Source organism: Erythrolamprus reginae, unplaced genomic scaffold (genome assembly GCF_031021105.1).
Source record: "Erythrolamprus reginae isolate rEryReg1 unplaced genomic scaffold, rEryReg1.hap1 H_15, whole genome shotgun sequence".
NCBI lineage: Eukaryota > Metazoa > Chordata > Lepidosauria > Squamata > Dipsadidae > Erythrolamprus > Erythrolamprus reginae.
The window spans coordinates 680001-791627 of record NW_027248468.1 but is presented as its reverse complement, the minus strand read 5'-3'; the positions used below and the strand labels follow the sequence as shown (position 1 = coordinate 791627).

Here is a 111627-nt window from a genome sequence, read left to right as displayed (position 1 = left end):
AAATAAACTTGCGTCGCGATTACCAAGCCTAAAATAATGTGAGCATTGTCATTTAAAGATATGTCCCTGTATTAGATCAGTGGATGAAAAAATGAGCACCCAATATGCCCCTTTTGTTAAATAATGAGGAATGCCAGCCGATCGAGAGATCTGATAGACCTTACAAAGATCAATACTCTATTTCTTAGTCATTTGAATTGTGCTTTGGAAATCTAAGGAAATTGAGCATTGGATGCCTTGGATGAGATGAAAAGGGCCTTGAAATAGATGAAACCACAGAAAGCAAACACAGAGATGCAATGTAATCTCTCATTTAGTTTTATATTCATCCGAGAAACCTTAGGACATTGTGGGACATCATTGACAGTTGAGGGTTACACAATCTTCATTTCCCAACTAATTGGCAAAAATTGTTGTATAAATGTGGGAAAGCCAACCTTCTGGCCCTTGAGAAATGAATTGACTGGGGGGGGGAAACCACAACAGAGGTGTTTTTTTGTAAAAAAAACCCACCACAACCAACACTTAGGCACAGAATACTAAGTTGCAAATGACGAGAAGTGAATTCTCGGACGTCATTCTATTCTGGAGAAAACCTCTCCATCATCTGTTTCACATTTTTATTTCCACCACTGTGGCCTTCTCTTCTAAAAGAAATTTTATGTGTGGTCCCCGACCACCAAAACCTTGTCCTCTTCTGGTACCAAGCCGAGGCAGATGTGTTGGGTTTTGTGCAAGCAACATCACCAGTCCTTTTGGTTTCCCAGACCCATTATCCGCTAATTTTGTTGATTTTGTGATGATCTGACATTCCAAGTGTCCTTTGCCTCTGATGAAGGCCGTCACAACTTTGAAAAATTGGTTGTAAGTAGCTCTGGTGTAACTTCAAATTGGTCACGAAGTGAGGACTTTCTGTATGCGCAAACTCTGGAAGTAGACGATCTAATTTTTACAGGTTTCGAAGCATGGTCATCCAGTCACCTTGATAGCAGTAGTGAGGATGCTGGGTGTCCTGGAAGGTTTCAGTGGTCCACCTTTTGAGAGATCCTTGGTGCTCTCTGAGCTTGGTTCTTTTCTTTCAGACATTTCATTACCAAATTAGGCAACATCATCCATGCTAGTGGGGAGTGGACTTTGGTCTCGTTTTATATTCTATTTATGCCTTTTGGGGAATGTAGAAACAGAAGACTGACGGCAGAAAAAGACCTCATGGTCCATCTAGTCTGCCCTTATACTATTTTCTGTATTTTATCTTAGGATGGATATATGTTTATCCCAGGCATGTTTAAATTCAGTTACTGTGGATTTACCAACCACGTCTGCTGGAAGTTTGTTCCAAGGATCTACATCTCTTTCAGTAAAATAATATTTTCTCATGTTGCTTCTGATCTTTTCCCCAAATAACTTCAGATTGTGTCCCCTTGTTCTTGTGTTCACTTTCCTATTAAAAACACTTCCCTCCTGAACCTTATTTAACCCTTTAACATATTTAAATGTTTCGATCATGTCCCCCCTTTCCCTTCTGTCCTCCAGACTATACAGATTGAGTTCATTAAGTCTTTCCTGATACGTTTTATGCTTAAGATCTTCCACCATGTAAGAAATATAGATAGTAACCTTACTCAACCTGGTGTCTTTCAGATGTTCTGGGCTACAAGTATTACCATCCCTGGTCAACATGATCAACGACCAGCCTTCATTGTTGTTCTTCCCCACAATATGACCATTAATGTTAGATTCTCCTGCATCTTCCTCCAGGATCTGGCCAGGGAGAGGTGGAGACCAGAGAATGCACTTATTACAATGCCAACTGGGAAGTGGAGAAGACGAACCAGAGCGGAGTGGAGCGCTGTGAAGGTGAAAAAGACAAGCGCCTGCATTGCTATGCATCGTGGAGAAACAACTCTGGGTCCATCGAACTAGTGAAGAAAGGATGTTGGCTCGATGACTTCAATTGCTATGACAGGTAAGGCCGAAGACGTAGGAATTCCTCTTTTCATGAAATAAGAGACATTGCCCTAAATTCCGGTTTAATGGTGAGCATCCCAGGAATGGACTCAGATCGGCTGTCCAGCCAGGGAATCTTGGCTCCGTGGTTCATATTCTTAATGTAAACAACTGTCGGGCGCAAATAACCAGCAGCATTCCCTACAGTTCAGAGCACAAGAGTTTATTACTGCTATCTAAAGGAAGAATGTGGTCCACTAATTGAAAAGTTAAATTGGCTAAATTCAATGGAATTCACAAGGGTGGGGTGGGGGGCTGAACTTGGATCAGCAGAGCTACATCGCCTTCAATCTGATCTAAATGTAGTTCCTAAAATATGTCCTACCGGTCAGTGAGTACTTCAGCTTCAACCGCAACAACACAGGTGCACAAAATAGATTCAAACTAAATTTAAACCGCTCCCAACTCGACTGCATATATTATATTATATTATATTATATTATATTATATTATATTATATTATATTTATTATATTATATTTATTATATTATAGAATAGAATAGAATAGAATAGAATAGAATAGAATTTTATTGGCCAAGTGTGATTGGACACACAAGGAATTTGTCTTGGTGCATATGCTCTCAGCGTACATAAAATAAAATATACATTTGTCAAGAATCATGTGGTACAACACTTAATGATTGTCATAGGGGTCAAATAAGCAATGAAGAAGAAATATTAATAAAAATCTTAGGATATAAGCAACAAGTTACAGTCATACAGTCAACACGGGAGGAAATGGGTGATAGGAATGATGAGAAAAACTAGTAGAATAGAAGTGCAGATTTAGTAGAAAGTCTGAGTGTTGAGGGAATTGTTTGTTTAGTAGAGTGATGGCGTTCGGAAAAAAACTTCTTGTGTCTATATTATATTATATTTATATTTATATTATATTATATTATATTATATTATATTATATTATATTATATTATATTATATTATATTATATTATATTATATTATATTATATTATATTATATTATATTATATTACTGTATATTATATTATATTATATTATATTTCAATTTTTATGCCGCCCTACTCCTTAGACTCAGGGTGGCTTACAACATGTGAGCAATAGCACTTTTTAACAGAGCCAGCATATTGCCCACACAATCCGGGTCCTCATTTTACCCACCTCGGAAGGATGGAAGGCTGAGTCAACCTTGAGCCGATGGTGAGATTTGAACCGCTGACCTACAGATCTGCAGTCAGCTTCAGTGGCCTGCAGTACTGCACTCTACCTGCTGCGCCACCCCGGCTCTTATATATTATGCATTATATCTTCAACACCCGGTTCTTATCTAGAAAAGTTGAACCGACCCTCCGTGGGCTGGTCACAGGCAGCGTGCGGGCCGCATCCGGCCCTTGGGCCGCATCTTGGCCAGGTCTGCACTACCGGATTCTGTGGTTTCTTCCCCTAACCCCAAAAACTTTAACCTTAAACTGTCTACAGTCAACCTGTAGACCTCACCCCATTCCTAAGAGGTCTGTGAGGGGCGTGCGTAAGTGCACCATCGTGCCTACCATCCCTGTCCGATTGTCCAAATTTACTTATACCTACTTTGCTTTTGTTTGTGTTTATACCACACCTGTTACCTTGTACACGTTTTGACAAATAAACAATGAATCTAAACTGATGGTACACTTAGCTCCTCTTCAGCTTAGACTGTTCTTCCATAAGCACTAAATCATATCATCGCCCCCCCCCCGCACCCCCATGTTATTTATATTGTTCTATCAGTGAGGCAGAGTGAGTGGGGGCATTGAAAGTCTTATAGTAGCCAAACTGTAAAAGCCACCCATTTGAATTTCATTCTTCTTGATTCTTAAGGTAGGGATTTGCAAAGCAGATTTCATGGATATTAATGAGTATGTTAATTGTTTTTAATACAGTTGTACCTCAAGATACGAACCCCTCGTCTTACGAACAACTCGTGATACGAACCCGGGGTTCAGAAAATTTTTGCCTCTTCTTACGAACTTTTTTCGAGTTACGAACCGGCGTTCGGAGACTGCTGGGAAGCCGCGCGGCTGTTTTAAAAGGTGACAGCCGGGCGGCGGGGCTTCCCAGAAGCCTCCCGAACGCCGGTTCGTAACTCGAAAAACGTTCGTAAGAAGAGGCAAAATTTTTCTGAACCCCGGGTTTTTTCGGTTCGGGAGGTTGCTGGGAAGCCCCCCAGGCGGCTGTGACCTTTTAAAACAGCCGCGCCGCTTCCTAGCTGTCTCCCGAAGCCGAACGCGGAAGTTCGGCTTTGGCGTTCGGCTTCGGGAGACAGCTGGGAAGCGGCACGGCTGTTTTAAAAGGTCGCAGCCGGCATGGGGGGCTTCCCAGCACCCCCCGAACCCGGGTTCGGGGTTCGGGGGGGTGCTGGGAAGCCCCCCCAGGCCGGCTGTCACCTTTTAAAACAGCCGTGCCGCTTCCCAGCAGACGCCGAAAGCCGGTTTTTTGCGGGGGTTTTTTTGGTTGCACGGATTAATTGACTACATTGTTTCCTATGGGAAACAATCTTTCGTCTTACGAACCTTTCGTCTTACGAACATAGAAACATAGAAACATAGAAGACTGACGGCAGAAAAAGACCACATGGTCCATCTAGTCTGCCCTTATACTATTTCCTGTATTTTATCTTACAATGGATATATGTTTATCCCAGGCATGTTTAAATTCAGTTACTGTGGATTTACCAACCACGTCTGCTGGAAGTTTGTTCCAAGGATCTACGTACTACTCTTTCAGTGAAATAATATTTTCTCATGTTGCCTTTGATCTTTCCCCCAACTAGAAACAGACCCCACAGCCACTCCGTCTTGTCTGGGTTGAGTTTGAGTTTGTTGACACCCATCCAGGCCCCAACAGCCTCCAGGCACCGGCACATCACTTCCACTGCTTCGCTGACTGGACATGGTGGGCTTCTTTGCGGTCGTAAGTTGAGGACTAGCTCTACTAGCTAGAGCTTCTGCAAATCATAGTTCAACAATGACTGGGGAGGAATGGTTCCACTATTCCTACCCACCCACCCACCCACCCTCCAAGCCCTGAAATGCCCCTACCTGCCTTCACCCACCTTAAGAAAGTATTCAATCCTGTGAAAGGGCTATTTTCACAGAGCTACTTTGAGGAGTGGGAAGACTGTCGTTCATGCTGACTTCAATTTAAGGCCTGTACATTAGGTCAACAATTGCCTGGTTTTTCATGTAATTGTAGAATCCAGTAAAGTAAAAAAAATAATCTGCTAGGTATTTTTCACACAATAAAAACCCAGTCCTTTCCCCAGCCTGCTCAAGAGAATATCCTGTACGTGGCAAACCATGGTTCCCTTGTTTGCTTGTTTTCTGCAGAAAAAGGAGAAAATGAATAATTTGGAGTGACAAAAACAAGTTTAAGGTCAAGGGCAAAAATGACTGGAACCGTGGACCTGTTTTCCAGCAACTGCTGCCCATTAATTGCCCATTTCAGGATGGCCGCAGAATCCGTCCGCCTTCCGTTTGTTTTTGTTTCGGTGGTGTCAGCTAAACCACTCAGCTGTATTCCTCTTAAATGCACTTAGCTGGTTTTCTCCTAGGTCCGGGAGTTTATTAAATGTTTACAACCACATCAGTAATACTGGTTGAAAGAAAAAGTTAGATTTATAGCTAGAAGTGGGAGGATGGTCGTTGCTGAGAGAAAAACAAATATATACAGGTGGTCTCGACCTATTCAAAATTGCATTTTGTGTAGGTTGATGGTAGGAACATTTCCTCGGAGGCAACGGTGACTCTCGCAAACACCTCAATCCTCAGGAATGAGTCATGGAGCCTCTATTCACATTACAGGTAGTCCTTGCCCATGGTTAGTGACCACTTGATGTTACAACGAACCTCCAAAAAGATACTTATGACCTGGTTTTGGAATTGTGATTGGCTGCTAATTTACTGACCCCTCGCATCCTGGACCCAAACTGATTCAACTCCTACCCTCAAAATGTCGCTACAGAGCACTGCACACCAAGACAACGAGACGCAAGAACAGTTTTTTCCCGAACGCCATCACTCTGCTAAACAAATAATTCCCTCAACACTGTCAGTCTTCTTACTAAGTCTGCACTTCTATTTCTACTAGTTTTTCTCATCATTCCTATCATCCTTTTCATCACACTTAGGACTGTATGACTGTAACTTGTTGCTTGTATCTTAAGATTTTTACAATCATTAAGTGTTGTACCACAGGATTCTTGGCAAATGTATCTTTTTCCTTTATGTACACTGAGAGCATATGCACCAAGACAAATTCCTTGTGTGTCCAATCACACTTGGCCAATAAAATTCTATTCTATTCTATTATATTCTATTCACCGCCCCCAAAAATGCTCGCATGACCGTAGAGGTCCTCCAGCCATCAGAACTTTGACTCTGGGTCATAAGTACCTTCCAGGTAGGTCCAGAACTTAAGTGACCAGTCATAAGTCGAAGACTACCAGTACTCTGTTCAGTTGAGCACTCTCTCTTTTATCCATGTGATGAGATATGGCCTTCCCATGGGCGGTGTTGTGGTTGGCTCTGGCCCAGGTCCTGCCCCAGGGAATGTGGAGGTGGATGCAGGGGAAACTTCAATATGTCACAGGCCTGTGTTATTGCCGACAGAATCAGTTCAGAGTTTAGTTTCCTTGGACGAAGAAAAAGGTGGGAGTGACTTGGCAGAGGGGGGCTTGGCACACAGCCAAGGCAGTCAATCTTCCTTATCTTCTATAGCTTCAGATGATGACATTTTGGATCCACACAAGTGCAGAATTACACGTAGAAAAGACCAAGTAAGAACATATTACAGGAAATAAGGGAGGCCACCCTGTGTTTGGGTGGGGCTCCAGTAATTAAGGCTGCTGCTATAAATAGCAGCATGTGAGTTTGGCCATTGTGGAAGAATATCTGTTGCAGTTTCGTCAGGAATCTTGTGTGCTGGACTTGGTTGCTTTTTTATGCCTTTGAAACCAAAGCAGAGCAGCGTGTGTGTGTGTGTGTCTCCCTTCCTTGGAAGAAGAAGGGGTGTGAAGTTTCCTCCACAGCTGCTGGCTAAGTACTTAATGACTGTTTAAGGGACATTGTACAGACTACCGGGTTGTTTTGGGAAGAGTGCTCTTTGCAATACAAAAAGAGTGCTTTGTTTATTTTGACTTTTGTGATAAAGAACATTGTTTTGAATTTTCAAACATGTGTGTGTGTGTCTGAAATTTGTATCCTTGACTTTTCGGGAGGCTCCTACCAGAGCCTGACAGAACAGGCTGGGTAAAGGAACTCTGGTTGATATCCCTAGGAGGATATGTGACCTTTAAAGCCCTTCATGGCATTGGACCAGAATACCTCCGGAACCGCCTTCTACCGCATGAATCCCAGCGGCCGATAAGGTCCCAGAGTTGACCTTCTCCGGGTCCCGTCGACCAAATAATGTCGTTTGGCGGGCCCCAGAGGAAGAGTCTTCTCTGTGGCAGCCCCGGCCCTCGGGAATGAACTCCCCCTGGAGATTAGAACGGCCCCCACCCTCCTTGTCTTTCGCAAGTTACTCAAGACCCACCTATATCGCCAGGCATGTGAGAATTAAGACATCTCCCCCAGGCTTTCTTATATTTTATGTTTGGTATGTATGTGTTGTATGGTTTTTAAATTGTTGGGGTTTTCTAACATAATTTTATTATTAGATTTGTTCCATTGTTATACTGTTTTTATTATTGTTGTGAGCCGCCCGAGTCTTCGGAAAGGGGTGGCATACAAATCTAATAAATTGAATTGAATTGAATATGTGCTAGATCTTGGTGGCATCTCAGAAAAGGATGCGCTAAATACAAACAAGGTCATAAAACAGAAGCTTAAGAAATATCTTCAGTATCGGTTTGCTACTGGTTCTGCATAAGGAAGGCGCACTGGTATCAAAAAGTGAGCTATGCACGTAGATTTGCGTCTGCTGTGGGTGCGGGTGCGCGTCCCAGTGAAATCTCGGGAGAGGCGATTCTGCGCATGCGCAGAAGCAAAAAAAATAGCTGAAATCTCCCATTGTGCGCATGCATAGAAACAAAATCTTTCTGAAACGCGCATGAATGCCCACAGCAGAAGCAAAGCCGCATGCACAGCGCACTGGTAGCAGAATTGGGAATCCGCCCCTGAGTGTGATCCATTTAAGGTGGAATTGCTGGATACAGTGATAAAGGCCCACATAGTCTTGGGTAGACTTTGAAGACTAAGCAAGCCTTGGCTACCCATTGCCCAAAGTACTTTTTTTCTGCACTTCCTCAGGGAGGCATTAACCACTGGGTCACACAATTATTTGTGTAAATGGCTCACTCCGTGTAACTAGCAAACTATGGCCTGGATCTTTCAGCGTGATGCTGGGGAACGAGATTCGAGAAGATGAAAACACTTTTGTTGGCCACAAACTGTGTTTTCGCACTGCGTCACTTTGGCCCCTGGTCCAGCTCGAAGGACAGGTCAGCCTGCCATAAAAGGACAACCAGAAATTCTTATTATAATTTCTGTGGAAAAGGGAAATATATATTTCATAAGAGTTTTGCTTTTAGATTTTATTAACAATAATAGAAAACGGGGACAAACCTAGTGAAAATTAGTTCACAGTAACAAGATGATAATCCAGCCTGGATGATACAGGCTATCATTTTTTGTGAAGGCTCCATCATTGACCATTGGATTTTCCTGCAGAGAAAAACATTAGGAGCCACTCCTCTTTCAGATAGCTTTCTATGGATTTGCAACGTAAAGATTCCGTAGGTTGTGACAACAGTTCATTTAGTGACCAAAATTACAACAGCATTGGAGGAAAAAAAGAGACATGACCATTTTTCACACTTATCACTCTTGCAGCATCTCTATAGTCACAACTTCAAAATTCAGACGCTTGGCAACTGACGGCTGCAGTGTCCTGGGGTTGCTTGGTCCCCTTTTGTGACCATCTGACAAGCAAAGTCAATGGGGAACAACAGAAATTTTGGGCTCAATTGTCATTGCAAGTCACCTGTATGATTTGCTGGGAATATTATTTCCCTCTCCTTTTTTCCTTCCTTCAAAACCCAAAGGAGGGATTATTTGTGTGTGTTTCTTTGCATTCTCTTAGAACACAAACATATGGTAGCTATAGTTTGTTTGTTTTTTATTAATCCGGGGTGGCGCAGCAGGTAGAGTGCTGTACTGCAGGCCACTTAAGCTGACTGCAGATCTGTAGGTCAGCGGTTCAAATCTCACCACCGGCTCAAGGTTGACTCAGCCTTCCATCCTTCCGAGGTGGGTCAAATGAGGACCCGGATTGTGGGGGCAATAGGGTGGCTGTGTTAAAAAGTGCTATTGCTAACACGTTGTAAGCCGCCCTGAGTCTAAGAAGAAGGGCGGCATAAAAATTGAATAAATAAATAATCCAATTTATATTGGCATCCCATATCAAGGAAAGTGGCTCTGGATAACATGAGTCGCCTCAAGAAGGGCGGCATAGAAATGTAATTAATTAATTCATTGATTGATTGATTGATTAATAAATACAAGATAGAAACATAGAAGACTGACGGCAGAAAAAGACCTCATGGTCCATCTAGTCTGCCCTTATACTATTTTCTGTATTTTATCTTAGGATGGATATCCAAATAATATGATATAGATAGTCCTTGACTTACAACCATCCATTCAGCACAACTATTGCACCATTCCTGCAGTCACATGATCAGAATTCAGGCCTTTGGCAACTGGCCTGATATTTGCAATGTCCCAGGGTCATGTGATCACAATTTGTGACCTTCCAGCCAGATTCCAACAAACAAAGCCAAAAGGGGTAAGCCAGATGTGCTTAATTACCATTCAACGACTGGCGATTCATTTTAACCATGACAAAAGCGGTTGTAAAACCAGACAATTCACTTAACAACCATCTCGCTTAACATCGGAGGTTCCAGTCCCAACAACAGTTGTAAGTTGAGGACAACCCATGGCTATTATAACTATATTTTTGCTTCCTCTAAAGTTCCTTTCAAGGTTTGAAGGTCTCCCACCAGGAATTTTGTTCCTTTAACACCTCTTATAAAATACGGTGCATCAGCGAAATAGAAAAATAAAAAGGAATTTGCTTGCACGGTGAAGCAGGCCCAGTTGCGTGGAACAACACAGGGATTCACTGGCTTAGCTTCTTTTCTTTTGTGTTGTTTTAATGAACAGGGAGGAATGTGTGGCCACAGAGGAGAATCCACAAGTGTATTTCTGTTGTTGTGAAGGGAATTTCTGCAATGAAAAGTTCACTCACTTACCTGAACCTAATGACCCGCAAGGTAAGAGTCAAGAGTATAAACTTTTGAACCCAGTACAGTAAGTTTCCATCTTTGGTTTGTTTTTCTTTTTTTACAAAATGTAGTTTTTCCCCAGGTTCTGAGAAAAGGAAGCTGGCTATGAAAAGATATCAACAACGGTTGCAGAAATTGGGTATGTTTAGCGTAATGAAAAGAAGGGACTAGGGCTGACATGAGAACAGTCTTCCAGGATTTTGAGGGGCTACCACAAAGAGAAGCTATTCTTCAAAGCAGGACAAGAAGCAACGGAGGGGAAGGAGAGAACCAACCAAGAGATAAGGAGAAATTTCCGCACAGTTAACCCGTGGAACAGCTTGCCTCCAGAAGTTATGGGTGCTCCAACGCTGGAGGTTTTTAAGAAGAGAGTGGGCATCCATTAGTCTGAAATGCTATAGGGTTTCCTGCCTGAGGAGAGGATCAGACTATAAGACCTCCAAGGTCCTTCAAACTCCGTTATCCTGGTTAAATTAATGAATTTCAATGCAATTCTCTAAGATTAAAAATAAGAGAATTCCTTTCCATCTTAGAATATTCTGACAGGCTAAATGTTTGTTAGAAGAGCTGACTTTTAAAAGTCCATTGCTAGAGTTAAGAGGTTACAGTATGGGTCCTCAAACTTGGCAACTTTAAGACTGGTGAACTTCAACTCCCAGAATTCTCTGGGAGAATTCAAAACATGTGATTTTGATTGGTTGGTTTTTATTTTAGGTTAGGGCCATCTTTAACAGTAGGTCAGTTCACACTGCTTCCTGCAATTCTTTTAAGGGAATGCAGGCGGTCAAGCATTAGCCAGCATAGCTGGCTGGAGAATCCTGGGAACTGAAGTCCTCCAGTCTTAAAGTTGCCAAGTTTGAAAACCTCTGCGTTACAGGTTGAAAAGTCTATGACCAGAAAAAGAGTTTGCTCAACATTTTCATGGTTCTGATCCTCCTACTTTCCCCCCTGTTCTATATAAAATGTGATTTTGATTGGTTGGTTTTTATTTTAGGTTAGGGCCATCTTTAACAGTAGGTCAGTTCACACTGCTTCCTGCAATTCTTTTAAGGGAATGCAGGCGGTCAAGCATTAGCGATCTAGAAGACATAAAGTAATCCAGAATGTAGTGTCCATCCAAAAAAAAAAAAAGAACACAACGGTCTTCTTTGACCGACCAAACCCTACTCGTCTGCTCTTTGTCTTGATGAGAAATAGCTGACTTTAAAAAATCGAATCAAAGTTCTGGAGATCATTTAAGTAATTAAGCAAGCGAGCTTCTGCACTCCGTTGATTCAATAAACAAGCAAAATAGAGATGGTTTGATATAAGGAGGACAACAAAAAAAGAGATGAAATAATAAATAAATAAGAAACCGCAGGGAAATTTGGCGATGCCAAGATGCCACTTATGGACCTGGGTCAAATTCCTTAGCACAAGTATCAGGTCACATGTTTTGTGCGAATAAGAGTCATGATCTATGCTTCTTCATTTCAGTCTCACTGCAGATTCTTGCAGGTGTTGCTGTTCAGAACCTCTTGTTCTGAAGACATGGCAAACATGTTGAACCATCTTCAAAACAACTGCCGCTTGTTAATGACGCCCACTTAAGGGACAGTTGGTGGATATGACTGGATCATTATGGACCGGTGGACTGTTCATTCCTAGCTAAGCCACCACGCTGCAATTTCGCTTCAGGCTGCCAGCTGAATGCACTAATTATGGGAAATGTTGGTCCCTAATGGACCATTTTTTCAGGAGCCATAATCAAAACATTCTGGAGCCTGTCCGATGATGTATGCATGCCTCTCTAAAATGTTTTGATTGAAATAACATTTTAAAAAGCCACAATATAATGTTTCAGAAATTCCCGCCCTTTTAACTTGATTGAAGCTAAAGTTGAAATGCTCAGATCCCAAAATAACAGTCACTAGGTACATGTTACCTGTCTGGTTATGCAATGAAGCATGGGGTCTTATGCAGAAACTCAATTTTCCCCTCCCCCACTTCACCTCTCTTTCAAATTGATTTTTTTTCCTGGGAGAAACAAAATGTATGGTAGAGCTTTTAAGCACTATCATTTTGGGGGGGAAGAATTTTTTTTCCGGGACTCTTCATAGAAGGAGAGATAAAGATATTGTGGAACTTACCAATGCTTAAGAAAAGTGCAGCGGTTATTAATATGGGCAAGTACTAACCCTCACGTCTAAATTCTTTGAAATAGTCACGTTAGGATACAGGTAGACCTCAACTTACAGCAGTTCGTTTCGCGATCATTCCAAGTTACGACGGCACTGAAAAAAGTGACCTGTGACCATTTTTCACCCTTAGAACCATTGCAGCATCCCCCCCGTGGTCACGTGATCAAAATTCAGACGCTTGGCAACTGGCATGTACTTACGACGGTTGCAGGGATCATGTGACCTTCTGGCAATAGGGAAGCCAGGTTCATTTATCAACCAGGCAACTTAACAGCAGCAGTGTTTTGCTTAACAACTGTGGCAAGAAAGATCTCAGTCTGGGACAAAACGTACGCAAGTGCCTCGTTTAGCAACAGGCATTTTGAGTTCGATTGTGGTTGTAAGTTGAGGACTACCTGTGGCTTCTACCTTGCCTTGAAGGCAAGATCCTGGAGACTGACATTTGTACCTGGTCTAAACAAGGTTACTCTTTTCTTTCAGTGGTTTATGAACCACCGCCTCCAAACGCCTCCCTGCTCCACGTTGTGATCTACTCCTTGTTTCCCATGACCGCTCTCTCCGTTGCAATCTTGCTGGCTTTCTGGATGTACCGTCACCGCAAGCCTCCCTATGGTCACGTCGATGTCAGCGAGGTATGTAAGATGGGAGAGGTTTCTAGTCAAGTAGTTATCTGCTGAAGGAACTCAGTGCTGTCCTTCATTCCAGCGGCGTGAAATAAATCGAATATTTATTCACGAATCCCAGCAACCAGTTAGGTCCCACAGAGTTGGCCTTCTCCGGGTCCTGTCGACTAAACAGTGTCGTTTGGCGGGACCCAGGGGAAGAGCCTTCTCTGTGGCGGCCCCGGCCCTCTGGAACCAACTCCCCCCAGGGATTAGAATTGCCGCCACCCTCCTCGCCTTTCGTAAGCGTCTTAAAACCCACCTCTGCCGTCAGGCATGGGGGAACTGAGATATTTTCCCCCCTAGGACTCTACAATTTATGCATGGTATGTTTGTATGTATGTTTGGTTTTATAAATAAGGGTTTTTTAGTTGTTTTAGTATTGGATTGTTACATGCTGTTTTTATCACTGTTGTTAGCCGCCCTGAGTCTACGGAGAGGAATGGCATACAAATCAGGTAGGTAGGTAGGTAGGTAGGTAGGTAGGTAGGTAGGTAGGTAGGTAGGTAGATAGATAGATAGATAGATAGATAGATAGATAGATAGATAGATAGATAGATAGATAAAACTTGAGCATAGAATGCAATGGCTGAGCGCCTGCAGATGTGGAACTTGGAGAACTGACAGTCCCGGTTTGAGACCTAAGTACCGATGCAACAGGGCGAGCTACCATCACTTCCTCCAGTTCCTGCCCATCAGGACTGTCTCCTGCCTCAGACATCCCAATGGCTGGTTAGATCCCACAGGGTTGTCCTTCTCCAGGTCCTGTAAGCCAAGCAATGCCGCCTGGCGGGGCCCTCTCTGTGGCGGCCCCGGTCCTCTGGAACCAGCACCCCCCATAGATTTGCATTGCCCCCACCCTCCTGGCCTTCTGAAAGGCCTCAAAAGCATGCCTTTGCTGGCAGACCTGGGGCCGTTGAGCGTGAACTCTTTGCTCCAACTGATAGTATGTTTGGTTGAATGGTTATTTAAAAATTCAAAGTTTTCAATTTTGTATTGTTTTAATACTTTTTTTTACGTTAGATTTTTAAATCGTATCATTTTTATCTTGTACGCTGTCCTGACTCCACTGGAGAAAGGCGGCCTATAAATGTAAATAAATAAATAAATTTATTATTATTATTATTATTATTATTATTATTATTATTATTAATAGCCATTACTACCACCATTGTTGTTATGAGCCACCACGAGTCTCCAGGGAGATAAGTCTAATAAATTATTATTATAATTATTATCATTATTGTCATCATCATCTAACAGTTAATAATAATAATAATAACAACAATAATAACAACAACAACAATAATAATAATAATAATAACTCTAGGGCATAGGGCCCATCTCTGTCTCTTGGCCAAGGGAGCCACTGTTGTTATTGGGCCAGTATGGTTATATGCCAAAGGCGCATGGAATGCTCTTAAACGTTACCTGTTATCTACTAGTATTTACATGCTTCGGAACTTATGTATGGTTTCAGTTGCATGACTATTTTTATAGGGTTTTTTAAATTGTTTTTTTAACTATTGGATTTGTATATTGTGTATTGTCCTGTTGTGAGCCACTCCGAGTCCTCGGAGAGGGGCGGCATACAAATCGAATTAATAATAATAATAATAATAATAATTATTATTATTATTTAGATTTGTATGCCGCCCCTTTCCGTAGACTCGGGGCGGCTCACAACACAATAAAACAGTTCATGACAAATCTAATAATTTACAATTTAAAATTTAAAATAGTTAAAATAACCCATTTTTTAAGCAGACATACCTACAAACATACCATACATAAATTATATAGGCCCGGGGGAGGTATCTCAATTCCCCCATGCCTGACGACAGAGGTGGGTTTTAAGAAGCTTACGAAAGGCAAGAAGGGTGGGGGCTATTCTAATCTCTGGGGGGAGTTGGTTCCAGAGGGCCGGGGGCCGCCAGAGAGAAGGCTCTTCCCCTGGGTCCTGCCAAACGACATTGTTTAGTTGACGGGACCCGGAGAAGGCCCACTCTGTGGGACCTAATTGGTCGCTGGGATTCGTGCGGCAGAAGGCGGTCCCGGAGATAACCTGGCCCGGTGCCATGAAGGGCTTTATAGGTCACAATATTTCAATTTTATCTGATTCCTCTCGCCCCCTATCTTTCTCTCCTAGGATCCAGGACCCACACCTCCTTCTCCAACGGTTGGACTGAAGCCGTTGCAGTTGTTAGAGGTCAAAGCCAGAGGTCGTTTTGGCTGTGTCTGGAAAGCACAATTGATGAATGAATACGTGGCAGTGAAAATCTTCCCCATACAGGTGAGGAATTCCAATAAACAGCTGAAGCAAAGTAAAACAGTTTACAGATTTCCAGGTTAGCAATTTTATCAAGAGGTCCATGTTTTAAGTCTTCAAGATGAGTAAAGTCTGTAGCAATGTGACCCAAACTTGACCACTTGAACTTGAGCCATATTGGCGGGGAAATTCTGGGAGTTGAAGTCTACATCATTTAAGTATTGCCGCGATTGAGAAGCACCTATTATAAGGTAGGGAAAACTCAACTTGAAAGCTTGATGGTTTCTCCCTACCCCAATCTTATACCAGACAAACCGGGGGTTATTTTCACACTTCCTTGGGGCTGAGTTACAGTTTCTCCTCCCGTGAAGGTTCATTGCTCTTGTCCCTGCTTTTCTCAGCTACATCTCCCTTGTTTCATGGTTTGAAACCCGGTTGCACATTTCAGAACCTAGCCAAATGGCTTGAGGGTCTGTTTTGGATTTCACGCTAAGCCATTATTTATTCTGTAAGTGTGCGGGCAGCCTCTGTTCTATGCACAAGTGAATGGCAATAAGTTCCCAGCTCCGTGAATCTGCAAGCATTTTATATATTGCTGTTTTATGTTATTTATCTTGGCAGCTTCTTCAGGCACGACAGCGGGGATAAAATATTTCAAATCACACTTCCAAGGCACGTTGATTCCAAAGTCTTGGAACCGTATCCTAAAGCCTTTCCACAAATTGCCAAAGGATTGTAATTTTTTAATGCAAGAAGAGGGAAATCGTTAAATCTATGGCTTGTCGTTGCCTTTAATCTCAAAAAGATTGCCCGTCCTTGCTAGAATTAAACATAAATAATGGATTTGGCAAAAACCTGAAACTCTATTATGTCCAGATTGAGAGGAATCATTAGAAACTTTATTCCTCTTTCCTGGGTCATCTAAGAAAACAAATTTTACTCTACCAGGTAACAGGTTTTTGATAGCTTAAGCTTCTGCGAGACATTTATCATACAAACTTAATGTCAAATATGTAAAACGGAATATGTTTGGAACCATTTATTACAGGGAGTCCTCAATCTACCATTCATATAGTGATTGTTCACAATTACGTCGTCACTGAATAAAATGACATGACCATTTTTCACAGTTGCAACCTTTACAGCAAATTGCCAAACAATTTCAATACCTAGCTAAATGGTCACGTGATTAAAATTAAAATGCTTGGCAACTGGCGTGTACTTATGACAGTTGCAGTGTCCCAGGGTCATGTGATCGCCTCTTGTGACCTTTTGACGAGCAAAGTCAATAAGTACACTGGATTCAATTAACGCCTGGGTTACTAACTAAACAACTGTGGTGATTCACTCGAACAACTGTGGCGAGAAAAGTCGTAAAACGGGGGAAAGCCCACTTAACGACCGCTTTGCTTGGCAGTGGAAATTTTGGGCTCAGTTGTGGTCGTAAGCTGAGGACTATCTGTATTTGTCTCATTTCACATACTTCTTTTCTGGTTCCTGTTTTCCTTTAAAAAAAAAAAAATCCACTATCTCCTCCACAAATAAATCAGAAAACAGAATGCGAAGGAGGAAGCAGATAGCTGCTCCCTCATTAGCGCATATTTCACTGTGGGAGACAGAACATGTAATCAGGAGGCTGCACAGCCTTTGATCCTGGAGGTCCAGAGGACGTCCTAGCTTTGCTACTTTTCCCCAGCTGACAGTGGGGAGTTTGAGCCAAAGCAGTAGCTAAGAGAAACAACAAGCATTAAAAAAAGCCACATGTGAACCAAAAGCAGAAACATGGGCGGCAGTCCACAAATCTTAAAGTTGCCAAGTTGGAAGACCTCTGATTTAGAGCCTGCATCTTACAAGGTCGGTAAAACTGAGGTCCCAGATTGTTGGGAGCAACATAAAACAGTTTTTGAAAGGGCTACCGAGCATTGTGAAGCGGTGTATAAGTGTTTCGCTAGAGAGTTCTCATTTCTATTTTCCATATCTTGTAGCTACGGAAACATATACAGGTACAGTGATACCTCGTCTTACGAACTTAATTGGTTCCGGGACGAGGTTTGTAAGGTGAAAAGTTTCAAGATGAAACAATGTTTCCCATAGGAATCAATGGAAAAGCAATTAAAGCGTGCAAACCCAAAAATCACCCCTTTTGCCAGCCGAAGCGCCCGTTTTTGCGCTGCTGGGATTCCCCTGAGGCTCCCCTCCATGGGAAACCCTACCCCTGGACTTACGTGTTTTTGTGATGCTGCGATTTTTGCGCTGCTGGGATTCCCCTGCAGCATCGCAAAACCACGGAAGTCCGGAGGTGGTATTTCCCATGGAGGGGAGCCTCAGGGGAATCCCAGCAGCGCAAAAACAGGTGCTTCATTGGCAACAGAAGTCCGGAGGCGGAGCATCCCAGTGGCGGCGGCTTGGGTTTGTATGGTGAAAATAGTTTGGAAGAAGAGGCAAAAAAATCTTAAACCCTGGGTTTGTATCTCAAAATGTTTGTATGATGAGGGCTTTGTAAGACGAGGTATCACTGTATATGTATATGTTTCAAAATATAGCGGTTCGTTTTGTGACCATTAAAAGATACACTGGCACTGAAAAAAACCTAACTTTGGGTCATTTTTTCCACACTTAACGATCATTGCAACATCCCTGGGATCATATCATCAGAACTTGCGACACTTGGCAACTAGTTCATATTTATGACGGTTGCAGTGGCCTGGGATCATGTGATCCCCTTTTGTGACCTTCAGACAAATAAAGTCTATGGGGAAGTCAAATTCACTTACCTACTAGTATAGAATAGAATAGAAAAGAATTCTTTATTGGCCAAGAGTGATTGGACACACAAGGAATTTGTCTTGGTGCATATGCTCCCAGCGTACATAAAAGAAAAAGATACATTTGTCAAGAATCATGTGGTACAACACTTAATGATTGTCATAGGGGTCAAATAAGCAATGAAGAAACAATCAATATTAATAAAATCTTAGGATAAAAGCAACAAGTTACAGTCATACAGTCCTAAGTGGGAGGAAAAGGATGATAGGAATGATGAGAAAAACTAGTAGAAATAGAAGTGCAGATTTAGTAAAAAGTCTGACAGTGTTGAGGGAATTGTTTGTTTAGTAGTGATGGCATTCGGAAAAAAACTGTTCTTGTGTCTAGTTGTCTTGGTGTGGAGTGCTCTGTAGCGACATTTTGAGGGTAGGAGTTGAAACAGTTTATGTCCAGGATGCGAGGGGTCAGTAAATATTTTCACCACCCTCTTTTTGACTTGTGCAGTATACAGGTCCTCAATGGAAGGCAGGTTGGCAGCTATTGTTTTTTCTGCAGTCCTGTGTTATTAACCTAACAACTGCAATTGTGTTGTGGCTTGAATGTCATCAAATGGAACAAAACTCACTTAACAACATAAATGTTGGGGCTCAGTTGTGATTCTAAGTTGAGGATTACCTGTGTCTGGTTTTCAATCAACTTAACCCAATGTTTCCCCACTGTGGCAGCATGAAGACAAATGGATTTCAAACACACACACACACACACACAAATAAATTCTCTCGTCATGTTGGTTGAAGAATTCTGGAAGTTGAAGTCCACATATCTTAAATCTACTGCAGTTGAGAAACACCATTTTAGATGTCATCTTCACCCAAACCATGATTTAGGCCATACTTGTGTAGTTTGCTTTATTCACAATCTGTAATCGTGATTAAGCTCTGGTTTCTCACATTCATATCATCAGAATTGTTGGTCAGCTGACTTTCTCCACTGCATCTGGAAGGAGAGTCCAACATGGGTAATAAACCAATCCTATTGGTAGAGACTGAGTTATAATTAGCATAATTTTAGCTACCGCCCCCTTACTGCTCCCATGAGCCCCAGTTTTAAAAACTCAGTCTAAGAGTAGAGACATACTGAGTTTTACTCCTGAGGAGTGTTATTGTTTTATTAATTTTTTTACATGTATGTAACATTGAAATTGTAATAAATTGATAGAAATTGACCTGTTTAATCTTGTGCTTTGTCTTTCAGGAAGAAGGAACACAGAAGACAGATGAACAGGAGAAGGGGTCTCTGCCCTCCGTGGGCAGCACCCCCAACGATCCTCCTTAGGGGTTTTGCATTCCCTCCGTGGGAACACCCCGTAGAGGAGCACCCAGCCTGGGGTCCCTGACCTCCGTGGTCAGACCAGGGCTGTCGGCTGAAGGTGGAGGGGTCCGCCCCCTCCACTGGGTAGCCTGAAGGCGCTGTAGCGAGGCTCCCAGCAGAGAGCGGAGCTGCGCCTCTCAGCTGTTCGGCGGCCGCCGAACAAGCCGCCGCCGCCGCCGCCGCCGGCTAGGAAGCCGCAGGGCGAGCAGAGCGCGCTCGGATGGCCGGGATCGGTGCCGAGATCACCGGAGAAGCAGCGGACGGCTGCTATGGCCACAATGGGGGCTGGAAGCCGCAGCGCTCCCCCCCCACGCCCCCCCCGGAAGGGAGAAAAAGCCGCGAAAGGCATGGGGGCCGCCATCTTGGTTGCTACTTGCGCAACCCAAAGAGCGGTAACCGGAAGTCCTCCGACAGCTGGTGAGCGCGAAGAGGCTATATGCCCAGTGCGCATGAGCAATTGGCCAGGAAGACGGTGGCCATTTTTCTTCTTGACTCTGAGCCAGCAAAATTGTTGTGCCACGAGCCTGCAGGCCCAAAGGATTCTTCAGTTACCACTACTGTGAGTACATGGAAGAACAAGTGGGAACCGAGAGGGCTACCTCCCCTACTATGGCCAAAGAAAAGCCCAAGGGGAAGGCTAAAGAGAAGTCTAAAACTTCACAGGCCTCAGCTTCGGCCTCATCCATAAGGGAGGCCGAAAAAACGCATTAAGGCCCTTGAGAAGAAGCTGGAGGCAGCCTTACAGGCCTCCCCATCTACAGTACCACTGGGCCAGAGGCAGGCAACACCAGAACAAGCCACCACGCTCAGCTTTGGCCTACCTGAAGGGGACTGGTCACCAGATAGGCACTCAGCTATATTGCCTCACACCATGTCTTCCCCAGGCCCCTCATGGAACAGACCAGGGTCAGCTAGCCAGACTGGAAGGAGTTCCATGGGCCCAACAGCCACATTCACCCCCACAGCGGCGGGACTGAGGGCACAGGCAAGCACCTGGCAGGACATGCCACCAGACTTGCAGGACCTTATTGCAAACGTCTATTCACAGGGCATAACAGCCGGGGCCAACAGATATGCTCAGCAACCATCTCAACCAGGACAGGTCTGGTCAGCACCGCCCCCCTCAGGCTTGGGGTCCTTATCTGAGGAACCACTTATGGGAGAGGACAGTGATAGGGAGTATGAGCTCTCTGAGGATGAAACAACTCCCGAGCAACCCCAACCGGTAGGCCTGTTTAAGCCAGCCTTGTTCAGGACTCTGTTGTTTAAGGCTAAACAGGTAATGAACCTACCAGGTACAACCAAGACACCGGAGGATTCAGAAAAGACCCCGGATGCCTTGCTACAGGAATCCCAGCCTGAGTCTGAGCATTTCCCGGCATCAAATATTTTTCTGCAAGGAGCCAAGCGCCCTTGGCAATATCCAGCGGCGGCTCAAGGCCCATCCAATCTGGAGCGTCGATTTTACACGTTCGACGAGGAAGTGGAGAAACTCCTGGAGTTCCCGCCCATCGACCAACCGGTAGTGACTTTGGTCTCCAGCGCCCTGGTACCCTCCGAAACAGGAGAGAGCCTAAAACCGGAGGACCGGAAGGCAGAGATACTCCTGAAAAAGGGACACCAGATGGCGGGATGGGGATTCAGGGCAGCAGCGGCCGCTTCATTTATCAACAGAGCTTCCCTCCGGTGGATACAAGAGATGCAATCTCGCATGGGACCAGAGGACGGCAGACTACGCCAGGATCTGGCTAAACTGCGGGCCGCGGCGGAATTCTCCGCAGATGCCACGTTGCACGCTGCAAAGTTTTCCAGCAGGGGCATGGCCACCACACTTGCGGCCCGCCGTCTCCTGTGGCTCCGTCATTGGCCTGCCGATTTGAAGTCCAAATGGAGACTGACATCAGCCCCATTTCAGGGATCTATGCTCTTTGGAGATATTCTGGACAAGGTCCTCATTGAGGACAAGGACAAGAGGAAGGTCCTACCCAGAGCAGGCAGGCGGCAAGACCGGAGGTCAGCGCCATATTCAAGGCGCCAAACACCCCGCTGGGACAACACTGCAGGAGCAGGCCAGAGTCAGAGACCGTACACACAGGGTCAGTACTCCAACCAAACCTTCAGAAGCGACCGGGGGTCATTCCAAGATCGATCCAGAGGCTACCAAGGTTCGAGACGGCCCTTTCGAGGGAATAACCAGAGGGGCTTCCGCCGCTCAAAGTGACTCGGCCACCCAGTTTCCTCTCGGCGGGAAGCTCCAGCACTTCCACGCCTCTTGGTACGCCACCACCACAGACCAATGGGTCAGGGCCACGGTGGCAGGGGGACTATGCCTGGAATTTGTGGGCTTACCCCCCAGCCGGTTTATACACTGCCCACAAATCAGGAAACCGCAAGACAAGCAGCGGCTACAAAACGAGATCGCTCATTTGCTGGAGATTCAAGCAATAGAACCGGTTCCACAACACGAGCAGGGGAAAGGATTTTACTCAAGAATCTTCATTGTCCCCAAAGCCTCGGGAGGCTGCAGGTTGATCCTCAACCTAAAACAACTCAACCTCTTCATAAAGTACCGGCGTTTTCGCATGCATTCGCTGCAAACTATTTTGACCTCCATCAGATCACACGACCTGCTAACGTCTATCGACTTAAAGGAGGCGTATCTTCACGTCCCCATACACACAGCACACCGGAAGTACCTACGGTTTTGTTCAGAAGGGATGCACTTCCAATACAAAGCCATGCCTTTTGGCCTTTCGTCAGCCCCACGGACTTTTACCAAGCTCCTGGACGCCCTGACGGCACACCTGCGATCTCAATCCATCAGACTGATGGCGTACCTGGACGATATCATCATACTGTCCAGGTCGCCAGCGCAGGCAACCAAGGACCTAAACCGGACCATACGAACCTTGGAGGATCATGGCTTTACCATCAATCTGGAAAAGAGCCAATTGGTCCCCAATACCAACCTTTTACATCTGGGAGCGGTCATAGACACCTTGGCGAGCTCAGTCTCACTCTCCCCAGAAAGAATCGCAAATATACGACGGTTGATGGCCGAACTCAACCAAAGCAGACGGGTTCCCATGTCACTGTTGTCAAAAGTGTTGGGAACCCTAGTCTCGACTATAGGGATTGTGCCTTGGGCCAGACACCATATCCGAGACCTACAATGGTTCCTACTACCGGCGCAAAGGGCCAAGGTGAGTCACTCACACCGGCAGACACGTATCCCACAACAAGTCAGGGTCTCCCTGAGATGGTGGACATCAACCGCAATACTCAGAGGTTCCTCCTTTCAAACACAAGACAAGATGATCCTCACTACAGATGCCAGCCTTTACGGTTGGGGAGCTCACATCGGCCCCCACATGGCGCAGGGCAAGTGGTCGGTAGAGGAATTGACACCTATAAACATCAACTTCCTCGAACTCAGAGCGGTCTTCCTGGCGCTCCAAACCTTCCAAACTATTGTCCAGGACAAACACATACTAGTGCTTACGGACAATGTGGCGACCAGAGCCCACTTGAACCATCAAGGGGGTACCAGGTCGCGCCGCCTCATGGACGAGACGGCGAAACTTTTCAATTGGGCCGAACTTCACCTAGCGTCCTTGTCCGCAGAGCACATAGCCGGGACCACCAACACCCAGGCGGACTGGCTCAGCAGGTCTACACTAGACCCATCAGAGTGGAGGCTGGATCCGGCCCTTTTTCAACAGATATCGCAAAGGTTTGGGACTCCATCTGTGGACCTGTTCGCCACTCACCGAAATGCGCAGACCCCAAGGTTCTATTCACGTTTCCCGGAACCGAGATCGGAAGGGGTCAATGCCCTACGGTCAGCTTGGCCGACAGGACTACTATACGCATTTCCCCCAGTGAACCTGATACCAAGGGTCATAGAAAAGATTCTCCAGGAAAGGGCAGAGGTCCTGATGGTGGCGCCACACTGGCCACGTCGGCCGTGGTTTGCCGACCTGATGGCTCTGTCATTAGAACCACCGTGGAGGATGCCAGACAACATCGTCACTCTCAGCCAGGGGAACCTGTTCCACCCGGATCCTCAGTGGCTACACCTAACCGTCTGGCACTTGAAAGGCACAGATTGAGACATCAAGACCTGCCGGAGAAGGTCATCGATACCATTCAGGCTGCTCGACGTCCCTCGACCTCCAGGATATACCAGGCCACATGGGCGGCCTTCTGCACCTTTTGTGACAAGGAGGGCAAGAATCCCACGGGAGCATCGGTAATTACGGTGCTGGAATTCCTGCAAGCAGGAATAGACCGGGGTCTAGCCCCTAACACGTTGAGGAGACAGGTGGCAGCACTTTCTACCATGATTCAAATACCAGAGGCTCGTTCGCTAGCTCACCATGCGTGGGTAAGAGACTTTATACGGGGAGCCTCAAACTCACATACACCACCGGTACGCAGATTTCCCTCTTGGGACCTATCACTCGTACTCAAGGCCTTGACAAAACCACCTTTTGAGCCTTTGAGATCAATCCCACTTAGGCTCCTTTCCTTGAAGACAGCCTTCTTAGTAGCGGTCACATCGGCACGCAGGGTGTCCGAGATTTCAGCACTCTCAGTGAGACCGGACTTATGTATATTTTACCCGGACAGAGTAGTGCTCCGTTTGGATCCGTCGTTTGTTCCCAAGGTGAATACTCTATTTCACAGGAAACAGGAACTTATATTACCGGACTTCTGCGCGCATGGAGACCATCCATCCGAATTAAGATGGCATAAGGTCGATGTACGGCGAGCTATAAAGATTTATATCAGGAGAACTGCAGAATTCAGGAAGTCAGAAACCTTGTTTGTTTCCTTTGCACAACACAGGATGGGACTTGGACTATCTTCCAAATCGATAAGCCGTTGGCTAAAGGAATGCATCATGGAAGCCTACAGAGCGGGAGGTCACGACCCTCCGCAGGGCTTAACAGCTCATTCAACCAGAAGTGCAGCCACATCGGCGGCCTGGACGACACAGGCCTCTATAGAGGACATTTGCAGAGCTGCTACCTGGGCGGCACCTACGACATTTATTAAGCACTACAAGTTGGACTCATTTGCGTCTGCTGAGGCAGCGTTTGGTAGACGGGTGCTACAGAAAGTGTGTGCATCTCCAACGTCCCAGTCCAGACCTTCTCCCTCCCATGGGCAGTAAATCTTTGGTATATCCCATGTTGGACTCTCCTTCCAGATGCAGTGGAGAAGACCCGTTGTACCTACCTGAACGGTCTTCTCGATGCACTGGAAGGAGAGTCCAAACCCACCCGACTAGTTGAAGTTCAGAGACGTCGGAGATGGGAAGTTACAGTTAATTGTATTAATAAAATTTGGTTATCCTCTTACACCTTTTCCTCGTTTTTAAAACTGGGGCTCATGGGAGCAGTAAGGGGGCGGTAGCTAAAATTATGCTAATTATAACTCAGTCTCTACCAATAGGATTGGTTTATTACCCATGTTGGACTCTCCTTCCAGTGCATCGAGAAGACCGTTCAGGTAGGTACAACGGGTCTTCTATCCCCTTTAGTCCTTCAGGCATAAAATGAATTATTCAACTAGGGCACACACACACACACACACACACACACACACACACACAAGCCTCATATATCTGTTATTCCAGCTTCTTTTTACTTTACTTTTCTTTCTTTTTTTCCAGAACACTATTTCTTAACTTCAGTGATTTTAATTGGCTGGCTGAGGAATTGTGGGAGTTGGCCCACTTGACACAATTCGAAGTCATTGAGGTTGAGAAACATTGTTCCAGGACAACGCAGGGTGGAAGCGATGTGAGAGTATCGGCTTCCTGTGCCTTTTCTCCAATTTTCTAAAATTAAATTCAGGAAATGCAGGGGAAGCCCTTTTGTGTCATCTGGCCGAGGTAGCGGTCTGAAGGTTAACCAATCATCTGCGGATCAATCATCATTGTCAGCCATACCTGTTTCTGAGCAAAGCGTAGCGTGTTTAAAATCGCAAGGGTTCAATTCTCCCCTTCCCAATATTTGTTGATTCAATCTCTACAGCAAACTTAAATCCATTTGCAAATACGAAAATGTCAAAGTTATGGAAAACTAAGACGGAGTAAATGCAAAGGTGGTCAAATTAGCAGGACTATTTTTATTTTTAATTGATGGAGATAAATAGATAAAAAGATTCTGCTGCACGGAATCCCAGCGACCAGTTAGGTCCCACAGAGTGGGTCTTCTCCGGGTCCCGTCAACTAAACAATGTCGCTTGGTGGGACCCAGGGGAAGAGCCTTCTCTGTGGCGGCCCCGGCCCTCTGGAACCAACTCCCCCCAGAGATTAGAATTGCCCCCACCCTCCTTGCCTTTTGTAAGCTGCTTAAAACCCACCTCTGCCGCCAGGCACGGGGGAACTGAGATACTCTTTCCCCCTAGGCCCTTACAATTTTATGCATGGTATGTCTGTATGTATGATTGGTTTTTATATAATGGGTTTTTAACTGTTTTTAGTATTGGATTATTATTACATGCTGTTTTATTATTGCTGTTAGCCGCCCTGAGTCTCCGGAGAGGGGCGGCATACAAATCCAATAAATAAATAAATAAAAAGCAGCATCCTGGTGGTTGCAACATCACCAAGGTCTAGGGATGTCACTTGTTCTCTGAACAGATTTGCTTGTTTCTCCGCTTTTTAACCTTCTGCTGCCTCCTCTAGGACAAACAATCTTGGCAAAGCGAGAGGGATATCTTCAGCACCCCTGGAATGAAGCACGAAAACCTTTTGCAGTTCATTGCGGCCGAGAAGAGGGGATCAAACTTGGAGATGGAGCTATGGCTGATCACAGCTTTCTACGAGAAGGTAACAAGTTGGTTGATGCTAGGTTGATGTCAAAAGGATCAAGAATGCATCTAGACTCTTAGGAGAAAACTCCACTCTCTCAGCTCATTGGCAACACCCAAGGCTTCTCCTGCAGATCTAAGCACAGGTGGTCTTTAACTTAAGGGTGACCACTTAAAAGACTGTTTGAAATTCCTGAATACTTACTTGAGGGAAAGTGGAAGCATGGGGTGGGGTATTTACAATCTGGATTCAAAAATTTTTACCTGCCCTGGTGGTCACACAAACAGACTTCGGCTCACATTAATAGCCGTTTGCTATCATTTGACTGCATTTGATGGTGCTTTTGTGAAAAAACCAGCATTTACTTTCAGTTTTTAACCAAATCCTCTCGTCATGAAACATTTGGTTCTCCCTGGTGACTGCAGTGAGTCACTTCACTACCAAAAAGGTCAGTCGCAGGGCATTAATGAGTTCTGACCATGATAGGCAGGCTCTATTATGGCCATAACTCGAAGACTACCCCTACGTGGGCCCAGTCATTGTAGATGTATTGCCGTAAACTCGGCAGCGGCCAAACAAATTGAGCATTAATTTTCAAATACAGTACCATTTATTCCCGTTGGAGGATATTTAAGCTTGTGTTTAATTCTCCCCTGCAGATGAATGTCACTGGCAGAGAAGCAACCTAGAACTAAGGAGAGATTTCCTGACAGTTAAAACAGTTATTCAGTGGAACGGCCTGCCTCCAGAAGTTGTGGGTGCTCCAATGCTGGGGGGTTGGGGAGTGTTTTAAGAAGAGAGTGGACAGCCATGAGTCTAAAATGATACAGGGTTTCTGCTTGAGCGAAGGGTCAGACTAGAAGGCCTCCAAGGTTCCTCCCAGATCTCTCTTAATTCTGGGCACTTGTCGTGCGTGCATTGTATGCAGAATCATGCTTTTAGAACTGGCCCTTGGGCTGACTTCCAGAGAAAGCATGCTTAAGATTCCTGCTTTAAAATACTGGCTGGGCTCACAGTAAATGACACACAGACACACACATACACAGAGGCTGGAGTAAGGAGTCACGGATCCAAATTGGAAAAGGGTGTCGAAGAGTCGTGGATATCACCTAGGTTTGTTCCTGCAGGGGTCGTTGACGGACTATCTGAAGGGGAACGTTATCAACTGGAATGAGCTCTGCCACGTGGCGGAAACCATGGCCTGCGGACTCTCCTATCTGCACGAGGACATCCCTTGGTGCAAGGGAGAAGGGCATAAGCCTGCGATAGCCCACAGGTAGGTCCCGTTTTTGGTCTACCTAAGCACCCAAAGTTTGTTTAAAATATTTCTACATGTCTACATATCTCTTCGGAACGGAGCTCAAGGTGATATATTGATCGCTCCCTCTTCCAATCTTAAACAGTATGTATTCCTCACATGAATTATGAGTTTTTATATTCAAGGGAATTAACGGCTTTTTATGGGAACTCTAGCCTGCTCCTTTGAGATAGAAAGCTAAACTGCTGGGGGGGGGAGGGGGCAATGAGGACTGGGACGAACACGGACAGGGGGAGGGCAGTCCAATGGAACATCCCAAGTCACCTGGGAGCTTCCATGCTGGTTGTACCAGGATTGTTTTAGCCAATAGAAACCTGCAGAAAAGGTTCTACTAACTAATCTAGGAATTGAAAACTATTAACCCTAGCTTTTTTTGTGTGCTCTGCCATGCTGCCCCCTAGTGGCACTTAATTTCAGATGCCATAAATCCATTTCAAACATACTCCACTCGTCATTCATGTATTGGAACTACCGTTTCCTTCAGTGGAGATATTCTTCCTATTCTTTCATCTGGGCAAAAATGAATGGGAGGGGACAGGAGGAGGGAGAGGAGAAAGAAGGGAAGAAGAGAGCAGGAAAGGGAATGAGAAAAATTGGTGACCCTGTCCACAACTCTTAAGATACTCTGGGAGAATCCTTAGAATACCCACCCTCTATTTTAGAAATGATATTAGTCTTTCCAATCCCTGCAAAAGGGAAAGGTGGCTTGTAAAACATTGCAAACCCAAAATATCTGCAGCTTTTCTTTCATTATCCAGAAAACAGACCTCTCATCGGCAGCTTAGGAGAACACACAAAGCTACGGCTTACTGAATTCAAACGGGGGTCCGAATAATGAAAGGATTTGGTTGTTGTGAATTCTGTAGCCTAATCCCCTTTCTCTTTTAATAAATCTGGATAGGGAAGCCTCTGTGAGAATCTTGGTTTCGGGTGTACTTGGCTGTCAGAAGCTTGACTAATCTGGCATAAGGTCTCTGTGATAGTTTATCTCCGCCAACTTTAACAGCTTTAACGTGTACCCGGTGCCTGGGAACTATCTTTTCCCTTTTCTTTCCCTCCTTGAAAAAGGAAACGAAACGAAACAAAAATTTGTGGGTCGGATGGAGGGAGTGGGGTGACAATTTTCCTTCGGGATACTGGGCACTCTGGGAATTCACTGCGTTTGCCCTCCACCATTTTGTGAGCTCTTTCTCTCCATGGTGGCATCTCTCTTCGTAACGTATTCTGACAGAGCATTTCATGGGGGATTTTTTAAAAAAAACACCACGCAGAATCTGCCCTCATTAATTATATTGCTTGGCCCTACACTTGTCCTGTGATCCAAGCGGCTGGGACACCACAGTCAATTAAACTGATGGCAAGAGAATTATAATGCCTGGCACACGTGGGTCTACCATCTGCTGCCTCAAGTCTGTAATTTAATTATATTCAGATCCTTTCTTTATTTTTTTCCCCGTTCTCTCCACCACCCCTACCGAAGGAAACTCCAGGAGTCGCTTAATAAGCACAAGGGTTTAATTTAAGAGGTAGATACGGAAACAATGCAGCTGAGTAAAACTCCAGGTAGAGACCAAAACCCAAGGCAGCATTCTAGATGCCAAGCTTCCTTTCTAGGAAAAAGCTGGCAAAGGAATTAAGAGTACAAGCAATAAGAGAAAGATGCCATTGCATATAACTTTTGTTAATTTTTGCCTGGATATTATCCTCACTGATTCCCCCCCCCCCCCCCCATTTTGTATTTCTCATAAATTGGGTTTGCATCCACCAGTTGATGACATTGGTGGCAAAAATCTCACATAGATGGTTTTACCTTGGATATTGATGATGAACTACATTAAATTTTCCTTTCTTTTCTTTGCAGGGATTTCAAGAGCAAGAATGTGCTGCTGAAGAACGATTTATCCGCTGTGCTTGCTGACTTTGGACTGGCTGTACGCTTCGAACCCGGAAAGCCTCCAGGAGATACTCATGGACAGGTAAACCTGCAGGTTAGCTTATACTACTTCGCTTCGCAGATCGAATTTGGAAGGTGGGTCCAGAGGAGACAAATCTATGCTATTGTCACATATAGTGTCTAGCTTCTGTATTTTGAAAAAAACTAGTCACCATTTTTGCCTGCACATGGTAGCGTACAATTTGTCCTTCCTTGGCGTCATTGTAACTCTGAACAGTCGCTGAACAAGTAGTCAGGAAGTAAGAACTACCTATGTTCTTTTGGAAGCATCAGCAAGTCCATTGATCTTGTCAAAATGGTGAAGAATGCATTGGTAGACAATTCAGTGTCTGTCAGTAGAATAGAATCTTTATAGCTCAAGGCTCAACTATGGGGTCCTTGATGTTCTCTGGGCTTGGCTGTTTTCTTACAGATGTTTCATTACCCTGCTGGGTAATTTCATCAGTTCTACTAATTAATGGGGTTGTGGGGGTGGGCAGGTGCTGTGGAGCACAGGTGTGCAGGGAGGTCCATGCCACAGAGTATAAGATCCTTGGGGGGAAAGCAGTGGAATCAACCTCTGACCTTTCCTGCTGGCGTCCCCATTGACTGCTCATGGGAAGCCAGTGGGAGAGGTTGCAAAGGGCAATCATGGGACCATTGGCTCACTACGTCATAATTGCGAGCGGGAAACCCGAGCACCCAGATTGTGATAACGCTGTGACAGCTGCAACTTCACAGACCAGTTGTAAGTACCCTCATTCAGCAACATTTTAATTCTGAACAGTCATTGAACAAGGTGTGATAACCTGAGGACTACCTGTAGTCAAGGTAATATGAAAAAAATTGCTATTACTTCTGCTTTTTTCTCCCCTCCTTTTCCTTATTCCCTCTTTCTCTCTACTTCCCTCTCCCCCTCCCTTTTTTTAAAAAAAAGAACCAGAGCTTGAAAGTATGGGTTTAGTTCCAGTAACTGATTCCTGTGTCTATTATAGGTGGGAACCAGAAGATACATGGCTCCTGAGGTGCTGGAAGGAGCAATTAATTTCCAGAGAGATTCCTTCCTCAGAATTGATATGTATGCCATGGGCCTGGTATTGTGGGAGTTGGTTTCCAGATGCACAGCAACTGATGGTGAGTCCCAATATCCTTTTTACATACTGTCTTTGCTTCCTTAGAAATTAGGAATACTGTATGTCCAACCCATTTGGGGTTCGTTTATGAAGATTTAATCCAGAACGCCTGTGTGGTTCTTTTCCCAGGGTAAAGATATTCCAAGTCACTCAAAATATTTCCCATGCCTATATAGACTATCTAGTCCCATATAATGGAAACTGTTGAAATTTGTAAGTGTTTTGAGACATTTAAATTGCAGTATATGATGTCTTTCTTAAAGTAACAGACTTTTGTTCAAAGCAGAAGATTTAGAGAAAGCTAAAGGTTTCATAAACTTTGCTTCATCTACCAACTTGAGACCACTGAGACCAAGGTAAGTTATTAGAGAACTTAGCCTCAATTTAGTTTTATTATTTGGATGTTTCAGGGCCAAGTAAATCTAAACAATTAGATTTTGGCACATACTAATTTTATAAGTGTAATTTCTTTAAGAGACAGCTGGAATTAATAAGCTAATAATAATAATGAGGACCCGGATTCTGGGGGCAATATGCTGGCTCTGTTAAAAAATGCTATTGCTAACATGTTGTAAGCCGCCCTGAGTCTAAGAAGGGCAGCTAAAAAAATTGAATAAACAAATAAATAAATAAATAAGTGAAATACCAAACAGGATATGCCGGAGCCATATTTATGAGCATGATCTTGTAATGAAGAAAAGTAAGGTTTGAATTATCCAACAGCCATGGGATGGAGATTATTACCAAAATTTGTCTCGGGGATCTTCCTAGGATTCACTTTTTGCAAACTCCAATTAAAGCAATTAAATTAAACTAACCTGAATTAAACTAATGATTTGATCCTGAAAAAGGTGTTGACTTGTAGCATATCAACATGGTATATTTCTTAGTTTCAAAATAAACCCAAAATAAATGGGGGAGGGGTAAAAACCGCAGAACAAAAATATATAAAAATGATACGAATCTGAAAAAGAATAATTCTCCCTTCCCCTTGCTTTTGCCAAATTCTTGTAGTTCAACCTCTGTCTTTTAGAGCATCTTTCTTAAAACATCCTGTCTTGGTAATCTATCTCTTGGCGAACTAATAAGAATACAGTAAGCAGTTCTTTAACCAGCTGCACAGAGTTCATTGGAAGACAGGCAGCTATATAAACATTTTAACTAAATAAACAAGCATCACAGCTATTCCTTAAGGAGGAAGTGAGCACATGTACAGGCAGATTATAATGGTGAAGGGAGGGAAACAGACCGGGAGCCTTGTCTGATTGCCCCTATGGAGTGGCAGAGCTAGGTAGATGACTAAGTTTTGATTTGCAATGTCCATTGAAACAAAGGTGCCAATAATCAGTTTATATTTGTGTGAAGCATACAGCTTAATACAGCAGTGAGTGAGATGCCAATTGGTTGGAGCTGCCTGTTGGCTCCAGGGATCTGTGTCTGGTAGCAATGTCCTCTTTTCTTGCCAAAATAGGTCCCGTGAGCGAGTACTTGCTGCCTTTCGAAGAAGAAATCGGCCAGCACCCATCTCTTGAGGAGTTGCAGGAGATTGTGGTTCATAAGAAGCTGCGTCCTGTGTTCAAGGACCATTGGCTTAAACACCCCGTAGGTCCTTTTTGATGTTTATATTTCCCCACCCCCAAATGTCCATGGCTGGGTGGGCAAGTGTAGTTTAGTAAAATTCAATTCAGGCAGCCCTCAACTTATGAGCTAGATTTCCATTGCTAAGAAAGAAAGCTGTTCAGTGAGTGTTCCAACCTTTCTTGCTACAGTTGTTAAGTGAATCACTGCAGTTGTTAGTAACACGGTTGTTAAGCGAGTCTGGCTTCCCCCCTTGACTTGTCAGAAAGTCACAAAAAATCAATCACATGACCCTGCAACACTGCAACCACCATAAACATGAATCAGTTGCCAAGCCTCCAGATTTTGATCATGTGTCATGGGGATGCTGCAACGGTTGTTAAGTGTGAAAAGCAGAGTGCCAGTGTAACTTTGAATTATCACTAAATGGATGGTTTCAATTTGAGGACTACCTACAGTTTCAGGGTACCTTCTGCTTCATGTTTCAAGAAGCAATTTCTGGTTCTTTTGGTTGACCCATCAGTGTGATGCCTTAGCATACTTTACTGGCACTTTGGGTTCTTCGGCAAAACTGCGCCATGGCCAAAAATGGGTTTACTCAACAAATATGACATTTGATTAACAATCATGGCATTTGAGCCATAATGACACAGCGGTTAGAGGTGCAGTACTGCAGGCTATTTCTGCTGACTGCTGGATGCCTGCAATTTGGCCGTTCAAATCTCACCAGGCTGAAGGTTAATTCAGCCTTCCATCCTCCCGATACAGCTTAGCAAGGACTGTAAAAACACTGTGAAGCAGGTATATAAGTGCTATTGCTATTTGTTTAACAATCACCAGTAGTAAAAGCTGGTCAGTCACAAGACTGACACGTTTTGTGACTGTTAACAACTTATAACTGTAATGGGGAGGCTGCATTATGCGACCTATACAATCACATCCTGAAGCAACATCGGTCCAGTTTCTCTGGCTAAACCCTCTTTCTTTTCTTTCTTTCTTTCTCTCTCTCTCTCTTCCTTTTTCTTCCTTCCTTCTTTCCTTTCTTCCCCTTTGGACTTGCAGGGCATAGCGCAGCTGTGTGTGACAATTGAAGAATGCTGGGATCATGATGCGGAAGCCAGACTGTCAGCCGGTTGTGTGGAAGAGCGCATCGCCCAGATTCGCAAATCAGCCAATGGTAGTACCCTCGACTGCCTTGTTTCCATCGTGACCTCTGTCACCAACGTAGATTTGCTGCCCAAAGAATCAAGTATCTAAATCCTTGTTTGCCTTTTTTTTTCCCACTGGTCTTTTCAGACCCAGTGGTGGTTGGTTTTTTTTCCGGGAAAAAAAAATGCAGAATTCAACACACACACGCATACATATACATGAATGCAGCTGCTATTTTCTTGACTTTTCTTGCTATTGTTATTATTTGTTGTGTTGTTGTTGTTGTTGTTTTGATTGAATCAATTTACCAGCATATTGCTCTACTGTATTGACAAGAGAAAAAAAAAAATAAGAGAAAGACATCTGTTTGAAAGCGTCCAGGTGCCGACTAATGAATGCAGTTACAGTGCAGGTACCTCAAAACCTCAGTGAATTCTCTTCGTTTCTTTTTCAACCTGTTTTCTATTCTAACTAACCTGCAATTTTTACACCAAATATCAGTGATAACAAGGAAACGACCTACTCATCTTATACATGCTGCAAAATCAAGACTGTTCCACGAGATCACACCTCTCAAAAACGGATTCCCCCCACTCCTACTACTTTTTCCTTTCCCTTTCCTTTCTTTTCTATTTTAGACAGTGAGCTTAAAAGAAAAAAGAAAAAAAAAGAAAAAAGCAGATGTGTCTTTTACGGGTCGAACGGGTGTTGCGTTCTTTGAGGGGGGGGGAGTGATTGAGTTGAGAATATTAACTCTGATGGTAGAACTGAAAAAGAGACGTCAGGGCTGGGTGGGGAAGAGACGCTGGACTTTTGCAGCATTTGGAGAAACAGTGGCTAAAGAGTTACTTCTCAGGAAAACAGTCAATGAGAGGACGGGCAAGTTTTGAGGCATATTAAACTGCTACAACATGCAGAAAAAGTTGGGTCACAAAATCACTGATACAAATGGATTCTTAAAATATCTCAGGCTTGGGTAATATTAAATGAAACCAACCCTTTCTATTACATTTATAAGTTCAGAGAATGAGGTCTTAGGATTCAATAACTTCAGATTTCCTCAGTTGTTTTACAGTTCTAGGCAATTGTCTTACAGTCCTAAATAATTTTTCTGCCATTTTAATTTTTAAAAAAACCAACCACAAATATACACGAAAGATAACAAACATCTAACCTGGAGTTCCTTAAAAAACCCAGTGTATCCAGTTATGCATTGGCGTTCAGTATTCGATGTCATTCATAATGTGAAACAGTCTTTATTTGAAGACTCACTGAAATCAGTAAAATTTACTTCCAAGTAAATATAGCCAGGACTAATAAAATTCAATATCTCTCTTAGATCTTAGTATCTGCAGGGCAAATGTCAAGGTTGTTTAGCTGCTATGACTATCAGGCATTGTGAAGGAAGAGAAACATTCCACATTAAGGATACAGAAATGCCATCACCGATTGTCCCCAAGTCTTCATGGGAATGTACATGTGTTTATTTTTTAAAAAAAATCAAGATGGCAGCTGTGATCATGGCCATCTTAAATTTTTTGACACCTTCTCTGGACACATAGTCCTTTGGCAAAAGTCATGGTGGTCGAATACAGTTGTCTATTTTCCTTTGATTGTTAGAAAGAATAGGTATAGTTTAGGCCAACGTTTCTCAGCGTTGGCAACTTACATATTTTATAGAGTTCTCTTGCTAAGTATTCTTTCACACTTTACACAAATTCCTTTGTTTTCAATATAGCTCACAGCTGGTTGAAATTGATCGGTTTTGATTTTTTCTTGATCCTTCATTCTCTGAAGACTGTCACCCAACTTTTTCGTCTTAACAGTGGTGCATATTTTCAATACTCTTAATTCTACTATGCCATAAAATCCGCTCTAGTCAGTGAATACTCCTAATGCTGCCAATATAACATTTAAATATTTTTTTAACCTGCAAAACATGCAATGATTTATAAAAAAAAATAAATTTAGAATACACATACACATGAAGTGGCTTTTGAGGTTTAACTAAAAAAAACAAACAAACAAACCTTCATGACCACAGACCACCTCAAACCAGAAATACCTCAAAATTTTCTACTTGTATGAGTTTTATTATATATTTTGTTAGTTGTGTTATCTTGGAGTATGTAAATTTTAATGTAAGTTGGCTTTTATGAAAAGGGAGTTTTAAAAAAAGAATAAAAAATAAAAAAATTCCCCAATCTTTTAGAAAATGCTACTATTTCTTTTCTTTTTCTTTCTGTAAAGCACCATTGTAAATAAATGTAAACAATTTTAGAGGAATTGGCTATTCCTGGACATATTCACCATTACTTGTGAAGGCTCGTTTCCATTTTTAAAAAAAATTGGTGGGAGTAGTAGGAGCACAAGTTATTTTAGTAAATAATTATTAGTATAGCATTCCCTTTATAAAATATTTTCCCCCAGGAAATGCTAATCAAATTATTTTTTTTAGATTTGTTATTTAGCTATTGGTTGACTGACACCCAGTTAACGCAATACAAATTTGATCATTCAGTAAAAAACACAAAGGTTGCAATGCAATTCCTTTCCCCCAAAGCATTTTAATTAACCATAGGAGAATCTCAGAGCAGCTTTTCTAACAAATTAAGAACAGCAAAAGGAAACTAATCTTGCTAAGCGGGCATGTGGAAGCAGAGGGTGCCCAAAACAAATTGCCTTTTTCACTTTGTAAAACAAGAGGAGGGTTGATTTTGACTGCTTAAAAAAATAGTTTCACTCTGTATGTTTCTGTATCTGTTTCGAGGGGGTGGGGGGATTGAAATTTGCGGTTTTATGCTTTTCTTGGGAAACAGCAACCTCTCTAATAAGGAAGCAGAAATACTGATGCTTCTCTTTGCTCAATGCTTGAATTTCTAAACTATTTAAGGTAACCATGAACAATCCTGAAATAATGTTAGCTTTGCTTTTACATAAATTAAAATTAATTGAAGATGAGTTAATTTATTATTTCAAAAATGGTTGGAGATGGCAAATGCAGACACCTTTTCTGAACTTCAGGAGTTGGCCTCTGTTAGGGAACAAGTGGTGACATATATGTGATCGTGCAGATACCATAATGTATACTGTATATATTTTGTCTCAGGTGTCCTGCAACTTGTACATAATGGTGGCATTTGCAGAATTACATCACTGTGCAGATGTCATTTTGGTGTCAAAGGCAGCCTCTGCAGGCGCCATGAACTTCTTGGGGATTTATTCAATATTTGTCAGTGACTAGTATATTAAAAGACTAATTTTGCATATGATTGACTAAACAGGACAATAGTTTTATTGGTCATGAACTGTCCATTTTTCCCCCAGAATAGACTTTTATCGTTTATCACTCTGTATTATTATATCAAGATTAAGCATCTGATTGATTCGGAAACTTGATTTGGCATTGGCTCTCTTAAGAAAAAGAAATCTTAAAAGAATCAAGTTATTTAATGCATTCAGACAATGCAAGAAAGTGGTTGGCACATTTGCTCTACAAAGCCTCAAGCCACTGTGGAGAATCAAACTAAGACATGGTGGGACCTACCCATGTATTGTGACTTGCCAAGTTATTAGCAACTCCTTTGATTTTTGCAATCTCGATTTAAGTAATTTTACATACAGGGTAGAAGGCTTTATTTGGAAGGCTACCAATTAGAAGACCTCAACAAAGTTTTAATTTATGTCTTTATGGATGATAATGTTGCCCTTAACAACAGAGGCTTCAGGAAAAACAAAGTGAAGGAAAATAGATCCATTAAGATGAAATAAACCTTGACATCTGAATGTCACTAACAGTCAATGTGCACAGTTAGCAATGAGGAAGATACACATTGTTGTTATTATTGTTCTGTTGCTTCAAGTGTGCTTTTCCCCTGTCTCGCAGCATTATTCCTATAAGGGTTAAAATAAGCTTGATACAGCAGTTGCTTTGCTTTTGCATTGAAATAAAGTTTTGAGAAGCAGGTATTTATTGAAAGTGCCATATAGAGGTTGTTTTGTGTTTTGTCCATTGGGAGTGTTCTTAGTCCTTCTTACATTAAGAGAGGAGCTGTGTCTGTTCATTAGTTGAGTTAAATAAACCTAATTTTTAGTTGAGTTAACATTTCCTTGCTTACAGATCATAGCCAGTTGCTTTGGTTGTGTGGTTAGCTATGATTCAAATGTGACCATATACATATTCCTTAGCTAATATATGTTGTCCATATCTTTTTTTTTTGTTAGCTTCTTGGATTCTCAGCCTTTCCAAATGTGGTACCCATCTCCTAGAATTCTCACACTACATGGCCAAAACAGCTGTTGGCTCAAAATTCTGCAATCCAGACCCATCTGGCAGACTCAGGTGGAAAAAGGTTAGCGTATAGCATCTCCAGTGTCTGACAGTCACATTTACCTATTAAATGATGCAGTTTTCCTGTTGTGTAATCGCATTTTTTCCTAAACAGTGCATCTCTTTAATCTTCCTGGCCTTCAGTTGGTCTTGTGTATTTAATGTTAAGAAAGTTCTTGATATAGCAATAAGGGAGCTCAGTCACAAGGTTAGCTATGCATGAGAGTGAGGGAAAATCCAAATAACATTTGGTCTAAGTTTAACTACCGGTATGTCAAATACCATAAGTAGTGGTAGTTTGAATATATTTCATTTGCTGAAATAGGGGCCTTAAAAATAATTTAAAAAGCAAGGCTATCCTTTACATAACAGTTAATTGGGATTTTCTCCCCAGTAAGGGAGGGGGCATAGAGTTCCATCTTACTTAATCTTATATTGTATTCACTCATCACTTTAAGTCATGATGGAATTGGAGGGGTATGGTTAGTGTGATATGCAAATCATAAAATTGTCCAATCTATGTCCATTAAAAAATAGCTGCAATTGAGACGTTTGTATCTCTAGGATCAGCCTGTTTTGTTCCTTTTTTGCATAGGGAAACTTAAATTAAAATCAATAGGCAAGTAAAAAAAATCTATGCCATTTTGTGATCATAGTAACAAGACACTGCCAAGTTTGAATTATTATCTAGAAGCAGGGGAAAATATTTTTAAAAACTAAAAGCACATTATATTTAGAGCCCTTAGTCTTATGCAATGTTTTCACGATTATCCAACTGTCTATGACATACAGGGTTTCCTCATTTTTCAGTACAGGTGATTCTGTTTTGCAACGTTAGCAATAGTGACAGAATAAAAACAGTTTGAAACTTGATTTTGACATTTATTAGTAAGGGAAAAGCTAATTACATTTATCACTGCCCTAGCTCTGATACACTAGTATACCAAGATTAGCAACAAAACATGTAAAGTGGAGAAAATCATATAGGTGTGAGTTTTAATTTGATTCTCCCAAATACTTAACCATCATAATGTTTGGAAATTATTCTGCTAACTGAATTAAGTCAGGATGTGCTAAGGCAATGTGCATGAGATAGAATTCCTGAAAATAGTGTTTGAGTTTTTTAGAGATTTATTTTTATAGCTATCTGAATTTTTGATTCAGGGATACATTCCTACATTAAACATCATTTTAAACATATGCTGAGAATTCCAGAATGATCAGCAACCACATAATACTTGTTTCGAGAACCCATAACAACTTGGCAACAGTTTTCCTATAGTAAAATCCAATAATCTAGATAGGGATCTTTCTTACACTATATTCGGCTGGCTTGGTAGGAGACAGAGAAAGATTGATGCCATTGCTACCTTCTAGCATTGTGGAGTATAAGCCCTATATTGTGGTGCCATTTTATCTATCAATAATGTATGCATTTGTGAGCTATATAAAGCAGAAATCTTAGGCAGTTCAGCAAAAAGCTTAAAATCAATTTAATGGTCTAAATCATATACGTATTAGTGTGAATGTGTTCTCTAATCTTTTTCAGTAGATTCTATTTTATGCATTTCTACTTTTTCTAGGGGTGAATCTATTGCCAGGTATAGGTCCACTACTTAATAGTGCCTGTTAATTAGTAAAAGGTTTTCAGTGAATTTTCTAAAATCTGTTAGGTCTATGTGCTCTTTCTGAATATTTAAAGATTTGAGACTTGAGTTTAGTGTCCTTAGTTATAAACACAACTGGCTATTGTAGTGGACACATCCTCAAGGACGTTAGCATTTCAAGTCTGATAGCTATGAATTCTAATGCTTTTTATTTGTGCCTTCATTTATTTTAATGCAAAGCAACTGCTGTAAACTCTCTAAACTTTTTTTCCAGTCAGGGTTAAGGTAAAGTGAAGCTTAGAAGTTAGAAACTGTTTTTTGTAACTTTCCTATTTCTGGGTTTGATCTTTCATCCAATCTATTTGAGGATTTATCACCTTCAAATTCCACATTAATGCAATATTTCTTTCTGGATTCTTCGTAACAAACTAGCAGCATTCACAAACAAGAAATCATTCTATAAAATGAAGAAATTTGAGGGAGAGGGGAATGGAACGGATCCTCAAGAAGTAAACCTGTAAAAATAAGCTGGTGGTTATTTCCCACAAAGATGACAGACTTCTTTGTCAAGTACACATGTTTCTTGTATTTATGTAGTGGCAAGAAAAATGCTTCTTTTCTTGGATTTCTACTGCTTCAGTTTTCTATAAGGATAAATTTCCTGATTATCTTGACAACTTTGCTTTTTACTTCTATAATAGCAAAGAGGTCCAGAAGGATATCACGACAGATAATTGTTTTGGAAAAGGAGTGTAACAGACTGAGCACAGGAATTGTTTACTGAGCCCTTTAGGAAAGACTGGTCTACTCCATTCCTTTGTTACAGCAAAATAGAACATTATCATTTTCTATGGAATAAAAATCTATACCATTAATTTCACTGATCTTGACTTGGTAGGGAACTGCACTTTTTTTAAAAAAATTAAAATCTATTTATATATTCCCATAACTTTTATTGCTGGTCATCAATATTTTGAAATAAAATCTTCCCATCAAAATTCAAGTTTGGTGGTACAACAGATTAATTTCCCCAGATGTATTTTTCTTTTTAAACATATAAGTACATCAATTATTCATATTTTTTCTGGTGATGGGTGAGAGGAAAACACCCTCTCTACTAAAGCTACTTTTCATATTAGTTTATATTGTTGGATACATAAAAGCGGTTACTTTTATTGGTTTCCAGTGCTATGCCCTACATTTACAAAATGCCAAGGGCCTTCAATCTTGCTGTTGTCCACATTTTAAAACACAAATGGAACCCTACAAATTTTCACCTATCAGTATATGTTGTTCCTAAGTTAAATGACTTTTCTAAGGTAAAATCAACATAGGTACAGTTTGTCAATTCTTATGGAAAGAGCTTTCTGTATTATTTTTAGCATTAGAAATTTACTCTAAAAGTTGAAGAAAAAAAATTGGAAGCAAGACAAAATAAAACAAAAATTCCTAATTTAATTCAAATATTTAGTGGGTCTTTCCCCCCCAGAATTTCTAAATTGTGAGTTTTATTCCAGAAACCCAGTTAAAGGTCTTAACATAGTAAAATGTGAATCATTTTTTTGACAAATAGTTGCCACTTATTAATAAACTGCATTATCTGGTCTAAACAGGAATTTGCTGGCTTCTACAAAATTTTCAGTTTTGGATTCCTATCAAACTTCAGAAATAAGAATTAATTTAGGAAATATTAAATGCAGAAAGCTCTATCAGGTGATGAAATAATTAAAAATATTACTGGTCCTTGGCTCATATTCCAATGTACTGTTTGTATACCAAGATATGTGAAATGTAAATGTTGTGGGTTATATTTCACTCTAGTAGCTAAAAAAAAAAGAATGTAGATCAGAGATAGCTTGTACTACTGAGTTAACAAAACATAAGTATCCACTTAAAAGAAAGAGAATTAAACAGAGGAGCTCATAGCTGTAACCCCTTTTGAACTGAAAAAGTGTGCTGATTTTTTTATATATATATATATATTATATTATATTATATATAAATATAGATATGCATATGTAAGATGGCCTAAAGAAGACATTCACTGTATTGCAATTCTTAAATGGAAATGTTTTGAAGCATTGTATCCTAATTCATGCATTTGCAATAGATCTTTGTTTCTTTTTACTGTTGTATTTTAGAAATGAGTCTCATGTTTGAAAATTAGATCTGCCAGTTTGGGTATCACTACTTCAGCTAAGTAAAGGGTGCCCAAATAAAACAGTATGAATGTAGTATTTTTGCCTTGTGTGAAGCAGTTCCACTCCAGCAAATAGGGGGTGGAAATGTAGAAAAAACTATTTCAAAGTCTATCTTTTTCCTATATGAAAATAAACATTAAATGGCAAATTTCTCATCTATTTTGTAATTTTTAATTCTAATTGTATTCTTTTTCATCAAAGACAGATTTTGCAGTTCCATAACATGCCACTGTGGTAAATCACATATACAAGTACTTAATCATATTTGTGTAGCTGTTTCATTTATAATAATTCCTGTAGCTATTGTTAACCATTGATCAATATTACCATACCCTTGCAATGCAAGCATTTTACAGTATGAACGGAGATTTAATAAATGGGAAATATTGTGGTGGATGGAACAATTAGTAAGAATAAATTGATAATGTTGCAAAGAAATTCTGTGGGGTATTGGAAAGCCCTAACTTCTAAAATTGGCTTCATTATACTTTAAGAGGAAACTGCTGTACAGATGATTATGTGTATCAAAAATAACACACATTATAAATTATTGCATTTTAGACGGTTCACATTTAGCAACTGTAGTTGGGACCAGTAACTTGGTTGTTAAGCAAAGTGGTCATAGTGAAAAATTCTAATCAACTAATTAAGATCACAGAATTGAACTTGTTATCTTGCAGTAAGCACTTTTTAGGACCTGCCTCTCCATGGAAAAAAATTGCTCAGGAAGATATAGCATGCTGATGGAATCTCTCCACTAGTAAAGGACAATATTTGTAGCTCAGGGTTGACCTGTAGTCCTTGGTGCTCTCTGAGCTTGGTTGTTTTCTTGCAGATGTTTCATTACCCAAACTAGGTAATACTCCTTTAACGTTCCTCACTAGCACTGATAATGTTACCTAGTTTGGCTGATGAAATGTCTGCAGGAAAACAAGTTCAGACAGCACCAAGAATCCTCTCCATTTTGCAAGGGAGGGGTCAGCACAGAACAATGCATGCTGACTATAAAGGTGATACCGGGACAGATACACTGCAAGAGGTTACTTTTTTATCATCGTACTCTCAGATGGTCACTATAAGAGGACATCACTAGGCAAAGCCACTGGGAATCATGAAACTACTGCCTGGGATGGTCAGTCAATATTTCTCTCTAATGATTGCAGAACAAATTCTGGTCTGGTGAGAACAGAAATATAAGCTCAATTAAACAGTATTTTTTAATGACAAAAAAGGAAAACAGGATGAAAATATGTACATCATCAAAGAAAAAAAAACATAGAAAATGTTTTTAAAAGGTGGAAAAAAGTGTATATAATTTTAGCAGTAAAGAATTACAATTATATATTCAATTATCTAATGCATTTAGATAATACTGTTATTCAAGTACAAATACATTACAGTATTAATATAATTATAATAATGAGTCTTCAATACACTAGCTTCTTATTTTATCTCTAGTTTGGAAGAATTTTAAAATGTCATGATTTAGATCAAGAGTAATCAAACTTTTTAATATTCAGTGAAGTTATTTCTAAACGGATTTAATAGCTAGCATATAATTTTCATTAGCTATATGCTACTGCAAAATGGGAATATGTTGCCTCTGTGATGCACACTTCTCACACAATTTCACTATGTTGGCAATGCCTACAATTACTAATTTCATGGGAAATATCTCAAGCTTTTAAAGTGTAAAGATAATTTTGATCAGATATACTTCAACATTGGCACGCAAAGATCAATACATTTAATGTGGCATATTTTAACATCAGGTGAATAAAAATGTTCTCAGCTGATATACAGGAGTGGGAAAGTCAAATTGTACATGTGAAGGAAGGTTGTAAACAATTAAGTGATGGTGAAGTTCAAACATTAAACACTAATCAAATTTCACAACTAAAATGCACACATAAAGGTATCAAGTGTCCATTTATGACAGTAGTGCTTGGCAGTTGCTGTTGCTACATTTCAGCTTTAATTGAAGATCTTTCACATTTTATTGCCACTTACCGGCTGTTCGTAATTTTTTCTTCTCACCCATGCAATCAATTATTTGATGTTTATTTTCACCTTGGGGATGTGAGTAATTAAACATGAAAAGCAACTACATGGACCCATCACATACAGTACCTATATATTATTTAAAAGAGAAACACTAGGTAAGTGCAAATCCAATCACGTTTAATACAATGAATTCTGCTTAAAATATCTTGGCTGCACTGAACCCAGGTGGGACGTGGGGTTTAATAGAAGTCAAGATTGAAGTTGTAGCTAGTATGATAATTATGTATAAAAGTAGCCTTTGACATGACCTAGTTGAGACTAGATTTATGTTACTAAGCAAGACATTTGTGATTTTTGCCCAAATTTCTGACTTTTTTTTTTGGTCACAGTTGTTAAAGTATACTGCACTTGTTAAGTGAAGCACCCAGTCCTTCACATTGAATGAATCTGGCTTCCTCCATTGATCTTGCTGGTTAGAAGCCAACTGAGAAATTTACAAATAGTGACCCGAGACAAGAAGCTGCAATCATCATAAATACATGCTAATTGCCAGATAACACAAATTTTGATCATATGTCAGTGGGGAAATGTTGCAATGGTCGTAAGTGTGAGGACTGATCCTAAGTCATTTTTTGAGTGCCACTTAAACTTCAAAGTTGCTAACAAATGGTTTTAAGAAGAGGTACATGCACCTGTACATTTATTGTGGCACGTGCAAAAGAATAGGGGTTGAGTTTTAGTGTCAATATTAAGTGTTACTTTCTTAATTTTTTTGATGCCTTCCCCCTAGGGATATCACTGGTGAATCTCAAATACTTAAAAAGGGCTTCCTTGCAAAATTAAATTGGTGTTGAGTACACAGATGACATTAAACCATGTGGGGCTGATATAGTTTTGTCTTGATGTGAAGCTGCTGGGATTTACAAACAATCAATTATAGATTTGGGAATCCAGCCAACTTCGCCCACAAACTGTAACACAGAATAAAAGTAGAAAATCTTACCTCTATTATGCAAGACGGCAGACACGCTCAAATTATGCTTGACTCCTGGTGATATTTTATGCAAACAATGTATACACAGTTTGTGTCATTCGTTTCTTAGTGTTTTTCTCTTTTCTATGGCCACAATTTCCTGGTAGTTGGTCTGCCCGATCAAAAAAAAAAAAAAGCACTCCAAACTGCTTAACTTCAGAATACATGTAGACTAAATTGAGATGTTCTAGTTGCTGATATTAAAGGCTCCTTTAAACCCAGCTCAATTCTGGATGATTTAATGGCTGCAGCCATGCCCCCCCCCCCCTTTTCACTACAACATAGAAGTGCCCTGTTTGAGATATCAGTTCAAGGTCAGTCCAGCCTGCAGACTGGGATTTCCCAGTGGTACTACATCCAAGAGAGCATCCTGTCTGCTTTTTATTTTCATGCCTTCAGGCCAAATTTCAGGGAGTTACACAGATATTATGTGCACGCTCCTGTGCTGAACTGGATATTTTAAGGTCTGGGCTATATTTGGCCCTTTGATTGTCCTTGTCCAGGCCTCTGCAGCAGCAGCAGGGAGTGGTGGCAGCAGCCTTCCACAACGGTTCATTTCTCATATAACCCCTTGAGAACAATAACTGCCCATCTATTCAGTTTTTGTCACTATCATATAAAAAAGCTGTTGAGATGATAGAGAGTTCAGAGAAAACCAACAAATATGATTAGGAGATATTAAAACACATGAAAAAACATTTCAGGAATAGGGCTATGTCTAGTTTGATGAAAAGAACTACGGGTGACATGGTATCCAATATCTGAAGAGCTGCCACAAAGAGGGGTCAACCTATTCTCCAAAGTTCCTGAGGACAACATAAGTAATAAGGGTTATGAAGGAGATGGAATGGTATTTTTTGCCACCACCTGTTGGCCGCGCCTGATTGGTCTCCAACTTTCCACTTCCCACAATTGGGCTCTGCCTTTTCTCTTTGGCTGCAAGGGCCCTAGCTCTTCGGCCTAGCGCTCCTGTCACAGCCCCTCCCATCACAACCACTTAGTCACAGGCCTTTCTCCAAATGGGCACAAAACTGCATTCACCCCAGACTTTTGGGCGCATGGGACATTTTGCCGCCAGCCAGTGACGGGTTACCACTCCCGGCCCTACCGGAACGTACCAAGAGCACGCACCTGCTTGGGGCACACACATGCCCGGTACAGAATTCAACTTCTGTGCATGCATAGAAACCAAATCTTGCGTGTGCGCAATTTCTGTTTTGTTTTGCTTCTGCGCTGTGTTGAAAACTGGACAGAAGAGCTGCTGGTCACTGATGCAACCGGCAAAACAAGGTAAGAGCTGCTGGTATGTTCCCACTTGCTCGCCTGTGCAAATATGTTCCTGGTGGCGTTGCGGCTCTTCCTCGATGTTCTGGCCGATGGGCCATGGCAGGGCGGCCCTGAGCTCCAGCCGCGCAGCTTCTCTGTGCTCTCCTGTATGCGCCAAGAGATGCCTGTGGTGTGGAAAGCAGAGAGCAGGCCATGCGGCTGGATATGCTGTTGGCCGCTGTTGGCCGCTGCCGCTCTGTGCCACAGTGAGATTCGGCTGCTGCGCATGTGCAGTAGCCGAAGTCTCACATGGACGTCCTTGCGGCAGCGAGATTTGGACAAAAATTTCCAATTTCTTTGCTTTCGCTAGAATCGCGCAGGTTGTGTGTGCAAGGTGCATGCATGCCCAGCAGCAATGGAGCGAGGTTACGTGCTCCATTTCTATCACTGGTTTGTGGCCTAGCCCTGCTTCCAGCCAATCAGAGGACCAAGAACTTCTAGTTTGCATGGAACTTTCCTCTTGCTCTCTATGTACGGAGGTTTTGCACAGAGGGTTTTCAACCCTTCTGTTCTGTTTCTCTCCACTGAACAATCCCACCACCTTCTCCCTCATTCCAGTGAAACAGGAAAGTTGGAGAGGGGTGTGATTGAAAGGCTGGGCCAAACAGGTAGGGCCCTTTCAGTGAAGGAGAAAAGGCAGAGCCCAATAGTTGGAGGTGGAAGGCTGAAGACCAATCAGGCGCAGCAAACAGGAGGCGGCGAAAAGTCCTAGACCCTCAAGGAGAGATCTAACTTAGAACTAAGAAATTTTCTGACAATGAGAATAATGAATCAGGAAAAAATTGCATTGAGCTATGGATGCTCCATCACTGGAGACTTTCAAAAAGAGACTGGATACCCATTTGTCTGCAATGACATAGGGCAGTGTGGGTGAAACTTTTTGGCACTAAGTGCCGAAAAAGGAATGTGTATACAAAAGCATCGGAAATCAGAAGTGCAGTTCTCTGGCGCACGCGTGCACCAGGAAGCTGAGTTTCCAGTTTCTCCCCTGCACTGGAAGGAGAGTCCAACATGGTAATTCCTCTAGTCTTATTGGTAGGGACTGAGTTTTTCAAAACTCAGTCCCTACCAATAAGACTAGAGGAATTACCATGTTGGACTCTCCTTCCAGTGCAACGAGAAGACCGTTCAGGTAGGTACAACGGTCCTTCTAATGCGCACCTGTCAACTGCTCTTCTGGTTTCTGGTGCACATGGGAACGTCTCTTCTGGTTTCTGGCTCTCCCATGCACATGAAAAAGCAACAGGTGATGGCTGGCATGCTTGGAGAGATGGTTCTGCATGTCACTTTCACCACACATGCCATAGGTTTACCATCACGGACATAAAGTCTCCTGCTTGGAGTTGGACTAGATGACCTCCAGGGTCCCTTCCAATTGGTTATGGCTCCTGCTCTTGAAACTACCCTAGAGGTAGTCCTCAATCTACAACCACAATTGAGCCCAAAATCTTTATTGCTAAGCAATACATTTTTAAGTGAATTTTGTCCCACTTTACCACCTTTCTTACCACAGTTCAGTGAATCACTGCACTTGTTAAATTAGTGACACAGTTGTTAAAGGAATCTGTTCCCCATTGACTTTGCTTGTCAGGTCACAAAAGAGGATTGACTACAAACCATAAATACGAGTCAGTTGCCAATGTGGCTGAATTTTGACCAAATGGCCATGGGGATGTTATAATAATAATAATAATAATAATAATAATAATAATAATAATAATAATAATAATAGTTAGAAGGGACCTTGGAGATCTTCTAATACAGCCCCTTGCTTAGCCAGGAAACCCTACACTACTTCAAATGGTTATCCAACATGTTAAAAACTTCCAGTGTTGGAGCATTCATAACTTCTGGAGGCAAGTTGTTCCATGGACTAATTGTTCTAAGTGTTGGGAAATCCCTCCTTAGTTCTAAATTGCTTCTCTTTGTTTAGTTTCTACCCATTGCTTCTTGTTCTACCCTCAAGTGATTTGGAGAAGTTCTCCCTCTTCTTTGTAGCAACCCAAGATATTGTAACACTAAGATATTGTAAGATTGCTATCGTGTCATCTCAATGCTTCTTTTCATTAAACTAGACATATCCAATTCCTGCCACTGTTCATGTTTTAGCCTCAAGTCCCCTAATCACCTTAAAGTTTCAATGGCCATAAGTGTCAATGGTTCTTAAATCACTTTTTCTCAGTGCCCTGGTAAGGCTGAATGGTCACTAACCTAACGGTTGTAAGACAAAATCCTTAAATTATGTTATGCGTGTCCAGTCACACTTAAGTTGTGTGTCCAATCACACTTGGCCAATAAAAAATTATATTCTATTCTAATTCTTATTTCTATAGAATAGGAAATGGTGTATTTTCTTATTTTTATTTCTATATTCTAATTCTTATTTCTATATTCTATTCTATTCTTATTTCTATCCTATTCTGGGTGAGGGATGATGGTTCTTAAGTCACTCTTTCTCAGTGCCCTTGTAAGGCTGAATAGTCACTAAACCATCAGTTGTAAGACAAAATCCTTGTTATGTGTGTCCAATCACACTTGGCCAATAATTTTATTCTAATTCTTATTTCTATAGAATAAGAAATAATATATTTTCTTATTCTTATTTCTATATTCTATTAGAATTCTTATTTCCATATTCTATTCCTATTTCTATCCTATTCTGGGTGAGGGAGCAGGGCCTCGCTGAGGGAAAAGCAACTTTCGCGCGCTTTCCTCTCCCCTCCCCTTAGAGGCAGAGCGGGGCGCCTGCGCAGTTCAGGCAAGGGGGCGGAGGAAAGCCTCGCTCCCCGTTTGGCGGTCCTCTCGGCAGGGGTTCCATGGCAGAGGCGATAGGCGCCCGCCTCGGTCGGAACCGATTCTTCGGCGGTTTCGTGTGCGGAGCGGCCCTGGGTGCCACAGTCGCGGGGCTGCTCGACAAAAAACTCCTCAGAAACCCCGACTGGCCACCGAGCGCCGCCTCGCCCCAGCCGCAAGAACCGCGGCCATCAACACCATCACCGTTGGGAGGTAATGAGGTGACAGCGCAAGCGTCCCGGGGAAGGCGAAATGATGCGAAAAGTGGGCGTGGCTGAACGGAGTCAAGAGCAGGGTTTGGCAAAGCTGGACTTCAACTCCCAGAATTACTCAGCTAGCATGATTGGCTCAGGAATTCTGGGAGTTGAAGTCCGAAGTCAGAAGAGCCAACTTTGCTTACCCCTGAGCTAAAGCAAAGGTGGCTGAGGAACTCTGGGAGGTAAAGTCCACAAGCCTTAAAGCCGCCAAGGTTGGAGGACCCCCTAAGCTAGAGGGCGAATGCGCAGGTGTGGGATACTCCGGCAGCCTCTCCATGCAAAAGGAACAATGGTGGTTTTTTATAAAAAAAACCCCGAAACTGGTTGCTTAGCTTAGCACAACACCCAGTCAGAAAATAAGTTAGTTAGACCTGGTTGTACATGGAGAAAGGTGATAAAGTAATTTGGAATTGACGGTATAAAGACAGTTCTTGCATCAACATCTGACATCCTATCAATCACTTCTCTTGACAATCTTTGGATGTCCAGATTTAGTGCAATGTATATATATTATTGATTATTAATTTATTATTATAATAGAACAGAAAAGAATTCTTTATTGGCCAAGTGTGATTGGACACACAAGAAATTTGTCTTTTGTGCAAATGTTCTCAGTGTACATAAAAGAAAACATGTTTGTCAAGAATCTTGAGGTACAACACTTAAATAAGCAATGAGGAAACAATATTAATAAAAATCTTAAGGATACAAGCAACAAGTTACACTCATATAGTCATAAGTGGGAGGAAATGGCTGATAAGAATGATGAGAAAAAACTAGTAGTAATAGACTTAGTAAATAGTTTGACAGTGATGAGGAAATTATTTGTTTAGCAGAGTGATGGTGCTCGGGGGAAAAAACTCTTCTTGTGTCTCGTTGTCTTGGTGTGCAGTGCTCTGTAGCGATGTTTTGAGGGTAGGAGTTGAAACAGTTTGTGTCCAGGATGCGAGGGGTCAGTAAATATTTTCCCCGCCCTCTTTTTGATTCATGCCATATACAGGTCCTCAATGGATGGCAGGTTGGCAGTCATTGTTTTTTCTGCAGTTCTGATTCTCCTCTGAAGTCTGTGTCGGACTTGTTGGGTTGCAGAACCAAACCAGACAGTGATAGAGGTGCAGATGACAGACTCAATGATTCCTCTGTGCTCTCAGTGTACATAAAATAAAAGATACATTTGTCAAGAACCATGAGGTACAGCACCTAATGATTGTCATAGAGGTCAAATAATAATATTAATTCATATTAATCAGATCCCTGGCATTTGTTTTTAACCTGCTGTGCCAAGGATCATGTCAGAATTTGAATTTTGGTTCCCCAGGATTATTTTCAAAGATCTATGAATGGGAAGGAATAGCAACTTCAACTTATTGCCGGGTACAGGTAGAGTCCTTGGCTTACAACCGCAGTTGCACTCTTAAGTTCCTGTTGCTAAGTGAGACAGTCCTTACGTGAGTTTTGCCCCACGTTACAACCTTTCTTGCCCCAGTTGTTAAGTAAATCACTGAACTCATTAAGTTAATAACACTGTTGTAAAGTAAATCATTACAAAACCCCATTGATTTTGTCAGGAGGTCACAAAAAGGGATCATGCGACCTCGGGATACTGCAACCGTCATAAATATGAGTCGGTCGCCAAGCTTCTGATTTTTGGTCATACGACCATGCTGTAATTTTTGACACAAATTTGAGGGCGATCTTAAGTCTTCTTTTTCAGTGCCATAGTAAGTTTGAACAGTTGTGGAATAAGTGGTTGCACAAATTGCAACAACAATTGAGCCCCAAATTTTCATTGCTAAGCAATGCAGTTGTTAAATAAGTTAGGCCCCATATTATAACTTTTTCTGCCATGGTTGCTAAGTGAACATTAAGTGAATCTGGTCTCCTTGCTTCTCAGAAGCTCCCTGGGAAGGTTGCAAATGAACACCTTAGGAGGAGATGTGGTTCTGACCAGTTCTGGAGAACCAGTAGCAGAAATTTTGAGTATTTCAGAGAACTAGTAAATACCACCTCTTAACTGTCTCCTTCCATCATCTATTCTCTGCCTCCTGACTCCCAGCTGATCCGGAGGAAATGGGGATTTTACAGTATCCTTTGCCTGCCACACCCACCAAGCCACATCAGCAAGCCATGCCCACAGAACCAATAGTAAAAAAAATTGAATCCTACTGCTGCTTAGGACCCAGATGTACGAGGGTTGCCCAGAAAGTAATGCACCACGTTTTGTTTCTTCAACAATTATTTATTGAACACAATGAAACTTACACACAAGAAAGAATGATATTTCTTCTACACTCCCTATTTTTCCACATAATCTCCGTCCCGTTCTATGGCCTTCCTCCAGTGAGACACAAGGGCGTGTATCCCCTGTCGGTACCACTCCTTGTTCTTAATGGCCTCACCCTCTGTTCTTCTGTTTTTCTAATGGCCTCACTCTCTGTGCCCAGCGACTAACCGTACTTCTGTTGACTGCAGATTCTCCATCAACTGTACACAAACGTTTGTGAATGTTCCCAACAGTTTCTTTCTCCACAGTGAGAAATTCAATGACGACACACTGCTTGTAACATCCATCACTTACAGACGCCATTTTGAAACACTGCTGTAGCTACGCTATCTGTCTGAAGAAACAGAAAATTTACACACGCACTCCTGACAATTCAAATAATGTACACCTAAAGCTTTGCATTCATACCATTACTGTAGGCTGAGGGGAAAAAATGTGGTGCTTTGCTTTCTGGGCGACCTTCATATTTAAAAAAATATACCTTCCATTTCTTTTCTTCCTTCATACAATGAAAATCACCCAGCACCCAGAACTAAAAAATAGTTTTCTCTATCTTGTGTTTCTTCAGTGTAGGGCACAATTATTGGTAATTGCATACTTTGACCATTGAGGTGACTTAAACTTATTGGTATTACTGTTGCTATAGAAATATGAAATTGAAACCTATGTTTGAAAGATTGTGACACTATAATTATTTTTCTGATTTGTAAAAAGTTGGCTCTGATTTTTAAAATGTGACGTGATTTCTATATGGCAGTGATGGCGAACCTTTTTTCCCTTGAGTGCCAAAAGCTTGTGCACACACACTATCGCGCCTGTGCGAGTGCCCACAGCCATAATTTAATGCCTGGAGAGGGCAAAAATTGCCTCCCCTGCCCCTTCCGGAGGCCCTCTGGAAGCCAGAAACAGGCCATTTCCCAACTTCTGGTGGGCCAAGTAGGCCTTCTTTTCATCCTCCCCAGACCCCAGAGGCGTCCCTGGAGCCTGGTTAGGTTCCAGAGGCCCCCTGGAAGTCCAAAATATGCTCCCAGAGCCTCCATGCAAACCGAAAATCAGCTGGCCGGTGTACACGGGGGCAACAGCTCACTTGCCAGCAGATATGGCTCCGCATGCCACCTGTGCCACCCGTGCCACAGGTCAATATTTCCCAAACTTTTTTGAGCCGCGGCACATTATTCACATTTACAAAATCCTGGGGAACATTAAGCGGGGGGGGGGGGGGGGGCTAAAAAAAGTTTGGACAAAAAAAAATCTCTCTCTTCCTCCCTTTCGCTCTATTGGATTTGTTATTATGTATTGTTTTTACTTTGTTGTGAGCCGCCCCGAGTTTGCGGAGAGGAGCGGCATATAAATCCAATAAATCTAATCTAATCTAATCTATTTCTCTCTCTCTCTCTTTCTCTCCCTTCCTTCCTCTTTCTTTCCCTCTCTCTCTCCATCCCTTTGTTTCTCCCTTCCTTCCTCTCTTTTTTGCTCTCTTTCTCTCCCTTCTTCCCTCCCTCTATGTCTTTCCCTCACCCTCCTTCCCCCCTCTTTCTCGCTCTCGCTTTTTTTCTCTGTCTCTCTCTTGCTGTCTTTCTCCCCCCTCTCTCTTTCTCTTTCTTGCTATCTCTCTTTCTCTATCTCTCTCTTTTTTTGCTTTCTCTCTCTTTCTCTCTCCCCCCTCTCTCTTTCTCTCTCCCTCTCTTGCTATCTCTTTCTCTCTCTTGCTATCTCTCTCTTTCTTTCTCTCTTTCTCGTACACCACGCCACAGCAGGGGCATTGGGCAGTAGCCGTGGGGCGGTGGCAGGGTGGTCAGCTGTGAGGCGGAGCTCTGGAACGGAGGCACCGATGGCGGTGGCTGAACGTATTGCTAGACGCTGTACATGCTGGTATTGCGCTGGGCGTGGGCGTGGGGCAGTTACACAATGCCAGCATGTAGGGCATACAGCAACATGTCCAGCCGCCGTCGGTGCCTCTGTCCTGGAGTTCTGGCTCGCTGCCGACCACCCTGCCCCCGCCCAGCGGCTACTGCCTGGTGCTGCTGCTGCCGCCACCCTCTCACTGCCGCCGACCTCCCACCAGGCTCCAAAGCTCACCTGCTGCCGCCGCCAGGAAAGCTCCAGCTAGGCGGGGCACTGCAGCTGCCGGAAAACTTGGAAGGCTCAAAGAAGGAAGCTCAGCTTCCGGTCTCACAACTTTTTGCTCTTCGCAGTCTCAGCAAAAAGTTGCGAAACCAGAAGCTGAGCTTCCTTCTTCGCAGCACACCTGACTATGTCTCGCGGCACACTGCTTGGGAAACACTGCCATAGGTTCACCATCACCACTCTATGCCTTTGTTTCAGGAAAAAAGTTCTTTTTCTTTCTCTCTTAGAACCTGGACCAACACTTATATTGGAAAGATATGGATTTCCTGTAGCTGGAACTCAAATCAGATATTACACCAATCATGCTCTCTCTTATGATCAAGTCAAACGAGTACCTAGATGGGTGATTGAACATATTTCCAAAAGTAAAACTTCAGGTATTTAAACAGTTGCTCTGTGTGGGTATTGCAATTAACTTCCTTCTTAGAAAGAGAGGGACCCCTTGCCATGTATGAATCATAAAGTTGCAATAGAAGATTTGTTCCCCCTGGCTGCAATCTTATCTTTACAAGGAATCTTCGACTTATGACCACAAACTGAGCCTAAAATTTATGTTGCTATGTGAGACTTAAGAGTTTACCTAACCAAAGCAGGTGTAAGTGGAAACTTCGATTCATCTTAGAAAATAACCCCAGGCATACTTGAGTTTTGCCCCATTTTACGACCTTTCTTGCCACAGTTATTAAGAGAATCATTGCATTTGTTAAGTTAGTAAGCTGGTTCTTAAGCGAACCAGCTTCCCTATTGACTTTGCTTAAAAAAGATCGCAAAAGGGAGGTCACATGTCCTCTCCCGGACCTTGCAATCATCTCATAATGAGCCGGGGTGGCGCAGCAGGTAGAGTGCTGTACTGCAGGCCACTGAAGCTGACTGTAGATCTGAAGGTCAGCGGTTCAAATCTCATCACCGGCTCAAGGTTGACTCAGCCTTCCATCCTTCCGAGGTGGGTCAAATGAGGACCCAGATTGTGGGGGCAATAGGCTGGCTCTGTTAAAAAGTGCTATTGCTAACATGTTGTAAGCCACCCTGAGTCTAAGGAGAAGGGCAGCATAAAAGTCGAATAAATAAGTAAGTAAGTAAGTAAGTAAGTAAGTAAGTAAGTAAGTAAGTAAGTGTTAGTTACCAAGTGTCTGAATTTTCATTATGTGACCATGGGGATGCGGCAACAGTCTTAAGTGTGAAAAGCAGAGGTTCTCAACCTTTTTAATCCCATGACCCCTTAATACAGTTCCTCATGTGTGGTGATCCCCAACCATAAGTCTAGCGTCAATTCTCCCAACAGAGCTTTAAGCTAATTGGCAGGAAGATGAGAGGGACACGCCCACTGTAAGTGCCTGATTGGTCGGATTGTAAAAATATGTTCCAAGGCGCCAGAATAGAAGCTTTAGTTCCTAACACCACGGGGAATTTGTCTTTTTCCTTGGTGTTAGGTGACCCCTGTGAAACATTTGTTCAACGCCCAAAGGAATGCTGACCTCCAGGTTGAGAACCACTGACTTAAAGTCTCCTCCAGATATCTTTTTTTTAAAAACAGCAGTTTTGTAAGTTGCTCTCTGCACAGAACTGATTTTTGAAAAAGAAATCTGATCGAATTCTCTGGTATCTTGTTCCGCAGGTAGTGCAGACAGAAAACATTGCAAATTTAAAGCAGACCCCAACATCCCTTCTATGTTCAGTGCCGTGAATGAAGATTACATCGGCAGTGGCTGGTCACGAGGTCACATGGCACCAGCAGGGGACAACAAATATTCACTAGTAGGATTGAGTTTGATTCTTTGTTTTCTTTGAAGGGGAAAAGAGGGAAGGTGGAAAACAATTCGCACAGCTATTTTTCAACTAAACAGGTCACATATAATATATGCAATCTTTTTTTTTGGCATGAGAAGATACAAAATCCAAAAATAGGGTTGTTTTTTTTCCTTTTTGCAAAAAGAGAATGCAAAGAGATCCAGTTTGATCTGATAAGGAAGAAAGCTGGAGACAATGAGTTCTAGTCCCGTCTTATCCAGGCGGGGGTTGCACTTACCGTCCGCTAGCAGTGCGCTCTCCGGGAACGTTGCGGGTGCACGTGCACAAGATCTGGCTTCTGCGTATGCGCAGCGAGCAAAATATCATGTGAGAACGCTCTCACATGCGAGATTTCACCATTTTCTGAGATTTCTTTGCTGCCGCACATGTTCAGAAGCAAAAAAACCCAGTGAAAAACGTCAAAATTGCGCATGTGCGAGCATCCTTGCGTGAGATTTCGCTTGCTGTGCATGCAGAGAAGCCGTGCAGGTGCGCAAGTAGGGGGGCGCAGAGATTCGTGCGCATCTCAATTTCTGCCACCAGAACCCCAATCCCAGGCGCAACCCGCTACTGGCTTATTCTTGAAAGGCTTTGGGCCACTCACTAGGAGACAATGAGTTCTAGTCCCGCCTTATCCATGAAAGCCTGCTTGGGGCAGACATTAGGAGACAACGAATTCAATCCTGCCTTAGGCATGAAAGCCTATTGCATCTATGGTCACCGCATTTCAAAAGAGACATAGAAACTCTGGAAAAGGTAGAGAAAAGAGCAACCAAAATGATAAGGGGACTAGAAACCAAGACATATGAAGAGAGGTTGCAGGAACTGGCCATGGATAGCCTAGTGAAAAGAAGGGCCAGGGGGGGACATGATGGCAGTATACAGTTACTTGAGGTGTTGCCACAGAGAGGAGGGGGTCACTCAATTCTCCAGGGCACCAGAGGGCCAGACAAGGAACAATGGTTGGAAGCTGACCAAGGAGAGATTCAACCTGGAAATAAGGAAGAACTTCCTGATGGTCAAAGCGATCAAACGGCCTGCCAGCGGTTGTGAACTCCCCAACTCTCGACACATTCAAGAGGAGATTGAACTGCCATTTGGCTGGCGAGGTGTAGGGTTTCCTGCTTGAACAGGTGGTTGGACTTGATGACCTGCAAGGTCCCTTTCAAGGAAGAAGGAAGGAAGGAAGGAAGGAAGGAAGGACAGAAAGAAAGAAAGAAAGAAAGAAAGAAGGATCTTGACAAAAGCCAGCAGGGTGATTTTGTGCCAAGCACCAGGAGACTGTGAATTCTAGTCTTGCCTTAACCAGGAAAACCAGCTGGGTGACTTTGGACCAGTCTCTCTCTCTCTCTCATCCCAACTCACCTCACAAGGTTGTTGCTGTAGGAAAAAATGGGAGTAGGTAGGTGTGTTGGTTTTGTTCACTGCTTTGAGTTATTTGTAAAAATAATAGACAGGATATAATAAATAAAAATGCTTAACATTGGATTCCTAAATCTGTGAAGAGAACAGCCAAACAAGGATGTGAATCTTATGGAATATCTGCAATGTTGTACCTAGGTTTTTAGGGAAGTTGATTAAAAAGCAGGATGAATTCAAAGGATCTGGCCCTTTCCTGTAATGCTGATTGATATAAGAATTATACATCAGTCTATTAATATTCTACCGAACACAAGCTCTGCTTTGATGTCTGACTTAATTCTGCTAATATGATGCTTAATTTTTTGAGTTCTTAACTAATGTAAGCATCCATCAAAAACTCAGTTTTAATTCTTTTTTTATGTAGGAAGCCATGGCAGAAACATTTTATCTATCCAACATCGTGCCTCAGAACTATGAGAATAATGCTGGTTTCTGGAATAGGTGAGTTTTAACAGGTATACTAGGAACAGGATGAGTTTTGTTTAAATGTTTATCATCACACTCCAGCCAGAATTGGAAGGAAGGATAACCAAAATAAGCAAAACACTTAAAGTTGGAGGGGAAAAGAGCAAAGGGGGGGCGGGAGTAAAAATGTTCTCAGAGAAAGAAAGCATGGTCTCCGACTTACGACCACAGTTGCAACCAGAATTTATGTAATAATAATAATAATTTATTAGACTTGTATACTGCCCCTCTCCAAAGACTCGTGACGGGTAACTAAGCAGGATGGTTATTAAGTGAATCACAACTGACTTTACGGACAGTTTTGCCACAGTTGTTAAACAAATCACTGTGATCATTAAATTAATCTTGTCGCAAAACAAATCTGGCTTCTTCCGTTGACCTCGCTTGTCAAAAGCTAGCTGTGAAAATTGAAAAGGACAACTCTACGACCCAAGGGTGCTTCAACTTGTGTAAATTCTTGCTAATTCTAGGTTTTAATCACAGACTTTGAGGATTATTATTATTATTATTATTATTATTTATTAGATTTGTATGCCGCCCCTCTCCGCAGACTCGGGGCGGCTCACAACAGCGATAAAAACAACACATAATGACAAATCTAATAATTAGAATCTAAAATAACAATTATACATATAAAAATCTAAAAAGAAACCCCAGTATATAAAACATACATACAGTCATATTATGCACAGAGATTCCATAGGCAAGGGGAAAGAGCCTCAGTTCCCCCAAGCTTGATGACGGAAATGGGTTTTGAGGAGTTTACGAAAGGCAAGGAGGGTGGGGGCAGTTCTAATCTCCGGGGGGAGCTGATTCCAGAGGGTTGGAGCCGTCACAGAGAAGGCTCTTCCCCTGGGTCCCGCCAGACGGCATTGTTTAGTCGATGGGACCCGAAGAAGACCAACTCTGTGGGACCTAACCGGTCGCTGGGATTCGTGCGGCAGAATGCTGTAACAGTTACAAGGACCGTTTTTTTCATTGCTGTTGCAACATTCAACAGTCGCTAAAAGAATGGTTGTAAGTCAAGGACCATCTATGAATTTATCTATTTGTCTGTCTGTCTGTCTGTCTGTCTGCCTGTCCGTCCGTCCCTCCATCCATCCATCCGTAAATCCACAGTAACTGAATTTAAACATGCCTGGGATAAACATATATCCATCCTAAGATAAAATACAGAAAATAGTATAAGGGCAGACTAGATGGACTGTGAGGTCTTTTTCTGCCGTCAGACTTCTATGTTTCTACATTTCACTTCTCGTCAAAGAAGCTTCCAGAACTGAAGAAGCTTCTTGGATAAGAAGTGAAACGTCTTCTAGCAAAACAAGGAAGTTCTGCTGTCATTTGAAAAAAAGGCATCTTTGGGATGCACAGTACAATAATAATTTTTGAGGTGTCCTTGGTATTTTGAAAGGTCCTTGCTTGTTTTCTTGCAAATGTTTGATTACCCAAACTAGGTAATATCACCATCACTAGCATTGGCAATGTTACCTAGTTTGGGTAATGAGACAGGAAACAAACTCAGAGAATACTAAGGACTCCTCATTTCAACCCTGAACTACAAATATTCTCCTTTATTGATAATAATTTTTGTTACTTCGGTAGCTAGTGATGCAGGCAAGTCCGTGAATGATCAGTCCTCTGTTTGCCACCTGTAAAGAGATGCTACTATCTCTATTCCCTCAATAAGGGGCAATTCATTCATTCATTCAATCAATCAATTAATCAATCATTGTATTTCTTACCTGTCCAAAATCCTCCTTCCCTTGTTTCCTCTCTCTATCAGCGGAATGCAAATCCAATAGCAATACAGCGTTCCCTCTATTTCCACGAGTTCGAACTTCGCGAAAAGTCTATACAGTACCACGGTTTTTCAAAAATATTAATTAAAAAAATACTTCGCTGTTTTTTCCCCTATACCACGGTTTCCCCCGCCCGATGACGTCATATGTCATCGCCAAACTTTCGTCCGCCTTTAATAAATATTTTTTAAATAAACTTTAATAAATAAACATGGTGAGTAATAATCTAAATGGTTGCTAAGGGAATGGGAAATTGTAATTTAGGGGTTTAAAGTGTTAAGGGAAGGCTTGTGATACTGTCCATAGCTAAAAATAGTGTATTTACTTCCGCATCTCTACTTCGCGGAAATTCGACTTTCGCAGGTGGTCTCGGAACGCATCCCCCGCGAAAGTCGAGGGAACACTGTTTAACTATATACCGCTTCATAGTGCTTTTACAGCCTTCCCTAAGCAGTTTACAAAGTCATCCTATTGCCCCCTCTTCGGAGAGGGGCGGCATACAAATCTAATAAATTATTATTGTTATACAGTGATCCCTCGAGTATCGCGAGGGTTACGTTCCAAGACCCCTCGCGATACTCGATTTTTCGCAATATAGTGGTGCGGAAGTAAAAACACCATCTGCGCATGCGCGCCCTTTTTCCATGGCCGCGCATGCGCAGATGGTGTTTTTACTTCCACACCTGGCCCAGGGAAGGTTCCTTCCACTGCCCAGCAGCTGATCTGCTCGGCAGCGCCGCAGCAGCGAGGAGCCGAAGATCGGGGTTTCCCCGCCGCCCACGCAAAGGGGAAACCCCGATCTTCGGCTCCTCGCTGCTGCCGCGCCCGCCGCTTGTCCGCCATTTGTCCGGCCGCCGCTTGTCCGGCCGCCGCTTGTCCGGCCGCCACTTGGCCGCCGCCTGCCTGCCCGCCTGCCCGCCGCTCGGTGCACGAGAGAGGGAAAGTGAGAAAAAGAGGGAGAGCAAGAGAGGGAGAGATAGAGAAAGAGAGAGAAGGAAAGAAAGAAAGAGATGAGAAAGGAAGGAAGAGAGTGAGAGAGAGGAAGAAAGAGAGAGAGAGAAGAGTGGAGTATTTTTTAATTAATATTTTCTGAAAAATCGCGATATAGCGTTTCGCGAAGATCGAGATCGCGAAACTCGAGGGATCACTGTATATCTGAATTTAAACATGCCTGGGATAAACATATATCCATCCTAAGATAAAATACAAGTAATAGTATAAGGGCAGACTAGATGGACCATGAGATCTTTTTCTGCCGTCAATCTTCTATGTTTCTGTGTTCTATTATTATTAAAATCCGGGTCCTCATTTTACTCCCCTTGGAAGGATGGAAGGCTGAGTCAACCTTGAGCCTGGTAGTGAGATTTGAACTGCTGGCAGTCAGCAGAGTCATCCTACAACACTGCTTTCTAACCGTTGTGCCACCTCAGCTCTTCAATGCAACTAAGGTGATGCCTTCTTCAGAGGCAGAGTTGAACGTCACTAAAATATCACCATTAATAACTTCCCCATGGAAAGGAATGAATGTAAATCAGTGGATATGAGTTTGAATAAATTACCTTGTGTCTCCCCACCCCCAAGATACTTGTGCATTGGAAAATGATGATGCTGAGGAAAGAAAAACCTTTAGAACTGCTTCATCAGGCAGAAATCTGAAGTTTTTTTCAGAGCAAAGCACACCCCAACTCCCCCCCCCCCCCCAATTCCCTGGTGGGAAAGTTGCAGCTTTAAAGTTGTGCTTATAGAAATGTTTAAAATGGCTAAAATTTGCTTCTTACCATATACAATTCACCTTGAAATAAAGTAGAAAAATAGAAGTAAATAGAATTATTGTTTGGAAGCTCGCTGTCTGTTCTGTGGAGCAACACCCAGTAGTTTAATTCAAGCCTTATGCAAATAATGGAGTTTTGCAATACTGGAGGGGGGAGTTGAAGTCCACAGGTCTCAAAGTTGCCATGTTTGGACACCACTAATATAGAGGGTGGATTGAGGTATTTTTATTGAATGAACCAGCCTATCAGTTTACTTGATCTGTTTGATATATTTACAGAGTGGAGATGTATTGCCGGGCACTGACTGAAAGATTTGAAGACGTCTGGATTGTTTCAGGACCCTTGATGTTGCCTCAGTTGGATGAAGATGGGAAGAAGAAGGTTATCTATCAGGTTAGGATGTATTCTGAGAAGGTTTCCTCTTTATTTTATTGCACTAATACAGTCTCGAGTTCTGACATACATGAGGAAAGTGTTTCAGAAATAGAAGTGCCTGGACAGCTGAAGAGTGCTTTGCTAGGTTGTCATTAACTATAGCATACCCCTTCTCTCTGTGTCTCTGTCTCTCTCTCTCTCTCTCTCTCTCTCTCTCTCTGTCTGTCTGTCTGTCTGTCTGTCTGTCTGTCTGTCTGTCTATCTATCTATCTATCTATCTATCTATCTATCTATCTATCTATCTATCTATCTATTTATCTATCTACACTCACACATACATACACATAGGTGTGGAAATATATATATTTCAACAGAAAAACATATAACACTTCCCTGGTACAAAGCTGAAGGGATTAGATACTGTAGCCTAGATGTTACAAGGCAAAGGCTACAAGTTCAAGTCCCAGTGAGGGCATAGCTAGCTGATGAAGCCAGAACAAGGCCGAAATAGGTCTATCCTAGCCTCCCTTAATTTTCAAAATCAGCAAAACATATATATAGTAAGCTGATGAAAGCAAAATAGCTTGAAATAGATCTATAGTCTCCCTTCCTTTTCATTATTAGTAAAAATATGTTACACACGCTCACACACACACACACACACACACAGGTAACATATTTGAAAAGGAATGCAGACTAGTATAGATCTATTTCAAGCTTATTTGCTGTCATCAGACAGCCATACTCTTACTGGGATTTGAACCTGTAGCCTCCTTTGTAAGGCAGTGGCCTTAGCCTCTGGACTGCAGGCTCTCCATCTTATCAGCTTGTATCAGGGAAGGGGTGTATGTGATTTTTTTTGTGAGCCAGCTTGGTATACCCAAATATGGGGAGAGGATACAGCTTCCTTTTTGCCTCTCGGCCCCACAAGGGGCCATATTCCAAGGCAGATAAACTTTTTATAGCTGACATGTGTATATGTGTATGTAGGTTTTTAATAATAATGGGTTTTTAACTGTTTTTAGTATTGGATTATTATTATATGCTATTTTATTACTGTTGTTAGCCGCCCCGAGTCTGCGGAGAGGGGCGGCATAGAAATCCAATTAAATAAATAAACAAACAAACAAACAAACAAACTATAATCTATAAGTATAACATATAAATGTAACATAAGTGCAAGAAGTAATCTGGAGTCTTGAATTACTGAAGAAAAGGTAAGTGACGCTAAGTGACAATATAGAATAGAATAGAATTTTATTGGCCAAGTGTGGATTGGACACACAAAGAATTTGTCTTGATGCATATGCTCTCAGTGTACATAAAAGAAAAAGATACATTTGCTGAGAATCATGTGGTACAACACTTAATGATTGTCATAAGGGTCAAAGGTGATAATTACTAAGTCTCTATGTAACATATACAGTATATGAAACCAATTTGGTCTAGTGGTTAAGGCACATAGAGTTCTGGGCAGTTCTAGTCCCGCCGTAAGCATAAAAGCCAGGTGGACGACTTTGAGCCAATCAACAGTAGATAGTGAGTTCTAGTCCTATCTCAAACTTGAAAACCAGCAATGGGTCTTTGGGCCATTCACCAGGAGATTGGTTGATTGGTTGATTGGTTGATTGGTTGATTGGTTGATTGGTTGATTTATTTATTTATTTATTTATTTTTTTTTTTATTTGATTTTATTTTATTTTATTTTATTTTATTTTATTTTATTTTATTTTATTTTATTTTATTTTATTTTATTTTATTTTATTTTATTTTATTTATTTTTATGCCGCCCTTCTCCTTAGACTCAGAGCGGCTTACAACATGTTAGCAATAGCACTTTTTAACAGAGCCAGTCTATTGCCCCCACAATCCGGGTCCTCATTTTACCCACCTCGGAAGGATGGAAGGCTGAGTCAACCTTGAGCCGGTGATGAGATTTGAACCGCTGACCTTCACATCTACAAGTCAGCTTCAGTGGTCTCCAGTACAGCACTCTACCTGCTGTGCCACCCCAGCTCATATGGTGAATGAGATGGTGAATTCTAGTCCTGCATTAGGCATGGAAAACATCTGGGTGACTTTGAGCCACTCATTTTCACTCTCTCTCTCTGTGTCATCCAAACCTACCTTGCAAGGTTGTTGTGAGGAAAACAAAAGGAAGATATGTATGTATTAAATATCTTCACCACCTTGAGTTGTTTGTAAAAATAATAAGGGGAAGAGCCTTCTCTGTGGCGGCCCTGACTCTCTGGAATCAACTCCCCCCAGAGATTAGAACTGCCCCTACTCTCCCTGCCTTCCGTAAACTCCTTTAAAACCCACCTTTGTCGTCAGGCATGGGGGAACTGAAACACCTCCCCTGGGCATGTACAATTTATTCATGGTATGTTTGTGTGTGTGTTTGTTAGTAAAAATGGGGTTCTTTTTAAAATATTTTAAATTATATTTGGATTTGTTATGAACTGTTGTATCTTGTTGTGAGCCGCCCCGAGTCTGCGGAGAGGGGCGGCATACAAATCTAAATAATAAATAAAAATAATAAAAGCGGGATATTATTAATAATTTATTTACTTATTAGATTTGTATGCCGCCCCTCTCCACAGACTTCACAGAATTAATTAATTAATTCAAATTTATATGCTGGCCAACTCCCAAAGGACTCTGGGTGGCTAACATAAATAAATACTAGTATGTACACTGGACATAACAGTTTTCTTCCTTTCAGCTGAACTTGGCATATCCCAAACCAAATGTCTGCTGAAAATGTAGAGTGATGACCAAATTTGGAATTTGAGGATACACTTGCAGAATATAAGTGTGGAAATGTAAAAGAATATTCATAGGAAACATTCATGTCACCACAAGACAAAACACACTGTTTCATATTTTGAGTAATTTTTTGGTCTTGGGGGTGCGATCCCCCTATATAGTGAGTTTTGTCCTCTGGCAGCTTTGTCTAAATAAGCTTCCCCCCCCCCAATAATTTTTCTTCCTCCGCTTCTCTCAGATCAAGCCCAGATTAAACGCATAATTTAGAGCTTCATGGCGGCACTTGCTATGATTTGAGCTTTTCTTCATATTTATTTTACACTCCAACGAAATCATCTTGTTTAAGGGATTTTCAAGTGTTATTGAATTGTGACAAATTGTCGGGAAAAAAAATCTCAAAACGGATTAAGGGATAAAAAAGGTATATTTAGTGAATGCACTTCTATTTAAGTAAACGATATCATTTTAGACTGTAAGCTGTATAGCTTTAAGTAGCGTAGAATAATCTCTCTCTCTCCTTCTCCCTCTGTTTTGCACATCCACACACACACACTCAATCCGTCACTTCCCACACTTTTTCTCCATCTCTGATTTTCCATAGAATTTCTGCAGGGAATTGGAGTGGGGGGATCCCAACCCTGGACAGGTGACATTGTGATCAAATGAATTGGAAATGCTTCAGGGTTGAGCATTGGAGAGTGGCGCTCAAGGCAGCAAGATGCGCGTACCATGCCGCCTTGATTGCATCAGCGGAATCCTGCCCGGCTGCCCTGTTTAGGGTGACCCGCTCCCTTCTAAATCAGGGGGGAGTTGGGGAACCCTTGCAGGGCAGTGCTGAGGAATTTAACTCGTTTTTCGCTGATAAAGTCGCTCGGATCCGAGCTGAACTCGACTCCAATTGCATAGCAGTATCGGCTGACAATGAGTCAGTTGAGGTGACTGGGGCTAAACGTCTTTGTCCATCTGTCTGGGAGGAGTTTGACTTGGTGACACCTGATGAAGTGGACAAGGCCATTGGAGCTGTGAGTTCTGCCACCTGCTTACTGGATCCGTGTCCCTCTTGGTTGGTTTCGGCCAGTCGAGAGGTGACACGGAGCTGGGTCCAGGAGATTGTCACCGCCTCCTTGGGGAGGGGGTCCTTCCCAGCTCCTTATAAGGAGGCACTTGTGCGCCCCCTCCTCAAGAAGCCCTCCCTGGACCCAGCCGTGCTTAATAACTACCGTCCAGTCTCCAACCTTCCCTTTATGGGGAAGGTTGTTGAGAAGGTGGTGGCGCTCCAACTCCAGCGGTCCTTGGAAGAAGCCGATTATCTAGGGCCTCAACAGTCGGGTTTCAGGCCCGGTTACAGCACGGAAACTGCTTTGGTCGCGTTGATGGATGATCTCTGGCGGGCCCGGGACAGGGGCTTGTCCTCTGTCCTGGTGCTTCTTGACCTCTCAGCGGCTTTCGATACCATCGACCATGGTATCCTTCTGCGCCGACTGGAGGGGTTGGGAGTGGGAGGCACTGTTCTCCAGTGGTTCTCCTCCTACCTCTCCGGTCGGTCGCAGTCGGTGTTAGTGGGGGGTCAGAGGTCGACTCCGAGGTCTCTCCCTTGTGGGGTGCCTCAGGGGTCGGTCCTCTCCCCCCTTCTATTTAATATCTACATGAAACCGCTGGGTGAGATCATCCAAGGGCATGGGGTGAGGTATCATCAATATGCGGATGATACCCAGTTGTACATCTCCACCCCATGTCCAGTCAGCGAAGCAGTGGAAGTGATGTGCCGGTGCCTGGAGGCTGTTGGGGACTGGATGGGTGTCAACAAACTCAAACTCAATCCAGACAAGACGGAGTGGCTGTGGGTGTTGCCTCCCAAGGACAATTCCATCTGTCCATCCATTACCCTGGGGGGGGAGGGAACTACTGACCCCCTCAGAGAGGGTGCGCAACTTGGGCGTCCTCCTCGACCCACAGCTGACATTGGAACATCATCTTTCGGCTGTGGCGAGGAGGGCGTTTGCCCAGGTTCGCCTGGTGCACCAGTTGCGGCCCTATTTGGACAGGGAGTCGTTACTCACAGTCACTCATGCCCTTATCACCTCGAGGTTCGATTACTGCAACGCTCTCTACATGGGGCTACCTTTGAAAAGTGTTCGGAAACTTCAGATCGTGCAGAACGCAGCCGCGAGAGCCATCGTGGGGCTTCCCAGATTCGCCCACGTTTCTACAACATTCCGTGGCTTGCATTGGCTGCCGATCAGTTTCCGGTCACAATTCAAAGTGTTGGTCATGACCTTTAAAGCCCTACATGGCATTGGACCAGAATACCTCCGGAACCGCCTACTACCGCACGAATCCCAGCAGCCGATAAGGTCCCACAGAGTCGGCCTTCTCCGGGTCCCGTCGACTAAACAATGTCGTCTGGCGGGCCCCAGGGGAAGAGCCTTCTCTGTGGTGGCCCCGGCCCTCTGGAATCAACTCCCCCTGGAGATTAGAACTGCTCCCACCCTCCTTGTCTTCCGTAAACTACTTAAGACTCATCTATACCGCCAGGCATGGGGGATTTGAGACACCTTTCCCCCAGGCTTATTATAATTTATGTTTGGTATGTATGTGTTGTTTGGTTTTTTAAATTGATAGGGTTTTTAGTTTTTTCTTAATATTAGATTTGTGCCTGTACAATATTGTTTTATCGCTTGTTGTGAGCCGCCCCGAGTCTTCGGAGAGGGGCGGCATACAAATCTAATAAATTATTATTAATTATTATTATTATTTTCCCACGAACTGATTGGCCTGCACAAAGATATTCTTATAATTTCTCGACTGGCTCACTATTTATATATCCAGCAGGAGTACTGTTAGGAGCACATCTCCTTTCGTTTAATAAATGCAGAAATTACAATTCCTTGGAGTTTTGTCAGCTGCAAAATGCATAATCAGTTTGGCTCTGCCCTTCTGTTGTCCTCCTGGCAGTAACTCTCTGAATATTTGAAGCCTTTCCTCAGCAGCTGCTTTGTCAGAAACAATGAATTTTTCAGTCAGTCAGGATAACGTCGGTGATAAATTCAGCTGCAATCTCAAAAAGGGTTTTCTTTTCCCCTTCAAAAAGGACAGGGTTTTTTTCCTTGAGGAGGAAGAAGGAAAACATTTCATTTCTCATCCAAGAAGCTTCATCGGTTCTGATGGTGGGACAAGAAAATTTCCACACACACCTCTGCGATTAGAACTGAATGAGCAGTAAAATGTCTTCTTCCTCAAAGGGGAACCCCCCCTCCTCCTTTGAGACAAGACCTGAATGATAGAAACATAGAAACATAGAAGTCTGATGGCAGAAAAAGACCTCATGGTCTATCTAGTCTGCCCTTATACTATTTTCTGTATTTTATCTTAGGATGGATATATGTTTATCCCAGGCATGTTTAAATTCAGTTACTGTGGATTTATCTACCACGTCTGCTGGAAGTTTGTTCCAAGGATCTACTACTCTTTCAGTAAAATAATATTTTCTCATGTTGCTTTTGATCTTTCCCCCAACTAACTTCAGATTGTGTCCCCTTGTTCTTGTGTTCACTTTCCTATTCAAAACACTTCCCTCCTGGACCTTATTTAACCCTTTAATATATTTAAATGTTTCGATCATGTCCCCCATTGAGAATCTCCGCAGACATTCATCAGCAATTTTGTGTTGTGAGCCGCCCCGAGTCTTCGGAGAGGGGTGGCATACAAATCTAATAAATTATTATTATTATTATTATTATTAGTAGTAGTAGTAGTAGTAGTAGTAATAATAATAATAATATTGATAATAATAATAATTTTATTTATTTGATTGATTGATTGATTGATTGATTGATTGATTGATTGATTGATTGGATTTGTATGCCGCCCCTCTCCGTGGATTCGGGGCGGCTAACAACAGTGATAAAAACAGCATGTAAAAATCCAATACTAAAACAGCTAAAAACCCTTGTTATAAAACCGATCATACATACAAACATACCATGCATAAATTGTAGAAGCCAAGGGGGAAAGAATATCTCAGTTCCCCCATGCCTGACGGCAGAGGTGGGTTTTGAGGAGCTTACGAAAGGCAAGGAGGGTGGGGGCTATTCTAATCTCTAATTATTTCTGGATTAAAATGATGGGTTACTATGAAAAAGATCCAGTTTCAAATCCATCCTTGGAAGCTCTGGAATAGGCTGGAGGACAGTAAAGAAAGGGGGGACATGATCGAAACATTTTAAACTATATTTTTAACTATATTTATATTATATTTTTAACTACGTATATACTATATTTACTATACTATATTTTTAACTACATTTTTAACTATATTTAACTATAAGGTTCAGGAGGGAAGTGTTTTTAATAGGAAAGTGAACACAAGACCAAGGGGGCACAATCTGAGGTTATTTGGGAGAAAGATCAGAAGCAATGCGAGAAAATATTACTTTACTGAAAGAGTAGTAGATCCTTGGAACAAACTTCCAGCAGACCTGGTTGGTGAATCCACAGTAACTGAATTTAAACATGCCTGGGATAAACATAGATCCATCTTAAGGTAAAATACAGAAAATAGTACAAGGGCAGACTAGAGGGACCTTGAGGTCTTTTTCTGCCGGCAATCTTCTATGTTTCTAAGGTTCTATGTTTCGAAGGACTTTGAGCCAAATATTTTCTCAGTTATCAGTAGTGGAGTAAATGCTACATACACCATTGTGCATTCCCGCATTGCGATTTGGGTTATAAATCAGACAAAACAGTGAACGTAAAAGAAAACTTTATAATTGACTGTGGCAATCAAAAATATATAATTTATTTATTATTTATTATTTGCATTTATATGCCGCCCCTCTCTGAGGACTCGAGATCCAAACTTAAATCCAAATTGTACTGAGAAAATGAACTTTGCAGTTATTATTCACCTACAAAAATATATTACAAAATTGAACGGGTCCAAAGACGTGCTACAAGAATGGTGGAAGGTCTTAAGCATAAAACGTATCAGGAAAGACTTAATGAACTCAACCTGTATAGTCTGGAGGACAGAAGGGAAAGTGGGGACATGATCAAAACATTTAAATATGTCAAAGGTTTAAATAAGGTTTAGGAGGGAAGTGTTTTTAATAGGAAAGTGAACACAAGAACAAAGGGACACAATCTGAAGTTAGTTGGAGGAAAGATCAAAAGCAACATGAGAAAATATTATTTTACTGAAAGAGTAGTAGATCCTTGGAACAAACTTCCAGCAGACGTGGTAGATAAATCCACAGTAACTGAATTTAAACATGCCTGGGATAAACATATATTCATCCTAAGATAAAATACAGGAAATAATATAAGGGCAGACTAGATGGACCATGAGGTCTTTTTCTGCCATAAGACTTCTATGTTTCTATGTTTCTATTTCTTTTCAAATGATATTGGAAAGCAAATGCATATCAGGGCCGCTTCTACAGTTTAGGACTGTGAGGAAGAACCTATGACACTTGTGCCCAAAGTGGAACGCATGGCCATGTTGCCTGGCACGCGCATTGCCCATTCTTCTGGGTTTCTGGCAATCATGTGCACATGACATGCAGCAGTGCCAGAAACTGGAAGACCTGGTCTTCCATTTCATTCATTCATTCATTCAATTTCATTTCTATGCCATCCTATTCCTCAGACTCAGGGTGGTTCACAACAAAGTAATATAAAATATGTAGAAACCTAAATTTAAAGCACAATAAAACCCCATTATCTTAAAAACCAGTCACTCACATTCAAACAGTCGGATATAAATTCAATTCTTCAACTGGGGGCTAGATGTTGGACTTAGCGGCCCCAAGCCTGGCAGCACAGATAGGCCTTTAAACTTTTACGGAAGGCGAGGAGGGTGGGGGCAGTGCGAATCTCTGGGGGGAGTTGATTCCAGAGAGCCAGGGCCCCCACAGAGCAGGCTCTTCCCCTAGGTCCCGCCAGGCAACATTGTCTGGTTGGCGGGATCTGGAGAAGGCCGACTCTGTGGGAATTGACCAGCCACTGGAACTCATGCGGCAGAAGGCGGTCCTGTAAGTAATCTGGTCTGATGTCTTGTAGGGCTTTATTTTTTAAAATTTAAATTTTCCTGCATGAACATGCGCTCCGGCCAGCTGATCATCACACGCGCATACGCACAAAAATCTTGAAGATTAGCTGATCGGTACGCACGTGTGCGCCGGAAACTAGAAGTTCATTTTCGGGCGCATGCATGTGCCCTAGGCACCTCCTCTTTCAGGTTGCGGCCCAGACGAGCATGTACGCATGCTCCCTTTTCAACACTCGGTGCCAAAAAGGTTTGCCATCACTAGTTTAGGACAAAAAGTAGCATCGTGCACATCTTTCCAAACAGTAACGCTAACATTTTAAAACAGAAGTCTGAAAAAGGATGCAGGAAGTCAGTAATGCAGAATGTAAGAGTGAATGTATTCTAAATATATGCTAATGTTTTCTCATAATTTTTTAAAGAATAATGACCCTTAATAATGAAAAATTTGTTGCTGTTTTATGGAGGGCTGTGAAAAATATTTATTACCCTTTATTGGAAGAACTGCGTTTTAATTGGTTTGGCCTGTTTTCCATGTTTTTATAATTTTTGACAAAGTGTGAAACGGGAGTCAAAGTTTCTTGGAATCAAGATTTAATAATAATAATAATAATAATAATAATAATAATAATAATAATAACAACAACAACAGCAACAACAACAACAACAGCAGCAACAACAACAGATTTGGAAGGGACCTTGGAGGTCTTCTAGTCCAACCCCCTGCTTAGGCAGAAAACCCTACACTACTTCAAATAGATGGTTATCCAACATTTGCTTAAAAACTTCCAGTGTTGGAGCATTCACAACTTCTGGAGGCAGGCTGTTCCACTGATTAACTGTTCCGACTGTCAGGAAATTTCTCCTTAGTTCTAAGTTGCTTCTCTCCTTGTTTAGTTTCCACCCGTTGTTTCTTGTTCTACCCTCAGGTTCTTTGGAGAATAGATTGAGTCCTTCTTTGTGGCAGCCCCTGAGATATTGGAACACTGCTATCTTCTCCTCCCTGGTCCTTCTTTTCATTAAACTAGCCATGCCCAGTTCTTTATATGTTTTAGCCTCCAGTCCCTTAATCATCTTTGTTGCTCTTCTCTGTACTCTTTCTAGAGTCTCAACATCCTTTTGCATCATGGTGACCAAAAGTGAATGCAGTATTCCAAATGTGGCCTTACTAAGCCATTATAAAGCGGTATTAACATTCCATGTGATCTTGATTCTGTCCCTCTGCAGCCTAGAACTGTGTTGGCTTTTTTGGCAGCTGCTGCAACTGCTGGCTCACATTTAAATGGTCGTCCACTAGGACTCCAAGATCCCTCTCACAGTTACTACTGTTGAGCAAGGTACTACATATACTGTACCTGTCCGTTTTGTATTTCACCTACTGAAATACAAGTATTTCACCTACTGTTGACCCAAACCACATTAAGGAAAGAATATTTTATATTTATATTGATTCAAAACACTGTAAAAAGCTCTGGTAGTGGATTTTCAGGTAGAGTACAAAATCAATAAAATATCCTAACTCTACTTATTGTAGCTGAATATAAAGGAATCAAGTGATTGTGAGGATTTTACGCAGCACTGTTATTAATTCCCTTTCTTGAAAGGACCCTTTTAAGAAAACCAAGGGTGCCAGATTGTAGGATAAAGGTCCCCAAATTTGACTTCTGGACTTCAACTCCCAGAATTCTCCAGCCAGCTAAGCTGTTGAAATCCACAAGTTGAAATCCACAAGTCTTAAAATTGCCAAGTTTGAAGACCTCTGCTGTAGTTTGAGATCACTTGGAATAACATTATCTAAAGAAATATATATTTCATTCTAAGTGTCATTTTTCAAGTATCAGTTCAGGTGAAGTGCTCTAGTACTTTGTAGTTAAAAGAAGCCTTAAATGTAATGTAAAATAAGGACATTGTGATTCCAAATTGTATCAGAAGTCCAAGGCAACTAAATGGATGTCTGGAATTAATCAATATCTTTCCTTATTTCTGTTTTTAAATTTGCGGTTAAATTAATTTCAATCAGGATACATCAGAAATATTTATAGTTGAGTTTGACAATAGAATGCATTGCCTTTGGCTGGAATTAAAATCAATAAATGTCTGCACCATATATAATTAATTGGTACTATTATTATGATATAACTAAATGTTTTAATGGCCTCTAGCATCAGCAGCTTTTAAAAGGGATTACAGTAGTTCATTTGTAAGTAAGCCGATATTGATACTGCCATCATATCTTACCTTGAACTCCCCCTGGCTTGATTTATCATCTTTACAGCCATAGGTTGTCCTCAGCACATGACTACAATTGCCCATTTGCGTTGCTAAGCAAGGCAGTTGTAAAGTGAGTCATGTCCTATTTTACAACCTTTTTTGCCACGGTTGTTAAGCGAATCTCTGCCATTGTTAGGTGATTTATATTGCCATTAAACAATATGATGGCTTCCCCCATTGTCTTTGCTTGTCAGACACGAACCTGGGATGTTGCAGCGGTCATAAGTTTTACTGTCATAATTTGATTTTTTTTCCCCAGTGCTGTTATAACTTCTAATGTTCGGACTTCCGGGGGCGGCGCCATGGCGACACGAAGCAAAGTCTAGCGGTTGCTGGACCCCGCTCGGGATTTTCCGTTCGGAAACCACTTCTTTGGTAAAGCAACTCCCTGGAGGGGAGAGGTAAATAAAGGGGAAAGTTCAGAGCAGCGGGTGGAGGCGCAAACCCCCGCTGGGATAGACGAAACCCCTGTGATCGGACGGGAAAATTTATCTTTCGGCCAAAAGACACGGTGTGCAAAATTGACAGCTGGGAAGCGGAGAAAGTGTGAAACGGCAAGCGCCAGTGGATTCGAACTTAATAGCTAAATCCTGCAGCCGTAAAATCGCAGAAGAATTTGGAGTAAAGTAGCTGTAAAAGTGAGTCTCCTGATTGAACCGGGCGGCGATTGTGTGGAGGGGAGCAGATTGTAAACAACAAGTAAAAGTTGACAAGTGAAAGTTGAAGGCGGAAGTTAATGGTGGAGCGTGAGTGACTCGGCGTGAGAGGAACGACAGACGGAGACGAATGGAGATTTGGGATTGAAGATAAGAGATCGGAGAGTGGAGATCGTGGTTAAAAACAAGGAGAGAAGGTGATTTTCAGAGTTTTCGTGGGGAGTTTGGAGATTGGAGTTTGGAGATCAGAAAGCGAAAAGCCGAGAATCCAGAGAGTGAACGGTAGGTGGACTATATCAGCCGGTCAAGACAGCAGACCATAGCTTGGAATATATACGGACTGAAAACTTTTCTTACCCCTTATTTTTTTATTGATGGACTAGACTGGTGGACTAGTGGATTATTGGACTATTGATTGCTGACTATTATTGATTGACTATCACCTATTGAAGACTAACTATAAATTACTGAAGCCCATGCAGAAATTAGACTGATCCTGGACTGATTTAAGATTTAAGAAGAAGACACGTGAAAGAAATGTAAAATAAACGGAACTTCCCAGCTAGAGGTGAAACGGAGAGCTGACTGTTTAATACTTTATATAAACTTTATATAAACTTCTACTTTATCCCCCTTTCTCTTTTTCTTTCTTATTCCCCTTTTTCTTCTCTTCTCCCCTCTTTCTATTTGAACTTACTGTAAGGGGATATTTCAAAGTTGATATTGTAAATTTTCTTTCTTCTATTTCATTGTTTGCCTAAATATATTTTTTTCTTTTTTCTTTACTGTTGTATTAATCCAGTTTTACTTAGATACTTTATTTAATTGAATAGATAAATATATTTAAATCTGTTGAATAATCTAAGAAGTTAATAATCCAATAATCTGTATAAGATAACATAAGATAATATTAATTACTAAATAAGGAAATTGATTGACCATACTTATTGAATAGTTATAATAAAAATTATTTAGATTATTATTTATTAACGGATTAATTAAAACATTTGAAATAATTGTTAACTTTAGAATACTAAAATAAGGTTAACTCTATTAAGATAAGAGAAAAAGTGAATGAGCTTTTGGAGTAAACTTCTAGGAGTGGCGAACATGTCAACAACTTATACCAGAACATTGAAGAAGACAACACCAGGGACCCCATCGTCGTCATCATCATCTTTAGGAACTAAAAGAACCACTGAGATGGCACCAGCAGAGAAGCAAGATCAATTACCTACACTGCAATCAATACAAGTGTCATTGGAGATGATAGGAGGCCAGAAAACCACAATGACTGCACAAGAAACAATGAAGAAGAACCAAGAAGAGACAAATAAAAACTTTGAAAGAATGTCAGAAAAGATTGAGGGATTAGAGAAAAGAATGGAAAACATACAAGAGATGATTGTGAATCACGAACAAAGAATTAAAAACATTGAATTAAACATGCGAAGGACGGAAGATAAATTAGAAGAAGCTGAAGGGAGGCTCATTGCAGCCAATAAAGAGTTAGAGGGCGCATTATCGTTGTTAGAAATGGAGAAATCTGCTTTTTACTTACGTTTCCAGAACATACCATAAACAACAGGGGGGGTGATATGTGGGGTTTTTGTTGTTGTTGCGAATGGCTGTAAGGCAAGGGCTACCTGTATCATGATTTGGTGAGGCTTCAGTTATAGTTGAGTAACACTGTTCAAGAATAAGGTAGAATATGTACTCTGTTTTCCCAAAAATAAGACATCCCCTAACCCGCAACATTTCTCCCTTAGACTCTCCACGATTGACCTCTCCAGGTTCCTAAGAGGCCAGTAAGGGACATACATAAGTGCACTGGTCTGCGTTTCGTCCCCTGTCCAATTGTCTTTCCTTTCTCTCACTTATCATATATATTTTCTTTCTTTCATATATCCTCTCCTCTAAGTTCACTTTACCCTTATATATATTACTACATGTCTATTTTTCTTCCTATGTATTTGTGTATTGGACAAATGAATAAATAAATAAAAATAAATAAATAAGGATATTTCTTATTTAATTAAGGCTGCTGTAGCTGGCCTGCAAATGGCAAACAGCCACTTGATGGCAGCAAAACAGGTACTCAGAATTCTGACACTGGTTTGGATAGTGAAAGAAAGGCCTAAAGGAACTCTCATTTCAACTCTGAGCTACCAACGTTCCCCTATGTAGAAAAAAAGAGTCCCATGACATTTTATGCAAGGATCCTGAAATGTGAAAGTGCTGCTGTCACATTTTACTTTACTTACGGGACTGTCTTCTGCCTCATGTATCCCAACGGCCGATCAGGTCCCATCAGCTAGATAATGTTGCCTGGCAGGGCCTAGGGGAAGTGCCTTCTCTGTGGCGGCCCCGGCCCTATGGAATCAACTCCCTCCAGAGATTTGTACCACCACCACCCTCCCCTCCTTCTGTAAGGCTTTAAAGACCCACCTCTGCCGACAGGCTTGGGGCCAGTATGTTTAACATCCAGCCCCAGCCGACGAATGAATTTATATGGGGTTTTTAAGAAATAGGAGTTTTAGAATGTTTTTAGATTTAGATTTCTAGACGTTGTATTTTTTTTTCTTAATGTGAGCTGCCCTGAGTGAGGAGAAGGGCGGCAAAGAAATCTAATTACTAAATAATAAATAAATAAACAAATGGTTGTAAGTCAAGGACTACCGGTATTTATTTATTTTTATTTATTTATTTATTTTGTCCAATACATAACACACATTGAAAAGAATAGATATGTAATAATATAAATAAAGAAAAGAATAGGAGTAAAGATATAAAAGTATAGGTGAACATATATGAAAGGAAGAAAAGATAAATGAGATAAAGAGAGACAATTGGACAGGGGACGGAAGGCACACTGGTGCAATCGTGGATAGTCTAAGGGAGAAATGTTGGGGGTTAGGGGTTGACACTACTGAGTCAGGTAATGAGTTCCACGCTTCGACAACTCGGTTGCTGAAGTCATATTTTTTACAGTCAAGTTTGGAGCGGTTAATATTAAGTTTGAATCTGTTGCGTGCTCTTGTGTTGTTGCGATTGAAGCTGAAGTAGTCATTGACAGGTAGAACGTTGCAGCATATGATCTTGTGGGCAATACTTAGATGGTGTTTTAGGCGACGTAGTTCTAAGCTTTCTAGACCTAGGATTGATAGTCTGCTTTCGTAGGGTATTCTGTTTTGAATGGAGGAGTGAAGGGCTCTTCTGGTGAAGTATCTTTGGACATTTTCAAGAGTGTTGATGTCCGAGATGTGGTATGGGTTCCAGACAGATGAGCTGTATTCAAGGATGGGTCTGGCAAAAGTTTTGTAGGCTCTGGTGAGTAGTGTGAGATTGCCGGAGCAGAAGCTGTGTAGGATCAGGTTAACAACTCTAGAAGCCTTTTTGGCGATATTGTTGCAGTGGGCTTTGGCACTTAGATACTTAGGTATCTGATCACTTATACAATCCTATTTTTACAATCAAATTAAAAAATAACTTTTCAGTAATGTTCAAAATAGTATTTATTTTCAGGCCTGCTTAACAGCGCATTTTCAGCCTCAGTGTGTAGGACTGTCAGTTTCTTTTTATTTCTTTCCTTCTATTATAATTTATTTTAGAATGAGATGCCTATCTAGAATTATAGAAGAGGTGGTGAAACTAAATCTCCAAGCTTTCCAGCTCAGTCAGAATCCTTTGCTTTTTGCAGCATTGTTCTACAGTATGATGTAAAACATTTTTTAAAAATGCCCCTTCCTTACAATAAAAAAAATGTTTTGCTTATTATATCTCCAAATTGCTGTAATGTTTTAGAAAAAGCAAAGGCTTGTTATTATATAAGAAATTTGCATTAATTGTTAAATGAGAGAGAGAGAGATTGAAAGAGTGATGATTAATCTACTGGAGATTATTTCATTTGTCATCAGCCATAAGCTAAATTGTAATGATGGTACAAAGAAAACTGGGACATATAAATTCCATTGCAATAAATGGGGCAGGCTTGAAATCAAGTCACTTTTTTTTCTTTCTGATTCCATTTGGAATATAAAGTATTAGCAGCTTATTCCAAAGTACAGTACTGATTAGAATCATAGAATCGAAAAAGCTCTCACAGAGCTGTAGGATTTCTTTGCGTTGTGTGGCATGTGAAGTTTACACTTTTAATTACACCTGTGTCTATGAAGATTCTCAGCCCTCCAGGTCATGGTTATATCAAAAGGACTGTTTTTTAAAAACTTCTGAAAAGGCAACTGGATTGATTCTTGAGGAAGAATATGACATTTCGCTTCCTATCCTGAAAGCTTCATCGCTGTAATGGAGGGTGTTGGAGATGGAAGGGCAGTTACTGATAGTTGAGATTCCTTTGTTTGCGAGGGTGGAGATGATAGTTCTCATAGGATGCAGGGGGGGATGGAAATACAGTGGCACCTCTACTTACGAACTTAATTCGTTCGTTGACCACGTTCTTAAGTAGAAAAGTTTGTAAGAAGAAGCAATTTTTCCCAAAGGAATCAATGTAAAAACAAATAATGTGTGCGATTGGGGAAACCACAGGGAAGGTGGAGGCCCCGTTTCCTCCCAGGAGATTCCTAGAGAGGCCCCATGGAGGCTTCTCCCCACCTATTCCGGCCAGCTTTCCTCCCAGGAGATTCGTAGAGGGACCCAACGGAGGCTTCTCCCTATCTTTTCCGCCCTGTTTCCTCCCAGGAGATTCCTAGAGAGGCCCCATGGAGGCTTCTCCCCACCTTTTCCGGCCAGCTTTCCTCCCAGGAGATTCGTAGAGGGACCCAACGGAGGCTTCTCCCTATCTTTTCCGCCCTGTTTCCTCCCAGGAGATTCCTAGAGAGGCCCCATGGAGGCTTCTCCCCACCTTTTCCGGCCAGCTTTCCTCCCAGGAGATTCGTAGAGGGACCCAACGGAGGCTTCTCCCTATCTTTTCCGCCCTGTTTCCTCCCAGGAGATTCCTAGAGAGGCCCCATGGAGGCTTCTCCCCACCTTTTCCGGCCAGGTTTCCTCCCAGGAGATTCGTAGAGGGGCCCGACGGAGGCTTCTCCCTATCTTTTCCGCCCCTGTTTCCTCCCAGGAGATTCCTAGAGAGGCCCCACGGAGGCTTCTCCCCACCTTTTCCGGCCAGCTTTCCTCCCAGGAGATTCGTAGAGGGACCCAACGGAGGCTTCTCCCTATCTTTTCCGCCCTGTTTCCTCCCAGGAGATTCCTAGAGAGTCCCCATGGAGGCTTCTCCCCACCTTTTCCGGCCAGGTTTGCTCCCAGGAGATTCGTAGAGGGGCCCGACAGAGGCTTCTCCCTATCTTTTCCGCCCCTGTTTCCTCCCAGGAGATTCCTAGAGAGGCCCCACGGAGGCTTCTCCCCACCTTTTCCGGCCAGCTTTCCTCCCAGGAGATTCGTAGAGGGACCCAACGGAGGCTTCTCCCTATCTTTTCCGCCCTGTTTCCTCCCAGGAGATTCCTAGAGAGGCCCCATGGAGGCGTCTCCCCACCTTTTCCGGCCAGGTTTCCTCCCAGGAGATTCGTAGAGGGGCCCGACGGAGGCTTCTCCCTATCTTTTCCGCCCTGTTTCCTCCCAGGAGATTCCTAGAGAGGCCCCATGGAGACTTCTCCCTGCTTTTTCCGGCTACAAACAGCCTGTTTCCCAACATCTGGTAGGCCCAGGAGGCTCGTGTTTCGCTTTCCCCAGGTTCGGTGAATGGCGGTCTTCTGAGCATGTGCAGAAGCTGAGCTTCAAGCACTGTGCATGCATTTGCCATCTTGTTTATGGCTTTTTTAAAAAATCACTGTGCATGCATACCTATGCAGTGTGTGAAGAAGCAAACTGGCAAGGAGGTACATTAGAACCTACCCCTGTCCCACTCTATACAGGTAATCTTTATACAGGTAAGCTTTGACTTAGAACAGTTCATGAAGTTAGTTGGGGGAAAGATCAAAACAACATGAGAAAATATTATTTTACTGAAAGAGTAGTAGATCCTTGGAACAAACTTCCAGCAGACGTGGTAGATAAATCCACAGTAACTGAATTTAAACATGCCTGGGATAAACGTAGATCCATCCTAAGATAAAATACAGAAAATAGTATAAGGGCAGACTAGATGGACCAGGAGGTCTTTTTCTGCCGTCAGACTTCTTATGTTTGTATTTAATGACTGTTCAAAGTTACAATGGCATTAAAAAAAGTGATTTATGACCATTTTTTGACACTTGTGACCATAGCAACATCTCCAATATTTCATGCTTTACATTTAGATGCTTGACAATAGACTCATATTTATGACTCTGGAAATATCCCAGGGTCATGTGATCACCTTTTGCCAACGTCTGACATGTAAAGACAATTTGTGAAGCCAGATTCATTTAACAACCATATTATTAATTTTACAACTTCAGTGATTCCTGGAACAAATGTGGCAAGAAAAGTAATAAAATGGGACAAAACTCAGCTAATAAATTTTCTCACTTAACAACATAAACTTGGGGCTCAATTGTGATCACAAGTCAGGGATTGCCTGTATGCAGTAGTTGCATGTGTTATATACTTTGTGTTTTCAGAATCTCTGTGATCTGTACAAATTGTGGAGCCAGGTTCTGTTACAAACCATACATTCCTACCTTGCTTGTGTTGGAAGAATAATTTATGTTTAGTCCAGCATTCTGGGTCACCGAGTAGCCATTAATAGCTATTTATAGCTTCATGGAGCTGAGTATTTCCCTGACTGTCTGGGTGCACAGTTTTAGTCTTTTCAGTTGCAGAAGATATTTTTCATTGCAAGAACTGTGGATATGACTTAGTGGCCCACGATTACCGTATTTTTTGGAGTATAAGATGCACTGGAATATAAGACGCACCTTAGCTTTTGGAATAGGGAAAAGAATCTGTTTACCAGGTATTCATCTGGCTAGCGTCCTTAATCTGCTCAGCTTCAGCACATTATTTTATCCCATGGTTAGGGCTTTAAAAAAACTTTATTCGGAGAGAGTAACAATGAAAGAGCTTGCAAGCCAGTAAGAGCTGGGAACATCATTAGCACCTGGAAAGAAACAATAGGAGCAAGTAGAGCAATGAAAAAAAAACTGCAAAGACTTAGGGCTTGGAAAACATTCTTTGCAGAGAGTAACAATGAAAGAACCTGCAAGTTAAGAGCTGGGTTGATCGTTAGCAGCTAGTTAGGACTGGGGTGGGTGTGGGTGGGAAGCTACATTCAGAGTATAAGACACACCCAAATTATCAGCCTCTTTTAGGGAGGAAAAAGGTGTGTCTTATATGCCAAAAATACGGTAATTTTCCTGGTACACACCTGCCTAGCTCTACAACACAGATAGTCTTCAACTTATAACCATTTATGTCATTCATTAAGGCAGTGCTTTTCAATTATTTTCTGTTATGTCTAACACCACCACCCCTGGAAGTACCCTGTTTCCCGAAAATAAGACAGCGTCTTATATTAATTTTTGCTCCCAAAGATGTGCTATGTCTTATTTTCAGGGAATGTCTTATTTTTTTTTAGTAAACTTCTAAAGAGTCCACAGAGAGGGGCGGCATATATGTTCAATAAATAAATAAATAAATAAATAAATAAACCCTTTCACACCCCAATTGTCCTCTGACACGCATCTCGCAGCCCGACTTGCCACCCCTGAATTGCGCCCCACCACAAAACGCATGTCCTACCTGACACCTCCATCACGTTACTTGCCATTCTGTCCAGAGCAGCCCATTCTAAAAGAAAAATGTTTTGCGAGTTCAAGATGTTTAATTGAACTTGTGAGACGTTTCCTTTTAGAACTGGCTGCCCTGGACACAAATCGAGGAATGCAATGGAGGTATCGGTACAAGTTTCAGGTAGGATGCGTATCCGACTCCCCTGCGACTCCCTGTTCCCCAGGGTTACCCCCCTCCCCCGTGGCATTGCTCCTGGCCCCCCAGGCAAGCGCGCCCCATTATTTGAGAAGCACTGCATTAAGGAGAGATCCACTATACAGTGTGTAGGTAGAATCTAGAGCAGACTTGGGCGATGGGCGGCCCGTGGGCCGCATCCGGCCCGCCCGCTGTCTGTGACCGGTCTACCCAGCGCTATCTCTGGCTGGTCCACGGAGGTCGGGGTTCGCTCCAGTGCGAGGATGAAAGAGCTCACCTGCTTTCCTGAAGAATCACGCCTCCAACTCTGTGCTAAAAAGGCCGGGCGTGGAGGCATGGCGTGATCTACACTGCTGCAAGCAGACCAGTGACTGTGGTGCACAGTGTTGCTGTAAAGCAAACAATTAGGGGTCTGTAGAGTGGTTCCGGGTGTTTAGGTCAGGCCAGGGTCTGGCCCTCTAAAACCTTCCTAATTTCTCATGCGGCCCCATGGCAAAACTAATTGCCCACCCCTGATCTAGAGTTATAACAGCACCGAAAAAAATGACTTATGACCAATTCTCACATTTACAACTGTTGCAGCATCCTTATGATTGTGTGACCAATATTCAGCTGTTTGGCAAACTGACCCATAGTTAACGCCGGTTGTAGTGTCCCAAGGTCGTGTGATCCCCTTTTGCGACTTTCTGACCAGGGCAGTCAGTGGGGAAGCCACATTCGCTTAACAACTACAGTGATTCACTTAGCTGTAGCAAGGAAAGTGATAAAGTGAGGCAAAACGCACTTAACAACCATCTCGCTTAGCAAAATAGAGTTTCGTGACCGTACATTGAGGACAACCTGCATGTCCTCTTTGCCTCCCTGTTTCAGCACCGGACTATTTTGTAAGGCAGTGATGGTGAAACTTTTTTATTTCCCGTGCCAAAAGGGTAGGGTGTGCATGTGCTAGCAGGCTCCCACCCATTCCTTCCCCACACACATGCGCACCCCACTCCACACTGCCAATGTGCATGCACTCAATCTCACCTCGTCCCTGCGCATGTGCACAGGCTGCACTAAAGCTTGGGATGGAGGGGAAAAATCCGGGAAAACGGACAAACTGGAAGTTTGGAAAACAGACTTCCGGTTTGCCTGTTGTGCTGCTTTTTGCACTTCAGAACCTTCCGGGAAGCTTCCTGAAGCCCCGGAGTGCCAAAAACAGCACCGTGGGCAAACCGGAAGTCCGTTTTTCCAAACTTCCGGTTTGCCAGTTGGGCGGGTTTTGGGCACTCTGAGGTTTCAGGGAAGCTTCCGTGAAGCATCCAGAGGGCAAAACAGACTTCCCCAGGGCCGGAAACCAGCTGACTGGTGTGCGCATGAACGCTGGAACCTTGCGTGCCCTCCAATATGGCTCCATGTGCCACCTGTGGCACGCGTGCCATATATTTCGCCATCACGGTCCTAAGGCTTCCACATCTTGGTGTTTCCTCAGGTGCTCAGCAGAGACGGTTGGATCCGTAGAGTTTTTCTTTCTATGGGAAGAGCACATTAAAGGCATCACTGTCTTCCGGTTATGCAGAGCAGTTCATGCGGCCTTCCTTTTAACGCATCATACACAAAAAGGCATCGGGCCAGATGACCTCCGAGACCGCCTTCTGCCGCGCAAATCCCAGCGCCCGGTCAGGCCCAACAGAGTCGGCCTCCTCAGGGTCCCGTCAACCAGACAATGTCGTTTGGCGGGGCCCAGAGGAAGAGCCTTCTCTGTGGGGGCCCAGCCCTCTGGAACCAGCTCCCGCCAGAGATTCACACTGCCCCCCACCCTCCTTCCCTTCCGAAAAAGTTTAAAGACTTATTTATGCCTCCAAGCCTGGGGCCATTAGATCCTAGCCCCCGTGACCAATGAATGCTTTAGTATATTTATGGAGTGAATAGTGATAAATGTCTTTTAAATTATATTGGAGTTTTAAAGTTCTTTTAGTCATATTAATTGGATTTCTGAGATGTGTACTGTTATGTACTTTTGATATACAGGTATTGTGAGCCGCCCCGAGGCCTCGGATAGGGGCAGGGGCGGCATACAAATCCAATAAATAAATAAATAAATAAAATAAATAAATAAAAAGATGAAATTTCAAGGGGAACTGAGCCCCACCGGGTGATGTTAAAGAGAGAATGTGATTGTTTTTCAATATTGGAACCAACTCCCAATATCTGGAACCAACTGCCCCCCCCCCCCGGAGATTAGAACTGCCCCCACCCTCCCTGTCTTTCGTAAACTACTTAAGACTCATTTATGCCGCCAGGCATGGGGGAGTTAAGATATTCCTTCCCCCTAGGCCATTACAAGTTATGCATTGTATGTTTGTGTGTATGTTTGGTTCTATTATAAGGGTTTTTAGTTGTTTTATTAATTGGATTTCTACATACTGTTTTTTATCATTGTTGTTAGCCGCCCCGAGTCTGCGGAGAGGGGCGGCATACAAATCCAATAAATTTATTTATAATTTTATTTTATATCCCAGCTCCAAACCCCATTTCCCTCCCCTTATATTTTGTTTAATATGTATTGTAACCATAGCAAGTTGCTATTAAGGCTGGGAAGGAAATGAAGGTTCTGTAGCTAATGTGTTTCACTGCTACTGTCATAATTTCTTATGTGTGGGTATAATATGTTCACAAATCAGAGAAAAACAGAATAACGGAGTTGGAAGGGACCTTGGAGGTCTTCTAGTCCAACCCCTTATTTGGCAGGAGACCCTACACTACTTCAGACAAATGGTTGTCCAACATCTTAAGAACTTCCAGTGTTGGAGCATACACAACTTCTGGAGGCAAGCTGTTCCACTGATTAATTGTTCTAACTGTCAGGATTTTTTTCCTTAATTCTAAGTTGCTTCTCTCCTTGATTAATTTCCACCCGTTGCTTCTTGTTCTACCCTCAGGTGTCTTGGAGAATAGCCTAACCCCCTCTTCTTTGTGGCAACCCCTGAGATATTGGGACACTATCTAAGATATGGAAGATGGCTATCATGTCATCCTTAGTCCTTCTTTTCATCAGTCTAGGCATACCCAATTCCTGCAACGGTTCTTAGAAACATAGAAACATAGAAGACTGACGGCAGAAAAAGACCTCATGGTCCATCTAGTCTGCCCTTATACTATTTCCTGTATTTTATCTTACGATGGATATATGTTTATCCCAGGCAGGTTTAAATTCAGTTACTGTGGATTTACCAACCACGTCTGCTGGAAGTTTGTTCCAAGGATCTACTACTCTTTCAGTAAAATAATATTTTCTCACGTTGCATTTGATCTTTCCCCCAACTAACTTCAGATTGTGTCCCCTTGTTCTTGTGTTCACTTTCCTATTAAAAATACTTCCCTCCTGAACCTTATTTAATCCTTTAACATATTTAAATGTTTCCATCATGTCCCCCCTTTTCCTTCTGTCCTCCAGACTATACAGATGGAGTTCATGAAGTCTTTCCTGATACGTTTTATGCTTAAGACCTTCCACCATTCTTGTAGCCCATCTTTGGACCCGTTCAATTTTGTCAATATCTTTTTGTAGGTGAGGTCTCCAGAACTGAACACAGTATTCCAAATGTGGTCTCACCAGCGCTCTATATAAGGAGATCACAATCTCCCTCTTCCTGCTTGTTATACCTCTAGCTATGCAGCCAAGCATCCTTCTTGCTTTTCCTACTTGCTTTTTCTTCATATATTTTAGCCTCCACTTACATAACCGTCATTCTTGCTCTTTCCTGCACCCTTTCTAGAATCTCAGAATCTTTTTTTGTTTTGGAATTTTAACGACTAAAAACTGGACGCTTGGATCTGTTTGGTTGGTTTTTAACTACTGTATAGTGATTTCTAGTTGTTATTTTGATATAGATTTCTACCATGTTTATATTACCTGTTATAAGCTGCCCTAAGTCTCAGGAGAAGGGTGGCATGGAAATTGAACTAATAAATAGTAAATAAAATAAATAAATGCAATATCCCAATTGTGGTTTTACCAAGGCATTATAAAGCGGTATTAACACTTGACATGATCTTGGTTTTATCCCTTGCTTAATGCAGCCCAGGACTGCGTTGGTTGGCTTTATCTTATTATACATATTTGTATACTGCTCAAAAAAAATAAAGGGAACACTTAAAAAAACAGAATATAACTCCACGTAAATCAAACTTCTGTGAAGTCAAACTGTTCACTTAGGAAGCAACACTGATTAACAGTTAATTTCATTTTGTTGTCAGCACATTCACCTTTGTACAGAACAAAGTACAGTGTTCCCTCGATTTTCGCGGGGGATGCGTTCCGAGACTCCCCGCGAAAGTCGAATTTCCGCGAAGTAGAGATGCGGAAGTAAATACACTAATGTTGACTATGAACAGTATCACAAGCCTTCCCTTAACACTTTAAACCCCTAAATTGCAATGTCCCATTCCCTTAGCAACCATTTAGATTATTACTATGTTTATTTATTAAAGTTTATTTAAAAAAATATTTATTAAAGGCGGACGAAAGTTTGGCGATGACGTATGACGTCATCGGGTGGGAAAAACCGTGGTATAGGGGAAAAACCCGCGAAGTATTTTTTAATTAATATTTTTGAAAAACCGTGATATAGTCATTTCGCGAAGTTCGAACCCACGAAAATCGAGGGAACACTGTATTCAGTGAGAATATTTCATTCATTCAGCTCTAGGATGTGTTATTTGAGTGTTCTCTTTATTTTTTTGGAGCAGTGTATTTTCTGGTCTCTCCATAGAAGGATACAGCGCTCTGTCTTAAAGAGAACTACTGTATTGGCTTTAAATAAAGCAGAGAAGATGTTGCATTTATGAAGGTTGGCTATAACACCCACTGGGTGGCACTAAAACACCGCCACACGCCAAGCTTCAGGATTTCCTAACGGTATATTTCAGGATGAAGCTAATCCTTTTAAATCTATACAGACATAGCTAATTAACATGCTGATTTTTCCCCCCCTGGCTTTTAGCTGAGCAATCATGTGGAACAATGTGTATTGCTTCTCTGAAGAACGCCCTATAATCATAAATGGTGTATGTTAGAGTGCAGTTTGCATGGTGGAAATAAGATTTTAGCTGCTATGTTTGTCAGGGGGTTAATAGTTGCATTCTACTGCTAGCAAGATGATGCTACCCCCCATTGTAAATCACAAAGGAATATTACTCAAAATTAAAAAGCAATGATTCCATAGGCACCCTTCCTTCGGTCCAGATGTTCTTATGCAGAGGTGGTGAACTGTGGCCTTTTTATAAGACTTATAACTGACAAAACTGGCTCAGGAATTCTGGGAGTTTATTTATTTATTTATTAGATTTGTATGCCGCCCCTCTCTGTAGACTAAGGGTGGCTCACAACAGTGATAAAAACAATATACAATGACAAATCTAATATCATGGCATCGGACCAGAATATCTCCCACGAATCCCAGCGACCGATTAGGTCCCACAGAGTGGGCCTTCTCCGGGTCCCATCAACTAAACAATGTCGTTTGGCAGGCCCCAAGGGAAAGAGCATTCTCTGTGGCGGCCCCGACTCTCTGTAACCAGCTCCCCCCCAGAGATTAGAACTGCCCCCACCCTCCTTGCCTTTCGTATACAGTGATCCCTCGGTTAGCGCGGGGGTTACGTTCCAAGACCTCCCGCGCTAACCGATTTCCGCGTTATACTGGATGCGGAAGTAAAAAACCTTCTGCGCATGCGCGCCCTGGCCGCACATGCGCAGAAGGTGGAGCGACGCAAATTCGGAGGCTGGCAATACAATGGTGATTTTTCCGGGCTCCTTGCCGCTACCCCCCCGCCCGCCCGATTCGCCCCGCTCACCGGCTTTCTTGGGGCAGCGCTGGCGGCAATGGCAAACCTCCCTCCTTCCCTTCTCTCCTTCCTCTCACCGGCTTTCTTGGGGCAGCGCTGGCGGCAATGGCAAACCTCCCTCCTTCCCTTCTCTCCTTCCTCTCACCGGCTTTCTTGGGGCAGCGCTGGCGGCAATGGCAAACCTCCCTCCTTCCCTTCTCTCCTTCCTCTCACCGGCTTTCTTGGGGCAGCGCTGGCGGCAATGGCAAACCTCCCTCCTTCCCTTCTCTCCTTCCTCTCACCGGCTTTCTTGGGGCAGCGCTGGCGGCAATGGCAAACCTCCCTCCTTCCCTTCTCTCCTTCCTCTCACCGGCTTTCTTGGGGCAGCGCTGGCGGCAATGGCAAACCTCCCTCCTTCCCTTCTCTCCCTCCCTCCTTCTCTCCCTCCCTCCTTCCTTCCCTCCTTCTCTTCTCTCCCTCCCTCCCTCCTTCTCTTCTCTCCCTCCCTCCTTCTCTCCCTCCCTCCTTCCTTCCCTCCTTCTCTTCTCTCCCTCCCTCCTTCCCTCCTTCTCTCCCTCCCTCCTTCCTTCCCTCCTTCTCTTCTCTCCCTCCCTCCCTTCTCTCCCTCCCTCCTTCCCTCCTTCTCTCCCTCCCTCCTTCCTTCCCTCCTTCTCTTCTCTCCCTCCCTCCCTTCTCTCCCTCCCTCCCTTCTCTCCCTCCTTTCTCAAAAAGCACTTAAACTGTAACTGTACTGTACTGTACTGTGTAATGACAGAATAAAACCCCCCAGCCCTCACCTGTGTTTGAATTTCATTCATTCACTCAGTCATTCATTCATTCATTCATTCTTCTGTACAGACTGTGTGCCACTCAGTCCCAACACTTTTAACCCATAAATTACCATTTCCCATCCCCTTAATTACCATTACCTACTGTACACATTGAATAAGACTCTTAAGTTATGAACAATAACATATTTATTTACTGTACATTTTTTGGGGTGGGGTGGGGTGGGGGTTAGCATAACTGGGATACAGTAACTAGGGATCTTCTTCTATCACCATTTCTACAATGGACGCTGCAGGTGATGGTGTGACAGACCTCTTGGTTTTTGTGACAAACATGGTCATGGGCAGTTGTTGGCGCCGTTTCTTTTTCTGGGCTAACATGGATCTGTATGGTGCAAAGATGTTGTCAAGGGAGGCATTAAACTGTATAGAGCGAGTCATGTTGGGATCCCAAAGTTCCACCATGCGTTGTACATTTGAAGTGGCTCTGTTCAGTTCTGCAAGCCGCTCAAGCGTTAGGCCAACATCTTCTTCTTCCTCAGCTTGTTCAGCTTCCGCTTCCTCCTCTTCTTCACTCGCTGACCTGGTCAGCTCCTCCAGATCTTTGTCTGTCAGCGGTAGGCCATGCTCATCAAGCAAACCATTGACTTCCTCTGCTGTCATGTCAACGAAGCCTTCTCCACCCAGTGCCTGTGCCAGCTTCACAGAGGTCTGGACTGCAGCATCTTGGATTTCTTCGGGAGCAAATCCCTTGTAATCATGCACCACTTCTGGCCACAATTTCCTCCAGCAGGCATTCATTGTCTGTGTCTTCATATCTGTCAAGGCATTCTGAATGTTCTTCAGACAAGATGCAATTGTGTACTGACGCCAGTAGGCCTTCAATGTGAAGTTGTCATCAGCATCCATTGCTTCCACGATGCTTCCAAGAGAATTGCGCGTGTACAGTGCCTTAAATGCACGGATAATACCTTGATCCATCGGCTGGATAAGCGAAGTGGTGTTTGGTGGCAAGAATTCAACTTGCACCCCATCATGTTCATGGTCCAGGTGATCATGGCCGCCAGCATTGTCCATTAGGAGAAGCACTTTGAAATCCAGTCCTTTGCGAGCCAAATACACCTCCACCTGTGGGATGAAGCAGTGATGAAACCAGTCCCGCGTGAGGGGTTTTGTAATCCATGCTTTAGCATTATGCATCCAGTACACTGGCAATGCATTCTTATTTCTGTTCTTGAGGGCTCTTGGATTTTGTGACTTATAAATTAGCCCTGGCTTCAGCAAAAAGCCTGCTGCATTCCCACACATGATCAAAGTCACTCGATCTTTCATGGCCTTAAAGCCAGGGGCTTTGGCTTCATCTTGCATCAAGAAAGTCCTTGAAGGCATCCTCTTCCAGAACAGGCCTGTTTCGTCCATGTTGAACACCTGTTCTGGAAGGTAGCCCCCTTCTGCAATTAGCTCTTTAAACGTGCGCTGGACAAAGTTTTCTGCTGCACCTGTATCTGCTGAGGCAGCTTCTCCGTGCAATGACACACTCTTCAGGCCATAGCGCCGTTGAAATTTCTCAAACCACCCTTTGCTTGCTGTGAATGTGGCTGGGGCTGAGGCTGAGGCTGAGGCTGCAGAATGACAGGAAAGGGAGAGAGAAGTGACTTGAATGAAAGCATAAAGAGTAAATGCCCACCTCCTTCCCTCCTTCCTTCCTTCCCTCCTTCCCTCTCTTCTCTCCCTCCCTCCTTCCCTCCTTCCTTCTCTTCTCTCCCTCCCTCCCTCCTTCCCTCCTTCCTTCTCTTCTCTCCCTCCCTCCCTCCTTCCCTCCTTCCTTCTCTTCTCTCCCTCCCTCCCTCCTTCCCTCCTTCCTTCTCTTCTCTCCTTCCCTCCCTCCTTCTCTTCTCTCCCTCCCTCCTTCCCTCCTTCCCTCCCTCCCTCCTTCCCTTCTCTTCCCTCCCTCCCTCCCTCCTTCCCTCCTTCCTTCTCTTCTCTCCCTCCCTCCCTCCTTCCTTCTCTTCTCTTCTCTCCCTCCCTCCTTCCTTCTCTTCTCTCCCTCCCTCCCTCCTTCTCTTCTCTCCCTCCCTCCTTCCCTCCCTCCTTCCCTCCTTCTCTCCCTCCCTCCTTCCCTCCCTCCCTCCTTCCCTCCTTCCCTGCTCCTTCCTTAAAAAACACTTAAATACAGTATCTAATGACAGAATAAAAAACCCCAGCCCTTACCTGCGTTTCCCTCATCTGCATCGCCTTCTTCTGTGTCTTCAAGACGGTTGTACAATTGTTGTGCTTTGGTTCTTATAGTGTTGGTATCCAAAGCAATGCTCTTTTTGCGGCAGTCTTGTACCCACAGGGACAAAGCAGCTTCCATCTTCATAAGCCGTTTGTTTCGAGGTGTCACCATTCTTTTTGCAGCCTTGTTGAAGGCCATCAGAGAACTTTGCCTTATCTTTTTCTCGTCGTCACGAATGGTTCGCACACTCGATTCGTTGATCCCATACTGCCGACCAACATCTGCATAAGAGCGTCCCTCTTTCAGCATGTCCAAAATGTCAATTTTCTCTTTAATTGTGAGTATCCTCCTGGTCTTTTTAGCGTCGCCGCCAGCACTCCGAGCACAACGTTTAGGAGGCATCTTGCAACAAGTCTGAACAAGTTCCAAAAGTTCAGTTGCAAAGCTTTTTTTTGCGTTTGCAACGATTGGTCGAGATTTTGGCCAATCAGCAATCAGCATGACGTCATCGGGCGGGAAAAACCGTGGTATAGCAAAAAAACCGCGAACTTATTTTTTAAATAATATTTTTTGAAAAACCGCGTTGCAGCGTTTCGCGCTAATCGAGAACGCGTAAATCGAGGGACCACTGTACTCCTCAAAACCCACCTTTGTCGTCAGGCATGGGGGAACTGAGATATCTCCCCCGGGCCTATACAATTTATGTATGGTATGTTTGTACGTATGTCTGCTTAATAATGGGGTTTTTTAAAATATTTTAAATTGTAAATTATTAGATTTGTTATGAACTGTTTTATTGTGTTGTGAGCCGCCCCGAGTCTACGGAAAGGGGCGGCATACAAATCTAATAAATAAATAAATAAATAAATAAAATAAATCAAAGTCTAAAATAACAATTTCACATTAAAAAACCTAAAAACCCCATTGTATAAAAAGCATACATACAAACATACCATACATAAAACTACATAGGCAAGGGGAGATGTCTCAGTTCCCCCATGCCTGACGGCAGAGGTGGGTTTTAAGAAGTTTACGAAAGGCAAGGAGGCTGGGGGCAGTCCTGATCTCCGGAGGGAGCTGGTTCCAGAGTTGAAGTCCACAAGTCATTAAAGGGCCATAATTCGCCACCTTTGCTTTAGGGCAGTGGTTCTCAACCTTTCTAATTCCACGACCCCTTAATACAGTCCCTCATCTTGTGGTGACCCCCAACCATAAGTCTAGCGCCACTCCTCCCAACCGAGCTTCAAGCTGATTGGCAGGAAGGTTAGAGGGACACCCCTACTGTAAACGCCTGATTGGCCAGATTGTAAAGAATACAGTGGTACCTCGAGATACGAGTTTAATTCGTTCCGGACCTGGGCTCTTAAGTCGAGCAGCTCTTATCTCGAACGACTTTTCCCCATAGGAATTAATGTAAATAATTTTAATTGGTTCCAGCCCTCAAAAAACTCACAAAGTTAGTCTAAATTATGCAGAAAGACATGTTTTTAATGAAGAAATGTACATGTACATATAAATGAATAATGAAGTTTCTTTCACTTAACTTGTAAACTTTCTTAAACTTTTAAATTTACATATGTTCAACTTCTCTGCCACCCAATCCTGTAGGACAGAGGTCCCCAACCCTTTTTGCACCAGGGACCGGCTTTAAGCGATCAAGAGAGGAATGGGTGAATGAATGGACGGAGGGTGGGAAGGAAGGAAGGAAAGAGGGAAGGGACAGGAACAGAGGAAGGAAGCAAGGAAACTTATGAAAGGGGAGAGTAAGAGAGGAATGAGTGAAGGGAGGGAGGGAGGGAAGAAGGTGGGAAGGAGAAAGAAAAGAAGAAATAGAGGAAGGAAAGGTAAAAGAGAGAAAGAAAAAGAGCAAGCAAGAAAGAAAGAAAGAAAGAAAGAAAGAAAGGGGGAAGGGACAGGAACAGAGGAAGGAAGCAAGGAAACTTATGAAAGGGGAGAGTAAGAGAGGAATGAGTGAAGGAAGGGAGGGAGGGAAGAAGGAAAGAAAAAGAGCAAGAAAGAAAGCTGCAAGCACCCCCCCAAGCCCCCCAGGCCGGCTGCAACCTTTTAAAACACGCGCGCTGCTTCGCAGCTGTCTCCTGAAGCCGAACGCGGAAGTTAGCATTTGGCTTCAGGAGACAGCTCCTTGGCGCTTGTATCTCGAATTTGGGCTTGTAAGTAGAACAAAAATATCTCTCCCCTCCCAGCTCTTATCTCGAGTTGCTCTTAAGTAGAGCAGCTCTTATGTCGGGGTTCCACTGTATGTTCCAAAGTGCCGGAATAGAAGCTTTTGTTCCTAACCACCATGGGAAATTTGTCTTTTCCCATGGTCTTAGGCTATCCCTGTGAACCGACCCCCCCCACCCCCAGGTTGAGAACCACTGTTTTAGGGGATTGTGGATTGTTAAGTCTCGCACAGTTTGCCAATGGGCCTGCTCTTCTCTTCCATTCCCTTCCTCGCCTCCCCAGGGATGCTGAAGCTTTGAACATGCAGAAACTATCTACTTTTGACTACAGATCTATGTTCTGAATGTCACAGTTTTCAAAACTTTCTTGTAATAAAGAACAGAGCGTGGAAAGCTTATATCTCTGCAGCGCCCAGTTGGTTTAGCCTTTAAAAAGATAAAATGCGCAGACGTTACTTTGAGAATTTCAGTGGGACCCCCAAGCTTTCTTTATTAATGTTCTCCAATACGCTCTCAAAGGAAAACGGATAAAGAACTTTAAGAATTTTCCACAAATCAGCCAGTGTGCACCAGTACGTTGCTTTGTTCTTGCGATTTAGAGTCCCAGCAACATGGAACACACTTTTAAAAGCTTGGTGTTATATTTAATGAAGTTTGAATTAATGGTCAAATGTACTGAACGTTCTGTCTCTCTCTTTTGAGTGTTTTTTGATAACATGTTTGGGCCAACTACTACATATATTTGCCTATATTTGTTACACATATGTTAATGAAGGTGGCGCAGCGGTTAGAGTGCAGTACTACAAGCCACTGAAGCTGACTGTAGATCTGTAGGTCAGCGGTTCAAATCTCATCACTGGCTCAAGCTTGACTCAGCATTCCATCTTTCCGAAGTGGGTAAAATGAGGACCCAGATTGGGGCGGCAATAGGCTGGCTCTGTTAAAAAAGTGAGTCTAAGGAGAAGGGCGGCATTAAAAAATATTGAATAAATAAATAATGTGTAGGAAAGAATGGTGTGTCTATTCATTAGTTAACATAGAAACATAGAAGTCTGATGGCAGAAAAAGACCTCATGGTCCATCTAGTCTGCCCTTATACTATTTTCTGTATTTTATCTTAGGATGGATATATGTTTATCCCAGGCATGTTTAAATTCAGTTACTGTGGATTTATCTACCACGTCTGCTGGAAGTTTGTTCCAAGGATCTACTACTCTTTCAGTAAAATAATATTTTCTCATGTTGCTTTTGATCTTTCCCCCAACTAACTTCAGATTGTGTCCCCTTGTTCTTGTGTTCACTTTCCTATTAAAAACACTTCCCTCCTGGACCTTATTTAACCCTTTAATATATTTAAATGTTTCGATCATGTCCCCCCTTTTCCTTCTGTCCTCCAGACTATACAGATTGAGTTCATGAAGTCTTTCCTGATTGTTTTTAATCCCACTTTTATACCATTAGCTTTTGGCTAATAGTGCTTTAACAGCCTTCTCTAAGCAATTTACAGAATCAGCCTCTTGCCCCCAACAATCAATATCTCAGGGACCGCCTTCTGCCGCACGAATCCCAGCGACCAGTTAGGTCCCACAGAGTGGGCCTTCTCCAGGTACCGTCAACTAAACAATGTCGGTTGGCGGGGCCCAGGGGAAGAGCCTTCTCTGTGGCGGCCCCGACCCTCTGGAACCAACTCCCCCCAGAGATTAGAATAGCCCCCACCCTCCTTGCCTTTCGTAAGCTCTTCAAAACCCACCTCTGCCGTCAGGCATGGGGTAATTAAGATAATCTTTCCCCCTAGGCTTCTACAATTTATGCATGGTATGTTTGTATGTATGAGGGTTTTTAACTGTTCTGGTATTGGATTTTTACATTCTGTTTTTTGTCACTGTTGTTAGCCGCCCCGAGTCTACGGAGAGGGGCAGCATACAAATCCAATAGATAGATAGATAGATAGATAGATAGATAGATAGATAGATAGATAGATAGATAGATAGATAGATAGATAGATAGATAGATAGATAGATAGATGATAGATACATAGATAGATGATAGATAGATAGATAGATAGATAGATAGATAGATAGATAGATGATAGATAGATAGATAGATAGATAGATAGATAGATGATAGATAGATAGATAGATAGATAGATAGATGCTAGATAGATAGATAGATAGATAGATAGATGATAGATAGATAGATAGATAGATAGATGATAGATAGATAGATAGATGATAGATAGATAGATAGATGATAGATAGATAGATAGATAGATGATAGATAGATAGATAGATAGATAGATGATAGATAGATAGATAGATGATAGATAGATAGATGATAGATAGATAGATAGATGATAGATAGATAGATGATAGATAGATAGATAGATAGATAGATAGATGATAGATAGATAGATGATAGATAGATAGATAGATAGATAGATGATAGATAGATAGATAGATAGATAGATGATAGATAGATAGATAGATGATAGATAGATAGATAGATAGATAGATAGATAGATAGATAGATAGATAGATGATAGATAGATAGATAGATAGATAGATAGATAGATAGATAGATAGATAGATGATAGAGAGAGAGATAGATAGATAGATAGATAGATAGATAGATAGATAGATAGATAGATAGATAGAGAAAGAAACAAACAAATCTATATATCTATCTATCTTGGCCTTAATTTTACCCACCTGGGAAGGATGGAAGGCTGAGTCAACCTTGAGCCGGTGGTGAGATTTGAACCATTGAACTACAGCTAGCAGTTAGCTGAAGTAGCCTGCAGTGATGCACTCTAACTACTGTGCCACCCCGGCTTTTGATATTATATAGGTAACTTAAGGAAGCGATCGTGCTTAATGCTCTTTCCACCTGCAGTGATTTACTTAACAGCAATGGGAATGAAGGTTGCAAAATAGGCCATGACTCAATTAACATCAGTTGTGGTCATACATTGAGGACTAGCTCTAGCTTCCCAGGAATTAACAAGTCCTTTCCAATCTTTTTGCAGTGTGTCAACTTAGGGCAGGGGTAGGCAAAGTTGGCTCTTCTATGACTTGTGGACTTCAACTCCCAGAATCCCTGAGCCAACAATGCCAGCTCAGGAATTCTGGGAGTTGAAGTCCACAAGTCATAGAAGAGCCAACATTGCCTATCCCCCATCTAGGAGGGATAATTAACTGTTTTCCCTTTTAACTGCTTTTTTCAAAATGGGTAGAAACATTGTCAACCATTGGGTTGTGTTTATTCTATAACTCTTCTTATTGTTGGGTTGGCAGTTCCAACTTCATCCAAATGAGACCTGGATTGTGCCCCAATTTACGATGAATTTGAATCTCCAAAGTGTTTTTTATGTCCCAAAAGGCAACTGGACTTTTTTGGTGGCTTTTTTTTCCTTTGAAAAATGTTTTGTTTCTCATCCAAGAAGCGTCTTCAAGTTATAATTGATGGTGGGGATGCAGATGGACTGAGGAATCTGCAAGATTGTTTTAACGAACTGGGGGTTTTAGACCTGATTTTTAAGTTTAGATTTCTTAAATATTGCATTATTTTATTTATTTTTGCTGCGAGCCGCCCTGAGTCTGTGGAGAAGGGTGGCATAGAAATCTAATGAAGGAAGGAAGGAAGGAAGGAAGGAAGGAAGGAAGGAAGGAAGGAAGGAAGGAAGGAAGGAAGGAAGGAAAGGGTCATTCTGGACAGAGAGAATCACAGATTTGAAAGAGTCAAAGAGGCCATCTACGTTAAGATTGAACATGGGAGGGGGATGACACCACCTGTCTTCTGTTTTCAAATGCATTTGAACTCTGATTCAGGTTATTCTGAGCCTACAGGTAAATCTTCAAGTGGTCTTAAGGACTCTCAGAGAAAGTGCTAATGACCAGATGGCTACAAAGAATATAAATCCTTCCATTCTCCACCTGTCAGTTAGAACCAAATAAGCTTCTTAAGTAAGAAGCATAATATAGTGCTACCTCTACTTACAAACGCCTCTACTTACAAACTTTTCTAGATAAGAATCGGGTGTTTGAGATTTTTTTTGCCTCTTCTCAAGAACCATTTTCCACTTACAAAACCCAAGCCTCCGAAACTGTAACTGGAAAAGGCAGGGAGAAGCCTCCATGGGGCCTCTCTAGGAATCTCCTGGGAGGAAACAGGGCTTGAAAAGGCATGGAGCAGCCTCTGGGACCTCTAGGAATCTCCTGGGAGGAAACAGGGCTGGAAAAGGCAGGGAGAAGCCTCCGTGGGCCTCTCTAGGAATCTCCTGGGAGGAAACAGGGCTGGAAAAGGCCTGGAGAAGCCTCTGTGGGGCCTCTAGGAATCTCCTGGGAGGAAACAGGGCTGGAAAAGGCAGGGAGAAGCCTCCGTGGGCCTCTCTAGGAATCTCCTGGGAGGAAACAGGACTGGAAAAGGCATGGAGAAGCCTCTGTGGGGCCTCTAGGAATCTCCTGGGAGGAAACAGGGCTGGAAAAGGCATGGAGAAGCCTCCGTGGGGCCTCTCTAGGAATCTCCTGGGAGGAAACAGGGCTGGAAAAGGCAGGGAGAAGCCTCCGTGGGCCTCTCTAGGAATCTCCTGGGAGGAAACAGGGCTGCAAAAGGCAGGGAGAAGCCTCCGTGGGCCTCTCTAGGAATCTCCTGGGAGGAACCAGGGATGGAAAAGACGTGGAGAAGCCTCTGTGGGGCCTCTAGGAATCTCCTGGGAGGAAACGGCCTCCACCCTCCCTGTGGTTTCCCCAATCACACACATTATTTGCTTTTACATTGATTCCTATGGGAAAAATTGCTTCTTCTTACAAACCTTTCTACTTAAGAAACTGGTCACGGAATGATTTAAGTTCATAAGTAGAGGTACCAAGAAAGTCCAGTTGCTTTTTAGAAAATCAACTTTGGGGCAACCATGACCTGGATGATTGAGGAATCTTGCACAGGTAGATGTATTTGAGTGATGCAATCTCTCCTTTCTGCTGATAGGTAATTGGGAAAGACGAGGTGGCTGTACCTTCTCATCTCTACAAAGTCATTCTCGCCAGGCGAAGTGAAGTGCTTCAAGACCCTTTGCTACTTGGAGCCTTTGTGGTGCCAAACCGTCCTATTGGATTTGACCATCAGCTTCAGGAATTCCAAGTTGGCATTGAAGATCTGGAGAAAATGTCCGGCCTTGTTTTCTTCCCAGAAGTGAATAAATCTGAAGATGTTAGAAATATCTGCGAGGTTGATACTTGTAAACTAATGACCTTGGAAGAGTTTACTTTGTATATCACAACTCGGAAACTACAGAATGCAAGGACACCAGAACGGCTAGGGAAAATCTTGTCTGAGTTACGTGAAAAAGGAATCGAACCGGATGAATACCTCTTAAAGGTTTACAACAAGAAGAAAGAAGAATTAGCTGAACAAACCACAGCAGAAGTTAGAGAAAGAAAAGTTGGTTGAACTTAAAAAATGTTTGCTGTTGTATTTTCAAAGATGTAGCTGTTAAAACAGGTTTCATAACCATTATATTTGACTCTTCTAAAATTAAAAAAAAATAAAATAAAATTTGCCATATGAAATCAAAACATTCTGTGTGCTGAAGGGTTGATAGCGGTGCTTTTCTAAGTTGACCATCAAATATTCAAATTTATGGGATTCTTTCATGAAACGCTAGGGAAAAAAACACTACTAGGAATATAAGCAAGATTTTTTTCATTGCTATCTACTTAATGCGAATATATTTGCTTTAGAAGTGTCTTACTCTTTCCTGTTAAGATTATATCGCTGATTTTAATTTGATGTTTTTAGAATAATATCTATTATTTCCTTCCTTCCTCCTTCTTCCTCCCTCCCCAAACCCTCAGTTCCCCATTCAGCTTCTTTCTTCATGGGAATTTGATTAAATCCACATTTCTAATTTGAAATCTGGGCATACAGCATAAAGCACACACACACTCCGTTTAAACGTCTCACAATAGTATCTCACATTGAGCTCACATATACGGCCATGGTTTGTTAAACCGTGATGTAATTACAAAAACATCAGTGACTGGATTTACAGTAGCTGGGTCAGACAACTTACTAAAGTAAAACCAAATGAACCATATAATATCTTCATGTGTGAATCCAGTCATTTGAGTATCTTTATGCTCTAGTAGGCCAGATCATTTATTATTATTATTATTATTATGGCCAGGTATTACTTTTTTAAAGAAAACTGATTGCTTTTTGTTTGCAGTAATACATTATTTGTAATACATTAATGGTATTACTATCCTGAATTTTAACCTCTCCTGATTCTTCAGACTAGGCATTCTTACTACCATGGCCTTATCTCTCGATTGGCCAATTAACAACCTATTTCAACACTCTTTTTATTCCTTCCCCTCCCCAAATATTCAACGTGTTTATTTGACAGTTGATGCCCTGAGAGTGCTGTTTGGAAAATAAAGTTTTTCCCAAGATTTCCATTCTGATTTATGTTTTTTATCAAAATTGTTGGATCCGGTATGAAACCCTTCTTTCTTTCTTTCTTTCTTTCTTTCTTTCTTTCTTTCTTTCTTTCTTTCTTTCTTTCTTTCTTTCTTTCTTTCTTTCTTTCTTTCTTTCTTTCCTTCCTTCCTTCTTTCTTTCTTTCTTTCCTTCCTTTTTTCCTTCCTTCCTTCCTTTTTTCCTTCCTTTTTTCCTTCCTTCCTTCATTCATTCATTCATTCCTTTTTTCCTTCCTTCCTTCCTTTTTTCCTTCCTTCCTTCCTTCCTTCCTTCATTCATTCATTCATTCATTCCTTTTTTCCTTCCTTCATTCCTTCCTTCCTTCCTTTTTTTCTTCCTTCCTTCCTTCCTTCCTTCCTTCATTCATTTGGTGCAAGTGTATGTCTACATCAAGTTATGTTTTGCTATTTTCCTTTTGTTGTTCCATCTTGACCTCCAGTTTCCATCACAATTTTCTTTTTAAGCTGCAAAATGAGAAGGAAAAAACCACTATTTTTAGGAGAAAGCAAAAGTTTACATCTGTTTCAGTGACTCTGAATCACACCTCGGTGTACATAAAATAAAAGATGCATTTGTCAGGAATCATAAGGTACAACACTTAATGATTGTCACGGGGGTCAAATAAACAATCAAGAAACAATATAAATCATAAGGATACAAGCAACATGTTAAAGTCATACAGTCATAAGTGCGGGGAGATGAGTGATAAGAACAATGTGAAGACTAATAGTAATAATAATGCAGCCTTAGTGAATAGTTTAACAGCAGCGAGGGAATTGTTGGTTTAGCAGAGTGATGGCATTCTAGAAAAACTGTTCTTGTGTCTAGTTGTCTTGGTGTGCAGTGCTCTGTGGCGATGTTTTGAGGGTAGGAGGTAAAACACTATATTCAGGATGCGAGGGGTCTGTAAATATTTTCACAATCCTCTTTTTGACTCGTGCAGTATACAGGTCCTCAATGGAAGGCAGGTTGGCAGCAATTGTTTTTTCTGCAGTTCTGATTATCCTCTGAAGTCTGTGTCGGTCTTGTTGGGCTGCAGAACCAAACCAGACAGTTGTAGAGGCGCAGATACTGCTTTTGGGTTAGAGATGCGAATAATATTCTAAAAGAAACATGTCTAGACTCTAATGGGGTTTTAACTGTTCATGGCCACAGAAATGGTAGTAGACCAATTTTAATGATTTGGCAGCAGGATTGGACATTTGATCAACCCTCACAAATTAAAAAAAAAGAGGGATTAGTAGTTGTGTTGCAGAAAAGTACAATACAACCAGTCACAAGTCACTTTTTTTCAGTGGCTGTTGTAACTTTGAACTGACACTAAAAGAATGGTTGAAAACCAGAGACTATCTGTATTGGATTAAAGAAGAGATTGCATGATTATTATTTTAGGTTTTTTTAGAAAACAAATGGATGATTAAAAAGAGGTTGTCTAAACTGGCGTTTCAGTCAAGACAGAAGAAGGATTATACATCTTCCCGTGCCCATAGAATTTAAGAAACCCTTAATCCATCTCATCTTGACATATTCAGGAGTCTGGTTTGATTATTTAAAACTCAACTGATAGAAAAGGTTGCTAGGACTACATTGCATTTACATATATGCTTTATAATTAAACTCCGGAAATGTAAAACAGCAATATAAGTATATTCTTGATTTTTTAAAAGAGCTTCTGTTACTTGAAAAAATATCAGGGGAACAAAAAAGGATAACTGAAAGTAATTGATTTGTTCTGCAATGTAACACATTCAAGTTTACCAAGTTTCACATCCAGAAAAATACTTCCTGAAATTTTCTATGTAAAATACATCCACTCTTTCTGAAAATTAGCATGCTATGGATTTGATGGGTCCTGACTTGCTAGCCTTCCAGGAGTTAAATAGTTCCAAAACACTAATATCCTACAGTGTTGGAATCCCAGCTCCCTAAATTCCCAGTGAACAATCCCAAAGTTGGCAAGATGATTGGAAGTTTTTGGAATTACAGTCCAATCTATCAAGTGTCAAATTCAGGAGGATAATTTTGAGATTTGGTTTTCCATCTTGCCAAGAATTTCCCTGAAAATCACAATCCTTGGTCTTTAGAGGGTGCTCAAGAGCTACAAGAATTGGTTGCCTTATCTCACCAAACCCTTAAAAAGTTTAGGAAGTTATTTTGTAAGAGATTCTAAACCATTCCGGACAAAATAGCTGTCCAATCTCTTCTGAAAATCTTTAGTGATAAAGCATCCACACCTTCCAGAGGTAAGCCTTTCCACTGACCTGTTCTCATTGTTATGTTCCTTAGTTCATTCATTCATTCAACATTTATTAAATTTCTACATTGCCCGTCTCCTAAGTGACTTCTGGTGGTTCACAATATAGAATAGAATAGAATTTTATTGTCCAAGTATGCTAGGAAACACAAGGAATTTGTCTTGGTGCATGTTGTGGTTAGCTCTGGCCAAGCTCCTGCCCCAAGGACTGTGAATGTGGGGGAGACATCCACATGCCGCAGGCCTGTTTTGCTCCCGGTGGAATCTGCTGATGAAGGCTCCTCTGACCAAGAAGGCATGAGTGACAGGGAGGAGGAGAGTGTGGCAGACAGCTCAGAAGGAGATCAATTATCTAGCTCCTCCTTGGATTCAGAACAAGAGTTAATGATACAGTCATGCATGCGGAGAGCGATGCATAGGCAGCAACAACTGAGAGATTATTATCAAAGAAAATGAGGCCACCTGTGGTTCGGTGGGGCTGTGGTAATTAGTGAGGCTGCTATAAAGAGCAGCCTGTGGGTTTGGCCATTGTGGAGGATTATCTGATCGTTGTGTTTCGTGACTGCTTTACTGACTTCGACCTTTGTGTGCTGATTTTTCCCCGCTTTGAAACTAAACCAGAGCAAAGTGTGTTTCACTTTGTGAAAGAAGAAGGACTGTGAATTGCATCATAGCTGCAAGCTAAGCATCACAGAACTGATAAGGGACTTGTACAAATTACCAGTTTGTTTGGAGACGAGTGCTCTTTGCTATACAAAAAGAGTGCTTCGTTTATTTGAATTTTCGGTATAAAGAACATTGTTTTGAATTTTCAAACATGTGTGTGTCTGAAATTTGTATCTGAATTTTCGGGAGGATTCTACCAGAGAGCTCAACAGCACAGTGCATATGCTCCCAGCATACATAAAAGAAAGAGATACATTTGTCAAGAATCATGTGGTACAACACTTAATGATTGTCATAGGGGTCAAATAAGCAATGAAGAAACAATATTAATAAAAATCTTAGGATACAAGCAACAAGTTACAGTCATACCATCCTAAGTGGGAGGAAAAGGATGATAAGAATGATGAGAAAAACTAGTAGAAATAGAAGTGCAGATTTAGTAAAAAGTCTGACAGTGTTGAGGGAATTATTTGTTTAGCAGAGCGATGGCGTTCAGGAAAAAACTGTTCTTGTGTCTAGTTGTCTTGGTGTGCAGTGCTCTGTAGCGACATTTTGAGGGTAGGAGTTGAAACAGTTTATGTCCAGCATGTGAGGGGTCAGTAAGTATTTTCCCCGCCCTCTTTATAAGAAAACAAAACGCATGACTAAAAAGTTTGGGGAGATTTCCGTGAAATGTAGGAACGGCACCAAAGAGAGTTTGCCAGTCTAGCCAATCTGTGTGGCTAATGTTGTTCCTCACATTCACAGACTGCTAAATCCTCATGGCCTGTTGGTAGAGTGCAGGTACCATCCGGATAAAGTAGAACAGAGTTTCCAAGTTAGAGACTAATCCGCACGCAAGGCTATAATTCAGAGAAATTGCGAACGTTCCAGTAAAGTGGTGAGCGCCCCGAGTCTACGGAGAGGGGCAGCATACAAATCCAATAAATAAAAATTTTAAAAATAGCAAATTAAAAAATAGCAAATTAAAGAGGAATATGCTTTAGTATAGGATGAAGCAAGGAAATGGATTTTCAAAGCATCTCTAAATCATTTCCCCTTCTCTATACTCAACTAAAGCACTTGGTTTGGGTTTTTCTTGCCCTTGATACATGAGATTTCATTGTGGGTCTGAATCAAGCAGGGCTCGTGATATTTGAGAAATTGCCTCTCCACAAAACACAATGGAATAACAAAAAGCAGTTTTCCTTCAAGCAGCAAGTTGAAGGACTAACCACTTGCTTTTAAGATGAGGAAAACATACCCAGGAAGATCCCCTATTGATTGAGTCTTTTTTTAAGAGATGGTGACAATGTGATCATTGGGACGGTTAAGGTTTTGACCAGACAGCAACTGGAAGGCATAGAAGAGTGGGAGGCATATATCCTAGCTTAACTTTTTTTCTTTTCAGAAGCCTCTATTCAATCTCTTCCACCAATATCTAATTGGGTAGATTTTCCAGATCAGAAGAGGCTTCTCCAAATTTTAGGGGAGAACAAAGCAGCAGAGTTGGACGAAATGTTCTTGGCTTGAAGGTCACTTCTGAACAAAGCATCCCCTGCTTTTCCTGCCATTGGTCTTGAGTTTTGAACTAAATAGGAAATTTCATTTCTAAAGTTTCCAAAAGTAGCAATGAGCACTTGAAACAAAATTAGGTTTCCTGTTTACTTAATTATAAAATCACAGAAGTTTTTTGAAGAGTGGAGGCAAAACCAATAGTTTTATTCCACAAAACTATTGGTTGGAAGAAGTTTAATGTAATTTTCCCTTTTTAAAAAAATGCTAAAACCCAGGAAATCATATTACTAAAAATTTTCAGGTTAAACTTAATAATTAACCGCTCCAAACTTGACTTTAAAAAATATGACTTCAGTAACCGAGTTGTCGAAACGTGGAACTCATTACCAGACTCCATAGTGTCATCCCCAAACCCCCAACAATTTACTCTTAGATTATCTACGGTTGACCTATCCAGATTCCTAAGAGGTCAGTAAGGGGCGAGTACAAGTGCACTAGAGTGCCTTCCGTCCCCTGTCCTATTGCTCTCCTATATCTCCTATATCTTTCTTCTATTCCTATATCTCTTCTTCTATTCTTTCATTGATATGTTCTATTACTATATCTTCTCTTCTATTCTTTCTTAGATATATTTTACTATGAGTATCTCCTCTATAACCTTCATCATGCATTTTACTATGTGTATATAGATATATACCCACTAAAACCCTCATTGTGTATTGGACAAAATAAATAAATACATAAATAAATAATAAAATAATTAATCACTAAATGTTGGTAACTCAACCTGGGATTTCTGTGTAAAACTAGAGACTGGAATTGAACAAATGTCTATTTCTACTCCTGTTGCCGGTTTTCAGCTATCATGACACCACATTTTCTAAGTTTCTATTCAACACAATTCTATTTCTTTCTCCTCCTTTTGCTAGCAAATGGTTTTTCAGAGATTTGGAACATTTTAGGAAGTAAAACGAAAAAGAAGAGTAAAAATCATAAAAGTTTAGAAATATTAGGATAGGAGAATCACTGATGAGAATCTAAGATATAAATCAAGAAAGATTGTCTCTAGGTACCTCTATTTAAGAACTTAATTCGTTCCATGACCAGGTAACTGAATTTAAACATGCCTGGGATAAACATATATCCATCCGAAGATAAAATACAGAAAATAGTATAAGGGCAGACTGGATGGATCATGAGGTCTTTTTCTGCCGTCAATCTTCTATATTTCTATGTTTCTATCTACTATATAAACTGTATGTGTATGTACACACACGTACACACACATAAGCACACACACAGAGTTCTAAAATTATATACATTCAATCTCATTTACTTCGATAGGAAAAACATACCAGGGCCCAGAAGGGAAGAAAATAAAACAATTCAAATTTTTTTTACCGGTTCTACGTATCTGAACCTAAAATTTTCTACCAGTTCTGCATACCTGACCGTACCCATAGGAGCCCATCACTGCAACTGGTCATAAATTGAGGACTACTTGAATTACAGGGTTTAATTTGGAAACAGGGTAAACAAATAGGCAGGGCTGGGGAAATTTCATTCCTATCTAAACTGTTAAGAATCCCACACATTTTCCTAAAAAAAAATCTGCTTATCAAATTCTCTGCCAGGTGTGCACATTTTTGGCAGCAATTACCTGGAGCTTGTAGATGATTCTTGGTTTGGTAGAAAGTGTTTCACGATGTTTATATTTAGCTGTTTTTGAAAGTCTGCCACCTCTTGATGTAATGCTGATGGACAATTTGTGAGTTCTATATCCCAGAAGTAATTTTTGCTCCTTCTCTCTGGGTGGAGTTTTGGCCGCCTGCTCTAAATGCAACAGACAGAGGGCTTGGATGGAAGAAAAGTTGAAGAGAGGGGCCACCACCCAGAAGGTCAAGTCAGGAGAGATATTCTATATGCCGTTACACTTCAGGACTTATTTTGCCTGATGAAACATGCTTGCAAGTAGAGGATTGGCTAATGGGAAGTGGGTAACATTTGCATCAGGTATGATGGAGATGCAGATATGTCAGTCTTTGCATAGATAGAAACATAGAAACATAGAAGGTTGATGGAAGAAAAAGACCTCATGGTCCATCTAGTCTGCCCTTATACTATTTCCTGTATTTTATCTTAGGATGAATATAGGTTTATCCCAGGCATGTTTAAATTCAGTTTCTGTGGATTTACCAACCACGTCTGCTAGCAGTTTGTTCCAAGCATCTACTACTCTTTCAATCAAATAATATTTTCTCACGTTGCTTCTGATCTTTCCCCCTACTAACTTCAGAGTGTGCCCCCTTGTTCTTGGGCTCGCTTTCCTATTAAAAACACTTCCCTCCTGAACCTTATTTAACCTTTTAATGTATTTAAATGTTTCGCTCATGTCCCCCCTTTTCCTTCTGTCCTCCAGACTCTACAGATTGAGTTCATGAAGTCTTTCCTGATACGTTTTATGCTTAAGACCTTCCACCATTTTTGTAGCCCGTCTTTGGACCCGTTCAATTTTATAAATACCTTTTTGTAGGTTGTTGGCTTGTGAGAAATTCCTAATAATGATCCTCATAGTGATGGTGAATTGTTGAGTGGTAGCAGTGAAGGGCTACCAAATTTTTTACTACCTCACTGTGGGCATGGCTTATGCAGGACGCCCTCTATTTTCTTTCAACATCTTTCAATGCAAATTGGGTGCTTTGGGGTAGAGCTCCATTTTCACTACTCCATTGTGTTGTGTGTCCGTCCCCCCCCCCCGGTCCAGGCAGTAGCCCACGCCTGAGTGGTACCCTTCTTGGAACAAGTGTCCTCATCCTTCTCACAGAGCCTTCTCTGTGGTGGCCCCGGCCCTTTGGAATCAGCTCCCTCCGGAGGTTCGAACTGCCCCCACCCTCCTCGCCTTCCACAAGAGCCTTAAGACCTATCTATGTGACCAAGCATGCGGCAACTAGTATATCCCCCCTTCTCACCATTAAAAGTTATGTGTGGTTATGATTGTGTAGTATCTATTGTTTTTAAAGTAATAGGTCTTAATTACAGTTTTAATTATTAGATTTGTATCTGTATTGTTTTATTGTTGTTGTGAACCGCCCTGAGTCTTCAGAGAGGGGCACCATACAAGTCTAATAAATAATAATAATAATAATAATAATAATAATTATTATTATTATTATTATTATTATTATTATTATTATTATTATTATTATTATTATTATTATTATTATACAACACAGCAAACGAAATCACTATGCTGGATTTCGTATTTCATCACCAGTCGGGCGCTTCCCAAGCACCTAGGACTGCGTGATGTAGCAGCGAATTATGTTTGCCGATCCCAGTAAAGCGGCCTTTTGCAATTGACAGATGGAGATTTTGTCAATTCCAATGGTTTTCAAATGTCCGCTGAGATCCTTTGGCACTGCGCCCAGCCTGCCAAGTACCACTGGGACCACTTTCACTGGCTTATGCCAGAGTCGTAGCAGCTCTATTTTTAGATCTTCGTATTTCACTAATTTCTCTAGCTGCTTCTCCTCAATTCTGCTGTCCCCTGGGATTGCGATGTCGATGATCCTTACTTTCTTTTTCTCCACGATCACAATGTCTGGTGTGTTATGCTTCAGAATTCGGTCAGTCTGAAGTCGGAAGTCCCACAGTAGTTTTGCTTGCTCATTTTCGACCACTTTTTCGGGCTTATGATCCCACCAGTTCTTTGCCACTGATAAATGGTTGTTCCGGCACAAGTTCCAGTGGATCATCTGTGCCACAGCATCATGTCTATGCTTGTAGTCAGTCTGTGCGATCTTTTTGCAGCAGCTGAGTATGTGATCGATTGATTCATCTGTTTCTTTACAGAGTCTGCACTTTGGATCGTCTGTTGATTTTTCAATTCTACCTTTGACAGCATTGTTCTAATGGCCTGTTCTTGTGCCGCCAGTATTAGTCCTTCTGTCTCCTTTTTGAGTGTTCCACTTGTAAGCCATGACCAGGTCTTTTCTTTATCCACTTTGCCTTCAATCTTCTCCAAGAACTGGCCATGCAATGCTTTGTTCCGCCAACTGTCCATATGACATTGAGTTACAGTTTTTCTGTACTGGTCCTTAGTTTGCTTCACCTTGAGAAGCTTCCTATTGTTGACCTCCATCAACGCTGACTCTTTGCTCCCCTTCACATAGTCAGCTAATGCATGCTTCTCTTCTTCCACTGTCTCTTCACTTGCAAAAGTACTATTATTATTATTATTATTATTATTATTATTATTATTATTATTATTATCCTATGTTCCCATGCTGGCTGGGAATTGTGGGAATTGAAGTCCAACCAGTTGGATCCAAAGTTAGAGGTTGCCAACTATGATCCCTTCATCTAATGAGGAATTTAAGCATGTTGCCTTGGTCAATCTACTCTGGCAAATCTAATTGCCTAGCAATGAGGCTACGATGGGAACAATGTGAATGTGAAAGGCTGAGCAGAGAGGTTGCCTCTGCTTGGGCAATGCTCTTTTGCCCCTTTATTTTAGAACTGGCTTCTCCTGAAAATGCCAGAAGGATCTTTTTCCCTTGTGCACTCGAAAAAGAGTCTGCAATCAGCAGGGTTGGGGAAATAATGTACTTTCTTTAGTTGCAGGTCTGTCTAATCAACCCACCTACACACAGATTTCATGGTGCTGTTTCCTAATAGCATATCTGCAGCCATAATTAAGGGAAGACCTGGTTCCGCTACAAATCATGGAAATGTGTTCTATAGCGGTCTGAGGTCTTTATCTAAAAATACAGTGGTACCTCGACATACGAGTTTAATTCGTGCCAGACCAGAGCTCGTATGTCGATCAATTCGCATCTCGAACGAATGCCTTTAGACTTGGTGTTTTTCACACCGAGATAACTGGAAACATGGAATTCTTGCGCCACCTAGTGGATGCTCGGCTCGTATCCCGAATTTGAGCTCGGGTGTTGAACAGAAATTTTGCTCGCATCTCGACTCGTAACTTGGAATACTCGCATGTGGAGCAGCTCGTATCTAGAGGTACTACTGTACTGGGAAAACTCACCTCTGTGGATTAGGTCAAACAAGAAAACATTTTTAAAAATCACGCTAGGTTTCTGCTCCCTGGAACCATTTTTGATGCACAATCCCCATTGTGTTTTCTCAGTAACAACACCAAGGTGCGTTGTCACCCGAGGAGAGCAAAATTAGCAGTTGTAGAACAATACAGGTAGGTCTCAAACCAAGTTGAACCCAACATTTCTGTTGTCAAGCGAGACTTTTAAATGAAATTTGCCTCATTTTACAACCCTTCTTGCCACAATAGTTGAGTGAATCACTGCAGTTGTCAAGTTAGCAACACAATTATTAAATAAATTTTATTTTTTAATTTTATTTATTTATTCATCTGGCTTCCCCATTGACTTTACTCGTCAGAAGGTTGCAAAAGGTGATCACGTGACCCCGTGGCAATAGAACCATCCCCGGTATTGCCAAGCACCCAAATTTTGATCACGTGACCATGGAAATACTGCAATGGTTGTAATGTGAAAAAACATTCTGTAGTGTTATAACTTTAAATGGTCACTAAATGAACTATTATATGTCGAGAACTATCTGTAATTAAAAAAAATTGTCAGAATAAGCATGAGCAAGTGTGGTGTCTAAGTAAATATGCAACAACAGCATGACTTTGCTTAAAACCTAACCAACAAAGGACCTTTTTGTTGTGAGTGGTCCACATCCGGCTCAGATGGTCACAAATTTTGAGGATCAAGAAACGAATGAGTGCTGACATTGCAGGCCAATGTTCTTGCCATCTAAGTCCGAGAATGAGGAGATAGAGACTGGGGAACCACTAGAGTCTGTAGCAACCCCAATTATGGGATTGAGTGAGTCAGAGGATAATGGGGAATTAGAGAAGCTCATGCATTAAACTGGTTAACTCTAACAAATTAGATGCCAGAGTCATATTAGATGCAAGAGTCAGAAGAACTAGATCCAGGCATGAGTATCTGAAAATAAGGGGTTCTTGGCGTTAATAGATCTATGGGACACTTGGCCACACCTTGCCAGTATGTAAGGGACAGGCTGGGAGGAAGGGGATACGGCGAATAATGTTATTCCCCCACATTAGATGCAAGAGTCCGAAGAACTAGATCCAGGCATGAGTATCTGAAAAGAAGGAGTTCTTGGCATTAATAAATCTATGGGACACTTGGCCATACCTTGCCAGTATATAAGGGACAGGCTGGGGGGAAGGGGACACGGCGAATAATGTTATTCCCCCACATTAGATGCAAGATTCAGAAGAACTAGATCCAGGCATGTTTATCTGAAAAGAAGGGGTTCTTGGCATTAATAGATCTATGGGAAACTTGGCCACACCTTGCCAGTTTATAAGGGATAGGCTGGGGGGAAAGGGACATAGCATTTATCATCATGGCAGTTGATAAATCGAAGCTGAGAGATCTTTCTGCTTTCAAAGACTTTTATTCATGCCCATTGCATGAGCTGCTGAATTCCATTGAACTGCAAGTTTTGTCAAGCTAACAGAAACACTTCAGGAATTGGGATTTATGACTCTCTCTAGCTGGCAGCCCTGGCCTCATCTTTGGCTCATTGGATAGAAATGCTGCCAGTGTGGAAATTCCTTAGAGTTAACCAGTTTATTGCATGAACAATAGATTTTTGCCTATGATCAAATTTTGGACATTGTGTGTGTCTCTTTATTTCTCATTGTGACCTGACCGGGCAGAACACTGTTAAATCCTGATCCCAATTGTAAGAAAAGCACTAAATAGCAACAGATCTGGGTAGAAATGTTTTGAAATCTAAGTTTAGGTATATAGTAAAGGTAAAGGTCCCACCTGTCTGACTCTAGGATCCAATGCTTATCTCCATTTCTTAGCCAAGGGCACCAGCATTGTCCATAGTATGCAGCCAGAAAGTTTTGTATGCCCGAGGCACACAACACAATGCTACTTTCCCACCAAAATGGTACCTCTATCAACTTGCATTTGCACGCTTTCAAACTACTAGATGGGCAGGAGCTGAGGTGAGTAACGGGCAAAGCAGTAAATTGGAACTCTGAGGAGTACTTTGACTCGGACTCTGATTTTGTTTGAATGCTACCTGGAACCTTGACAGAAGAGCCACAGACTAGGCAACAATCAGATAAGAGGCAGCTGAACCCACAGAGGGAATTGGGACATGGCAAACATCTCAAATCTAAGGAGCCTCTCTAGTTTGGCTGTAAAACTGAGAGGGGGGGTGTCAATATTTATTTATTTTATTTTATTTTATTTTATTTTATTATTTATTTTATTATTCATTCATTCATTCATTCATTCATTTATTTATTAGATTTGTATGCCATCCCTCTCCGTAGACTCGGGGTTAACCTTACAAAGAAGTACAGATTTACGACCATAATTCTGAAGAACACAATTAGTAGATTCATAAGATCGTAGATGGTTAGCATTAGAGAATGTCTATTCATTTTAGGCTGCTGATGTGTGCAAAATAGGAGAAGGAATATTAACTCGCCACCTTGGGATAACCATACAAAATAGGAAAGGTGGGGTATCAATCAATCAGTCAGTCATCATCACCACCACCTTGGAGAAATGGCTGTCAAATATTTTCTCCAGTGATGGAGTATCCACAATTTCAGGAGACAAGCTGTTCCTCTGTTTTATAGGTCATAGCTATAAAATATAGCTACATCTTATATCCCTTTGATAGCAATCTACCTGGGAATTTCCAGGTAGTCCTCAACTTAAAGGAACCTCAGTGGTGCAGTGGTTAGAGTGCAATACTGCAAGCTACTTTTGCTGATCACCAACAGCCAGCGTTTTGGCAGATCGAATCTCACTAGGCTCAAGGTTGACCCAGTCTTCCATCCTTTCAATGAGGACCCAGATTGTTTATTTATTTATTTTTATTGATTGGTTTTGTCCAATACACAATGAGGGTTTTAGTGGGTATACACATAGTAAAATACATAATGAAGGTTATTGTAAAATATATCTAAGAAAGAATAGAAGAGAAGATATAGTAATAGAACATATCAATGAAAGAATAGAAGAAGAGATATAGGAATAGAAGAAAGGTATAGGAGATATAGGAGAGCAAAAGGACAGGGGACAGAAGGCACTCTAGTGCACTTGTACTCGCCCCTTACTGACCACTTAGGAATCTGGATAGGTCAACCGTAGATAATCTAAGGGTAAAGTGTTGGGGGTTTGGGGATGACACTAGGGAGTCCGGTAAAGAGTTCCACGCTTCGACAACTCGGTTACTGAAGTCATATTTTTTACAGTCAAGTTTGGAGCGGTTAATAATAAGTTTAAATATGTTGTGTGCTCTTGCGTTGTTGTGGTTGAAGCTGAAGTAGTCGCCCACAGGCAAGACATTGCAGCATATGATCTTGTGGGCAATACTTTTTTGTTGGAGGAAGTATGCTTACACTCTGTAAACTGCTTAGAGAGGGCTGTGAAGCACATATAAATCTAAATGCTACTGCTGTTGCTACAACTATTGATGTAAAGATGGATCAGAATTATGTTGGAGCTGAAAAAAAAGTGACTTACTATTCGTCCTTAAAGTTATGACCATCATATCACCCCCACAGACTGTGATTGATATTTGAGCACTGGGCAACTAGCTCGTAATTACCTTGGTTGCAACATCTTGTGGGTATGTGAACACCAATTTGCAATTCTCAGTCTTCGGAGAAGGGCGGCATACAAATCTAAATAATAACAACAACCACAACAACAACAACTTCCTAGCCAGATTTGACAAGCAAAATCAATTGGGGAAGCCCGATTCACTTAAAAACAATGTATGATTTTGTGCCTCTCCTATGTGTTGGAAATGTAAAAAGGAAATTGGCACATACTTCCATGCTTGGTGGACATGCCCAAAATCTAAGATGTATTGGAACAAGGTAGAAAAATGGTTGAAAGAAATTACAAATAAGGAAATTAGGAAGACTCCAGATTTTTTTTTACTAGGCATTACTGATATTAAATATAAAAAAGAAGTATACAGTGATTCCTCTATTATCGCGAG

General features: G+C 42.0%; 2 protein-coding genes across 4 annotated transcripts; both read left to right on the top strand.

The window, feature by feature from the left end:
• The first annotated feature begins 10216 nt into the window (after window positions 1–10216).
• Window positions 10217–33602, top strand: LOC139155357 (activin receptor type-2B-like). The gene is made up of 10 exons (XM_070730488.1): window positions 10217–10297; window positions 10392–10448; window positions 12970–13121; window positions 15301–15444; window positions 26258–26401; window positions 27511–27659; window positions 29563–29677; window positions 30630–30768; window positions 32239–32369; window positions 33408–33602. Exons 2-10 carry the CDS (start codon window positions 10415–10417, stop codon window positions 33600–33602), a joined length of 1203 nt encoding a protein of 400 aa, XP_070586589.1. The 5' UTR covers window positions 10217–10297; window positions 10392–10414.
• Window positions 33433–97243, top strand: LOC139155358 (nuclease EXOG, mitochondrial-like). 3 transcript variants are annotated; one of them, XM_070730490.1, is made up of 7 exons: window positions 33433–33522; window positions 37719–37846; window positions 53684–53833; window positions 55072–55211; window positions 57031–57107; window positions 60981–61095; window positions 96657–97243. In XM_070730490.1, the coding sequence occupies exons 2-7, from the start codon at window positions 37744–37746 to the stop codon at window positions 97116–97118; spliced, it is 1047 nt and encodes a 348-aa protein (XP_070586591.1). In that variant the 5' UTR covers window positions 33433–33522; window positions 37719–37743; the 3' UTR covers window positions 97119–97243. The 3 variants fall into 3 exon arrangements, with proteins under 3 accessions (XP_070586591.1, XP_070586592.1, XP_070586590.1); XM_070730491.1 differs by having other exon boundaries at window positions 33516–33594; XM_070730489.1 differs by lacking the exons at window positions 33433–33522; window positions 37719–37846 and adding an exon at window positions 48758–49001.
• Window positions 97244–111627: the final 14384 nt, after the last annotated feature.

Bases quoted from the DNA above. Each gene is read 5' to 3' on its own strand.
- LOC139155357 (XM_070730488.1), top strand. From the start codon at position 10,415: ATGAAAAGATATCAACAACGGTTGCAGAAATTGG. The intron at 29,678-30,629 runs GTAAACCTGCAG...TGTCTATTATAG, and splicing joins CAGGAGATACTCATGGACAG to GTGGGAACCAGAAGATACAT. The intron at 30,769-32,238 runs GTGAGTCCCAAT...TTGCCAAAATAG, and splicing joins CAGATGCACAGCAACTGATG to GTCCCGTGAGCGAGTACTTG.
- LOC139155358 (XM_070730489.1), top strand. From the start codon at position 48,812: ATGGCAGAGGCGATAGGCGCCCGCCTCGGTCGGAACCGATTCTTCGGC. The intron at 49,002-53,683 runs GTAATGAGGTGA...TTTCTCTCTTAG, and splicing joins AACACCATCACCGTTGGGAG to AACCTGGACCAACACTTATA. The intron at 55,212-57,030 runs GTAGGATTGAGT...TTTTTTATGTAG, and splicing joins GGGACAACAAATATTCACTA to GAAGCCATGGCAGAAACATT.